At 47.9% G+C, this 135,930-nt stretch overlaps 10 protein-coding genes across 11 annotated transcripts; 4 read left to right on the top strand and 6 right to left on the bottom strand.

Moving 5' to 3' along the window:
* Positions 1-19,928: 19,928 nt before the first annotated feature.
* On the top strand, positions 19,929-38,097 carry LOC306953694 (E3 ubiquitin-protein ligase LRSAM1-like; the record flags this gene model as incomplete). Its single annotated transcript, XM_079544668.1, is given in 17 exon segments — positions 19,929-20,024; positions 25,168-25,290; positions 25,795-25,933; positions 25,936-25,960; positions 27,266-27,385; positions 28,132-28,245; positions 29,451-29,538; positions 30,315-30,389; positions 31,840-31,920; positions 35,363-35,407; positions 35,411-35,458; positions 36,036-36,134; positions 36,650-36,781; positions 37,221-37,302; positions 37,569-37,717; positions 37,982-38,048; positions 38,051-38,097. Coding segments are annotated over 17 exon segments (1,530 nt in total).
* A 4,792-nt stretch (positions 38,098-42,889) lies between these two features.
* FKBP15 (FKBP prolyl isomerase family member 15) lies at positions 42,890-67,622 on the bottom strand (the record flags this gene model as incomplete). Its single annotated transcript, XM_079544564.1, has 30 exons — positions 42,890-42,964; positions 43,416-43,506; positions 43,964-44,730; positions 44,918-45,025; positions 45,416-45,526; positions 45,810-45,902; positions 46,250-46,402; positions 47,011-47,166; positions 47,487-47,623; positions 48,100-48,271; positions 49,797-49,829; positions 51,655-51,757; positions 52,443-52,537; positions 53,246-53,356; positions 53,755-53,864; positions 54,829-54,922; positions 56,382-56,485; positions 57,212-57,311; positions 57,564-57,683; positions 58,365-58,413; positions 59,149-59,294; positions 59,730-59,873; positions 61,118-61,186; positions 62,184-62,333; positions 62,779-62,877; positions 63,985-64,059; positions 65,192-65,261; positions 65,860-65,950; positions 66,568-66,677; positions 67,570-67,622. 30 exons carry the CDS (start codon positions 67,620-67,622, stop codon positions 42,890-42,892), a joined length of 3,789 nt encoding a protein of 1,262 aa, XP_079400690.1.
* Positions 67,623-67,894: 272 nt separating this feature from the next.
* SLC31A1 (solute carrier family 31 member 1) lies at positions 67,895-88,198 on the top strand (the record flags this gene model as incomplete). 2 transcript variants are annotated; one of them, XM_079544542.1, is made up of 5 exons in its annotated part: positions 67,895-67,915; positions 84,491-84,643; positions 86,755-86,827; positions 87,220-87,388; positions 87,997-88,198. In XM_079544542.1, the coding sequence occupies exons 2-5, from the start codon at positions 84,536-84,538 to the stop codon at positions 88,196-88,198; spliced, it is 552 nt and encodes a 183-aa protein (XP_079400668.1). In that variant the 5' UTR covers positions 67,895-67,915; positions 84,491-84,535. The 2 variants fall into 2 exon arrangements, with proteins under 2 accessions (XP_079400668.1, XP_079400667.1); XM_079544541.1 differs by lacking the exon at positions 67,895-67,915 and adding an exon at positions 83,919-83,966.
* A 4,183-nt stretch (positions 88,199-92,381) lies between these two features.
* Positions 92,382-92,834, bottom strand: CDC26 (cell division cycle 26; the record flags this gene model as incomplete). The annotated part of the gene is made up of 2 exons (XM_079544857.1): positions 92,382-92,650; positions 92,754-92,834. 2 exons carry the CDS (start codon positions 92,832-92,834, stop codon positions 92,477-92,479), a joined length of 255 nt encoding a protein of 84 aa, XP_079400983.1. The 3' UTR covers positions 92,382-92,476.
* A 192-nt stretch (positions 92,835-93,026) lies between these two features.
* On the top strand, positions 93,027-100,508 carry PRPF4 (pre-mRNA splicing tri-snRNP complex factor PRPF4; the record flags this gene model as incomplete). Its single annotated transcript, XM_079544801.1, has 14 exons — positions 93,027-93,101; positions 93,561-93,738; positions 93,931-94,117; positions 94,348-94,435; positions 94,927-95,006; positions 95,280-95,373; positions 96,248-96,342; positions 96,926-96,984; positions 97,584-97,707; positions 98,632-98,721; positions 99,581-99,703; positions 99,831-99,938; positions 100,019-100,137; positions 100,315-100,508. The coding sequence occupies 14 exons, from the start codon at positions 93,027-93,029 to the stop codon at positions 100,506-100,508; spliced, it is 1,614 nt and encodes a 537-aa protein (XP_079400927.1).
* A 2,091-nt stretch (positions 100,509-102,599) lies between these two features.
* Positions 102,600-108,737, bottom strand: WDR31 (WD repeat domain 31; the record flags this gene model as incomplete). The annotated part of the gene is made up of 10 exons (XM_079544540.1): positions 102,600-102,613; positions 102,993-103,115; positions 103,829-103,991; positions 104,440-104,581; positions 105,472-105,539; positions 105,908-106,008; positions 106,086-106,230; positions 106,986-107,060; positions 108,071-108,200; positions 108,691-108,737. 10 exons carry the CDS (start codon positions 108,735-108,737, stop codon positions 102,600-102,602), a joined length of 1,008 nt encoding a protein of 335 aa, XP_079400666.1.
* A 1,552-nt stretch (positions 108,738-110,289) lies between these two features.
* Positions 110,290-117,010, top strand: BSPRY (B-box and SPRY domain containing; the record flags this gene model as incomplete). The annotated part of the gene is made up of 6 exons (XM_079544837.1): positions 110,290-110,346; positions 110,620-110,718; positions 111,539-111,769; positions 113,169-113,194; positions 114,023-114,147; positions 116,484-117,010. The coding sequence occupies 6 exons, from the start codon at positions 110,290-110,292 to the stop codon at positions 117,008-117,010; spliced, it is 1,065 nt and encodes a 354-aa protein (XP_079400963.1).
* A 1,667-nt stretch (positions 117,011-118,677) lies between these two features.
* HDHD3 (haloacid dehalogenase like hydrolase domain containing 3) lies at positions 118,678-119,493 on the bottom strand (the record flags this gene model as incomplete). Its single annotated transcript, XM_079544817.1, has 1 exon — positions 118,678-119,493. One exon carries the CDS (start codon positions 119,491-119,493, stop codon positions 118,777-118,779), a length of 717 nt encoding a protein of 238 aa, XP_079400943.1. The 3' UTR covers positions 118,678-118,776.
* Positions 119,494-119,797: 304 nt separating this feature from the next.
* ALAD (aminolevulinate dehydratase) lies at positions 119,798-124,289 on the bottom strand (the record flags this gene model as incomplete). The annotated part of the gene is made up of 11 exons (XM_079544851.1): positions 119,798-119,877; positions 119,953-120,082; positions 120,257-120,343; positions 120,680-120,767; positions 121,110-121,165; positions 121,477-121,565; positions 121,827-121,910; positions 122,085-122,220; positions 122,694-122,790; positions 123,900-123,950; positions 124,177-124,289. The coding sequence occupies 11 exons, from the start codon at positions 124,287-124,289 to the stop codon at positions 119,798-119,800; spliced, it is 1,011 nt and encodes a 336-aa protein (XP_079400977.1).
* A 4,234-nt stretch (positions 124,290-128,523) lies between these two features.
* POLE3 (DNA polymerase epsilon 3, accessory subunit) lies at positions 128,524-130,951 on the bottom strand (the record flags this gene model as incomplete). Its single annotated transcript, XM_079544874.1, has 4 exons — positions 128,524-128,684; positions 129,140-129,258; positions 130,598-130,683; positions 130,886-130,951. 4 exons carry the CDS (start codon positions 130,949-130,951, stop codon positions 128,524-128,526), a joined length of 432 nt encoding a protein of 143 aa, XP_079401000.1.
* Positions 130,952-135,930: the final 4,979 nt, after the last annotated feature.

A 135,930-nucleotide genomic window follows, 5' to 3' on the forward strand; every position in this document is an offset into this window, starting at 1 on the left:
GGAATTGGCTTATCAAATGGTGAGTCATCACCTGTGACTGTTTCAAATAAAGATCTTTTAAATCTGTTTTGCAAACTGGCAATAAAATCCTATTTGAGCTTTTGTACAGTGGAATGGCTGCTTGTGCTCTGACTGCCCAGTCCTGCAAACTGCACCTACACCCACCGCCTCATCCACTTACCATCATAGCAACATTGTTCAGTGTTTCTTCCTTGAGTCAGAAAGGTACTTCAACACGTTCATTAAGCAGGAGCTTAATGAGACTGTGATTTACTTTGTGTTCTCCTGGTGCTAGGGCATCAGTAAGCAGAGCACTGTGCAAACAAGTCCCCTGCAGTTCGAGCAGGATGGCGCCCACAGCAGCTTTGTCTCCTGGAGGCAGGGACAGATGCATCCAGGTGTGAGGTAGGGGAGGGGTGGGACGAGGGAGAGGAGGAGGACTGGGACAAAGGTGCCATTCATCTTGCACACCTTCCATTATTCGTGAAAGGCTGCAAACTGGAGAGACAAGCTGCAGATACACAATTGATCAGTTCTCTCTCATGAAACGCTCCTCCTTCTTCAGTTACTCGGTCTCACTTCCAAGCCCACAGCGTCCATTGCCCACAGGATCAGGACATCGGGGCCCTAAATACTCTGAGAGTTCATTCAGTGCAGAAATAGAAATGATAGCTGCTGTAGGTTAGCAGTGTGTGCTGCCCTAGGCAGAAATAAGTCTCTAGAGAAATCAAGACACAACGGCTATTGCTTCACAATCACCAGGAAAGCATAAAATCTGGTAATTCACCAAGTGCAGTATAGTGCGTTAAACAGAGAAGCGCAGGAGTGGGAAACAGTTCTGGGCTGATCCAGCTCTGGGGAGGAGGGCATCACTTGAACGTAACAGCAACAAACAAGCAAACAAAAGAATAAAATAGAAAAATTTGCCTTGCTTGCAAACAGAACGGAGCAGAGTGATGGAGAATTTTCTTTTCACACAAGATCAATGGATGAGCAAGAGACGAATAAGAGGCAGCAGCCTGAGTGACAGCTGGGCACAGACAAGTTCCCCTGCTGCTGCTGGTGGCCAGAGCCCATTTCCAGGAGGAGCAGCCAGGAGCTGGGCTGAGCTGGGAGTCAGACCTGCTGGAACCTGGGGGTTGAAAGCAAGAGTTGAGATGGTGCACCAGCTGTGCTGTGCTTCTTTGGGAAAAGAGGCATTAAATTAAAGTTAGATTCCCCAACAGAGCACAGGAACCACGTGAAATTCATTGTAACACAACTTCAAAAGCATCACAGATGAAACGTCTGTGGATCACAGGTTTATTTTTAATGACGCAGCACTGCAAAACAAAAGTTACAGGTGACTTTTTGATACAGCATACATTATGTACCTTAATTTAAAAGGATCTGTGAAGGTACGCTGCATAAATATTATTTTGAAAAGATGTTTATTTCTCAGAGATTAACTTTGTTGTATTGTTTTTTATTCAGCCAATTAAATAAAAAAGTATGGATGAGCATCATAACAGTTCCCCTTCCAGATTACCTCACTGTAACAACTGCAGCCAGAAGAGGAAACCGAGCCATGCCTTCTCAAAGGTTCAGCAGCTTTGAAAATGATGCCATTCATCATCTCAGAATGAAAATCTCACCTCACTCACACGGACGCTGTGCAGTGCTTTGGCAATGGAGCAGCTGGTTCTGCTTTGGAACAAAACTGCTGTCTGTAATGCCAGACAGTGGGAGAGCAATGCATGCACTGATGGCACTGCACAGCCAAAGCACTGCATGACATTGCTGAGATGCACACATACCCACATGCACCTGCAGACACACGTCCAAGTTCCCGTATAGATATACTGTGCACGTCCAAAGGTAACACTGAAAAACGTTGCAGCAGTTAATTATATTTTTTAAACACGTGAAACTTGTAGTAGTTTGACCTCATTACTACAGGATTACTAATTAAGTTTTCTGCAGTGCAACTCAATACAATGCACTGAGTGCAGAGAAGTTCAGGTTTTAGTATCAAGGAGGCTATTTTGGATTTCGTGGGAAAGGACCAAACACAGGATCACCACAGCTCTGGCAAAGCACAAACAAACCTGTTGCCACGTGCATGTGAACAAATGAGGACATTTCTGTTTGTATTTGATTTGTTCTCACGCACTGCTTCAGAAATGGCTAGCTTAACTGCTTGCACTCATGCTCATTTTGATACGCTTCAACAAGCAACCAATCTGTAAACCATTAACAGCCTGAAGTACAAAAAAAGGGTGCTCCTGTGTTTCAAGGAGGTGAAGAACCCGAGCTTCAAACCACATTCATGTGCCTGTGAGAAGAACTGTTCCAGGTGGCGTGTGAAGTTCCCCGGGAAAAGTCCTTTATAACCATTTGCATCTCTGTGCTGAAGGCACTCAGATTCCTTAATGCCTGTCAACCAGCCAGCCTCCTGAAAGAGAAAAGACAGAACATTTTCAGTGTCAGGTCTCTCCCATTCATTTCTGCATACTCAAGGCCTGAGAGTCATACGGCTAGAAGAAGTGGTGATTTGTTACACAGCATACTCTGATTTTGCACAGACTGTTTTCTCTGTTCTGCCATGATTTTGTGAGACTGTGAGCACATCAGATGGCCTTTATCCCACCTAACCTCCAACTGAACTGAAGATTGGATAATCAGCCTCCGGAGTCATCCAGTGTCACAGCAAACCTGCTTTTTTTGCAAATGCACGTGGAGATGTTTTCAAAGTTCTCACAGCAATATTGGGATACTTGCACAGTAAGAGCACAGCAGTGTGCTAGAATCATTATAGAATGCCACAGATGAGGGGGAAAAATCCATGTTTTCATCCGATTATTTTTTTCTGAGAGTTCTGTTCTCTCATTCCTGTACTGACAGTCAGAAGAAATAACAGTTCTTGTTTTCTCTGCCATCATAATTGCTAGAAACTATAAGTCAGTTGATACTCAACAACCTTTTCCAAAAATTCCTGGAAACTTCAGCCTAAGCCAGATCTCGACATGCAATACTGCAATCCAAATCCTCAGCAGCACCATCAATCAAAAGGAAAATTTCTTGTTGGAAAGTGCTGGGTTCCCCTAAGTGCTATCCATTTCACCTGGAACAAAATCCATGCAGTATTTTTGCAGTGATCAGCCTATTTTCATCTCACCACATGGCTAACTCTGTGCTTTGTTCCTTTTAAGAACAGGAGTTGGAGAAAAGTGATGATTAACAGGGAATTTCAAATGCTGATTCATTATTATTCTATAGACAGTACAGAGAGAGATGGAGTAACTGGCAGCACGTTTTTGAAGCTCACCTTTTGGAAAACCTGAGATGGGGAAACTGAAGTTTTCTACGATGGACAGAGTAGATTCTGCTCAGGACTGAAGTTGTAATGGATGATGACTTCAACTCAATAATTACGGATAAAAGTTGGATTCACTGGCTGGGATTAGTTGGCTTTGCACAGGGAGCACAGGCTGACAGCACTAGCTATCTCAGATGATGGTTTTAGATCAATTTTGCAGGAGAAAAAAGATCCAAGATCAAATACTCTCTGTAAATCAACAAATTATCTGGTAAGAGAGAAAGATTAAGTTTTATGGTGACGTGAAACATGAAGGGCAAATATGCAGTGAGTAATAAAGATAGGAGCAGAATGATCTCAGCAACACGAATACATGGAGCTTCATTTTCTCTGCACACGATTTACTCCAGTGAACGCTAATGGGATTTGGATGCACACCACAAGAGAAAAATAATCAATGGATTCACCAAGGGAAGGTTATACAGATTTAATACAAAACATTATAAGAAAAAATAATTGAAGACAGCCTATTTTTATATCCTTAGAGTAGGTTCTGCAAATACTGACAATGAAATCAGCTGAACAGCCCAAGCGGTGAGACGCAGCACAGTTTGAGTAAGCATAAGAGAATCTGTCCCTACAAAATAACAAAATGTCCCAGTGAAAAGGAAAATAAAATAATCTTTTATTCAGAAGCAATAATAAAAAAGAATCAAAACCCAAAGCAATTACTTGTCTCTCCTATTAAGAGAGAGTTCAGCTTAGTTAACGAACAGTCTCTGGCTCTCCAAACACGCGCTGACAGCATTTGGGCATGTTTGAAGAACTGCTCTTCATTCGGAGCAGAGACCTGGCTGTCTCACTGTGCAGGTCCAGAGCCCAACCTCCCAGCCCCCAGTTCAGTGGGATGCTTTTCATCAACACTTTCTGCCACTGCAGCCACAAAGTGGCTCGTACGAATTGTACAAGATGGGCTGCTCTTAAAGAGGAGGTAAAAAATTCATTCACTTGACTGCAAATCAATATAATGTGTGGAATTAAATCGTTTAAAAATTAACCTGAAACACGCTGTTAAGACAAAATAAAGCATCTTTAATGACATTGAACTGTTGGGTTCTTGCACCAAAGACAAAGCGATTGCTGGTGCAGCTCAAGAGCACAGCTGTGTGAGGCTGAGGTCCCAAGAGGCACACAGGACATGTAGGAACACCTCTGTGCCATTTGGCTGCAGGACAGAACTGTTGGTGTGCAGTCTCAGTGCTCTTTCTGGGCAAATGCGTATTTCCCCAGGTCTCCGTGTAAAACTCTGAACATGTGGGGAAATACAGTCAGTTCTGACCCAGTGTTACAACAAAATGATAGTAGGATGCACAATTTGTAAGCCATCTTCTGTATTCAGCCTGTGTCTGTATGTAAGCCTGTATAAAATTCACTACAAAGCAACATAAAAGTGCCCTAGAAAAATGGACTGAAGTTGGACCCTGCTGGCAGTACATACCTGGGACTTCAGCTTAGTTAACTGTGCTGCTTGGTCACAAATCAAACCAAGTAAAAGGCAAAATAAGAATGTAACAGTAAAGATGTTTTGAACCAACATTTCAAATTAACTATAAAGAGTGAGAAGGAAACTGAGACAAAGGGAAACATTAGCAAAAGAAATAACTAATCACGTTGTTGTTACCTGATCAGCTGTGGTCTCAGAAGGAATTACTAGTGCAATATCCCCTCGTTTTAAATTAAGCTCATCACCGTTAGCTGCCTCAAAATCATGCAGAACTTCAACCTAAAGGAAATACCAAATATACAGAAATGATCAAAACAGAGACACTGTGAAAAAAGAAAAATGTACTCTTTCACTTCTTTCTTTATGGAAATATACGGCCATAGACATGTACATTGATGTGAACATGAACAGCTTGAAAGTTTCTAATCACAGTTTATGAAACAGGTACAGCTTCAGTAAATCTTCCTGAAAGAAACCAAACCTCCTTTCCCAAGGTTGCAGAATCCCACAGGTGCTGCCTCTTGGACAAGTCCTGTTACATTATTCCTACCGTGCAAGGAACTTGCTTTCATTTCCCACTATCATGCCTAGACCTGAGGAGAGGGATGGCAGGATTTTGCCAATAAGCTTGGAGAAGAATCACAGAAAATGTCACTTCAGACCCTTACTTACGCTGTCTGCTGGATACTGTGATTGACGTAAACATCCCTGGAAATTAGAGTGAGAGGTACAGCACCAGTTCCAATACAAGATAAAAGAAGTTAATAATGGGAACCACAGCTCCTGTTTGTCCTGGAAACAACTCCCATTCACTGGCAGATAGGAATGCCAAAAAAATCTCTCTGTCAAAGAGGTGATTATTGAAACATTTGTGGGGTTAGCACACTGCCGCGAACAGACCATTTAACTAAATAGCTCTTCCTCCTGAAGAGAGGCACTATCCTAGTTTTCTCCAAGCACAGACAGTTCCGTGGTAACTGCAATAATGAAATAATACAGCATCGAGAACCAGATGGCAGTCGTGTATTCTGCTGCTTCTTATTTACATTTGACTCAAGGAAGCGTGACAAAAAACAAAAGATGAACAACAGATGAGCAGGTCTGCACCAAACTGCACAATACCAGTCACTCTAACCTTAATGCCATTCTCACTGTTTGCTGAAAATCTTGACCAGTGACCTTGGATCAGAAGGAATGGCATATTTATGGAGTGCTATGGGACTAACTAGTCTGAAGTATGCAAACGATAGCAGGAAGCAAATAAAGTTCATCTAGCCTCAAGGAGCATTTCTCCTGCTCACTGATTCTGAAGTGAAAGAACCTTGTGAACCAGGAATCTCTGTGGCTCTTACCAGCCAAGGAGAGGATTTCCCTGCAGCTTCATTAAGCTTTTCTGTCTGAATACCCTAACAGTTCATAAGGACAGTAATACTAAGGACATGAAAGGACACTTCAACTTCATTACAGTGAATTGTTGAAGTCCCATAGATTTCAATAGGGCTGGAACTTCCTCTACAGATTCTCAGGCCAGAAAAACGCCTTTTTGGTACTGTTAGCAAACGATTGTATGATACTGCTGACTAAATTGCTGGCAGTGGAATTTTACTTAAAAGATTCACTGTCAGTACTGATTTGGCAAGATGAAAGGAGACCTCTAATGATTCTTACAGCTACAGAGGGATATAACCAACAAAATCCAAGTGCAGAAAATATGTTTCTCAAAACTCATGTATGGAGAAAAAACAACCAAAGGTTGGGTGAGTGTATGAGCATGCAAGCATGTGGCTGTGAAACCAGGCGTCCTTTGGCCTCAGTAAACCATCGCAATGATTCAATTTTCAGACACATCCACAGAAGCTAGACGTGAAAAGATGTCTAAAAGAACAGCAAACAAGCAGACCTTAAAGAGAAAGCCCGGTGGCATGTCAGAAGCTGTGCCTCCTGCTGACACAGGCTGATCTTGAGAAGGTGCAGTCTGGATTTCTTCAGTTGGTTCCTGCTCTCTTCCAACTTGGCAAGTTTCACTGTCAGTGCCTGAGTGCCCATCTCTGCTGCAGCATCTTTAGACTCGTTCATGATCACATCATGTTCTTCTCCTGCCCCTTTGTTGTTCGATGCTGGCTCCATTACTACTGAAGGGATGCTGCTGACCTTTTCCTAGGAAAAGAAATAAAATACAACAAAAGCACCACAAGAGTATTTCCTACTTTATTTCAAGTTGAAAAACATGTTTCTTTACTTCTGCTGCAGGTGGGATTCTTACCTCAAGACAGAAATCAATAATTGTGCAGAAAAGTAAAAGTTCTAAGAGCTTAGAGGAACACAAGGTGAAAAGCAGAAGTGACCTGGACCTCTTTCAGGGCTGTCCCAGTGTCCATTGTGAAATCCATCACACGCCAGAGCACCTTCAGGACTGAAGGAGGTTGTTGCCAAGAGCATTGGGACACATTCCTTTTGAACAGAGATGTGCAACTTGGGCTACGCTAGCTGGAGCAAATATATTCTACAGCTAGATAAAGGCTAGAAATATTCAGATGTCATCAAGTATCAGAAAATGTTAGCCTATAGCTAGGCCGATTTTAAAGAAGAAAGAAATGTAAATAAAGACCCAAGCAGATTTGATATGACTGAATCATTTGTCATTAGTCTGTGTTGAAAAGTCAGCATGCATTTTATTTCAGTTATTGAAAGGTGGATAGAAAAGTACCTTCCTGAAGGCCATTGTTAAATCCTTCCTCCAGCAGAGGTAATTTATTTATCACCCCAACATTTGTGTTGGTACTTGTGTTGGTATTTGTTTACAGTTATACACTTGAATTAAGTTTATTGTAGATTTGCCTTGATGGTGAAGGTAAATAAAAAAAACACATTCTGTCAATTCAATTAACTTCAGGAAGTTTTTAAACACTAAAGAAAAGCTATTTTCTAGGTACCAGCGTCAAGCTAAGTTCAGCAGAAATTCAGTTCACAGCCTGATGCTCTGTTTCCTCAGTTTGATTTTCCACCCAGGAATGAGACTAATGCAGCTCTCTGAGCTCAACTTGAACTGCCTGCATTTGTTCACAATCATTCTTCAGTCACTGTTTTTCAGCTATATCTACCCCTAGTGGCTGACATCAACTGATGTGGTAAATAAATTCTTCTGCAGCCCTTGAAAGCAGGAAATACTCCAGTGTTTTGCAGAAACCACTGGAGAAGTTTTAGCTTCAACTGAAAATTCTGCTAGGGAAGGATGCTCTGCCACAAACAGAAGTATTATCAAAAGATATGGACAAGTGTTGACATCTTCTCCTGTCACTTGTAAGGCACGCAAACCTGTCTCACAGAGTATTACCAATTTAACAGTCTTGACCCAGGCTAGTACTCAAATAAATGGTGGTTGTAAAAGCCTTGGAAGAGACCAGTATGAAAGGAGGGGGAACAGAATGCCCATCAGATTGATTTCATCACATGTGCTTCTAACAGCATGCTGCAGACACTGATCTTGCTGCCTGTGTGATTAAGATCAACATCTATTTCCTATCTACTGGATTTGTCTAGCCAATTTTCTTTTACGGTGGAGGAGAATTTTAATTTACATGAGTCAGCTCGCAAACAGTCAGCACTGAAAGGGTGATGCTCTCAACAGCTGTAGCTGTAACTCACTGAATGCACAGCACATTCACATATGCAGAACTGGGTATTTCCCGTGCCTTAGAATACAGAACCAAAGCAAGATAGATAATTAAAAAATGGCTTTTACAAAAGCATGTGTGCTAGTGCTGAATGAATCTCATTATTAGTATCAAATGCTTTTGATAAAGAAAAAAAAAACAAAACTAAACTAAAAAGAGGGAGACTCAATTCCACTGAAATCAGAACAAGAATCCCACACCTAGCTGCAACGGGCCACGTACTTGCAGGGATTTCCTGTCTTCTTTTGAGAACTAACTCTACAAACCTGTTTTCCATAACAATACACAGACTAAGGGTATCCTAAACCAGCTATCTGCAGAAGTGTTACTGAAATCTGCACAGCCACACAGGAGAAAAAACAAGGGCCATCCAATGTAATGAAGGCTGTGATAACAGAGCCACGTGGCTTTGAGTTGCAGTAAAAGTGAATGCTTCTTTACCCAGGCTGCAGCTGGCTGCATTATCCTCTAATATAACTGTCAGCTCAGTGCAGTGCCCAGATTCAGCAGCAGCAAGAATGAGGCCATGAAGAGGAGGAGAGCAGCCGAGTCTGCAGCTGGGGGTCTGGGAGGAGCTCACTGAGCTCTCTCCATTTTCCAGAGCTGAAGATCTTGCTCCACGGCTTGATTTAGAAAAGGACTGGGTAATTTTTAGGACAGTTAGTCATAATTACAGCTCAGCCATCTAATATAAGATCAAGAACTAATTATCGTGCTTTAGTGAGCACATCAACTGCTTGCAAAGTCTTGGAAGGCTTTTGGAGTAATACTGCAGAACTGGTTATGAAAGTTGCCTCAGAAGAACAGTCCTCCACTGGAGCCAGGATATCAGCTTAGCAAACAGAATCACAAGGTTGGAAACGACCTGCAAGATCATCCAGTCCAACCACCCTCCCATTCCTATCAGTGCCACAAGCTACTAAACCATCTCTCGTAGCTCCTCATCCAGGCGCCTCTTGAACACTGCCAGGGACGGCGACTCCACCACCTCCCTGGGCAGCCATTGCAGTGCCTGACCACCCTTTGAGAGAAAAAGTTTCTCCTAATATCCAACCTAAACCTCCTCTGGTATAACTTCTTGCCATTTCCTCAGGTCCTACTATTTGCCTGGGAGAAAAGGCCAGACCCTTTTGCACCACAGCCTCCCCTCAGGAAGTTGTAGAGTGCAATGAGGTCTCCCCTGAGCCTCCTCTTCTCCACACTGAACATTCCCAGCTCCCTCAGCCGCTCCTCATAAGACTTGTGCTCCAGACCCCTCACCAGTTTCGTTGCCCTTCTCTGGACACGCTCCAGGGCCTCAATGTCTTTCTTGTAGTGAGGGGCCCAAAACTGAACACAATACTCGAGGTGCGGCCTCACCAGTGCTGAGTACAGGGGGATGATCATCTCCCTGCTCCTGCTGGCCACACTATTTCTAATGCAGGCCAGGATGCCGTTGGCCCTCTTGGCCACGTGGGCACACTGTCAGCTCATGTTCAGCCGAGCATCAACCAACACCCCCAGGTCCCTTTCCTTTTCACAATCATCCAACCACTCATCCCCAAGCCTGTAACGCTGCGTGGGGTTGTTGTGGCCAAAGTGCAGAACCCGACACTTGGCCTTGTTAAACCTCATCCCATTCATCTCAGCCCAGCGATCCAGCTTATCTAGATCCCTCTGCAGGGCCTCCCTGCCCTCAGGCAGATCAACACAACCTCCCAACTTGGTGTCATCTGCAAACTTACTCAGGGTACACTCAATCCCTTCATCTAAGTCGTCAATGAAGACATTAAACAGGATGGGCCCCAGTACCGACCCTTGGGGGACACCATTTGTAACAGATCTCCAGCTGGACTTCACTCCATTGACCACCACCCGTTGAGCACGGCCCTCCAGCCAGTTCCTTATCCAACGGAGGGTAAAACTGTCCAAGCCATGGGCAGCCAGTTTCCGCAGAAGGATACTGTGTGAGACCATGTCAAAGGCTTTGCTGAAGTCTAGGTAGACTACATCAACTGCCTTTCCCTCATCTACCAGTTTGGTCACCCAGTCGTAGAAGGAGATGAGGTTGGTCAAACACGACTTGCCTTTCATGAACCCGTGCTGGCTGGGCCTGATCCCGTGGACAAGCTGTGTGATCTCTCCCAGGAGGATTTGTTCCATGACCTTCCCTGGCACTGATGTCAGGCTGACAGGCCTGTAGTTCCCCGGATCCTCCTTACGGCCCTTCTTGTAGATGGGAGTCACATCAGCAAGCCTCCAATCCTCTGGAACCTCTCCAGTCAACCAGGAGCGCTGGTAGATAGCCGAGAGCAGCTTAGCGATCACCCCCACCACCTCCCTCAGCATCCTAGGATGAAGCCCATCCGGTCCCATGGACTTGTGACTGTCCAGATGGAGGAGGAGCTCTCTAACTGTCTCCATCTCGATCTCCGGGGAGATACGCTGCATGTCAGCCCAGATATCCAGATCAGGGCACAAAGTGCCCTGAAGATAGCTGGTCTGACTATTAAAGGCAGATGTAAAGAAGGCGTTGAGGACCTCAGCCTTCTCCTTGTCATCTGTGGTCACATTCCCCGCCGCATCAATTAAAGGACAGAGATTATCCTTGGGTTTTCTCTTGTCATTGATATATTTGTAAAAGGATTTCTTATTCTGCTTTACTGCAGTGGCCAATCTAAGTTCAAGATGGGCTTTCGCCTTCCGGACTTCCTCCCTGCATACCTTTGCAACTTCCTTGTAATCTCCCCTAGTAGCCTGTCCCTTCTTCCACAGGACATAGACTCTCTTTTTCTTCCTGAGTCTTGACAGTAATTCCCAGCTCATCCACACCTGATCACAGCCTGATCCCTGACAGCATCTCTTCTGCATTCAGTAATACTGCTCCTCTAAGCAGGTTAAACTGACCAGATAGAAGTTACTTTGCAAGAGCACCTATTTTGGAACAGAGGAAAGATGCATTTCAAAGGCTTAGCCTTTGTGCCCAGGGGAGAGCAAGGCATTTCTTGGCCCAGACTCGGCAGTGATCAGACAATGCTAGAGAAGCAGTGCAACTCACATTTGCAGCGCATCAGCACCTGTAGCTATAGAAACTGGGTTTGATCTACCTCTCCCATCCCATAAATTCTTTTTAGTGTAATTCTCCTGGCTTCTACACAGCAGGCTGGTGAGGAGTATGGTACCAGTGAGGCAGGGCTACAGGTCACAGGAAGAAAGCAGCCCATGGTAGTGGGACCTCATCCTGGCTCAGCCATGCTGCCCAGCAGGGACAGCTGCTGGCTGCACATCTGGCTTCCCTGCAATACGGGGCACCCTGGGTAGCCACAGAGCATGGACGCACCCCAGATTGCAGAAGGGCTGATGCCTGTTCACATCAGTATAACAAACCCAACCTTGGACAGCTGAGCCTGCCATGAAACCAAAACAAGCAGGAAACAGTTTACAATCTGCTTGTGTATGTTGTGGCACTAAGGCAAATAACAATCAAACAGTTCATCAGCTCCTTGAGATACAGATTCTAAGCAATTACCAATGAGGAGTAATAATTTCTTTCTCATTCCCTACCTCTCTTCCTGCATTTAATAGGTAGCTCTTCTTCCTCTGCTGCTCTCCACGCACGCTCGAAAACATTACAGTTTCAATTCTGTACAAAAGGATTGATAGTGTCTTGCTTTATAAAGACAAATACAACCACACCACCCTTAGATTTCAACATGCCTACCTAAAGAGAAATTAAGTATGTCCCTGAGTGTTTCAGTTGCTTTGTAATTTACCTAATTCAATGCCAGATTCCTATTTTGGAAAACAAACTTGTGGCATCATTATTTTCAGCTGTGCAAGGAAAAACAAATGAATCAAAATTCCTTTTCCTTTTTAAAGCTGTTTAGAGGAAGGCTAGACAAATTCAAGGGAAATGTAAAAGCTACTGTGAATCTATGCAGCATATTCTCTCTTTACCACAAAGGTCAATAGAAACAGCATTATGCCACTTTTTGTTCATGGATCTGTATGTTTTCTGTCCCAAAATATTTATCAGTCTGTACTGCTGCAACAGGCAGTTTCTAAGTAGGTCTTGCATTGAATGAGAAATGTTCTGGTACCACAGCTGGGTCACAGTCACACTGTATTGTCTGCACACTGATTACATGCAGATGACATATATATATTTTTGCCACGCTCCTCTTGAAGATATTAAAGCACAACCAAATTCCTGAGGCTGCTCATACGTACCTCGTTCTCTTCCTCATCAATTCCAGTTGTCTCCTTATCCCCTGCCCCAATACTCTCCTGTATAAAGAGGAAATATGGTCATCATCTTACTCATGCTGAGGGAACGACTGCAGAGAAACTGGCATTAATCAAGCTCAGTGGAAGAATGGCATGTATGGCATGTGATGAAATGAATGGTGGGAACTAAATGGGACAGCACACAGGGAGTGGAAAGATTCTCGCTGCTATATATCTGAAATAAAAGTAGCTATAAGATAAAAACAGAACAAAAACAGCAAAAAAACAAGAGAAATAAAGCCTGTTAATTACATAATGATAACCACACTGGAAGTGCTAGTATCAATTTTATGTACTTTTGCTATCAGTATTCTCACAATAGCACCATACTGGATTAATGTTTTTATTAAGCAACAGCCCAGAACATTGCTGACCTTACAGTTTTCCAGCTACCTCAAATTTCTCCCACCCAAGACTCAGAATGTTCCCATCATAACCTGCTGCTGCTCCTGTAACTCATCAGTTACTTACTCCTGTAACTCACCAGGAAAACTTCCTGGAACACTTCTTCCACACGCGTTGGGCTGAAACACACGGCAGGGGATTGTTCAAAGAGGTGGGTCACAAAGCTCATCAGTTGGTGCAGAATCACTTTCCTCCAGGTCCACACTCAGCTGTACATGCAGTGGGTGCCTGACATTTAAAACAGCAGACATGTGTCAGTGGCTCTAAATCTGGCACCCATGAAGATGTCCAAGGAATCAACTGCTCTGAACAGTGATGCTCTCCACCCCAAACAATACTTCTTACAGCACAGATGGGATCTAACACAAGGTCCTTTCCTACAGAAGCTGTAAAACTGCACAAGTTCCAGGTTTTGGAAGAGGAAAAAACGTACAATTTCCTAAACTCTGTGGGACAGTTGTGCTCCTGCTGGTTTCCAATTCTACTGTAGCATTTTGGGATTCAGTCAGCAACATCCCTTCTGCTTGAGCTTGGATTCAGTTTTGGCTATTGCTCAGCCTGGATCAAGAGGTTCAGGTCCAGTTTAGGTCAACAAACACTCCAAATGGCTGTAATTCATGTCTCGTTTGGAAGACTTGGAAGTGCTTTTCTCTTCTGCTCCGCCTTGGCTTCCTGCAGATTGCAGGATATTTCTAAAGATGCTTTTCAGAGGAAAAGTAAATCTAAGCCCCCTTATAGAAATCTCTTTCACTAATAAATGTTGAGACTGCTTTGCTAACATACATGTCAGATTTTTCAAAAGCCCTGGAAGAATGAAAACAAGTCACGCAGATCTGTGTGAGTGCAGGTAGAGCAGATCGCCATCTTCAGCACTTGTGAGCAGACCTCAGTGCTCAGCCTCCAGCTCACTGCCTCCACACACCTGCCACACCAAAACTCCTGCATGTTTCATCTTGCAGGATGCTTGCATGTTATTTTGTTTAATAAAAGGATGCTGAGTTAATTCAAACTTCACTTCACTCGTGTTTTCTAAGCTCATCTTCCTGCGGTCACCTCATAAGACCCAGACCTGTCCAGATGCCAGGGCAAGGCAGCTGCTGACAGCAGCGTTACCATGCAAACCCCTCACAGCTTTATCCTGCTAAAACTGCAGTGTGACATCACCTCTTCCTTTATACATACAGGATTAATTCTTCTTTCAAGCTGCCAAACCATGCTGCGAAGACCTGATTTTTACATTATTTTTAAAACAGACTGTAGAGGGTTTTAAAAAGAAAAAAATCCCACAAGCTTCAACTGCAAAATATAATTATTTCTTACTCTAGCAAAGCATGCATGTTGCTCCTTTTTTTTTTTTTTTTTTTTTTTTTTAAACAAGAGAGGTAAACAAGTATTTCTATTGCCTCATAAAAGCCATGCGTCTAATGGCAATGGCAAGTTGGTACAGAAACACTTTTCTGACTTGTACTATTAAAAAGTGCTGAATTTCTTAATAAGCTGTACTTAGAAGTCAATTTGCCTTCAGAAATGAGCACTGCTCTATGTCAGGAATGTGTTTGTCCCTACCCTTCTATCAGTAACCTGGAAAGTCTTTCTCATAAGAATTCCATCAACCAAGCTTACAGCTTGGGCCTCATTCAAAATTTGATGCATTCATCCACACACTTTTAAATGAGGGCTTCGTTTCACGCATAACTGGAAGCAGATTTTTTGGGAAAGAGAAAGGTAAGGAGAGTTGCCCTTACTTCTTAAGGACTATTTTGTACTGGTAAAGTTAGCAGCACTGATCTTTTGATTAGTTAGGAGTTGGGATGGTAAGGATGACTGAGTTTTAGCAGGGAAGCACGGCAGTGCAATGCTTATTTTTATGCCACGCTAGGCGTAAACGTCTAGTAAATAGGATTACTGAAACAGTGCCTAAGTAATGCTGCAGTTCCATAAACAGAGTGCAATCTGCCTCTGCTGACTTAGAACAGAAGAACACTGTTCCACATCAGTTCTCCCCCATTTTTGAAAGAAATATTTTACCTTTAAATGGCCTCATACTCCAGTGCTGTACCTGTACTTGGCTCCACGCTCAGCTTTCGGACACAGCTGACCACTCTTCTTTGCACTGCTCTCCCAGATCATACAGTCTGCAGTTTGGGTGCCACGAGTTGTACCTACGGTGGGATTCAGCCATCATTAGACATCTCTAAGCTGAAGGCTCTTTCTTGGCCTCTGTCACTGTTCAGTGTCTGAAAGAGCTTCCAGCTGGCAGCTTCATGTGCCCACACAAAGCTTTGAAAATCACTGTGTTTAGCTGAGTGTCTGACTGATGGAATGAGAGAATATTAAAGTCCAGGCAAGCATCAGACCCAAAGCACAAAAAGGCTCTTTCCAAACCAAGGAGCATCTGGAAGTCAAAATAGCTGATCTCTGAGTAATGCTGTGAACTCTGGGTGCAGCATTTCACAGATAGGAGAACAAAATAACAAGACTTGCTACAATTTCTCTTTGTTCTGTACACTTGTCATCCTTGCCTGACTTCGAAAAATTGATGTGGTGAGAGGGATATTATTATTTGAAACTGAAATCAATCAGTGGTTAATAAACTATATCTTTTAGACTGCATCCTTTGGATTTTACATACTATGGAAAGAAGAAACAAATCAGTTTCTGTGGGCAAAAGTCCATGCAAGAAGGACTTCTTACCGTTCGCTTCAGCTCTTCTGCAGCACGTGGTGATTCTGTCCCTCTCACTGTGAAAAATTTTGTTCCCTGCGACCAAAATAAGAATCAATGGTTGCCAGCACCTAACAGAAATTTATTTGTTCTGTGGCACCGATGGATCACAACAAGGACATGTAGTAAGATCCCATGCAGCAATTAAGATGAGCTCTTGGAATGAAGTGTTTGGCAATGCACTTCAGGCTGATTATGAAACTGTAAGTAACAGAACCCAAAACTCCTGAGCAGGGAATTGTACCCTGTTCTCTGCACTACCCCTCCTAGTTTAAATGAGAGCCCTACCAGAAAATTTACTCAAAGCTCCTGCAACAACTAATGACTGCCATACATTCTACCAATTAACGTGGCTTGACAGTAAAGTCATCACAGAGAAATTGTGCTGATGAGGGGCTGTCACCACAAACTTGAAATTACTAAAATCAATAAAAGATTCCTATCAGAAAGATACGTGGAGTGGTAAATTATTAATATATGTCCTGGAAAGCAGTTCCTGGAATCACTGCCCCTCAGAGCCAAATGAAGAATAATTCTACTTCTGAATTTTTAAGAAATCAACACTGAGCTCATTTTCCTAGACACCTCTTCCAAATTGGTAAAGACAACTTTGTATTCTAAAGGTAACAGAAAATGAATATATATATATATGTGTGTGTATATGTGTAATATATTACATATATTATATGTATATATATACACACATATATAATACATATATTACATTCCTTATATTACACTGTGCAGAAGTCTGTCCTGTGTGATAATAGCAGTTCCAAGGACTTTCACAAAGAAAAAACATGACTGTAATGAGAAACAAAAGGCAGATTTGTCCCAGGTCAGATAGCTAATGAGTTTCCTGGGCCTTAATACTGGAAGGAACTTTCAGGCTTAAAATCAGAGGTAATGTGTTACAATGCAGATTGCACTGATGTGCTCTGAGTCACTTGTGCACAAGCAGTCTTTAGACTACTTGCCATTGGAACTACAAACACAAATACTCAGAATGCTCTCATGGTGCTCAGTGACCAAAGGCACATCAACAAACAGAATCACTCTTCTGCTCTCAGTAACGGCAGCGTTCACCCAGCAATGCTGCCACTCCATATCCTTCATTCAGGCTAGCTGGATTCAGCAAGAGGAGCCCAGAAACCACCAAAGTATGATCGCTTTCAACAGTATTCCCCCCCTTAAAAGATGGTACCTACTAAAATGTGGAAGACAGATAAAGCTGCAGTGATATTAGACGTATGTATACCGACAGCACACGTGAGCACTTCCTTGCTGTACACTGGACCAAAGCACTCATTCTTGCTTTTCTTAAGTGCAATAAATAAGTACACTGACTGTACCTTCAAAAATTAAAAGTATCCAGGCATCCTGTTTTCCCTTTTTTGCAGTGCTATCCTAGTGAAAGACTTTCAGAAAGTACAGATTTACAGCTGCAATGGTATACCCACCTATTCTTTCAGGTCAAGATTTAATGAATTAGAGGATGGAAAACACCCGTGTTCTTGTACAAAGGAGCAAATATTTTTGTACAAAGCAAAAAACTGTACTTTTTTTTTTTTTTTAAACACACCATTTAGAAAAGAAGCAAAATCCACCACTTACCAGAGTCTCTGTCACATTCTCATTTGACTGCACTGTAAATGCAGCGGCATCCTACCTATAGAAAATAAAAACAACGCAGCAACAATATTTGGCATGGGATGTATCCAATAAAGACCTGATTTTTATGGCTTACACAGGCATAACCATCAATAGCTGAGCTTGGATGGAAAAAATCGATAATCTAAATAGGCATGAATATCAATATTAAAGACCTTCCATTTTCAAAAGCGTTCCACGACTCTAAAATGTTTCAAGTTGTTCAAATAGGTGAGGAATCCTTCGCTGAATAGAAGTGAATTGCAAGGACTTCGCTTCAGGCACACTGCACTTCTGAACAGCGAATGCCAGAAGTTTATTTTGCCAGACTGCACTGCACAGGGAGTGCAGAGCTCAGAGCTCCTTACACATCCTCTGGACTCTGGGCTTTTATTTGCACAGCACACACTGCTAAGGAATTAGAGAGGTGAAGCTTCGCATGCATTAATTAGAGAAAGTGGTGGCAGCTTTATATTTTGGCCTTTCCTTCTGAATACTCTACTAATGTAAAAGGCCTGGAGCAAAATTAATAAGCACTGAAAGACTCATTTTCAGCCTTGCAGATGCCCAGCTTTTTTGTGTGCATATCTAAACACTGGTGTGCAGAGCGGGTAAGCCAGCCTCTGAAAGGCTGCTGGAATATAAGAAGGTCCCAGATTACCTGCATTATCACTTGGGATGGGGGCCCTGGGGTTTGAGAGCATAAGCGTGCACTGAACTGCTGCAGTGCCTCGTGCAGATACTCAGCATTATCACAGCAGTAAATAAACAACTCAGATTTAACTCCCAGACTAAAACATATGTTAGGTGAAAACAACATTGCAGAAACAAATAAAGCTCATTTCATGTATAAACGCATAAATACACAGAGTCACTGAACAGGTGTGAAAGCTGTGAGGAAGCCATGCTTCACAGGATTTTGAGATTGTTAGAAAAATCCAAAAAAGAGAGCAAGAAAAATACTAATCCAGTTCTTTCATATGGAAAAGAAAAAGACAGTCCTGCTAAGCTAGTGGGAGTTTTCCAATTAAATTCAGCTAGGCCAAGAGTGCCAAGAATATCAGCAACCTTCTAGGAACATCCACGAAGACTTTCTGAGGGCAGACAAGTTCAGGATTCGTGCCAGCAGGACATCATTGTGCAGCTGGTCTGCAGAGCACAGTTTTCAAAGCTGTGCAGCCAGTCTTAATCTCTTCCGTTTGCGCCGCCCCGTCCTTACCCGGCGGTGGGCACGGGGACGGGGTGGCTTACCGGAGCTGCAGAAACGACCGCGGGCAGAAGCGCCGAGAAACGAACGGTAAACATTTAATCGACGAACGCACAGAGCGACAAACAGAGAGACGACCGCGTTCCCAACCGGCTCCCGTCCGAACAGCGACTGCGGAGGACGGCTCGGTGCCGACGGGGGACGGACAGGCCCCCGCGCCGCCTTCCCCTGAGAGCCCGGCGTCCCAAAGGCACGGGGCGGCGGAGCGCCGCTTTCCCCGCACGGAGCCCCACGGCTCCACCAACGCTATCGCGGCGGCCCCGCGGCCGCCATTGGCGGAGAGCCAGCGCTCGGCCCCGCCTCCTCCGCGCCGCCATTGGTCGGGGTCCTTTCGTTCCGCGGTCGCGCCGTCATTGCGTCATCACCGCGCGCGTCCCAGATGGCCCCGGCCGCCAGCGCCGATGCCTGTCGCCGCGCGCCCGCTCCGCTTCCGGGGCGGCCGGGGACGCGGGGGACCGCGGCGAGGCCGAGCCCGCGCTGCGCCGTCCCGTGCGGGCCTTCCTGGAGAGCGGCGAACACGGGCCGCATCCGTGCCGCCAGGAAAGCGCTGAGGAATGCAGCCTTGTCTCCTCTTGCACCAGGCACTCGTGCTCACGTATTGGTTCGGGCTGTGACTTGGTAGTTCCTCTACAAGTCACAGTAACTCAGCAATTGGGGTGGCCGATGTGATAATAGCTTTTTAGAAACAGTTGTGATATTCCCTCCTATTCTGCTTGTAATATCAGGATAATCTACGCCTGACCTGGTACAAGACCTTTCTTGTATTTTCTTCCATCTCTTTCCCTGTGGTCCAAAAGCCAATGAGTTGCTGTACAAGAGAAACTCTTCTCAAAAAAAAAAAAAAAAAAAAGCAGTTCTTCTCCCAGATGCATACCTTGGGGGAGGTTTAAGGTCAGAACGCTGAGGGCAAGCAGCCATTTCTCTGCTCCTCTTTATCCCTTCCCTACAAGTTACCCAGCTGCAGTGTCTTGCTCCCAGCACCTCCCAAAAACCCCTTCTGTTTCCACCAGGAATGGAGAAGCAAAAGGAAGGAAAAAGTCTCCTCTCTGGCCTCACACTTAGCTATACCTTTCACATGCAGCAAAATCATGGGCTTTGCTCTGCTCTGTGTGTCACTGGAAGAGAGCACTGCATTGGAAAATGAGGATCTTGTGGTCCCAGGGCTCCGAGGAATGTGGCCACCCCATCTGTCAGAGCCAGGGGGTCTTGGGAGAGTACCCATCATCCCTCTTCAAGGTGATGGCACCATCTCACTCCTATTATGAGAGCGAGAGCAGGTTCTAGTCTATGCTCACCTGACAGCGAGAGTCATACACAAAGGGTAGATGTCAGCCCGTCCAGTTTATTACGAGTGCGAGATAGTGGGGGAGATGGGCAATAGAAAAGATCAGAGGATGCAGACCTTGGGATGCGGTCAGAAAGGATGGTAAAATCACATGGGGTGTCATGGAGTTATGGGTCATGTGGGATTAGGTGGTGGGGGTGAGGTGGTTGCACGTGACCCACAGCCCTGTTTGAGCCATACCCTCACACACCCCTGTGATTCCCTGACCCTGCCTACTCCCATCACACTGTGACCCGCTGCCATGTGGCTCCAGAACTCTGGAATCCCTGCCCCCACCTCACCCCCACCATCTAATCCCACGTGACCCGTAACTCCATGACGTCCCATCTGATTCTACCATCCCTTCTGACCCCATCACTGTGACCCAGAACCTCATCTGATCCCATAACTCTGTGCCATGCCATCTGACCCAATGTCACCCCATAACTCTGTGACCTGCAGGACCCCCATAACCCCATGTACTGAACCCACGTGGCCAAAGAACCAGCTGCGTGCGGGGAAAGGCATCTCCTCGGGGAGGGGCTGCCCCAGAGGAGGGCAAAAAAGCCCTGGGGTGGGCTGCATCCATACGTCTCAGTTTGGAGAGCTGGGAACTGGCCGAAGGGGCCGGAAGAAGGACATGAATGCTGCTCTAGGGAAATACCTGTCACAAGCTTTGGGGGGCAGGAAGCTTCTGTTTCTCTAAGTGGACAAGAACAGAACAAACTGATCCCACTGAGACTGGGAAAGGGACTGGAGCTTGGCTGCCGCGGTGCTATGTGACAAATGAACCCAAGTCTGCCTGACAACTCCGCATCACCCACAGCAAAGCTGCACGAGCAAACAAAAAGCTCTCAGCTGCAGAGAAACATACTTCATTCCTGACTTGCACAAGTAGGGATAGAAGGACCTCCACACTGCTTGGCCTCGCCAAGGAATTCACACAGCTCTAAGTACCACTACTCACACACACACAGTCAGATCACTCTACAACTAACAACTGCCACTGACTGATGCTCAAAGCCAGAGACCCTCAGGGGCCTCCTTAGACCCAGCCCACAAAGCCTGAAGCAGAACCCTTAACCCAAAACGACAATAGGAGACAAAGGCAACAGCAGGCACAGCTTCCAGTTACCCCCAAAAGGTAAAGAACTCAATCCCGAAAACAAAGACCAAACTGCTTAACCCATTCTGAAGATCAGGGCACACAGAACACCAAAGAACACACCTCCATGCAGAGAGCCCTCACAGGGTCCAGACAGCCCTTAAATGAGGTCAGGGAGGGCTGGAACCAGGCTCCACCCCTTGTCCAGACAAGTGAATTGCTCCCACCTGTTCTCCACAGCAGAACAAGGTCTAATGGAGATAAAAGACCAGTCGGCCCAGGGGGGAGCCCTGCCAGGCCTCAACAGGCCGGTTGGCTGGGGTGGGGGGGAAGCCCTGCCAGGCCTGACCTTCTTTGCCATCTGCCTGAGAGGTTTAGTGATCCACACCTGATGTGGCAGCCTGGATGGTCTGCCATGGGGCTGCATGGCCATTGGCCTGGCCGGATCTCCAGGTTAGCTGGATCCTCTGGCCCAGCTGGATCACCCAGGCTAGCCGGCCTACTGGCTTTTGGTCTGCCAGTGCCTATTGAACAGCCTGCCAGCCTCTGGCCCTTCTGGCTTGCAGGAGCCTAGAAACACAGAGCTCCGTGGGCCAGCTGGCCACCTTTCGCATGCCAGTCCTCTCCTGAACAGCGAGCCGGCTTTCGGCCTGGCCCAACTAGCCTTCTAAGGGTTCCAAGCCACTCAGCCAGCTTGACAGACAATTAAAAAATGGTCAGGTCGGCATGGCACCACCAAGGTCGGCACTAGCTATTGCAATTAGAACAGGAGGGAACATCACAACTGTTTCCAAGAAGCTATTATCACATCGCCCACCCCAATTGCTGTGTTACTATGACTTGCAGTGGAATTCCCAAGTCATAGTCTGAACCAACACGTGAGCACGAGCGTCTTGGTTTAGGAGAGAGACAAGGCTGCATTCCTAAGCTCACCTACCTCCACATCCCTCCCTGCACTCTGTTTTGCCTGTTTGTTCTGCACCCCCTTGCCTGGTTCACAATTAAGTGAAATGCTGTTCTGAAATGATTCTAAAGAAAGGCGTTCCACATCACTCATCTTCCTCACTGCCACCCTGTATAATCAATGACTATTAAGGTGCTATAATTATGAAATAAACAAGAGTTTGACAAAGGAGAGTATGATAATAAAAACAGAACAAATAGAAGGCTTACCCCTACCCAGGGCTCACTCACAAAACTCCAGCAGGGCCAATCTCTAGAAGAGCTCCTTCCCCACTGGCAGCCAGCTCTTAAATAGGTCCAGGAGAGCAGCACAGCTGAATTGCCTTCACTGTGCTCCTCTGGCTGACTCATGGCTCACCTCAGGTGGTCAATCAGAGGTTCAGGCTGTGACTTAGCAGTTCCCATACACACACCTAAACATTTCCTGAACACCTCCAGGGAATCTGACTGCAGTCCCTCCCTGGGCAGTCTGTCCAGCGCCCAACCACTCTTTTGGAGGAGTTTTTCCTAATGTCCAGCCTGAAAGAACTCTTGTTGCTCTCAAGGTTCTTTCATTTCTTCACAAAGCTGTATCAAAATCTTCATCTGGGAGGGAGCATGTGAACCTAATGAGATTGAGCAAGGTCAAGTGTAGGGTTTTGCACCTGGGTCGGGGCAACCCCAGATATCTGTGCAGGCTGGGAGAACTCATGGAGGGCGGCCCTGCTGAGAAGGACTTTGGTGTTCTGGCGGACAAAAAACTTCACCTGAGCCAGCAGTGAGAGCTGGGTTTGTTTAGTCTGGAGAAGAGAATACTCTGGGGAAACCTGATGTGGCCTTCCAGTAATTAAATGGAAACTTATAAGCAGGAGTGAAATCAGTTTTTAACATGGGAAGAGAGCAACAGAGCAAAGGGGAACAGCTTTAAACAAAAAGAGTGGAGATTCAGTTTAGATATCAGAGAGAAATTTACCAGTGAGAGAGTGACGAGGTGCTGGAACAGCTGCCCAGAGAGGCTGTGATGCCCTATCCATCCCTGGAGGCGTTCAAGGCCAGGTTGGATGGGGCCCTGGGCAGCCTGGGCTGCTATGAAAAGAGGTTCGTGGCCCTGCGTGTTGCAGGGGGTTGGAGATTCATGATCCTTGAGGTGCCTTCCAACCCTGGCCATTCTTTGATCCCATGATTCTGATTCTAAGGTTCTGTATCTCCTGGCATTGGGATACTAACAAACACAATTGATAGGTCCAGAGCACAAACTGGAAAGTTTTCCAGAGCATGGCACACATGGGCACACAGGCGCCCAGTGAGATGCAAAACCCTCTCCTGTCTTTCCTGCTGTTACAGGTCATGGCCTTCAGGATGTCAGTTGGCAGGAAGTTTTCTAGAACAATAATCATAGGAAAACAAGTTGGAAAAGGAAGTGATGAAGAGACTCACAGATGTTTAGAGGACTTTTTCTGTATAGGAAGGTTCCTCTTTGGAGGAAGTAAGGCCTCCTACTTATTGCCGTGGAAACTACAATAGATACAAAGAGCCCAATAACAATGCTTGATAGAGCAAATTCTCAGCTACCAAACCTGTTTCTCAACATGGTCACCGATATCAGCTTTGCATTTTCACCAGCTCATAACAATCTGCACCGGGGGATGACCCGCTGTCACTGTCACCGCTGATGAAATGCAACGCTCGCAGCCCCGCTGTGCTCACATCCACTGCTATGTCTCCAGAAACGTTCAACAAGGATCAGTGAATATCAGCGGGTGCCATTTTTTCATTTCCCTTCTGCAGTGTGCAGGAGGTTTGATTGGGCAGGACCAGCACGGTGGGCAGATCCCCGAACATTGACTGCCCAGGCAGCTTTTCCTACACGTGGGTCCCAACATTTGAATGTCTCAGCACCCACTGCTCTCGGTGTAGCTGTTCACAGTCCACTGTACTGTTTGATTTTCCCAGAGGCTGTGCATGAGAGGGAATGCGGGGCGCTACCGGGCTATGAGAAGCGGTGGCTGACCATGATTATTATGGAGGAATAATTGTATGCACCAGTACAGGCTGGGGGATGAGCTGCTGGAGAGGAGCTCTGCAGAGAGGGACCTGGGCGTCCTGGTGGACGACAGGTCGGCCATGAGCCAGCAGTGTGCCCTTGTGGCCAAGAGGGCCAATGGCATCCTGGGGTGCATTAAAAAGAGCGTGTCCACCAGGTCGAGGGAGGTGATCCTCCCCCTCTACTCTGCCCTTGTGAGGCCTCATCTGGAGCACTGCGTCCAGTTCTGGGCTCCCCAGTACAAAACAGACGGGGACTTCTTGGAAAGAGTCCAGCAGAGGGCCACAAAGATGGTGAGGGGCCTGGAGCATCTCTGCTATGAGGAAAGGCTGAGTGAACTGGGTCTGTTCAGCCTTGAGAAAAGAAGACTGAGAGGGGACCTGATCCAGGTCTGTAAATATCTAAGGTATGGGGGGCAGAGTGGAGAGGCCGGACTCTTTTCTGCAATGTGTGGAGACAGGACAAGGGGAAACGGCCAGGAACTGCAGCATAGGAAGTTCTGCACAAATGGGCACAAGACCTTCTTTAGGTGAGGTGACGGTGGTGGTCTGCAAGCTACCACCAAGGTCTGCAAGCCACCACCAAAGTCAGAGCTGAACACAACCTTAATTTTGGATTTCACTCCTAGCGTTGAGTGTTTGTATTGGCTTGAAGCAGAAGTTCCCTGTGTTTCTGTTATATGAGTTGATGCCTTGAGGTGTTGGCTTTGTGACTGAAAGGAATTGCAAGGAGCTGGGAAGCTATCATAAAGAGAACAGCAACTTCTGCCTCACAATTTTTGGTTTCCTAGGGACAGAACGTTTCCATCCTCTAGTAAAGCCTCCTGGCTAGTCAAAGCCTTTTGGCTTTCTCTCTTGTAGTTGTGGGGATTAATGTGCCTTGTTTTGCGTTGCCAGAATTTGTTCTTATTTGAGAAGGAGTGGAGCCAACTCTGCTGATTCCTGGCATTCATCTTTCTTGTCAGGAAAAAAAAATGCAGGAGAAACTTGAATTTGAGCAGTGCTTGAACATGGGGCAAAGAGAACATGCACTGCTTGTTCAGCAGATCAACAATCAGAAGGACGAGATACTGCAGACAGTAAGAGAGATGGGTCTCTTCTGGGCAGGAGCTCTAATCCCTGCTCATTTGCTGAGCTAGGGCTGTGCCTGCTGCCGCAGACAGAGAGGTGTTTTGAGTGTCCACGTGAGCAGAAACTTTCCTTCTAGAGACAGCAGCTCATTTCACTGCCCTCAGTGTTTTGCTTCTGCTTTCTCCCATGGACTCATTAGGGATGCTGTAACAGTCATTTGACAGGTGGCTGTTTTGATTGTACAAATTGGAGCCGTTTTTTTTTTCATTTTTTTACATCTTTCCCGTACATAATTGCTTGACTTCACAGATTCTCAACATCTCCTTGGAAGCACCTTGGAGTTCCTCTGTTTTTAGGCTGCCCCATCTGATGAAGGATGAAGGATCTGATCTCCTTCTCATAACATCTCCCCAGAGCTGCCTGGGGCACTACAACCAAACCCTCCATGATCTGGCCCAGTACAAGATACTACGTTTCCTAAACTGACCGTGTTCTCCTTTGGTTCTTTTACCTTGGCCTAGGATCAGATGAGGTTGGAGGAGGGCCTGACAAAGCACCAGCAGCATTTGGAGGAGGAGCACCTGAAACTGCTGCAGCAGCTGAAGCAAGCAGAGCAAGGCATTGCCAGCCGTATCCAGAAGCTGACAGAGGACAATCAGAGGTGAGGCAGTCACAGGACATCCTGCAGTGAGCTCTGTCCACTGGGGGCTCGTGTCATGCTCTGAGTTGTTCATTTTGGCCTCTCTGAGTTTTAACAGAGCTGGTCAGTCCTGATACTTAAGTGAAGTGGAGTGCATGTTGCTTCTGTGGTCCCTGTCCAGCATGCAGCCTTTGGACAGAGCTCCCCAAAAGGCCTGCAGGCTTGGTTACAGAGCTAAACTGTCCCTGCAAGCCTGTGCTGTACAGACAGAGGCAGTGGAATTGCACAGACTCCTGTGCTGTCCTGGCTGTGGACATGGTTGCTTCTTCCCTTCTCATGTGTGTTAGCTACACTGAGTTTGTCTGCACTCAAGTATGTGCTCATAGATTTGCAAATAAAGATACCACTTTCCCAGCTGCCACTTCTAGCAGAACAGGATCAGTGTCTGTGGATGGAGTGTTAGTTGCTGAACTGCCAAAATCCCACTTAAATGAAGTGGAATTTGGCACCTCAGAAGAATATTTCACACATCTGTGCTTTTGAAGTTTTGTGGTGCTGTGTAAAATTTGAATTCCTCATGGAAGTTACATATTTGAACAGCAGTGCTTAGTGTTCCTCTTTAGTGCTCCTTCTGGAAGGTGCATATTTTGGTGATTGCACCTACTTTTCATCTCAGAGTAGTCCTAGCTAAGGAGTTTGGGAACAAAACCCTGTATCCTACTATCAAGGGCCAAGAGAAATCTGTTGGAAAGCAAAGCACTTACAGAAGTGGTCCAGTAATGTGTATGGGAGGAATACACCAAACTCAGTGCTGCCATTCAGCCAACACTTTGATCTGGCTTTGCCCCTAAAATTGGTTTTCTGCAACTCTCCTCTACTTTTATATTGCCCCCTGCTTCCATGAGGTGTTTGTGCTGTGACAGAGTAAACTGACCTGGCTGAAAAATATTCTCTTTGTATGGCAGATAGTTTTTATGTCAAATCATTTCCCAGAAGGTTAAGTGGTGGTGTGTGTAATTGTGCTGGGACAAGGACAGGGAGGTGGGAAGGAGATGAGGCTCCTGCTTATAGTGGCAATGCTCGCTGCAGTCAGCTTTAAAGTGCTTCTCAAGCCTCAAGGGAAGGAAGCCTGTTTCCCAGATCCTTGTTAGGTCTTCTGGGATGAACTTTCCATTGTAAGAAGCAATTGTTTTGAGGAAAATTTTATTTTTTAATAGTCTTAGATACCCTTTCCAAGAAATCACTGCAACTTTTGAGTCTCTGATGAGCACGTGGCTTTCTTGTACAGGTTGCTTGCTGAATCTGCCCAGCCTTGGGTTCTGAGCTGAGTGAGCAGGAGAGGAGTGAGGCAGTGCTTCTTTGAATGAGTGGCTGAATTATTCTTATTTGCTTGCTAGAATAAGGATGGAACAGCTGATGGCAATCACACAGGAGGAGACAGAGCATCTGCGCACGAGGGAAGTGGCCAGTAAGTCCAAATAACTGGGATAGTAGGTTAGTGGAAAGACCTGGTTCCTTTGGATATGCCCTGAAAGGTGATTGCTGTGTGGGAGATGCTCTTCTACACACGTTCTTGCTGTTTGTTGCCTCATGCATAGAGCAGACTGGAAGTGGGTAGCACTGTACACATACCATAGCTGATCAGTGCTCCCACCTGCAACTCACTGCTGATTCTCAGGTGTGAGTTGTGCCCCTGATGTAGCTGGAGTGTGTTGCACAAGCAGTCTGAAACTGATGGTAAGGCATCCCGTGTGCACAAAGTACTTTCTACTTTAGAGGTACCAAGCAGATGTTGACTGATCAGGTTTGTGAGGCAGGAAGCATATTAGGAGGTAAGCAACAATGCCACAAGGGAACCATTTCTGCTCATTGTGAGCATGAATGGAGCTGCTGGAGTTACAATGGAAATGATGTGTGTGTTGTCACCCCAGGAGTGGATGGTTCACAGCAGTACAGACAGGCCTGTAGCCTGTCTAAGGCACTGATTTTGCTTCTCCAAATACTGAAGAGATGCAAGCATAGTAGGATTTGTTTGTGTGATTTTCCAATAAATACCCACAATTCTTGCAGCTGAATGCATCTCCTCCTAAATGAATGAGATGGGAACAATGAGAACAGGTTGAAATGAGAGAAAAGGCACTATTAATTGCAAGTTATTCTAGCAGCAGTGGCAGATCAGTGTCTCTTCCAGAGAGGAGCTCCTGATACAAACTGACAGCACTTCTGTCTCCCATGCCATGCAACAAATGCTGGCTGAGAGCTACAAGAACAAGCTCATCCAAGTGACCTATGAATCTCGGCAGCAAGACCTTGTCAGCCAGGCCTGCTCCAGGTATGCTGGGAGATCTCTGGGGCTGGAGATGCTGCTGTTGTAAAGTTCCTTGCTTGCCATCACTCTCTGGTGTGATTCCCATGTAAAGAGCCAGGAATTTCTGTAGCTGCTGGATGGCAGCAGAACAGCTCTGTGTGAACCAGGTGACAGTGCAAAGTAAAGAAGCGTGGTTAAATGAACCACCTTCTAACCACGAGAACATGAAATGTTAATCATGCTTTGCACCTGTCACATTTTTATACCATTTATTCTACCTTATACATCCTGCTAAGTATGGAGGGTGAAGTTAGACTGACCTTTTTGTTATTTGGTTGGTCAGTGTCAAAGTGTAGCGCAGAGCCTCCTAGGACTGTCTAGAGGATTACGTTTCTTTTTCCATGGTATTAAAAAAGCTCCTAATGGAGAAGATAATAATTATGGTGCAGAACTTTTCCTAGTGGAAGCTATAGCCTTTCATTTGTTGCACTCTTGTGGAATTTTCATAGTTCTGCTGGACAAATTACAGAGCAGGCTGAGGTTCTTAATGGTTGTTTACAGCCACATTCTGTTTCTTAGAAGCAAGGCTCTGTTCTCAGATGTGGTCCTTCTTGCAGGGTCTTTGGGGAAGTGAAGCAAGCTGAGAAATTAGGAGGAAAAAATGGAACTTGTGGACTTTATTGCCCACAGAGCTATGAGACCTTGTGACATGCAAGCTGGGATGCGTCACTCCAGGAGCCAGTGTGAAAATTTCCATCTCTGAGCAGTGAAATTGAGCAGTGATGAGCCAGGTGGAATCGAGCAGTGTTACAACAGAACAGTTGAAAACTTCACATTTTGTAATATGTGAAGGAGGCACAGAATATTAAAAATCCTCTGGACTGTAAGGATTATGTGGGCACAGTTTGTGTACGTGTAGCACACTGCTATAGATGAAGAAAATTCTAGCTCTATTTATTTACAAGAATGTGAGAAATTTAATCTGGAGGTGTCTGACAGACAGAATTAACATTGTGCACCCGTGCTCTGCCCAACAGAGGGCAGTGGGTAGACACAGTCCTGCCTGCAAGTGCAGGCAATACCTGACCCTGCTGTCTGGACCTTCATCAGCACAGCTTTTCCAGTGCAGAACACTGATGTGCAAATTCATCACCTGGGCAGCTTGCTGGGGCAACCACGGCCCCTATTTGGATTTGCAGTAACTCCTTGACAAATATATTTTCTTGCAGCCTGGCTGAGATGGATCAGAAGTTCCAGCAAATCCTGGCTTGGCAACAGATGGATCAGAACAAAGCTGTTAGTCAGATCTTGCAGCAGGTAGGCAAGAGAGCAAATTGCATGCAGGGAGAGACTGAAGAAAGGCAGTAGGATTCAAAAGCAGAGTTGAGAGTGACAGGTATGGGAACAATGGTTGCAGGGTCGGGCTGTTTGCAAGAATTGTTTTATAGAACACTATTGGTTTAACTTGGAGACCGGTGTTCTAACAAGCTGGCTTTGGTATCTGAGAGAAAAATGTGTTTATACTTTAACTAGACAGCAACTTCTCATAAAGGGCAGCAGCACAGACCATGGGAAGCAAAAGTGGTGTGATGATTAATACAGAGGATTTTAAGATTTGAGAGAGTTTTGACAAGTCCTGTCTTTTTGGCAGGCTTCTTGGGTGACTTTGGACAAGCTGTTTGGATGCCTTTGGGATGCATTTTCTGAGCATCTTCTGCTTTTGAATACCTCATTTTGAGACCTCCTCAGCTCATTTTTCAGACGTGCTGGGAAGTCATGCCTTGTTGCACAGACCTGGCAGCCTGGGTACTCAGTGCTGCTGAAAGTGGGAGGTGGGGTTCATATACAGCACTCAACGTGTGTGTATGAGAGCATGACTGTAACTTCTGTCATTCTGTAAGGAGGGTTTTACCCTCTGGTCAGAGATCTTTACCTTCTGGTGAGATCTATGCCATATTGTAATGTGAGCACTGTTCATGCAGAGTTAGCATTGTTCATTTGTACTTGAGCCACTGCAAGGCAGCAGGGTTTCTTTAGGTCGTTCACATCTGCATGAACAACCTGCACTGAGCAGAATGTTGTCTGTCCCTTAGAGTGAGATGCAGAAAGCTGCCTTTGCAGCTCTCCAAGTGAAGAAGGATCTTATGCACAGACAGATCAGGAACCAGGTGAGTCAGCAGTAGAGGAAAGAGCAACCAGTTCCTCATCATTTGCTGAGACCCTTATGAGGAAGATCAAAGTGCTGTGAGCAAAGAGCAGGAAGGAAATGGAGAGCTCTTGTATTGTTACAGACAAAGCTTTGTGCAGTGTGAGATAAACTAGTCTCCCAGTACCATAGGAGAGAGTATAGAGACAGATTTTACATTTGTGGAGTTAGTAGGATTGCCATTGCTTTGGTCATCTCAAAACTGCTCTGGATGAGATGCTGGAGAGTGGTCAGTAGAAGACAGACCTGCATTGGCTCTGTAGGGGTGGTCTGCAATTGCAATTACCATTTTCCTTCAGGTTTCCTTGGTAGGGCTGTTGTTTCCATGAGTCCACTGCATCTCCATCTAGCACACTGTAATTGCGCGTTGAGCCATAAGTTCACCTTTTCTTTCCCATTCTCAGCCTGCCTTTCTGAGCAACATTCTGCAAAAGGTGAAACAAAATAGTCAGGGGAAGAGCAAAAGCTGCTGGGGAGGTAGCAGTGATTGATGTGTGGAGGTGGGTAGCTGCTTTCTGATACAGCGTTCCAGTTGCTTCCCTCTCTTTATCTGACACTAAGAGAAAAGTCTCAGGTCTGGAGTTGGTAGATAAGCTCATAGGCTTTGATATATTCAGTCACTTGGTGACCAATCTTTGCACTGTGCTTAAAACCTATGGATTTTGCACAGACAATCCAGAAGATGAATCTAACAGCCTTCCATTGCCTGAGATCAGTAAGAGCCCGGCAGTTTGCTTGCTCTTGCTTTGTAAACAAAGGGAGTTTGTTTCTTGATACCATAGGCTGGGCCTTTTGCTACTGAAACCCATCCCACCAGCATCCTGTAGGGCAGGGGCTGTAGGTGCAGCCTGCACAAAGCCTCAGTGTCAGCAGGAATTTGGTGGTAGGTGGCACACAGGAAGCAGAATGGCCTGGCATGAACAGATTGCTGGGCTGGCAGGGGGGCTGGGCTCTCTTCTTGGCTTGCTGTGGGATCTTGGGCAGCTCATTTCACCTTTCTGTGTCTCAGTTACCCTGACTGAAAGAGCATGTATCGTGATGGGAATTCCTGAAGCAGCTGGGATCCATAACAGAGCCCTCAGTCCATCTGCAGTTTGAACACTGGTGCTAAGAGGATTTTGATAACAGCTGCTTTCCAGAGTGGCTGCAGGGTTTGGCTGAATGAACTGATTGCGCTGTGCTTCTGGTCTCGAACAGAAGGTGTTCAGTGCAGAGAGTGGGAGGCAGTTCTTCAGGCATGAGACAAAGAGCAGCCGCAGAGCACACGTCATGGTAGGGCACCAACGTTCCCAAGCTTATGGGCAGCTCTGCAGTGTTGTCCTTCCAAGGCCAGTAGTTAGACCTCATTTTGAAAAAGTGTAAATTAAAATCATTTCAAATGTCAGTAAAAAAATGTTTCATCTTCTGTTTAGATTAAATTAATAGAAACAGAGTTATTGCAGCTGACACAGCTGGAGTTAAAGAGGCAAGAACTGGACACAGAGACGCTGCAGGTATGTAGGGCCCTGGGACTGCCCCACCACACTCTCTCTGCTCTGGGATTGCAAAAGCTTCACTTGCTTCTTTGGCTTCTTGCAGTTTCCTGGTGGTTTTGTGCTTAATCAGAAGGTACTTAACCCCAGGACACCAAAAAAACCTCTTTGTCATGGTGATATGGAAATGCTGCTGCTGCTTTTAAACTTCCTGATGAATGGCAGGAAAGAGACAAGTAACCTGGCCTCCTTAGAAGTGGGCAGCTGTAGGCTTGCTGTGTGTGGAAGGATTTTTCAATCCAGTCGTTGGCTGTCCCAGAAATCCCTGCTGAGCATTCCCATGTCTTCTCACATGTTGTGTTTGTTTTTAAATACCCAGCAACAGTGGCTGCCAGCTCTTCTCCTTCATTTCTAGCCCATGACTCCTAGGCTCTTCCACCCCACCATCCCACCATTCAATGGGTTGACTTCATCAGCAGTCATAACTGAGAAATCTCACATTTGGCTTAAGCAGCTTGGCTTTAAATTGTTGATACACCTTTGCATCAGTTTTTGTCTTGTGTGCACAGTTTCCCAGTTTAGGTCACCTCTTTATTCAGCCCAAGAAAGTGAGGATGTATTCATAGAATCATAGAATCATAGAATCACCAAGGTTGGAAAAGACCTAAAAGATCATCCAGTCCAACCGTTCGCCTATTCCCAATAGCTCCCACTAAACCATGTCCCTCAACATAACACCCAGCCTTTCCTTGAACACCCCCAGGCTCGGTGACTCCACCACCTCCCTGGGCAGTCCATTCCAGTGCCTGACCACCCTTTCTGAAAAGTAATACTTCCTCATGTCCAGCCTGAATCTCCCCTGCCGTAGCTTGAAGCCATTCCCTCTGGTCCTATCACTAATGACACGAGAGAAGAGGCCGACCCCCAGCTCACTACAACCTCCCTTCAGGAAGTTATAGAGAGCAATGAGGTCTCCCCTGAGCCTCCTCTTCTCCAGGCTGAACATTCCCAGCTCCTTCAGCCTCTCCTCATATGGCCTGTGTTCCAGACCCCTCACCAGCTTTGTTGCCCTCCTTTGAACATGTTCCAGGGCCTCAATATCTTTCTTGCAGTGAGGGGCCCAAAACTGGACACAGTACTCGAGGTGCGGCCTCACTAGTGCTGAATATAGGGGAAAAATCACCTCTCTGCTCCTGCTTGCAACGCTGTTTCTGATGCAAGCCAGGATGCCATTGGCCTTCTTGGCCACCTGGGCACACTGTCGGCTCATGTTCAGCCGAGCATCAATCAATACCCCCAGGTCCATTTCCTCTACGCAGTCCTCCAGCCACACCGCCCCAAGCCTGTAGCGTCGCCTGGGGTTGTTGTAGCCGAAGTGCAGGACCCGGCATTTGGCCTTGTTGAAACTCATCCCATTGGCTTCAGCCCAGCTCTCCAGCCTGTCCAGGTCCCTCTGCAGGGCCTCGCTACCCCCAGGCAGATCCACACTTCCAGCCAATTTGGTGTCATCTGCAAATTTACTGAGGGTGCACTCGATGCCCTCATCGAGGTCATCTATAAAGATATTGAAGAGGACAGGCCCCAGCACCGACCCCTGGGGAACAACACTCACGACCTGTCGCTAGCTGGATTTGACTCCATTCACCACCACTCTCTGAGCCTGGCCCTCCAGCCAGCTCCTCACCCAGCCAAGAGTGTACCCATCCAAGCCTCGGGCTGCCAGCTTCTGCAGGAGAATGCTGTGGGAGACAGTGTCAAAGGCTTTGCTGAAGTCTAGGTAGACCACATCAACAGCCTTTCCCTCATCCACCAGATGGGTCACTAGATCATAGAAGGAGATCAGGTTGGTCGAGCAGGACCTGCCCTTCATGAACCCATGCTGGCTAGGCCTGATCCCCTGCTCATCCCGCACATGCCGCATGATCTCCCTCAAGACAATCTGCTCCATAACCTTCCCTGGCACCGAGGTCAGGCTAACAGGCCTGTAGTTCCCCGGATCCTCCTTACGACCTTTCTTGTAAATGGGAGTCACATTGGCAAGCCTCCAGTCTTCTGGGACCTCACCAGTCAACAAGGAGCGCTGACAGATGATGGAAAGCGGCTCGGCTATCACCTCCGCCAGTTCCCTCAGCACTCTCGGGTGGATCTCATCTGGCCCCATCGACTTGTGACAGTCCAGTTGGAGCAGTAGGTCTCTGACTGTTTCTTTCAGAATCACAGGAGGGTTAGTGTGCTCCCCGGCCGAGATTACCAGGTCAGAGAGAGGAGTGTCCTGAGGATAACTGGTCTGGCTTTTAAAGGCAGACGTAAAGAAGGCATTCAGAACCTCCGCCTTTTCCTTATCCTCAGTGGTCACATTCCCAGCCTCATCCAGCAAAAAGTGGATATTCTCCTTTGTCCTCCTCTTACTGTTAATGTATTTATAAAAGAGTTTCTTATTCCTTTTCACCCCAGCGGCTAGGTTAAATTCAAGCTGGGCTTTTGCCTTTCTGATTTCACCTCTACACATCCTAACAACTTCCTTGTATTCATTCTGAGTGGCCTGTCCCTCTTTCCACAGGCGGTAGATTCTCTTTTTCTCCCGGAGCCTCAAGAATAGCTCCCTATTCATCCACGCTGGTCTTCTTCCCCGCCGGCTCATTTTGCAGCTCAGGGGGACTGCCTGCTGCTGCGCCCTTTATTCCAGTCCCTATCTGTGTGGCTGTTGGGGCACAATGTGTTTGCAGCTACACTTCTGCACACTAGGAGAGCAAACTGGAGACAGCTTCATCTGCCTGCATCCCCTCTGCTGTTTGACGGTCTGCAGCCCAAAATTTCCTGCTGCCATTGAGCCCTTATTGCTCAGGCAGTGCCCACAAAGTGCTTTGGCAGAAGTATTCCTGCAGTCATGTTTGTGCAGCAGATTGTTGCTCCTCCTATAAGATACAGGTGCTTTAGTCTTGAGCTTGGAGAATCACAGGAAAGCAGGAAGAATAACAAAAAAAGCCCTGAGAAAGGGAGGTGTTTGCACCAGTTATTTTTTGCAAGGTTGGTTTGGAAGAGACCAGTGCTGATAGGATATCCTCAGCTGCTGTTGGTTGCTCCTTTGCATGTCTGCAGGCTCCTAGATGTAGTTTCAGGTGATCCTCCATTAAGGAGGACCACAAACACTTCTGATGCCACTGAATAAACTTTTAGTGCAGTGATGAAGAGCTGCTGCAGGCGGGCACAGCCTGGGGCTGCTCAGTGTGTGCTGAGGATTGGCACCACTGGTGAATGGTCAGTGCAGGACCAAAAGAAATAGGCGTGCCATGCCAAAGGGAGGATTGAGGCCATCTGCTCAGCTGTGCTGTGGGGCCCATGCAGCATAGGAATTCAACATTTGCTATGACAATTCTGGGTATATGGTGAGTGCTTTGCTGGAAATCGGGGCAGGGGTTTCCTGCAGATCTGAGAAATGGATGCCAGAGTCCTTCTGTTGCAGGGGGTGATCATAGAGCAACGCCAAGCACTTGGTTACCTGCTGCAGTAGCTGCTCAAAGAAAAGAAGCAAAGGGAAGAAGAATTGCAGCAAATACTGGTAACGAAGGCCCATAATTCTGGGCTGTAGATGAGCACAAAGCACAAGCCTTTGTAAGCACGAAGGCTGTCTGCAGGGAGAGCATCCATGGGTCAGCATAGGGATAAAGAAGAGCAGGGAGGGGCTCTGAGTGGTGGTGTCCAGACTCAGACTTCAGAAAGTGCTGATGTAAGCTCTTGGGGCATGGTTACCTCCAGTCCCTGGTGCAGTGTGAGGCCCTGGTATCTGAAATGTCCCCTGCTTCCCCCATCTGGGGATGATCTTTCCCATTTCTGGGGAAATCACAGGAAAGAATCAGCATGATCCTACTGGGTGTCTGCATGTGGCCTTGTAATTCTGAAGACCTCTAGACTGTCCTGAGCTTCAAAAGGCTGGGCTTTAGTACATAGGGCACAGTGAGCAGAGGGATGCAGAGGGTGTGGGATGTGGGGATCAAAGTGGGACCAGCCTGGCAGTTCTCTGAGCCAGCCCTGCACAGCCAGGCTGCTGATTTCCCCTTACACACACAATTCAGGCTGCTCTAAATAGCACTTACTGCATTATCTCGGGCTGTTGAGTGAATGAGTTTGTTTTTTAGTTGGAAATGGAAGCAAAGAGTGAAACCAAACAGGATAACTACTGGCTGATCCAGTACCAGCGCCTGCTGAACCAGAAGTCACTCTCCCTGAAACTCCAGGTTGCTGCTGCATTTACTGCTTCCACTGTAGTGTGCACACTAACAAAATGCTCTGCTTGACAGGTGCAGAGGAAGGAACACTTTGTTCCAGCCAAACCTCTGAACAGCTCCGCTTGGCTGCCTGGTGCTTTACAGTACTGAGCCAGGGACTTTGTGCTGTGAAAACAGGTGCAGGGCAGCCCCAGAGAGATTGCTCTGAGCTCCAGCCCTGCTGTGTGTCAGCTCAGGTTGGCAGAGCAGGTGCTGCTGCAGACATCAGCTGCCAAAATTGCTGTTTCATTCTTCCAAAACCAAGGTGTTCTGAATTTCACTCATAAAGTATTTGCGGCCGGAGCTCCTTTGGCTGTTGGGCTTTTTAGTGTCTTCATGGAAGCAAAATGCTTCTAGAATGGCCTTGTTCCTGAGAGCAGGACTATGTGCATTGCCTGTCCTTGCTGCCATGCATGGTCAGGCAGCTGTGTGCCCCACACCTTTTCTCCAGAGCGAAGTCTGAGAGCTCGCCTTGTGTTTTGCAGGAGGAGGGCTTGGAGAAGCAGCTGGTGAACCTTTTAATCGAGCTGTCAGCTGAACAGTATGTGCCTGTCTTTGCACACCATCGAATTTCCTTGGAAGTGCTCAGCACCATGACTGCCAGTGACCTGGAAAAGGTACGAGGCAGCAGATAAGCAGTACAGGGCAACGCTGCACTGTGTCTGACCCTGTCAAGCCGTGCTCGTGGTTGTGCCCACTGCAGATCTTGCTGGACAGAGTGTTGGTGCTCCTGGTGTGCCACATCTGTGCAGGGGGAGGTGCTGATGCTACTCTGTGCCTTGTCCAAGCAGGTGACGGATTTTCCAGAGCACCTGCAGAGTGAGCTGTAGCTCAACTCTGCCTTTCAGTCCCTCAGATGCGCTTTGTAGCTCAACAGAGGCACGTGCGAATTCCTTTATTCCAGCTTTGATGCCTGATGGAGATTCTCCCCTTGACGTGAACAGGTCTTGTCAGCCTGGCCAAAGAGTTTGTGTTGTTCCCTTGGAGGTGTCTCCTTTCTCAGCCCCCTCTGTGCTTTCTCATCTGAGTGCTGACAACCCTCCTTTTGCACTGCAGATGGGCATTGCAGAGACTGGCCTGCAGCGTGCCATCCTCAGACGGATGCAGGAGATCCTGGCTGTGGCAAAGACAATCCCAGGTACCAGCAGTTCTTTTCTGCCTGCTCCTTGACGTGTCGTGTGGTAGCAGTGGGTACCTGAGCCTTGAGTGGGGAGATCTGCAGGGCCAGATGCCTGCCTATGGGGAGTAGAGCTGACTGAGGTTTGTATGCCTGTGAGAGGCAGGGTGTGCTGCATTGTCACCATTGACTCTCAGAGCACTGACCTCCTGTGGGCATGCAGCTGCTCCTGAGTGGGTGGGAGATGGAAGCTCTCCTTGAGCTCAGACCTCTGCTTGTGCTTGCAGAGCTGCTGAGGACGGTGGACACCGAGGTCCCTGCAGCCACACAACCCTGTGCCCCTGACGAGGAGGCCCCGAGTTCTGTGGTCCCCACTGCTCCCCTGCTGCAGTGGGATGAGAAGAAGTCAGAGTGCGTTGTCTGCATGGAGCAGGAGGTGAGAGCCCAGCATGTGTGCTGCCAGAGCAGGGGTGAGTGAGGGCCAGCTGGGATGTGGCACTGGGCAGTGCTCTTCCTCAGGTCTGTTTCACTGTGCATTCTTTGCACAGTGCAGGGGCTCAGGGTGCTGGCACTGTCTACCACTCTGAAAGCTGTAGGTGTTGCCCATCATCTCCAGCTTCCTCCTGTATTTTGTCTAAATGTGGTGGTGCTGAGATTATGGTATAACAGCACTGTTCAAGTCTTCTCTCTCTTTCCACAGGCCCAGATGATTTTCCTGCCTTGTGGCCATGTGTGCTGCTGCCAGACCTGCTGCAAACGGCTACAGAGCGCCGCGGGGACATCACACAGCACGTCCGCATCTTCTACAGCAGCTAGGCAGGCTGGAGGCAGGCATGGCTGCCCAGCACTGCCCTCGTCAGTCCGTCCCAGGGCAGGGCTCCTCCATCAGTATTAAATACGCTCTCACAGCATGACCCGCGCTGCCCTCTCCCTGCACACGGCTCTGGCTGGCTGCATGCTGCACCCAGGGCTTTCAGCAGCCCTACACCTTCCTGGTGGCTTTCCAGCCTTTGGCTTGGGTTCTTCATCTGCCTCCACCATCCAGCTTGTTTGCCCAGCCTGGGAGCACTGGGTGATGGCATTGGGTGTACTGGTGCTCCTCCTCTCTGGCTATATATTTGCCATTGGAATTGCCTGTTGCTCAGCAGTGACGCAGTTAGAGCCATTGCTTCTGAAGCCACTGGGACCCTGCAGCTGCTCTATTATGGCCATGCCACTTGCCATTCTTCTGCTGTGGTGAATTCTCCTCCAGGAGAGGCATCCTGCCTTGTTAACGTTCTGGGAGGCTGAGAGTGCCTTGCTCGTGTGTTGTTGCCATAGGCAAGACTTGTGCTCTTGCAATCAGTGGCAGCATGGCTGGGGGGCTGCAGCAGGAGGCAGGGCAGAGTGAGGTGCTTCCCATCCTTCACTGTCAATCCCACTGAAGAGCAGCATCTGCAGCAGCCTCACAACCAGTGCTCGAGGGACAGCTCTGACTAGAAGACATTCCTCGTTGAGACGTGCTGTGTGGGGGAAATGTTCCTGCCACAGAGTTCCAGCTCTTCCTTGTGTACGTGTGTTGGCATCTGGGTTGTTCCCCATTGTCATTAATAAGTAACGATCCTGGTGGGGCTTTTAGTCTCTTGACCTCAAGTATAAAACACAGAGATAAGTCTGGTCCTGCTGCAGCCCTTTCCCCCAGGAGAAACTATTAAATACAGCTGGTTTCGGCTGGTTGTTCGATCCCTTTTTATTGCCCCTTGTCTCGCTGTCGCAGTAGCACCTCCTCCTGGCCCAGATCAAGACACGGAAAAATTTGAGGGTTTGGATGCAGCACTGATGACTTCCAGACAGCTGGAGACTTCAGGGACCTCTCCTGCCGTCGTGTTCTGTTTACTGTGCCTTGGCAGAGCATCCATGCGGCACCGCAGCCCGGAATTGGGGGCTGGCACGGGGCCGGGCGCTGCCAGCGGTGTGAGAGCCCTGAGGGCTCACTGCGTCTGGGGCAGCCCCAAGGCTGCGCCTCTGTTTGCACGGAGCTGCGACCGCAGGGAACGGGCAGGTCCCTTCCGGAGCCTTTGAGACGCAGCGCAGAGGGGCTCAGCCTGGCGTCCCCCTCGCCTGGCAGGGCGTGGAGGTGCTCGGCATCTCGTGGGGGTGGGGAGCAGTGAGGTGCCGGCTGGCGGGGCAGCAGGAAGGCTGGCAGCTCACAGCGCTGCTCTCGTGTTACCAGGGCCCCGCAGGGAGGAGTGCATCACAGCTGCTCTCATTGAGCTGCCAGCGGCTGCCGGCTGACTCCGGTGCTCCCAAGGTGGTGGTAATGAGTGACGAGCCCTCGGGCAAGGTCCGCTGCCTGCCCATAACGCACTGTGCCAAGAAAGCCCGGGGCAGGAGGAGCGGGCAGGGTCGGGCTGCCTCTCATCCCCAGGGCCAGCCCTGCTCGGCTGCACAGGGGGACGCAGCGGCAGCCGGGGCAGCAGCTGGCGCTGCGACCGACCCAGGTTAAGGGCGATGTGATGCTGAGCGCTGACAGCTGGGCACGCAGGGCTCGGTGAGCTCGTTGTAAAACAAAATAACAAGACCAACGCGTTGTGCTTAGGGAATACTTCGAATATCGGGGCTCTGTAAAGGAAAAGAAGGAAAAAGCATTTTGTTTCATGGACCGTGGGCAGATAACTTATCACGTGGTCACGCACTGGGGTTGGTCATCCATCCATTACGCACCTCTGGTGGGAAGGCTGGCTCTGTCTCCTGCTTTCAGGGCCACTGGGGCACCCGGAGCTCCACGGCAGCCCCGGGCAGCGGAGGAGGAGCCGGGCCGGCGCCGCCGGGCACCCCGGGGCCGGGCTGAAGTTCAGCCTCCGCCTTCCAGGGCACGGCCACCAGCCGCCTCCAGCCTTCAAAAGCACGAAAGCGGCGTGGCGCTGCCCGGGAGCGGCATGGCGGCGGGGCCGGAGACCGGCGGGGAGTGCGGGATCTGCTATGAAGCGTACCGGGGCGTCCGGGCGCCCCAACAGCTGCCCTGCAGCCACTCCCTCTGCCAGAACTGCCTACGCAAGCTGGTGTGCCGCGCCGCCACCGTTGCCTTCATCAGCTGCCCCTTCTGCAGGATGGTGACGCTGGTGCCCGAGATGGCCCCAGGAGGCCGTGGGTTGATGCCGATCCCGGGGACCCCGCACCGCCCCCAGCTCACAGCCGGGGAGGAGGAGGAAGACGACGAAGGCAGCGGTGCCCGTCGGGCCTCGAGGCACTCCATGGCCATGGAGGTGGCCTGCGCAGCCCACGCTCCCATCTTTACGGTGAGCAGCATGGTGGCCCCCTGCAGCCTCCGCCGTGGCCCCGAGGCACCGGGAGCCTTCGTGCTGGGGCTGCCGGGAAGGGGGCTGCTGCTGGACTCACAGCCGCCCCTCACCTCCGTGGAGAATCTGCGCCTCGGCTTCGCTGCCGGCATCCTTATCCTTATCATCGCCACCTTCTTCCTGCTCGTCTTCCTCAAGTAGCACGGAAGGCTCAGGGCCGGCACTACGGACCCCACCATCCGCTGTTGGAGCCCGGCTCGCCTCCAGGCAGCAGCACGGACCCACAGCTGGGTCAGGAATTCGGGCTCAGCCACCGGATCGCAGTGAGGTGGGGACAGGACGGGGGCTCTGCTTCCTACAGGATCAGCCCCGTGCTGTGGGAGCTGCAGCGCACTCAGCCGTGGCCTTGCAGCACCGACATGGACCCCAGGGCATCAGACTACTAAAAATTAACTGCTTTCAGTGCTTTCCTTCACCCCCTGGGACCCGGCTGTGCTCACACTGCATTTACGACTTTCCTGGAGCCTCCGGCTATCCCGGCAGCAGGAGTCACAATGCCCTGTAGCATTCCTTGGGCTGCATCCACACCTGGCATCCAGGAGAAGGGCAGCAGGGGCTGCGGCTGTGCCCAGCCTGCAGGGTGCTGAGGGCAATGCACAGCGATCTGCAGCACCTTGGTGCACTTCAGGGGTCAGAGATGGGCATCGCCCGTCCCAGCCAGCCCTGAGGGCCACACGAGATGGGATGGGGTAGGTCTGTGCTGTTTTGCCATTGGTGAAATGTTGTCAAAAAGCAACTTTCTGTGCTTTCTCCCTGTGGTGCTCAGAGCAGAGCCAAGGCCCCTGTAGAGGGACACAGGGACATGGCAGCTGGGGAAGGGCAGTGGGGAAAGGATGAGATATTAAAGATGCACACTGGTCCAGAGCCGTCTCCAGTCATTTTTCCCTTTGCAGCCATGGGGTTCAGGAGCACAAGGCACCATCCTTCTCCCAGCAGCCAGCACAGGGTGGGGATCCTCACCTTCCCCCAGGTACATCCCATCATGTCCTCCTAGAAGTGTTTCTAGATCATTTTTCTCCTAGTTTAAGAGGCAGCTTGGTTTTTAAGTGCACGCAACTAGACTGCAGTAAAGCCACCCACAGGCAGAAAAGACAGGTTTAATTGCACTTTATTTATCAAGAAATGAAATGCAAGTCCTTCAGGCTACCTGTAACAGGAAACAAGGAGCGGAATGTGTTAGTTGCAACCTGCACAGGGCACTGCTGCAGCAGGGAGGCTGGAGCACAGCAGGGTTTGTGCACTCAAGACACCATCAACCTTCAGCACTGAGATACGATTCGATTCTTTGATGTCTGGAGCAGCTGTTAGGAAACCTCAGCTACACTCGCCCTATGACAGCAGCACGGCCCCAGCAGCTACTTGGCTGCTCCACAGACTTTGGTCTCCTCTTCAGTTTCAGCTGCTTTTGGCCATTTGCCACACAGAGCGCTGGACAGGGGCAGGGAGCTGACAGATGGCTGCACACAGACACTTCTTTTCTCCCCAGAGAAGATGGCACAGGCCAAATTCAGTGGTGGAATTACCCTAGTAACTTCCATCTTATTAATGGAACAGGGGTCTGTGTGTTACTTGTTTTAACAACACTACTGTTCCTTCCTTCTAAGTTGCTTTAAGTGCAGAACAGAAGTGCCACGAGAAATCCAAAATCCAACCCCTCTGCACAGCTGCCTCTCCTCCTTGCCCTCTTTCCTCGCTCCACTCACACTGAGCAGCTGAACTTCACTCCTGGCTCCCAGCAGAGCCCAGCTGAGGCTGCATTACAGCACACCCGGCCTCCATTCCATTCACTCGTGCTGCATTCATCACAGCAACAGAGCAAAAGGCACAGGAGAGAGGCTGGGCTGGCTGCAGCAGACAGAATCGTTGCCAAGAGATCTTCACTTTTAGTCTGACTTCTATAAAAGTAGTTACCTACCGCAGGGTCCTGCCAGACTTGTTCTTCTGAAGCACTTTATGTAGTTCAAATTTGCATAAAGTTTCTGATTAATCAATCAATGGTTCACAGGACAGCAATACAAACACGCAGTGAGACCAGTCGGTTCCTTCAGCTCATCCCAACCTCTGTGCATGTCTGTCAGGTCAGAACAGCGGGTCTGAGTGCCTGAGAGTGCAAAGGGAGACTCCTGCTCTCAGGCCCTGTCAGTCTGCAGTAGAAGAGCCCGAGGAGTCCTTGGTTGTTCACAGCTGTCCCACAAATGCAGCTCATTAAGTGCTATGTGCACAGGGAGTGGCCGTGCCCACAGGAGGCCTCAGGCTCAGCAGGCAGCTCTTCATCCCAGCCAGTCCAGATCATCATCATCGTCATCACCAAAGAGTGGAGCAGGAGGAGGGCGACCCTTCATGCTCTGGAAATCAAAGCAGAGGGAAACCTGTCAGCCTTACCAGCTTCTCAGTATTCAGTAACTGCCACAGAGCTCTGATCAGAAATCTGCATCAGCTTTTAGGAGACGATAAATAAGCAGCATGATTATTGATGGTTTTTATGTTTGTCATACGATGGCTTAATCTTTCAGGAAAGATGCTTAGAGCTCAAGAGCCAGGAGGGAGTAGGAAAACAAACCCCCCTTATTTAACCCATGACCTTCTCCTACCGCCTAATGCAAGCAAGAGTTTGTTGTCACCATTCCAGCCTGTGCAACACCTCCAATTGCAGTGAGAAACAAACCCAGAAGCTGAATTTATACAGAGAATCTCTGGGAAGCTCCAACCTCAGCCAGCAGGGGCCAATCAGTCCCCACAGATAAACTGCAGGTTAATGCTTGAGTCAGTTCAGTGGGAGTGGAGAGAAACACGTACCACTTCCTCCTCATCCTCCTCTTCGGAGGGAACTCGAGGCTTTGGTGATTTAAGAGATGCTGTTTTGAAGAAGTCCTCGTCCTCAAAGAGCCTGGAAGATAAAGAACAAGCAGTTCACTTGCAGAATACGGGACCTTGGTTTCCTTTTGTGTGTTTTATTAAGAATGATATCAAAGCCTCAACACCCAGACCATCTCTGCTTCACGTTTTAAGGCACAGAGCACTCACCAGTGCACAACAGTTCAGTGATGGGATGTGGCAGCCACCAGTAACAGATCCCACAGGAACTGTACACTCCTCTTCAGGCTCAGCTAGGAACCATTCACATCAGACACCACCACCTCCACACACTTTCAGCAGTGTGCCCTGAACAACTTGAACTCTGCCAGATGCTGCCTGGGCATCCAAGACCAGCACCGGAAGGCTCCTCAACCCTACACGTGTTGTCCTGTGCTACAGCACAGCTGTACCAGCCACTGATGCATGCTGTTGTGCCAGCCTGTCAGCAGGAAGATAGGACTGCAGCCACCCCTGCACTTACATCTTACCTGGAGCCCTTTTGGCTGGGGCTGGAGCCCAGTTCCTGCTGCTGTGGGACTTCTCTGATGGTAGTTGAGCTCTTCTCCTCCGTGTTGGATACTGAAGCAGGCTCTTGGTCAGAACCAGCTCCATCTGACGGGTCTGTGCAGTTTTCTCCCTCACTACTTAAGGGAGGGGGCTCTAAACCTCCCACAGGCTCCTCTGCCTCCTGTTCTGCTGCTGGTTTGTCTGCAAGCACAGCCACATCCGTTTCTTCCATCTCAGTTTCTAGAAAAGAAGGATCTGCAGCTTCTGCCTGCAAGGACACTCCGAAGGGACCGTGTTCAGTCTCTGCTTTCTTTATGGGGCTGCTCTCCTGCTTTTGCTCAGCCAGAACAAAATCCTCATCCACCTTGGGAATGACCTGTTCTACAAGCTCAGGCCCCTTATCAGCATTCAAGCAGCGTTCAGCTCCAGAAGAGAGAAATTCCTGCTGGACCACCTCCTCTTCCAGCACTCCACTGCTGTGCAGTGCCTGCTCCTCCTCAGGCATTCTGGCCTCGGGAGCAGGAGCTGCAGCTTCACCTTTGTGGCCAGACGACGATGAGCCTGTGCTCACTTCTCTGGGATCAGCAGAGCACACAGCACTCTGGGCAGGGCCGTGCTGCACGCGCTCCTCCTGGTCTGTCTTTGCTCTAAGCGATCCCTCTGGTCTCCCCACTCCAGATTCCTCTTCCTTTTTACTGTCATGCTCTGGTCTCTCCTGCTGCTTGCTGAGTAGCTGCAGTGTTACAGTCTAAGAAATGAAGAGAATGTAGGTTACATCCAAGACCAACCTTCACATCTGTGTTGTCCCACTATTAGGCTGCTTTGCTACCCACACTTCATTTCTGCCTCACAGTTATTTCATACCCCTTACACTCTGTTTCAGTGCAAGCCTTAATCTCTCACATTTATTACGTTCTCTCTTCTTGCTACTGTACCTTGATAGTGTTCATGACAACACCTAGAACCATCCTGCCACTGTATGTCTCCTCCAGCTCAAATTCATCCCGAAGAGACTGAAATACCCCATTCATTATCTTCTTTACCTGGAAAAGAGCAAGGCAGGAAGCAGACAGTTCATTAACATCTGAAGCAAAGGTAGAAGATAAAAGGTACTTCCCTGGGCAAAGGAGCAATAAACCCCAACAAACACATGCTGACTCAAGGAACTTAACTGCTTTTCAAATCAGGATTCCACAACAAAGTAGAATGTATCATGTCATTTTAATCAGAACTATTACACACACCAAACCCATTCCTCTAAAACTGAGGCAGGCTGCACAAACCCAAGGCAGACACACTGCTATGTTTTCAAGTTTTAAGTCTAAGCTTCCTTTGCTCCTCAACAGGTCCTATTACCAAAACCATAGTGCTTTCACGGAGAAAATAAATCCAAAGGATAGTGGTGAGGAGTAACACTAGCTATTCAAGCTCACTTCTTCTGTGAAGTTCATAGGTGAAGATCTGTACCGATTCTTCTCCAGCTTTTGGATACATTCTTCATAGTGAGCCTTCAGTATCACCATTTCAGACTGCAAGGCTGAATACTGCCAAAGAGAAACTCGAAGTTACAACAATTGTAGTGCTATTTGTGGAACTAAGTTTGCAATGCTGTTTTTTATGTTTTTAAGTGAATGGCAAATTGTCAATCCACAAGCAAGGCAAGGACCAGGCCTCATCACTGAGCCTGTTCTGGTTTGCTGGAAGCAACATGATTCTTCCTTCCCTCTCACATTCCTGAACTCATGTTCTTGTTCTGGACACAGGTGGCCTGAGGCTAACCATTGCTGCACTCCAGTTTGTATTCAGCTGCTATGTTATCCTCCTTACCTTCTCTTTGATAGGCTCCAGTTGTTCCAAATGTTGCTGAAGCTCAGACAATTTTTGTTCCTCTGCTTTTTTCAACTGTTTCAGAGCTACCAGCTGAAAGACAAGGACCATCAGTTTACAGCTCTGTTCAATGTCATCCAGCTCAAAACTATTTCTGCTCAAAACCAGTCATTGAGATAGAACCGTATAGAGATTGTGGCCGTTGCTTTAGCCTATCAACACTGACATCATTTTGGCTCTGGCTCACTCAGGAGCTGCAACAGCAAGCTCATTCATTAGCCCACTAAGCCAGTGTAAGAGATGCACACAACATCTTGCAGACTAGGTCAAATTCCTCAGGCAACCAAGAGGTTAAAAGTCCAACCACTATCAGGGAGCAGAGGATTTACAGGCATCGATTATCTGGAATTCTATTTCAGCAATAAGGAACAGTCCTTTACCTTCTCTTCCATCTGCGACACCTGCTGCTGCAGGGAGTCTCTCTGCTCACACACCTCCTGGTACTGCCTCACATGCTGCTCCTTGGCAGAGGCCAGCGTCTGTTCACATTTGGCTTCCCACTGGGATTCCAGTTCTGCCTGGATGAGTGACAGCTGCCCCCCATAGGAGCAAGATCATCAGGAACAAACATGCACTTCATCTGAAGCTGTGTAACAAATTGCTGAAAGGCTCAGGGCCCAGACAAACGGTGGAAAAGCAGCATCACCTGCCCTAGGCTGGACTTCCTACATGCAGATGGCAGCCATCACCAGCTCCTATCCCCACCTCAGAGTTCAGTTCCAACCACAACCCCACAAGTTGTCCCAGACTTCAGATCTCCTCGCATTTTTTTATTTTTTTATTATTATTTTTTTAATACGTAGCTCTTCACCCATCAGCAGCCACACATCTGTCTTTCTACTGGAAAAGGAGTTCAAGGTCATGCCTCTCTCATACTCTCAGGACAGTCTAAATGTGATGCTGCATGCCAGTCTGCATCAAAACTCCAGAATACAAATCTTGGAGTCAAAAAGCAGTGACAAACACCAAAGACATTATATAATGACAAAGAAGAGAACCCTGTGTTGAAATTAACACTAAGAGCAAGCGACTGATGTTCTCATCCTTTCACTGCCCAAGCAGTTTTTAATTACTATTTCCTACCTGTGGGTCACTGCAAGTTTTCTAGACACCAGCTGGAGAAGCTCCCACAGCTCCTTACCTGCTCTGCTGCTGCCTGGTCAGTTGAGGTCCTTGCCTTTTTCAGCAACTGTCGAAGTTTGTCCAATTCCTGCTGATATGATCTGCGTATTTCTTCCATCTCTTCCTCTGCTTGAGCTCTCTCAGAGAGGGATTTCTTCTTCCTCTCAGCAAGATTCTGAAGTACAGAACACAACTTAAGCACAGGCCAGACTGCACCAAAGTAGCTTCTTTTCTTCTTGCTAGAGGAGCTTACTTAAGGAGATGATCTTATTTCAAAACAAAGTTGAGATTTATCTAATAGGTAGGAAGGTTAGCATAGTACTGAGTAAGAGCGGGGAAAAATATATCACATAAGCATGAGATATCCACCAGCACAGTAATTCTTGCCTGCAGATGAGTTAAGATTCACTTAAGCTCCATGCCTACAAGCAACATCATTGAGGCACATTTCTAGCAAACAGCTGAAATCCTGCATCTCTCTAGCATCAAACATACCTTTTCAAGAGTCTCCTTTTCTACTTTTAGGTCTGTTAGTTCCTCTTCCAGTGCTGAAATCCTCATGTCCAAGTGTTTACGGCTCTGCTTCTCAGCTCTGAATCTAGTTTGGGTGTCCTCAGAGGCTTCTTGGAGCTCTGCAGAAATACAGTTTACTGTGGGTTTCAGCACTATGTGATTCAAATTAAAGGCTGACAGAAAGGAGCAGTGCTTTTTGCACAACTATGCTGACTCAGTTTACATCTGCAATAGGAACACAAATGTATCAAAAGCTGCTCCTGTGAAGTGGGAGTGCTTAAAACCTCGATCTTGCTCTAAACTTGATCAACAGGAAATCTAGATCCTCTACAGCTAGACAGGCCAAGAGTTTGCTTCTACAGAAGGCACCCCTGTGTCAGAGTGACTTTGCTCATCAGTTCAGCCCACTGTCCTATTAGTAGTGGCAAGGATGCATGTGCCCTTCAGACAGCTGGGCACATCTCTATCCTTTGATACCCTGCGACTCATCCCAGGGAAAGCAGGAATAAATACCCCAGGACAAAGGAAAACATATGACTTACAGAAGAGGAAACAATGGCATGGAGGGGCTCTCGTGGGACAAGCTAAATTTTACCTGCTAACTGTGCCTGCATTTTGTTGAGCTGTGCCTCGTGTCGCTCTGCCTCCTGCAGGGCAGCAGAGAGCTGTTTCCGCAGATCCATTTCCTTCTTCTGATGTGCAGTCAGCTCCAGCTGCAGCTGGGACACCTGTGCTGTGGCAGATGCCAACTCCTCTGCAACTTTGGCCTGTGGCACAAAACAGCAGGGAAAAAGGGAAAGAAAAGAAACTGTAGGATATGTGAATGTGAGGAGGTGCCAGAACTGCGCTCACAGGAAGAACAATAAGGCTGTGGAGACCTTGTCAGGAGTCCAGCATCTATCAGGCAGCCCTAATTGAAGAGGTACTAATCACCTTTTGCCATGTTACTGTCTCTACCGACTGGAAAGGTGCACAAGGCCACCAGCAACCTCATTATGTTGCCTAACTCAGCCAGGTTTTTTTACCCTTAAATAATTTAAACACATTTTTCAGACTCGAATAGAGCTATCAGCACTGGTACTGAGTTTTCATGCTATGCCACTATCTACTCAAGGTAAAGCCTGGACTTTAAGACTAATTATTCTCAAGAAGCTTACAAATCACTGAAACAACCACACATAACATAGGGCTATTGTAGCAAAATAAGCACATCCCCTCACAAGCTTGTGGTGCACGATCACTTTGAGGGAGCTGCAGGGCTAGAGCTGCCATTTGAAGCAGTACTGTTCCCAGAGTCATTTGTTAATCTGTTCAGATTTAGCATTGCTTGAAGCCAGCAACTCACACAAAAGCTGGTTCTGAGACAGCTCGTTAGGCAGTTTGTAAGCAATGCATTTGGAGAGGCTCAAGTCACCAAGACAAAGACACAAAGGAGGGTTTCAACTCCTGTCACCTAAGTCACAAGATTCAGAGAATCCTCTCCAGAGGCAGAACTGCAGTCCCTGCTGCACAGAACACCTGAACAGCTTGTACATCTCTGCTTGCATTCAGATCCCTAACAGGCTTTCACGCTGCTCTAAGTGGTAAGCCCTCCTGAAGCTCCTCTCAGGCTTATCTCCATGAAGGAAATAAAGACGACCAACACCTGGCAGAGAAGAGCTGTGTGCAAAATCTTTCCTGTCATGGCAAGGATGATACATGCTACCCCGAGGGCTGGGATTCTACACTGTTAATTTTTGAGAACCATATTGATAGAGACTGACTAAAACCAGATCTGTTTTCTTTTTATGTTTCCATAACCATCTCATTACTCAGGATACAGGCTCCTAGCATGCTAAAATTACCTGTTAGATATACGATGGGGGTCTATTTTAACACGTCCTGTTATCTTTGTGTGCCCTCAAGGAAAGTAAAAGGAAATCCTAAGCCAGGAACAGTTATTAGACTGAAAACGTTCCATGCCTGTACCAGCTCAGCTCCAGCCTCCAGGTACAAAGAATCTCATACAATCCATACCTGATCTTACAATTATATAGTCACAGCTATTTCTCCCGTGAGGGAGATGAAACGAGCAGCAGAGTGGTGAAGTTTGTTGTAAGGGCTCCCCAAGGAGGAGGCAGCCAGCAGCTACACCGCTGTCAGTTATAAAGCCCCTTTCTGAGTGGAAGATCTGTGCTAATTCAAGATCTGAGGCAGTTCTTTTCATGTCAACCAACTCCTAACTATCCTCAGGAGGAAGCTGGGTAGCACAATTATCTGTCATCTACACAGTCAGCAGACACACTGCCTCACCTGGTCCCAGCCCCGATCCACTGGCAGCATGTGCTAGGAAGAAAAAGCAGTGACAGGAAACAGGGAGAGTTAAGAACACAACTTGAAAGGCAGAGGCATTCATCATCATCAGAACAGCTAGTGTTTTATTACTGGAGCCTGAGATGTGCCAGAGAAACATTTAAGTTATTCAAGAACTGTAAAAGCTTAGATGGAAGAAGGGGAAAAGTGAGTTAAAAGAACCTGAAGGGATCTTCACACTGCAGATACACTGCATACCACACGAATTATATGAAGCAGGCAGCAGGCTGGTCATACCAGGTCCTACACATAACTACCATTTCACTGCCCTGAGGAGCATGCAGCTACTTGCAAGTGTTATGAAACATGAGCCTTAATTGAAAACTGATGTGCTCTGCCAGGGCCAAAGATCTATAACCCCAAAGCAGCAGGTTACCAACATCTCTTCTCAGGGACCTTTGTCTGCAGATTCCTGGTCTCTATCACGAAACAAAGGGCAAAGCTCATTTTTTAAGAACAGATAAAACAGTTTTAAGTTCTCTTCCCTGCTTCTCCTACCGAAGCTATAAATGGAAATAGCAGATTAGATAAAAGGAAGAGGAAGGAATGCCAGGCATCAGATTGCAGTCAATCCTCTACCAAAACTAGCGAAAAGCTTCTCTGGTGCAAATTATGGCTGACCTGGTCAAGCCTGAAGTCTGTTGATGTAACAGTGTCATCATCCAGGTAGCGTCTGCTCAGTCAAGTCAAATCCTACTACAGATGATGCCTGAAAACTTCCTTTTATTGCTTGTACTTCCAGAAGATGCTCCCTCCCCCATGCAAGCAGGATGTCACGCTCACTGACAGAAAGGAATCTGCCATCTCACTCTATTCCTCGTTAGGTACTCTCACACTTCCAGCTATAGGTATGCAATCTGAACTCTCAGTGGAAAAAATACATCCCTCCTTCACCTGCTGATGAAGGAGCACACACGTATCAGCCACATGACTTCATTCTTTACCCTGCAGAAGTACCTGTTAGCATACTTTGGAGGGCAGCTACTTCCATAGAATTTTGGTGCACCAGTTCATGGTACTCATACAGAGCAAGCATTTATCTTATCACATTTGGACTGCAGAGATACATAACTTAGATGGGGAGAATGGTGCAAGAGAGGGTGCTGTAATTTAGCTGACAGGGCTTGAGAAAGCCTAGAAGACATCAAGCAATTAGAGATCTCAAAGCTGCCCTACCAGGGGCTCTCCTCATGAGAGCACTTCACAATATAAAAACCATGCCTAAGTGCATTTAACTGGCTTGAAAGCGATCTTCCAGTCGCCCCTTCCATAAAAGCACAACACATTACCCTAGGAACAACTCCCCTGATTGCTGTTAAAAGAGGTGTTAAAAAAAAAAAAAAAAAAAAAAAAAAAAAAAAAAAAAAAGCAAACCAAGCACAAACACAATACAGAAGCTCTAGCAGGAAACTGTTTTTCTTATAGCTATACTCAATCTTATGCCAATTAAAAAGAAAAAACTCTTTTTAAACTGTCAGCACAACCACGTGCATTTTCAGCCAGACCAGGCCACGTGAAGCATGTAACACCTCCACATGTTGGGCATGTATTTATGAAGTTAACAACCAGATACTTCCCTGTTAAACTATGAGTATTTAAGCTGTGACAGCACAACAATCTGAATTTATAAACTTTGTGCTGCTTTTATTTTGAAAGCCATGAAAACATTTATTTATTCATTTTTTAAACTGCTCTCAAAACACTGAAAACTGCAGTCGTCCTGTATGAGATCTGACTCCAGCTGTCCTGGCTGAAGCCATAAGTCTGTGATTCCACAATGCTGTCAGCATGGCTTTACCTTCTCCTGTTCTGCATGCAACACTCTTGCCTGTGTGTTTTCATTTGTTGTTTGCAGTGAGTGGTTCCTCTGCTCCATCAACAAGTTACTTTGTTCGACATACCTGAAAACAGGGGAAGGTGGCACAAGCACTTCTATAAATACACAAATGGAGCAAGAAGTGATGAGACAGTCAAAGCATTTCAAATCAGCTTTCACTAATGAGAAGTCCCAGACAATTCTGTATCATGTCCTGCACTAAGAAGTGCCTTACCTCCACAGAGTGGAATGGATGTTCCCAGCCTTCAGCACAGATTACGTCAGTTCAGATACATGCTTTGCCTCTCTGCCACTAGTCTATGATTCCTACCACACAGCCAAGATTTTTGATAGCCTGGTAACCACTGCTTTCTGCTTTTTCCTTGAATAAGTGACTCCCCTTCATAAACTTAATGGAACGCAACACTGGAACTCACTGGAACTGGGAACACAATTTCCTGTAAAATTTCTCCCACTTTACTAAAAGGCTAGCAAAAGCAAAATAACCCCCAGAAGCAGAGGAAGTATGCTCAAAGAAAGTGGCATGAGATCTTTCCCTTTTACATATTCATGCTTACTGTAAGATCTCATTTGGAGACATGCCCTGCAAAGACAAAGGGGGATTAACAAGCACCAATATTTTAATACAAAAAAAAATAATAAATAAATCACAACTTCTCTCCATTCTAGAGATAGGACACCTCTTAGTTACATCTAAACAAATGTAAGATAGAAACTCCTTGCAGCTGCAGACACCTTCCACTCCTTACCTCTGATTCCGCTCTATCAGCTCACTGATCTTTTCATTCTGCTCCTCAATTCGACTGCTCTTCTCAAATATCTCCTGTTTCAGTCTCTCGTTCTCCTAAAGAACAGTTCAGTGTGAATATTCACCCTACTCAGGTCCTGCTTCAAGGAAGTTTTTGTTCTGTTCAGATGATTTATAGCAGTGAGGTGTATCACCTCCTGTGGTGAATCACAAGCCATCAAAGCAGGTACCATACTAAGTTCAGCAAGAACTCAGGAACAGGACAGTGGTTGTACTTCAGAATATTACATCTGGTTGGGTTTTTTTGTTTTTTGTTTGTTTTTTTTTCCCCTCATCACAGGTAAAGAGATAGTAAAGCTGCTGCCTAGAAAAACTACAAAGCACAAAACTAAGTAGCTATAAGAGGTGGTTTGCACAATACGGTATCTTCTCTGCAAACCTTACTTCTGCAAGCTGTTGTGGATTAAGTCCATACCAGCTCAAAATGAAACTAAGTTCCTTTCACTTTAGTAGTCCTTGACAGAGAACTCAATATAAGTACATCAACTCCGACTTGCAAAGTCCCAGAAGAGAAAATTGCTGGGTGCACAGAAAAGCAGGTGTGCATACAGGTGTGATGGGGATGGAAATGGCTGTAGATCATTGTAGACCCTTTTCCCTAGCCAGCTGGTTTTGGCCATACAGAAATAAAGCATATGGATGAAAGTACATTTAGGCCAAGCCAATAAAGCTATCTTCATCAGAAATAACACAGTGGGTTGCACTTCCTTATAGAAATAGCCCTGTAAGGCTGGCTTTGGTCACCTGGATTATCCGCTGGATGTTGCTCATGATCATAGAGGCTTCCATAGTAACAGATGAGATACCAGGCAGTAGTGAACTGTTCCCGGCATTTTGTTTCTTCAGCTCCTCAACCTGTAGAAACCGCCAGATGAAATGAATTCATGGACGCAGGTAAGTGCGAACCATCTGCCATTTCACAGAACCACTTCACTTCTCTGTCTGCCCACCTCCAGGGCACAGGCTGCTACAAAAACTGTGACATCTCCTGAAGTGCAGCAGTGAAGCACTCCGAACACAATGCCTTAGATTACATTTAAGGAAGTAAACACCTCCCCCACAGCTAGTACAAACTTTTCCCATAGTAGCCAAACTGCTACCATTTCAAGGTCTGACAAGACTGGAATGCTCATTACGTTAGGATACTGTTCACAAACTTGATGCAGGTATTTACAAAGAGCCATTTCTCCAGACTGTATTTGGAGAGCAAACAGCAGAAACTTTGTTGTTAATCCTGCCTACTCATACATTACCTTGGCAGCCAGATGATCCATTTTATCTCCTACTTTGCTAACAGCCAGCCGGATTTCAGTGTTATGCTGCCGAACTTCTGTCATCAAAAAGGAAGTAACATCCCCAGGTGCTTGAATGGAAAGGAGAGAGTTCCACAGTCACAAGGGTGAAGTGTCTGCACACAGACGTATTGGAAGCAATGCCTACCAGTTTGCAACCTGCTAGAGAGGATGGCCACTCTCTTTTTCCAACCCCAACTTCACACCTCCTCCTTCCTCCCTCCTCTCAAGACTGCATTCCTCATCCTGAATCCCCTCATCCAAAATAATAAACATTGTATCCACACTATTTTTTTTTTTTTTTGAGATATTCTCTAAAATAGCACACATATTTTCCAAATAAAGGTTTATGAGGTTTATAGGTTTAAAGGTTTATGCAGGTTTATGACTACATGAAATTCTTGAGCTGCCTGAGAGCAGTTAGGTAAACAGGAGAGAACCCCTCAGAACACTGGAACAGCACAGAATGGTGTGATCAAGCAATAGGAACAGAAGTTGGCTTCTGAGCGTGTACTGAACAAGAAATGCTCAGCTATACTCAAGTCCTCACAAAATCTACAACAGGGATTATCCTTTTTTTTTTTTTTTTAATGCTATTTGCTCTTCTTAGGTTGCATTCCATTTTTGAGCTAATTCCTCCTTCTCAGAAAAGGCTCTTCCCCTATGTGACAGGATAGCTGTTAAAATTGCTTCACTTGCTTAAGAAGTATTTGCAATAAGATAGTTGTTATGTTTATATGGTTATATTTGCAACTGGAAGTACCAGCTGCAAGATGCCTCTAATAATACATATCTTTAGGAATACAACTACAGCTTCTCTCCCTTTTGCTCTCCATAAGCAAAGAAAGAAAGATGTATATTTACTGGGAAGCATTTGTCCCTCCCTGGTAATTAAAAACAAGAACATCTGAAACAGCACAACATTACAGCCAGGGTAAATATGTGTATGTTACCACCACCACCCAACACCACTGCTATAAATAGCTCACTGCAGGTATTAAAAGCTTCCATAAAGCATGTGCTTTTCAAGCATACCTTGGTAAGGTGCAGGATACATCTGTCCTACAGGCTGGAGCTGAGAAGCAGATGTAGCAGTTTGGGAATAAGCAAATGGCATGCCTGGATATGGCTTGCAAAACAAAAATGGACAGGTTAGGTACTCTCCCCCCTCATACTAAAATGGTTTTCATGATTTTTTAGACCCCGAAGCAAAGATTATATTTGAAAAGAATGAAAACAGAAACAGAGTAGAAAGTCAAAGAAACACAAACAACTTTGCTCTATGAAAAATAGCACAGACAATTCTTTAAAGGCTTAGATATCTACGTGCTTGAGTTACCAAGTTATCTTCCTCACCAAAGCTTAACCAAATGTACGTTAGCCTACAGTCATAGAGGTGAAGATCAACATGTGAACAGCTCCCTGCAGCTAACTGGGTGTACAGTAATTCCAAGTTATACTAACTTGAACATGAGGATATTCCTAGGAAATTACCTAGCATTTTCTGAACCTGCTCAGGGCTCATCAGAAGCAGCTACAGAACAATCTGTGAATGTGTTAAAGACTAGGAGTATTTCACTCCTTTTTATTGTATTAATTATTGATAATTGTATTATCAATTTATACTGTCAGTCAAAAAAAAAAAAAAAAACAAAAAACAAAAAACAAAAACAACAACAAAAAAAACCAAACCAATACACAGAACTTCTTCCAAGTTTTGAGAAGCACTTGAAACATCACGGTCAACTTTTATCCTCACAGTGATTTGGAACTATTGGTTTGAAAACTTCACTCTAATTGCTAGTTTCTGTCTTTCAACAGAGAAGTTCATCTTCTAAACACAGTTACCTGTAAAATTTCCTCAGTTTCAACATAAAGAAAACACAAAGCCAAAGCAACATATTGGTTTCTTTCTTCACAGTGCTTTTACTCATTATCAAATATTTTCTTTATCTGGATCCTTCAAAAATAAGCAGTGCTTCCATATGATACAGGCCACTGTTTGATTTCCTGAACTTTCAGAAAATAGATCAAAGAACTAAAACTGCGTACAGTAATAAGCTTGGTTTTACAATTCATAGAATTGTTCGTACAATGGCTCTGCTCCAAGTCTTCAGCATCTGCATTTTAGCATGTTTGTTGAGCACCCAGGAAGCTTGTTGCTGAGCAGGTCACGTCACTGTACAGCTGTGGCACTGGAAGCCCTTTAGAAGGCTGCTCTTTTGCTGGGTGAAAAGCAACCCACAAAGATGTAGGTAAGGGAGCTCTCCCAGGAAAACACAACCATGGAAAACCTAATCTAAAATAAAAGCCTTCATTTTCACCTACCCTGCAAGTCTGTGGAAATTTCTTTTATCCACCACAAAGCTGATACTGAAGAGGGATGGTTAACTGGTTAACTCTTTGTCCAAGTCCTTTCTAATCAAGAACTAAGAAGCATGTTACTTCAGAGTGCCAGAGTCATAGAAAGCAGCCTGGAATTGTCAGCTTTATATGCTGCTTGAGTTCTTTCTCCCAGCAACAGAGAGGACAAAGACTTCTGAATAAAAACACAAGTTCCAACAGTCTCCTCAATTTGAGTTTGGTACCTGAAAGCCCTGTGCTCCTCCAGGCAGAACTGAATGGGCTTGGATGGTCGCAGGCATTAAAGCAGCAGAAGATACTGGAGGTGCAGAACCAGATGCTTGAGCTACTGAAAGGGAACAAAGAAAACCAGCACATCAGAAAGCTGCTAGAGATATTTTATCTTTTAAAGGAAAAAAAAAAAAAAAAAAAAAAAAAAAAAATCACTGAAAAGACCAAAAATTTAATGCAAGCCTGCCTGTAGGCTTGGGAAAAATCAATCGCAGTCAAAGAATTGAGAGTAGGATCAAAGAATTATCTTTCATGAAAATTTCACTTCTAACCACAAGTTCAATTTAGACAAAGTCTTTGTCATACAAACAAAGGTGCTTTGAATTAATGGACACGAAATGACTCTGAAGGCTGCTCAGCTGATATTCACTGCTCTACCATGGAAAAACAGGTCAGGCCTGTTCTTGAACTGCCAGCCTTCTGATGCCCTTTTGCCCATTTCCAGCATTTTCAACCAACAGATTTCGCAAGCCACAGACATCTCAGAAATCTCAGCACATTGAATGACAGGGTGGAAGGCCAACTCACACATTATTCTGTAATACAGCTGCTTTTCCTCAAGTAGAAATGTGTACACAAGATCATAAAAAAGGAAACAAACTATAAAGACGTCAGTCTCATGCTTTATGAATTATACTACAGAGCTTTGGATCAGTACATCTCACCAGAGTCTATCAGCTCCTCCTTCAGTTCCTGACAGCAATTTTCTACTCACAGCCCTGGTACCTGAAGCCCACAGCAAAGTGAAATTCCTGTTCCCAACGCAGACTCCCCAGCATATTACCTTGTGATGACACTGTAGGCAGCACTGCATGAGCTGGCTGTGACGATCTCATGGACGATGAAACCACTGGTTGTGCTGCCCCTCTCAGTGAATTTGGATCCTAAAAACATTCTACATATTAAAATGGACATCAAAGAGCAACTTAACAGTTTGAACTGAAGTCTATTTGACACTAGCCATTACCTGTTAATTCATCTGAACTACTCAGGAATACTGGAATTACTGAAATTTTTTTTTGCCACAGAAACAACATGCATCCCCTGTAGAAAGGAGGGCTATTGCTATGAACTCTACTTTAGGCAAGTCACATAGAAAGCATTAAAACAAAATTTCATGTAAGTCATTAACGTACCTCTATTTCTGAGTCACTGGAGTCAAGCTGACTGCCTGCTGTCCCAGCAAGGAAGGGCAGCATGGGCTGACCCATTTTAGCCATCCGAGAAATTAGCTTTGCCTTTGCTACATCTGGATTCTGAAAGAAAACATTTGCAGTTACTCCTCTGTCACTCAGTCCTGTGTCTTCAGATAGCACAGAAGGCTAACGCTGCCAAAGGCCTAAGTCACTAACGCACCACTTGAAGCTCATCTATACAAGCCTGCGTCTTCCAATTTTTCAGTGACTGAAAAGCTAACTTCAAGGCAAAATGATGGATGTATAAATCTGCCTTACTTTCTATACTTCCCTTCTGGGCTCACAGTGCTGCCATTACATAAAAAACTGGCACAAAACATAGCAATAAGGAAGTGACATAGAACACTTTTCTGTAAAGAATGGGTTTTCCAAATTAAGGAGGTCACTCAGCAGCTTTTTCTACTGTCAGACATATCTTGATCTCGTGCAGAATGTCCCAACCACTCTTTGCTATCCATTTTAAACTTGTCCATTTATATGAGAAGACAATTAGCTTTACAAGAATGCACATGAGCAAAGTGATTTGCCATTCAAGAGCAGGAACTAGAACTCAGAACTGGGACTGCAATTCCTCACGTCTTGCCATCTCATTCACAATCTGTTGTTAGTAAGGTGAATACTTGAGAGTGTCCTGCATGCTGTTCACTTGACCTTCAGCAATATTTAATGTAAAGGTGAAAACAACCAAGCTTCCCTACATAAAGCTTCAAATTACTTGGGAAATAAAGCAACAGCACTTACTGCTAACTGTTCACTGATGGAGTTGGACTTGGCCCTAACAGCTGGCTCCCTGAAAAACCAAACAGACAGGTTAATAATTGTGGTTAATAAAAATGAAATTTAGGATCTAATATTGTGCTTTTCTAAATAACACCAAGTACAACATCCCCCACACATTTTTCTTACAATTCTTGTATTTTCTTCCCCTTTACTTTTGGAAGATTCCTTGCAGCATTACTTGTAGATTTCAGAATATCATTGTAAGGGAGTTTCACAGCTGTGGAACATGTGATTACAGAAAGAGGATTTTGTCAATTCCTGTAAAAGCCACATGCAGGTATAAACTATTGTATCCAAATTTATTAACAAGTTTATCTCTTGTGTCAAAAAAATTCAAGCACTTAAACTTGGAAACTACTCCCTAAGAAGGACAGTCAACCCATTTGATTAACTTAAGAAAGCAATGTCAGTGCAAAATTTGCAATTGAAGTTAGCTGTGCCCCAAGGCCAACTCACAGCTATGCTGCCACCAGATATGAGAAAGCTTTTTTAGCAGTACCCACACAGCTTAATAACACTAGATCTAAAACACTGTAGAGCAAAGATTTCTTCCATGGGTGCTCATTTCAGTTACTTTGAAGTCTTCAAGAAGAAACCTTTCTGCAATATTCACCTACATTCCCACACACCGATGGCACAATACTGGCACACAGAGGACGCACATTTGCCAAGTAATTGTCTAGGATGTTTATGAGCATTACCATATTTTAATGCAGCAAGTTGTTTTAATAATGCTTCTGCTTACCCAGGCTTTGGAGGTATTGTAGATGGAGGCAATAAAACAGGGTCTGCAGAGAAGCCATCTGAATTAGGCACTGGTGAAGGTGCAAGAGAATCCCTTGAACTAATGCTCTGTCCATCCAAGCCAGAGCCTTCCTTCACCAGCTTCACCTTAAGAAACATATAAATAAAACATTATCCCTCGCTCCCGAAAAGGATTTCCGGCAATTTGCTTACTTCTGATGACTACTCCTTTGCCAAGTTTATTCACTTCAAGGGAGAACACATATGACTTGGAACATACAAGAGAACATTTCACCATTTGCAACTGGAGAAGCAAAGTCTTTACAACCTGTCAGTCCTCACTATTTGGAGTTGTAATAGCTCACAGGTAAGACAATAAAGAGATCCCAAAACAGCTGGAACAGACATGGCTTAGTAAACAATCTAGATGGGTTGTTTTATTTTAATTTTAAAAGAAATGCACCTTCCTGAGGCATTCTGTTCATAACTGTTTCTAAGCTGCAAACAGCAGCATCTGCAGACAGATGGTAGCAGCCAACAACAAAGCAGATGCAAAATAAATACCTGGGAGAAGACACTCACCCGCCTAACCTCCACGTCAAAAACTAGAGTAGAGTCTGGAGGGACACGGCCAGCCACTCCCTGAGTCCCATAGGCCCAGGCTGGAGGAATAATGAGGAAGCGCCGTCCTCCTTTCTTCATCCCCATCATTCCTTCTTCCCAGCCCTTTGGTATTCAGGCACCAGAAGAGAAAGCAAACAGCATGACTACTGACATTACAGTTTCTTGTCATGTAATTACACAATGATCAAGACTGCTCCAGGCACCATTTACAGAAGGCTCCAAAGCACAGAGAGCTTCTTGTAAAGTCCTGCTCAATTTTAGCGTGCAGCACTAAAACCATGCCTTACATCAAGTCAATGGCCTTTCACGGATTGCAGATTAACTGAAGAATAAGATGCAAATCCCATCATGTTCATAAGGAAATCAAACAGATACAGTAATCTCCATCACAAAGTTAAGACAAGTTTTACATGTTGTAACAGCACCATAAGGGAGAAAAAAACAGCATGCAACATACAGAAATTCTCCATTTATATGTAGCTTGCAGGGCATACAGCATCAATCTCTCTCAACACTCAAAGAACAGGATTCTGAGGCATTCAGAGATTACTTCCTAACTGCTACGGTTGGATTTTAAAAGTGCTCACAGAAAACAGTTGTTGTCTGAGACTTAGAAGCCAGAGCAATGCAAAGAGTCAAATCAACACTGGCACTTAATAGGAGGCCTATTGCAGCCAGATAACATTAATAACAAGATGCACAATAAAAAACCCAACAAAAACAGTGCACCTTCAACAACGGACAACTTGTAAAAGGTCAAATGTGAATTATTTAGATGACGGCAGTGACCTGAACAAAAGTAACTGACTCACAATCTGACTTTACCAAAAACCATAAGAGCTGGATTGAAAAACTACTGCAGTTAGTAACCTTTCACAGTTTGATCTGGGGGCAGGGGAGGAAAAACACTCTAGGCAGTCCTACTATCTTTTATTAGACAATTCCACTACTTGTCAGTCGTCTTCACCTTCCCGTGCCCTTCTTCCAGATGTCAGACCAGAGTTATTTGACCCTCTGCCCCTGCGGCACATACATGGAGGAGTGTAAAGTTCTCAGACTGAATTTCCTCTTTCGGTGTCAAGAAACCCCGTTTCTAACTAATGGACTGAATCACTTGTGGAATAGCAAGCTCCCTACTTTCAAAACAGGATAACTTTCCATTGTTACTTTGAAGGGGACTTCAACACATCACCCAAATTAAGGAAATACACATTTGTTGAATAAGTCACCAGTACAGCGTTTCTCAGTTAATGAAACATGTAAGACAGAGCGTGTTTGAATCTTGAACAAAGTCTTCATTAATTCAAAGATTCAAGACAATTACAGTGAAATGCCAGAAGTTCTACCTTGATGACCTTCCCAGATCCCAGCTTTAGGCGCAACAACTTGTCCTTGTTAATGTTTGAGTCAAACACCTGGAGAGTTGAAGAGCAAAAATACAAAATCACATTGATTTCTCAACTGTTTCAAGATTCTCAACACTGCTTTACAAGTTTCATAAACTCCTATGGCCTCTTACATGCTATTTCCTCTCCTGCTTCCCTTCCAAAATTCACTCAAAACTAACATAAGACAGAGCACAACTAGAATTTCTAGTCTGTTGTGTAGCACAATTTCTTGAAGCGAATGACAGCTGGAGACTCAGACTTTAAAACTGCTTCAAGCTTGATGGTCAGGACAGGATTGATCCAACAAGAACACTGCACAAACAGAACAACTGTACATATTTTGTATATTAAACTCAGACACGAGCAGCTGAACAACTCCTACAAATCAGAAGCAAGCTCTGCCACGTGTACCATTGACTTTATGGAGAGAAGCACACCAGTCTTTGACAGGCATGTCCTGCCAAAGAAACAAAAACTACCCCAAGATGAAAAACAAAGTTTTTTTTTGTTGTTGTTGTTTTTTAAATACTAAAAGGCTCAACTGCAGAGTGATGCAAATGCAAAAAGCCCTTTGCTATGAATTATAGTAATAGTTAAAAGAGAAGTGTTTTAAAGATAACACTTTGGAATCCCAAAGCAAGTCTTTTGCCTTTACTTTTCTGTCCTCTCCAGCTTTGTCCTATCCTGGTGGCTTGTAAACAATCTCATCTATTTCACACTTGCAGACATGTTTTATGTCTTCTTACTACTTCATCATACTATTTTCAAAATGAGCATAGCTGCTTCATTGGCCTTTGTCACCACTTTGTTCAGAGTACCTATGAAATTCAAAAGCATTTCAATCACCTCCTTTGAACAGTAATGAAATCCCTTACTATTCTACATGTAATACATTTAATCTCACCAAAGGTGAGAAAAATGAATAAAACCATATCTTTAAAGCACCAGTACTATGCTCAAAGTGGCAGATTTCCCCCAGGGAGTATCACATCCACACATCAGTAGGTGGCAGAAATGTCTTTACCTGTCCAAGCCCATTGTTCTGGAACAGCCAACCTGTGTAGGCAATCTCCAGAGAATCCCCTCCTTCGACTCCCTGCCCTTCTCCAAGAAGGAGATCCTGGTAGAGGACTGAATCGAGCACTGGGGAGCTGTTGTATTTGGCAATGCACACCTGCAAAAGGAAGGCACATCAGCATCTTGTCCATAAAAACAGAGCAGCAGGTTCCATCACGACTCCCTTACCCATCTGATGTATTTCTTACTGTACCGATCAAGCACAGGTTATAGATGTGCTCAAGAGGCATTCCTTGTTTCCCTGTGCTGAATTTTACAAAGCTATATAAATAAGAAAAATACCTTTAGAGTCATTGGTCTTAAAGTACCTCAGAAACTTGATAAGAAAACCCATCAGAAATATCAGGCTCCCTGCCTCTAATAAACAAAATTCAGCCAAGTTCTTTGCAAACCTGCCTCAGACACAATCATGAAGACACAGCTGAACTTCAAGTGAAAAGTAAGATTTTTTTTCACGTCCCAGAAGCAAAGAGATGCATCCTAATCTGTCTGCTGTTCAAACAAAAGTAGCAAGTCATATCCTGCACAGGATAAGTAGTTACCTGTTTACTGAAATCCACTGCTGCCTTTTCTGACTCAAACATGATTGACCAGTTTTGCCTTTGATCATCATAGAATGTGCTGTAATTGTTGGACTGGACCTGTGGGAAAGGAAATCAGCCCAGTGCTGTATGTTAAAAGATGCATTCAATTAATATAAAAATAATTTAAAAAACAGACTGTATCTGACAGAAATTTTAAATATGAGCTACTGAAATTAAACAGAGGCAGAGAAAGAAACCTGCCACATTACCACCCAATTTCAGTATGAAGAAATCAGCCCTTATTACAGTGCTCATTATGATGGGAGAAATGGTTCAAATATTCAGTGCTTCATAGATGCTGCAGCTTTATTAAGATGGCTCTTTGAAGCTAGGTTCTGTTATACTGAGATTTTCCACTTGTAAGGATTCTCTTTTTCACAAGTGCTGATACAGCAGGACCTCCGCATGCAAACACAGAGTCTCTCAGAACTTAACACTAAATAAAACATTTCTCCACTGGTAACTACATAACACTTCAATCTTTCAAAGCATATCTTCAAAACTTATAGAATTAGATAGCAAGCTAGAATCCTGATCAGACATTTGGATTGGAATTCTGTTATTTCAGAGTAGGATTTCTAGTCATCAACCAAGAAATTCCACATCACCATAAAAACAAGCTAACAGCAAATCACAACACCCATCTTCTGTAAACTCAGCAGAAAACAGCTTCCTGAGAGATCCCATTTTAGGGCTTACGATGTTTTAAGTGGCTCTTATCACAGAAATGCTGAGTATCAAGACTCAGCGGAAATACTTCCCTGACATCACTTCCACCTGCTTGCTCATTTGTGTTTTCTGAGTCACTTAACCACATTAACCACATTAGCAGGAGGAATTTTATTCTCTCACTTAAGACTTTTTACTCTGTCATTTTAGGACTGTAAAACTCAAAAACATCTGTGATCTGGAGATAAAAATACACCTGCTACAGGCATATTTTCATTATTAAAACCACTGATTTCATAGGGCTCTGCAAGAGGTAATTTAGCAGTGTCTTGTGCAACAATTAGGAGATCAGCACTCCCTGTCGCTGTGCCATCTCTTGCTACATCAGTCACGTGTTTGATCTCAAAGGCTGTAATCTAAGAAAACACTTCACAGCAAACAGAGGTTCACTCCAAACAATGCAGTGTACCAGATGCTTTTCTAATCCAGCCTTACCGTGAGCACAAAGCCTGGGTGGATCCTTGCAGACGTGATCTGTTGCTGCTGACTGATGTAAAGGAGAATCCTGTACTGGATTCCATAAAGAATTGTGCAGAAGAAGAAAAAAAAAAAAAAAACACAAACCAACAGAAACTGAAAATGTTTTCAATTTGAGTGCGCTTAATTCTGAGCCTAACACTACAGTATTACAAAATACACCTCACAGCATCATTTTCCAAAGGAAAAATACTTTACATAATTTTCTAACAGCTATACATGAAAACATGCAACAGACAAAGTGGTTCAACAATAATTCTTGTGCAGTAAGCAAGATGCCTTCACTAATTCTACATTTTTCCACATAAAAAAGAACATGCTAACCTCTCAATACAGAAAGCTCATAATGCATGATGTGTAGGAATGTAAAAGACCGAGTAATAAGTTAGAAGGACTTACACAAGTGTTAAAGAATTCAAAGATAACACTGCATTGACATTTACTATGAGACATGATCTAGTAAGAAAAAATACTTTTCTTACTTAGTTACTTACTTACTTACTTACTTAGAAAAAACTACTTGAAGAAGCAAGGCTTCTTCACTCAGGAAGTAGTTTAACAAAGTACTTTTCCTGCTGTTGTTCTTGTCAAAGCATAAGTAACTCAGTGAGACAATATCAATCAGGGGATGGGAAACACACCAAAACCAACAACACAAACAGACTGGAGCATATAAAGTATCTTTTAAATATATCACCTCACTGGACACTACAGAGCCATGTCCTCAGATTACTCGGGAAAGAAGGTTTGGAAAGGAGAGATAGCAAACCAATAGCACTTAAGGAAAGCATCTCTGCACTACTACACCGATTTGTGTTCTATACTGATTTTCACACACACACATTTGTGATCCAGCTGTCAAAAGAGGTTCCAAGTAAATCACGACATCAGTTCCACATCAGAAAAGGTGCAGCACCCCAAACATCACAAAATATTTCAGTCTCAATTGAGAAGAAATCTTGCAAAGAAATTTGCAGACTGCAGAAAAGAAAGATGTCATCAAGGTAAATGAGCACATAAACCAAGGAGGCAGAGAGGCATAAGCAGCAGCAGAACTAAGACCTTCAACATGCAGAGCAAAAGCATCCCCAGTGAGCTCAGAGAAACACTGCTTCATACCAGCACATCCTCAGCATGAAAAATACCATAGTGAAGTGTTTCTCACCTCTTTAGTAGCATGGCTCCCCACTACAGCTGCTCCATACTTGCCTTGCTTCAAATACTGCCCATTTGTACTGGAAGAGAAGTGAGACACTCAGCTGTGGAACTGCCCCTGCCTCAGGTATTTCCCTCTGCTGTTGCTTTTCCTCTTCAGAGTTCAGGTCCCTTATGACCAAAAGTGCCTGGGAGCACTTCTGAGCTTAAAGAAACTACAACTTTCTTGCTTACCCACAGATAACAGGAGCATACATTGTGTAGTTTGAGATGGAAGTTGCACGTATGCAAGGCGAGCAAGCCTTCACATGACAGCTGCAGCAAACATAGAGTTACATTGCTGTCATTCTATGCCCATGCCTCAGTTTTCCACAAGTGAAGATGAGACATAAGCTTCTGACAGAGCTGGTGAGAAACTGTGCAGATGTCAGGCCAGCACACCATCATGCAGTTCCCTGCAACGCACAAACTGAGAACTTGCTGTTTACTTGGCAACTGTGCAGTCCTGAACTGTCTCAAAGAAAGTCGCTTTTTTTGAGCAGAAACTTGCAGCATGTAGACACACCTCTATAAGATGCCTCTTTCTACTTATCCAAAAATACCTCCCTTTATGATTAGTTTCAGGTCCCAGAGACACAGACTCTAAAATACAATGCAGAAAACCACTGCTGCACTTACTATCGATAAGCATGAACTGCAGTGGCCATGAAGACTGAGGGTGTTCCTGTAGCTGCTGGGGCTGCAGGCGCCTTCTGGGTTGCCTGACCTGCTGGAGAACAGAAAGCAGCACTCAGTGACACAGAACTGCCACATCTGCTGGCCAGTGACAAGGTCATGATATATTCCTTCCACAGAACAAAATAACTTCAGCAACTGAAGGAACTGGGGAAAAGGAGGCTGAGGGGAGACCTGATTGCTCTCTTCCAATATCTGAAAGTGCTTACAGAGAGAGCGGGGTTGGTCTCTTCTTACTGGTGACAGGACGAGGGGAAATGGCCTCAAGTTGCGCCAGGGTAGGTTTAGGTTGGATATTAGGAAATACTCCTTTACTGAAAGGGCTGTTAAGCACTGCAATGGGCTGTCCAGGGAGGTGGTTGAGTCACCATCCCTATGGTTAGGTCATGGGGGGACTAGATGATCTTCACGATCTTTTCCAACCTGAGTGATTCTCCGATTCTAACTCCAGAAAAGGACTACAGAGTAATATTCCAAAGTCCCTACAGACTGCAAGAATAACCCAGGGGCAGAGAGAGTACTAGAGTAAGATAATATCAGCAAAGAAAAGCTAAGTGAATATTTGCAGTGCTGTTCCTCACAAAAGCCCTCATTGAGTCAGGATACCTGCTTCAAAGCTCCTCCTGCCACGTGATCAATTCAGTCACTTACCAGCTGCTGTCTGACCCTTCTTGGGCTGCTTTGGTGCAGTGTATTGAAAGAATTCATTTCCCTGGCTTGAGACTGTCTGATCCAGTCCAAAGAGAGAGGCCAATCTTGCACTAGAAATAAAATTGAACTTTATTTCACACAGACTTCATAGATAAGGAACACCATTAACTGAAAGTCACATCACACGCAAAGTGCTTACAACCATTTCAGACATAAGGTGATATCTGTTAAGCAGTTCTGTAGTTAGACATACAGTTTTGAAAAAGCAGAACAAAGAAAGAGGGCTGACAGCACAACGATGTTTCATTTCCTCAAAAGTGAATATAACAAGCAAAAAACACCCTGAAGCAACACCAAAAGAAAAGTTACTTTAAAGCAATGGATAAGACTACCCTCCTATTAAGCAGTGCATTGTTACATTACTGGAAAAATAACATGTGACAGCAGAGAAGTCATCATTTAGCGCTACAAATCTCAAGGAAACACATCCTCTCAACAGGGCTTAACGCTCTCCTGCCAGAAGGGCGGGCTTACTGTCGGAGGAAAACCTGCTATTGCTGAATGACATATGAAAGTTCATAGCTTTGCTTCTTTAAGCCCATTTAAACTTTGCTACTCCGGGTAGTGGGACAGAAAAGCGCGTGGATGTCTGCAAGGACAGAACCACTGAGACAGGACCCGGAGATCTTTCAGCAATGAGCCGTTCGCTGAGCAGGGGAGCGGGAGGACACGCAAACAGCAGCACGGCTGGGAAGCACCGAGCAGCAAGCAGTTACACAACGCGAGGAACGACAAACGCGCCGCACGCTCAAACTGCTGAGCTCAGCTGCCCCGCTGCTCTGAGGGGAGGGCTGAGGGAGCCTGCCCGCTGCCCGGCCCCGAGCTCCGGGACAAGCGGGGAGCGGAACACCGAACCTCACGGCCCGGCCCGCAGGAGGGCAGCCGCCTGCAGCCTGTCCGGCCGCCGTGCTCTCCAGCGGGGGGCACCCAGCGGCCACTCACCCGGTGGCGGGGGCCAGAAAGTCGGCGTCATCCTCCTCCGCCGCGCCGAACATACCGGCAGCCCCTCAGCCCCGCGCTGTCGCAAACGCCTCAGCCGACAGCGGCGCGCTTTGCGGCCGTACGAAGACGGCGGGAGGAAAGGAGCCCTGAGGGCGGAGCTTAGAGGGCACATCCGGGGGATGGAGTTCAGATTACACATCCTGGGCGAGGATTAGGGGACAAGGTCAAGAGGGCGTGGCTGAGCGTCACGTCCGGGGCGGGGCCTAGCGGCCATGTTCAAGGGGCGGGGCTTGGGGGGACCACTCCGGGGGGCGGGGTTAGCGGACAGCCTCGTGGCAGTCTCGAGGTGAGTGACAGCGCGGGACCGTTTCGCGCCGTTTCTTCCCCCCCTCAGAGCTCCGCTGCTTGAGGGGATGGCGGGGTCTTGCTGCTGGCGCCTGGCGGAGCCTGCGCAACCGCGGGGCCTCGGAGCGGAGGGGACTCACTGAGGGCTGCGGGCAGGGAGGCGGGGGCAGGGATTGAGCGGGGCGACAGCGCGCAGCCCCGCATGGCGTTTGGGTGACCCGTCGCTTTGTCAGAGCAGAGAGTGGATGTTTTGGAGTGAAACTCGCAAAGGGACAAACCCACGTTTCTGTTGAAAAGAAGCATCGCTGGCGGCAGGAGCTCCCTCAGCAGATGCGGTTCTGTGGAGAGAGGGTTTGTGCTTTTGCCCCTCGTGTCTGTCCGCTTGTCAGGGTGCGTTTAATCCAGCTCTAGGAAATGACACGCAGCCACAGCTTTCTGTCATGTGCGCTAAAATCTGTTAAACCTTTTCTTCCTCTGCTCCTTCCCACAATGGAAAAAAAACAACAACAAAAAAAAACAGTCGAAATCGAAGTAATAAAATAATGCTAGAAGAGTTAAGATTTTTGAGTCACTTTTGCTTTAAGGTGAAGTTCCTGCCAGCAGTTCTGCGGTGCAGGGGCAGAAGGGTTGGGAGGAGTTTTTTTCCATTCTCACTTTCTCTGCTTGCAGAACAGCTTCACGTTTTGGATTATTGGGACACTCTTTTTCTGAACAAAAGCTTCATGCCCGGGAAGGGAAGCTGCTGAGAATACTAATCTTTAACAGTCCTCTGGTGTAAATGAAAGAGAAGAACAGCCATGTTCACACAGTTTTTAGTCAGTGCCCTAAGGAGCTTTCTTTCAGCTCTCTTGCTTTCCAGTCAGTGTTAGGTCAGAGAGGAGACAAAACAGATATATTTTGAAAGAAATATAATGCATTCTTCTCTCCTTTTTGACTTCTGTGTTTGCTGCCAAGACTCTGCTGCCCAGCAGGAAGGTGTCATGTCTGCAGGTTTCCAACCTAAGCCGTTCCATGATTCCTGCCCTCTCCACGCCTGTCTGAAGGTCACCCTGTCAGGTAGCCATAAATTGCGTCAGAGTTGTGAAGTTGAGCTGAAGCAGACCAGTGTGAGCTCCTCCAGAGATCTGTCAGGAAATCATTTGCAATCTTGGTGATTTTTCCTTAGAGAAAAAGACTCAATCTAGTTTTTTTTGTTTTGTTTTTTCCTCCTAAAAGAGCCAGCATTAGTAGTCTACTCCGCTGCCTTTTGCTTCAGTCTTATTTTCTTAAATGTCCCCAGTCAAATCCTAGGGTACTTGAGACCAATGATTTTTTCATTAACCTTTTCTTTGGCTAAAAGCCAGAATCCTGTAATGCGAAGAATAATGAAAGTAGTTACTGTAAACTAATTAACCTTCTGTTTTATTGCGCTGCAGATTAACTTTCTAAAACCTTTCATTTCTTTTTATTCTGGAAGTTGCCTTTTCTGTTCTGGAAGCCAATCTAGAGGGGGAGGCTGTGATTAAATTTCTCTCTTGTCTTTCCTCTCTGTTCCTACAGACTCAGATGTAGGTTTCTTCCCACCAGTTCACATCTATGAGAATGCTGTCCCCTGAGCAGCTGTGACTGCTAGTTAGAGTGATTGCTTATACTGAAAATATGTTGAAATTTTTTTCTTGCGCTTCCACTTTGCATGCCTATAACATTACAAAATCCCACAGTCTTTTTTTTTTCTTATGTCACAGATGTGAAAGTCATTTTTAAGCTGTTTAAAAAGCTCCGTGTGCATGCAGAGTTTGTTCTGACTCTTGTCTACATTAATATGGCAGTGATAGTTCTGGGTCACAGGCCAAAATGAGCAAGTGACTGAGATCTAATGTCCTTAGTGGATGCTCAACAAATCCTGATATCAGGCCTGAGAAGATGGGAGAAAAAGGATGTAACTGTTCTACAGCTGGCATTGAATGCACCAAGTGCTCTCCCATGAACCTTGGGAGAACTGCATGACATTACAGAGCCTTCTTTTCCTGTGCATGCTTGTCAGTTATCAAAGATTCAAATATCTTTCCTCTGATCAAGATTTATGAGCTTGGAAAATGACCTTAACAATACCTTTAGCTGATCTTTTGGGTAAGAGAAGGCCTGACAGTCTTAGCTTTTTTTCTTTTTTGAAGACTTAATGCATCTCCTCTTGGGGGAGAGAGTGTGTATAGTAAATACACTTCCAGGCTTTTCTTCAGATTATAGATAATTTAACTGGACTTGGATTTGTGGGATTATAAAATACTTTCAGGCCACCTCAGTGATGCAGCGCACTTCCTCACAGTACAAGCTGATGCTTGTCAGCCTGCCAGCTAGCTTGCTGCTCTGGGATCACGGGGAAGCAGCTGTCTGGAAGGCAGAGCCACGTGGTGGAAGGCTTCAGCCTTATGTGGAGTACTTGTCCCTATGACCCAGACTGCTTCTCATCTGCTATTGATGAGCTTGGTGTGGGACAGCCTGAGCAGCTTTTCGCTGTCTTGGTGTGTGCTGAGTGCCTGGCCTCAGCGCACAGCACAGCATGGCTGTGCAGCTCCTGGCTGGGTTCCTGCATATTGTGTTTGGATAGAGGCAGTGCTGAGAGCCAGGGATCTGATTAAGCAGTTCATACCTCACCTAATCTTTTCCTGCTCTGAAAGTCTTTGTACTATAGAGATTTGACAACATATTGTCACAGCTTGCTTGCATTTTCAAACTTGCGTCCTTTACTTGGGAAAGAAAAACACTAACAAATGGAGAGCAGACTGAAAGCCCAGCAGGCAGACAATCCCGGCTCATTCTCCTCCAGCCCTCAGGAAGCAAAGCAGCAGCACTGACATGCAGTGCTCCATGGGAGGGCAACAAGATACCCTTTGTGTTTCCAATGTGGTAAGCCAACCCTTGGACATCAAAGTGATAAGGGAAGAAGCAGTGCAGGCTCCTGAGGAACACGCCCAGCCATAGGATATTATGGAAGTAAAATTCGCCTTAAGCATTGTTCTGGTTTTTTTCTGTTTTATGGTCCCCTTGTTTGTCTGCACTCCTGACTGAATGAACTTGACAAGAGACTGAGTCATGCTTTCCATGTTCTCTGCCTGCAGAGTTTTATGCAAATCAAGTTACCACCATGAGCCTGGCATAAGGCGTTATCTCACAAGGAAGTACTGAATTGTTGTAGTGTTTAAGGTGATGTCAGGTGAGACTGGAGGATGCTGGAGAAATGTTACAGAAAGTGACAAATCGAAGCCTAAACAAGTTAAAGGAAAGAGAGTTCCTGATGTTGGTTGTATTTGTGAAGCCAGTGTCGTACTACCTTCATTGTGCAGGGCATGAACATCCTTGGTTATAAAATACCCTGCTATACACATAATAAAGGGTAAGACTTTTTCTTAGTGATAAGCAGAACAGTCAGAATACACAATGGCTCAAAAACATCTTTTGGCAGTCTTGTGTTTGCTGAATTAAGTAAAACTCTCCAGTACATCACGAGAGTAGGATCATGTGTGCTGCGTACCACCAGATTCCTTTTCATGCAGTGCTTGAATTTGATCTTACTTGAAGCCAATATCCCTGCATTAAAAGTATCTGCATTGCAAAGCACAGTACTGCTAGACTTAGTGGAACTTTTTCACATTATTACTTTCATATCAATTGCAGAGAAGCTGAAGAGTCAGGATTTGACTGAAACACGTCATTGAATATTCTCTGAATATTGTCATCTTTTGTCACCCCACCACATCCCTGAAAATTGACCTGCTGTTCTGAAAACTTCACATTTCTTCAGAGTGGGGTCAGTATGAAATGAAATGAAATGAAATGAAATGAAATGAAATGAAATGAAACTTGCTCTGTTGTACTGTCCAAAAACAAGCAAAACACTGATTTCTTGGACAGAGAAATTAAAATTTGAAATGTGTTGTGTGCAGTGTGTTTAAAAGTCATTCCTGCATCATGCTGAATCAATCTAGTAAGGCCAGGGAGTTCTAAAATCTCCATGAATCTTTGCAAAGGTCTTTAGCTGTTCCGCGGAGCTTTATGTGAGCATCCCAGCCCTTCCTTTGGTCCTGACATAGTTGGCCTCTGTCTTCTGCAGACTGCATAGGCCAGGCAGTAAATATTTATTTTGAGTCATATGAAATCTTTGGCTGTAACAATAGGAATTGTCAATATTTTGTGGGGATGGTTTCAGCCGTGGTAGAATATAGCCAGAGTCCCTGCTGCTTCAGTGCTCATCCCTGTTCTGAATACGTAGGAAAGGCTTAATAGAAATATTTTCCAATGAGTAGATTACAGGTGGTAGATCTGGTTTGAAATAGGTTACAAGTTGGGCAATAAACGGGCTTAAAGAGGAGTAAAAGTGATCACGGATCTGAGCATAAAAATCTGAGCAGTAGTTAATGATTAGCCTTTGATATAGATAATGATATTCGTTCTGCTTGTCAGCATTATCTCAAAGTTTAGAAACTTTGGTCTGTCTCAGGATTGTAGCCCGTTTGGAGAAGTCTGCTCGCCTGGAGACAGTAGATGGAAAATCTGTCTCTGGAATAGTAAGTACTTAGACTTTATTTTTTTTAAGTTCTGAATCATTTCTGCTTTGGATTAGCATCTCTCTGGCAGTCCAAGAGCTTGAAAGCTAGATGAAAAAGGCAGTGTTTAAGGCTTTTTTCCAGCATGGTTTATTGTCACGCAGAGCTGGGATCAAACATCTGTTGATGGCTATCCATGCCCTAGAGGTAATCTTGTCAGAAGAGTGTCATGAGACCAAGACTACTTCACTCTTCCAGAGGCAAGTTCCTTCCCAGAGAATGGCTTCATTCCGTTTCCTGTTTCTTGATATTGCAGGAGATCTTCTCTCTTACTGAGGTGAAAACAACTGAACATAGGATTGTATTTTTGTCTCTTCCAAAGTGAACACGTAGAGGTAGGCTGTTCTATGGACTATGGCTATGAATTTGTCCTCTGAACTCTTACAGGTATTGGCATGACTGTGTGCCACATGTGCCATACTCTTGCTGTTATCTGAGATCAGAGAGCAAAAGTAGAAAAGTGCCTCTGGAGATACGTGTTTTAGCCTTTAACCATCTGCTGAAACACAGATTGACGTCCTGGACTTAACTCAAAACACTGCAGAATGGATTTTGCTGATGATGACTTATGTTCTACCTTGCATTTTGCTCAGAAACAGCTTTAGGCTTCTTAAACTGGTATTACAAACAGTCGAGGCACAAGAGAATTTGTTTCTTTGTTCTTTTGTTTTATGGCATAGGTGGTGATGCAGAATTAAATGAACAGGCATGCACTGTACTCCTGTAAGTAGGGAAAACAGTGTTTTTCTAAAAGTCCCTTTTGCAAACCATTTAGCCATTAGTGAAAAGCCCACATTTAAAAGGTGACCGTGACATGCCTGGCTTGGAAATCCAAGTGTGTTCCCATGTGAGCTGACATCAACAGTGCAGCAAAGCCTGGCACAGCCCGGAACGGACAGCTCCAGGGAAGGAGGGTGGTTGAGCGGCCGCCCTGTAGTGCTGTGTCTGCACATGGGCCCATACCTGTTTGTAAATGAACAGCCACTGTGAGAAGAAAGGGAGGAGAAATTCGAGCGAAATGTGCTCCTGGGATTTTTATTCAAGGAAGCTCTCATGTGTGGTAGAAGCTGATGCGTGATGAAGGTGTTGCTCTGTGATGAGCGTGTGACATTACTGGAGATGGAGGAGCGTGTATGAATTGCTTAGATCAATATGTTTCATATCATACGTGTGGAATGGATTCCAAAATTGGGTTAACAGAGATTTTTGGATGGTGGTTTTCTTTTCCAGATCTAAAACATACCTGAAGGCCAGTTTAGAACTCGTGTGACTGTTGTTTTTTCCTAGGCTAATTTAGGATACAATGGTGATAAGCAGCCAAAGGAGAAAAAAGCTTATTTTCTACATGTGCACATTTGTGTCTATGGCTTAGTTGATCCATTAAATTAAAACTGTCTTTGTTACCACATCTCATTAGACATTGCCTGAATTCACTGGAGGGAAGATTTCTCTGCCAAAGGACTCCCAGAGTGAAATGTTCAACAAAGGGAGCTTTTTAGTTACGCTGCAGATCTGGATCCAGGTCTATAAATGATGGCTTTTGCTCTCCAGAGTACACAGCAGCTCCACATCATCTCTACAAGAACAGACAGGTCCTTCACACGTACAGGACATCAAACTACATGTAGCTGTTGTGCTTAGTTGGCAGTAAGGTGCTGACCAGGCAACCTGCTCTTGCTGAGCCTGCTCGATCAGTGAAGTTAGACTGGGTGATCTCAGGAGGTCTCCTAGGCCTCAGCGGTTCTGTTACCGAAATTGCTAACTACAAATTCTCCAGATACAACATTAGGAACAGTAAGGCCAACCAGAAGAAGGTCTGTCAGTCTTCTGAATCGTGTTGATGGTTCTCCTTTATGTCGCTGTTTTATTTTTTTCTCTCTCTGCATTAGTTCCATCTCCATGAAACAGTTATTTATGATCTCATTGGATAGCATCTGTGGTTTTTTGCCTGTATGAAAGGCCAGCTAAAGCTCTTTTAGGGCATGTTGAGTCACACTGCATTTTTGCAACTGTAGAAAATGTTGTTTGCTTGAGAATGTGTCGTTGGCTCCTAGTTTCATTTTGTGTCTCCGAAGATTACTTTTCAGTCTTGCAGGATTTAAGGCCAGAAGGCCTTTTGAGCCAACTCTGGTCAGAGCTGTTTATGGTATTTATACAGATATGGCCCTTCTCACTTTATCAAGCTACACAGCAGTGGTTTATCAGATATCGTCTTGGAAGTATCTTGTCTATTGTTCCATGTAGATGGATTGCCTCTGCGTGTGGCCACTGAATGGTCACAAACAAAAATGTTACTCCCTACGCTCTCAGCAAGGACACCTTTTCTGTATGAGGCAAGCTGTCCTATCAGTACTGCAGGTGGCTTGAACCTGCAGGAATGTGTTTGCTGAATTTGTGAGCACGGTGGAGAAAGTCATACACAAAAGTGCTTTTGATTTGTTGGTTGTCTTTTTCAGACTGAAATTTTGCCTTCATTATGTATATATGTAAAAAGTCTGTTGTAGGTAGAAGAATCTGTGCTTGATGAGGACATATAAAATGGGAGGAGGAGTTGAATATGAGCTTCTTCAGAGATGGAGATTTTCTGAGGAAGCAGAAGTTGCCCAATATCTCCTTTAGGATAAACTTTCAAATACAGATGTTGTTTTTTTTTTTAAGATTAAAAAGTTTTTGGAGTGTATTGCAAGGCTCAGGGCTCTGCAGTGCTTCAGTTCCTCAGCACGGGAGAAGCAGCAGGATGTGTTCCATCTCAGTGGTCACCACTCCTGCACTCAGTTGTGTAACATCACTGCCGAGCATAAGGAAGTATCTATTTATTCACGAAGTTATGTAATCTTGGAAAATGCAGGTCACAAAGAACTTCTTTTCTATCCTTTCCACCTCTTCCCAGTTACTGCCTCGTTTCTTTCCGCTGAGAGCAAGGAGGCTACGCTGCTCTCTTCAGCTGACAAAGAAGCACTGTGAAATTATTAGCAAAGGAGTCCTGACTGAACATTGTACACAGTAAGATTGTGCTGGGCTGTTCTGGCATCCCAGCAAGTCCTGTTCGACCATTGGGATTGAAGCCATCCTGCCTTATCTCTGCTTAAATAAAGCACAGTTGCTGGGGGCTGGGGAGGTCCTCAGGTTTCTGTTCCAGGGTGCTGAGTACTGGGTGTGCTGAGAGCTGAGGACCAATTACTGCACTCCTGCTCCGTGCCCTTGATGATCGCAGGAAAAGAGATGGAGCTGTGATAAAGCAACCTGCCAGACTGCAAGCTCAGGGTAATTGCTTCAGAAACCTTAGACATGTAGTGCTGAAGAGGTTCTTCTCTAGATGCCTCCTGGAACTGCCTTTGATGGAAACTTGTTAGCACTAGCTCTGCATTGGTGCTGCTGTTGACTGTAAGGAGTTTTGATGTCTGACATGCTTTTCTGAGAGCCCTTTTATAAAGAAGTGGTATTGTAGCATCCTCTGTCAGTTTTTAGCATTTCTAATCCTGTAAGCGTATCCAGATGAGCGACGGAGCTATTGTATGGCATCTCCTTTACTTTGTGAGCTGTGCTCCTCAGGCCTGGTGTCTTCTGAGGTGCCTCATTTCTGCTCTTCCAACAAACGTCCGTTCTCTTTGGGTGGCAGGAAGCAGGAGACAGCTGCCTCATCCAGCTGGATGGGAAGGAAATGAAGCAGCAGTGCAGAGTAGCAAGTACGTGATACGAAAGGTCAGTGATGGAAGAAAGACAGAAATGAAAATAAGCAGGGGGAAATACTGCAAATACAAAAGGGAAGAAGCTGTTTGTGGTGAGTGCAGAAATCCTCAGCATGCTGCAGAGCTTCAGAGCAAGCTTTGGCACCTGGTTGGCATGTGGGTCTCCTTGACTTGTGAGAGGAGCTCACTGGAGTTGAGTGCTCCTCCATCTAAGCTGCAACAGGAATGTGAGCAAAGGGGAAGGTTTTGTTGTGCTCAGAGATGGGCAGATGGATGTCGGAGTGTTGAAGAGATCCTGCTTGCCTTTTAATTAGTAGCACCTTTGTCACTGTTCACATACACTCTCCACTGATGTAGCATCTCACCTTCTCTGAATACTGAGGCATTTGTTGGCGTACATTAGCAGTGAAACAACAGTGTGTGGCTGACATGTCTGTTCTGGTCTGCTTCTGGTCAGCAGGTGGGTGGATGTGGGCCAGGAGAGCTATGTTTGTTTCCTGAGCTGCACGTTTGATTTGCTTAGCTTGTAATTGTCAAAGCAGGCCACGCTTGGAATGTGCTCAGTTCCTTAAAAAAGTCCCAGTGGGACTCTAGGTTAATTTAACATCCCTCAGGTTAAAAGTATTTGTGTTTTATCAGGAAGATAATATGATAAAACAGGTAATATAAGCTCAGGGAGGTTATAGCTGGTGTATTAGAACACTCTGTTCAGTACATGTTTCTAACACCTATTTCTCCAAAACATGTTCAGTATATCCTTCATGGCTGTCCTTTGTGTGAATAAGAACCATGCATGCATGTGTCATCAGCCATCATCAGCCCCTGACAGCTTTCAGTATCTGTCCATCACCCAAAAATAACTCCCTCAGGCCAACCTTTTGTGGCAGATGTGCGCTCAGCAGCATCTGCAAAACCAGCACCTGTGGACAAGGCAAGTACTGAGGTGTATTTTGCAAGCCTGTATATCCTGTGGTGTTCACAGGAGCTGCCAAATCCAATTCCAGTGGCTCTTCTAGTGGCACATCCTTTGCTTTTGTATTTGTAGTGCCAGAACTGGGCTCTGCTTGCAGCGGCATGACAGTGGTCAAGTCAGATGTACTCACTGCTGTATTGTGTGCCCAGAAGCCAGTGGCACAACTTCAAAAACATTTTCACTTCCAGCACAGTGTGCTGGAGAGACTGTGTTGTTCCCTTAGGTCCTGCAGAGGGAAAGGCAGCTTGGGAAGCAGGTGGAGGTGGTGAATCCCCGTGGTGTAATGGGGATTTAATTTAAGTAATCTTAACTGCCCTATTGGTGAGGGTTGAGAGGTGGCCAATACCAGCAAAGGAAATGTGGTTTGGGACCCTTTGTGAGGACCACGTTTGGGTGCTCACGTGAAGTTTCTGTACATTACAGGTGCTTGAGCCTAGGCAGTAAATGTCAGGCTTTTCTTATGGAAGTGAGGTTGCAGCTAGGAGAATGTTAGACTTTCCAGTTTTGCCACACTCCTTATGAGCATCCATCATTTATAGCTTTTCCATCTCTTGTCATTTCAGCGTAGCTGGGCAAAAGGTTTGTCTGGAGAGGAGTCCCTCTGTTATTCAGCCTCCCCAGCTCAACATTATTTTCTCCATCTGTAAGATCTCTTGCCAGCATTTAGCAGCTTTTCCTCCACTATTGTTGGTTTTATAGCTGCAATTTTGCTATGCAGAGTTGTTTCTGCAGCCTTCCACTTCATTGGGCCCGTTAGTAATGACATGGGCTGGCATGATATTCTGCTTCACAAAGTTCAGTGCATTGTCCTGTAAAGAACAGTCTGTCCTGAGTTTTTTTTTCTTTTTCGTGTTCAAAGATGCAGAGATTCCCTGGGGAGGCTACATAAGCTGGAAGATTAGGAATGACCTCCTAAGCAGATCAAGCAGTCTCTAACAGAAGGTGCCCAGACAAGTTTGCTATGAAAATAAACTCCCTGCGAGGGACATGGCTGTAGCTGTGTTAACGAGGAAGAGCTCTGTCCCCTCCTCCAGTGTCAGGGATCATGCTGGGTGAATGCAGTCCATTTTAACCTTAGTTGTGTATCTGAGTCTTGCTTTGGTTCAGTACAAAGGACTTACATTGATATTTTTGTCAGCTTCTGTTAGTCTTCATTAAAAGTTGACTAATCGATGTAACTGCTGTGAGCTACCAAACGTTGTGCAACTCCTGTGTGAGGCAGCATCTCAGATGGAATCTGTGCTCTGAAGTTGGACTGCCAGTTTTTGCTACATGCAGGAGTGTGAAGTGATAATTTCTTGAGGAGGGTGTAGTCTGTTTCTTGGGAAAAAACCATCCTTAAAATGGGAAGGACAAATATACATTGGTACAAGTGCAGCTTGTGGGGAGAAAAACATAAGGAGTTGGGAAGTAAAATCCAAAGAAACAGTGGCAGCCAGGAGCCCTGAAGGGCTGGGCTGTGCAGCTCAAATGAAGTGTGAGAAAACAGAAACAGCGAAATGACTCCACTTGGCGTGGCTCTTTTGGGATCTTTGTCAAGACCCATGGGCACCCCTAAAGCTCCCCAAGCACTGAGGAAGTTGCCCGTACTTGCAGAGTATTGCCCCCAGCCCTGGGAGCTGGCCTTCTGCAAAGAGCCTCAGCTTATCTCTCACCCTCAGACCTCCTAGCGTGGGCAGCATAGGCTTTGTTCACCCTCAGGTCAGAGTTTGTTGGCGTGCTCTTAAGAAAAGGACATCTCTTAGCCTGGACAAAAAGTCAGTCTTATGCATGATTTAGAAATGATAGTGATTCTGAGATGCTGTGTGATCTATTTTGCACCGTCAGCATCCCTGGCTGGGCAGCAGTAGTTCCAGCCTGGGGCCTTTGATGGAGGTGATGAGAGGATTAATTCTTGCATATGGCTTTCTCCCGTTATGCCACTTGTGTTGTGTGTAATAGCTGCCAAGAGCCGGTCCCCACATGCTACTCATTTGACTGCATCTCCTGGTAACATCCTCACTGCCTGCAACCCCGCTGTGCTTCACATTCTTCCTTTGAGGATGAACACAGCGTGCTGCTGGTGATGTTTGCCCACCATATCCTGCACTCAAGCCAGACATCCTTCAGAGTCTTCTTCCTTTTAGATCTTCTAAAGCTTACAGGGGGAACATGCCCTCTGCCTCTGTGTCTGTAAGGCACAGTGTATTCTAAAGAGCAATCTTTAAAGTGTGCCCATAGAGCTTGGCACAGGAGGGCTCTGGCTGGTGTTGCTGGATTCCCTTGTAGTACCAACAGGTTGAATTTGTGTGTTCCTCAGGTGTGCCTCTGAGCAGCTCTGAAGTGAAGCCTGAGATCCTGAAGGAGGAGCAGTAGGTCCACAAACTAGGAAAGGAAGTGGTTAAAGTTGTCCAGGTTGCCAGGAAATGGAATTGACTGCAAGCAGTGCTTAGGTCTTACGACAAGCTTGGGCCATTCAGTGAAGGCCACAGGCAGAGCCAGGGAGCGGTGCTGTAGCGTCTGCAGATGCTCTGCTTCCCCTCCCACCTCTGCTTACTGCACTGGGGGGAAAGAAAAAATTGGGCTTGAGGCTGTGAGCTCAGAGCTAGGGTAACTCAACTAGTCTGCCAGCCGGACTGCTGTGAGTAGAGCACTGATAACTTTGGGCTGCTTTTTCCATTACTTACGTCTTTCATATGTAGCATTCCTTTGTGTCGTGCAGGACTGGGCACTACGTGATGTGCAAGCAAGAGATCTTTGCCTTTCCAACTTGCTGCTTTTAGTATTCTTCTCTTGGATTTCTCTAGAGTGTTTTCATTTTAATTGTCAGTATAGCTTACCAGATATTTTTCACTTCTTGTTCAGAAGGAGAGAAGGACCCCCTGGCCCAGTTCTCACTATCGGAAACACTGTTGGAGATACATTAGGTAAGAATCACTCCAGCAGAGGAGCAGCAGGAATCCGGAGGCTTCTACGCAGAGCCAGCTGATCGGCAGGGCTGTCCTGTGTGCTGCTGCTGCAGGGAGCCCCTGCAGCCAGCACTCTGCTGAACGACTCACTGGTGTGAGGGAAGCTGGAGAGGTGTTATTTGGAGATTCAAGTCCTCTTGGGCAAAGCCAGTGGAATTAGTTTTATTTCTTCCTTTTTCAGAACTGGCGTGGGAAGGATAGGGCACTGCTTTGAAGGGAAGAGTTTGCTGCTGTAGTGAGCAAAATTCATCTGTGTATTCATCTAGGGCTCCATCGTTAATCCTATTAGACTTCTGCTTTGGAAAGTGGCTTCGTTCCTGTTGAATCTTACTCTAAGGAAGCTCTGTGTGTTGAGTTTCAGGCTGAGCTGGCTTGTAAAGCTTTCTGGGAGTTTGGCAGACCCTTCCCACGGTCCGTCCTGTTTCTGCATGTCTTGTGTTTCTTATTAAAAGCTGCATCACCTTTGGGTAGCTGGAAGGCAGTTTACCGTGGAAAAATATGACTTGATGATTATACTAAAATTTGGCAGAATTCTGGATTAACTCCAGAGCAAAGCCACAGTAGGTTGGGAACCTATCATAGAGTGTATATAATGGCAGTTGTCTTATGGCTGAGACCTGCTTCAGAAGGCGGCTTTATGTTTGGCATCTCATCAGGTCCAGCTCCTTTACCCTGTTTCTGTTGTGTACTGGCACAAGATCCCTATCTTTCCTTCATTTCTGCATTCCCTGAAGCTGCTACCGTGGCTTCCCTGTGTGCATGAAACTGGAGAAATGTTTGCAATGGGTGAAAGTTAGTTCTGATGCTGAACCTGAGCTGATAGTTTGTTATTGCTAGATCCTGCTCCTGTCTGCAGGATTCTCTTAAATCATACTGGTTTGCTGAGCTGTGAAGGTGGCATTGCAGTTGGGGGTACGAATCTCAGCCTATGTGCTGAGGTCTACCAGCTCAAAGCAGCACAAGTCCTGCACAGAGCTCTGGGTTTGGCTGTTTTCCCTGAGAACTGGAGGGGTCGCAAAATGGAGGCTGTGGCTTCTCTGGTCTGAGACAACAGCGCCCAGAGGGAAAGAAATCCCGGGAAGAATTTCCTCATTCTTTTGCCCTGTCCCACCCTGTTTGTTCTCTTATGCAGTAGATTACTGCAAAGTGAAAAGAAATCTTTGTGTGCGAGTGTCCCTGGTTACAGTGCAGCACCGAGGCAGGTGTACCATATGGTCTGCACCCTTCAGGTGTGCAAACACTGAGAAATGCTGGAGCCTGGTGCAGCCTCTGTCTGATCCAGCTCCCCTGGCCAGGGTGCTCAGGAGCCCGCCCCAGTGCCTCTTTCCTTCTGTGCAAACATGAAACAGGCAGCAGTCGAGAGATCAAGTCATCTATTCAGACAAGAATACCTAATGCTGAAATGTTGAGTTTGCACAAGACTTAAACCTATTTAGAGAATTTGCTGCAATAGAAACTTGCATGTTTGTGGGGTTTTTTTTTTCTTCCCAGTTCTGGAGTCGACTTGGTAAAAAATGGTGACTTTGTTTCATGGCCAGCACAGCTCCGTGTCAGTCAGCTCCTCTCTGCTAAAGCAAACCAGAGCTTTGTAACTTGAAATATTTGCCTTTAATCTGTTCTTCCTGCTGTCCCAGATACTGTTTTTTACCCCAAGATACAGTTAGAGACCTGCCAGACTATAACTCACTGGGTTACTCCACTGGACGTGATTTAGTTTTAAACATAGTTTTTGTCCACGTGTTATCAGAACAGGTAGCAGAAAAAAATGGCTGCAGTGTCTCGGTGTAGGTTATTTTATCTTACATTACTTAATTCCCATGCTTTTCAGTATCTCACAACATGTCTTTCAGTGGTAGGTAACTGCAGCGGGGAGATGGATTTGGTGTCAGAGCCCCAGTGTGGAAAGTTGCTATGCTGGTGAGCATCAAGCATGGCCTTTCTAAGCTGTACAGGACCCTGCCCAGCCACATGTGAATGCTGCCCTTGTTGGTAAGGCTAGTATTCTGTAAATATTTAGAGAAGGCACATGTTGTTTTTCCTTTTCTGAAGACCAGTGACGGTAAATTAGGAAAAACTGGACAGAAACCAACCACAAAGGGAGTTTTTAGCCTGGTAAGAAATAGCTTCTGTGGAACCTGTGGAGTTGGAAAGAAGCGTAACATTCTGAAATGAATGAATAATAAAACTGGACTGTAGTCATCAGTGAGAGCGTGTAACAGCCAAAGCAGAAGCTGTGGGTCAGTCAACTGAAAGAAGAGGGAAGAGAGATTTGGGCCAGAGGAGAGGGGAAGTTCTTGGTTTACTTCATTCCTCTCATGGGACTTATCTTTGATCTCACAGTTTAAACCATGTTGGCTGCTCTTCCTTCTCTGCTGCAGATGTTTTGAAGCCTGTGTATCTTGGCAGATGATTCTTTTTCCAGCTGTTTGTATTTTGGAACTTCAGTTCTAGCTCTTGAGCATTTGGTCTCAGAAAAAAAACGGGATCTTAAAAGCTTTGCTATGTGAAATTTGTGCTGTTTGCTCTGGTGTCCTTTGGTAATGCTTGTCTGTGTCAGGTGAGCTGTTTATTGCATTAGTCTATTTTTTTTTCTTTTTTTTTCCTCCTGAACATTTTTCTGGGCTGTTTTTCTGGTCTCAATGTCTAAGTAGAGATTAGAGATGATAATAGGTACAAGATGTTAGCAGAAGTACGGACAGGGAATACATTCTGCTTTTAGGCAGGACCAATAGACTATGAGGTAACTTTCCAAGCAAGTTGTTGTGAAGGAGCCTGATGCAGTAAGAGGTATGCTGCAAACTTTATCTGCACAGAGATGCAGAAAATACCTGAGCCACCTATTGTGGATACAGCTAATACTAGCTGACTTGAATGCAAACAGGTGCCTAATTCCATTCATCAATGCTAGTGTTTGCAAGGAGTGTTAGTTCTTTCTCTTGCTTCCTGCACTGTTAACATAGCTTCCTTGTTCTCCTCAAATCTTCAGCTTCTCTCATGGCTCTAACTCCAGAGCCTTCGGAGGCCACCTCCTGTCCCTTCTGCTCTGCAGGGACACGTCAACTGTCCTGAGTCCCCAGCGATTCCTACACAGATCTGTTGTAAGGTCACTGTCACAGACTGAACCAGTTCCACTGGCAGCTCCTTGCTGTTTGGGTTTTTCGTTTGCTAACACTGCTTTCAGTTTGGAAACCTTTTCTAGAGTTTCACTTTGTATTCTCAGTCTGAACCTATCTGTTCAAACACCCAGTGTCTTTTAGTTATGATGCTCTTTTCTCTGCAGAGATCATTTCTCTAGAAGGACTAGAGTCCATCTTATCTCTCTCCTCTTTTTTTTTGTTTTTGTTTTTGTTTAATAACAACTTAATCAGACAGTGTATCTGTACTTTATGATTTCATTTGATTTTACCTGTGATCTGTGCTGGGAGGGCACATGGAGTTCCAGACAGGGTCCAGTACAGCAGTGTCAGTACTTACCTTCAGTGATGTCTGACCTGCACTTTCTGTCACTATGATGAATGTGCTGTTTCAGGACTGACTGGTATTCCCACATTGTTTTTCCTGTTGCTGTTTCTACCTGAAGAACTTTCACTTCACACCAAGAATCATTACAGGTTATCCATCCCAGGTTGTGCTGGGGTGCAGACTGAGAAGCCATGGGCACCTCTTGGCGTGCTTTTATTTTTGATGTAGTATGTCCAGATGTACCTGATTTGCAGTAACCTGATAAGGGATTTAGACTGTCAGCCTTCTGAGTGTTTCTCTCATTGTGTGTAATGTGATTAGAGGGGAGATGTGACAAAGTAAAGCTCATGGAAATGCAATTAGATTGCCTCTGGCTGTTGCAGACCTTTGCCTGGCTGTAGGTCTTGTACCACCTAACATAATTTCTTTGTTAAACATGTTCCCAATAAAAGGCATAACTGTCAATTAAGAGAAATACTGTAACCTGATCCTTTAGTATATGCAATTTAAAATGGTGCTTGAGATATTTTTTGCCATTTGCACAACTGCAATTGAGAAGAGACAGGGTTTTTTTCTTCTGACAGATAAGAAATGTTCCTTTGTGCTGAGCACTTGTCCCCTTGTGCTACCTCAATCACATTAGGCTGTTTTTCTGGCAAGAATGTTTAGGATGGTGCAGCAGCACAGTGCTGTAAAGCTGCAAGGGACACACCTCCTTTATATTGTCCTGCTTGCTTTGCTGTATGTTCTCTAGTTGGAGTCCAGGACCAAGGGGGTGCTCCAGAAATTTATTCCTAGGCAGTAGTTCTTAGGCAATATCTTGATGGCTTAGAGTATTTTCTCTTTCCATAGCAGCAAAGAAACCATACTCTGCTTAGACAAGTGTTGCTTCCTATTAGATTTTTCCCCTTTGTTTTTCAGGGTCCCATTTTTCGACGTGCCTTTTTGAATGCCTCTGCAATAAAGATGTCTCACCACATGATGAACAGCTCCACGTTGCCGACCACACATCCTGAACATCACCATTCCACAGCGTCTCCGGGAGGTGGTCATGGATCTGGGATGATGATGATGGTAAGTGGTTAGTCAGCATTAACCTCAAGCTTTTACTTGTTTGTGGTTCAGGGTAACTTGTCTTGCTATTCAGAATTGGGAATTTAACTTAGCTGTGAAAAGCATGAATCAATCCAGTTAAACACAAGTCCTGTTGTGGTTCTTTGATGGTGAAGGAGTGGTAGGAAGTACTGTGCAACATGAAATGTATTTCAGAACTGGGATCCTACGACAAAACGCTCTTCAGCGAAAACCTTTCTAGCAGCCAGTCTGGGATCTGCTCTCTAGCAAACTAACAGCAGAACAAAGCAAACATTTTCCTGCAAGAAAAGGAGATGGACGGAGTTTGCCTGGGCTATTAGTAAAAACCTTAACCAGCACTGAGAGGAATGCACGTTGTTGTAATGGATTGTGTTGACCTGCAGGCAAAAAAACTCCCTGCCCTTTTTCTCCTGAACTGTAGCACCTGCTGGGCTTGTGGAGCAAAGTGCTTCAGGGCTCTCTGCCACATTGGCATTAAGGGTGTGTTGGTCCTGAGTCCTGCTGCTCTAGCTGACTTTGATTTAAGCAAGTTCAGACTTGTGCATGCTGGCATTACTAAAGCTTTGCAGAGAAGCTGGAGTTCCCATGGAGGTGACTGTAGGATCTGTGCCAATGAAAAAGTTCTAGGTACTTTTTCAACTATCTCCCTTTTTAAAATATCTTTGGAGTGAGTCTGAGATTATTAAAACATGGCTTAAGCTCCAAAGGGAGGGGAGAGAGTGTGCATTTCAACTTAAAAAGAGAACATGCTCCAAAATATACTTTGTAAACCTTCATTTGAAGTTTGCTTGCCAGTCATGTGTCCCAAAGAGAAGCACTGTTGCTTCTTCTATTGCAAGCATATCATAGGAAGAGAGGAAAGGATTAGAGCATCCTTCCTCTTTGTGAGCGTGGTCCTGTGCAGAGTCCAGTAGTGCTGGAGGAACTTGCATCATCACTGGTGGCTCCTCTGGAAGAGTCTCAAGAGCTCCTCAAGAAGCTCACCACGCAGTCTCACAGCTACGTACTGGCATTCTTCAGTCTGTTAACTTCTGAGCAGTTCTTTACAAGTGTTAGGTGTGTATCTTCAATGGATAATTGCTGGACCCTGACTGCAACTGAAAAGTCTGATTAAGCACATAAGATTTTGAGTTGACATTGCTCATAAAATGGAGAGGGAAGGAAGTAAATAGGTGCAGCATCCTAAATCATCGAATGGACACATTACTGTTTGCATATTTCCATTCCTCACTGACACCGAGTCACAAGCTGCGCTTCAGCTGCGGTGTTTGTGCACCTGGGCTGTCGCACTTTTTTGTGAGCTTTTTTCTTTTCATGAAAAATATTTAAGTGATTAAAGAAATGGTTGTTTTATAGTCACTTCTGCACTGGGGTGATGAATGTCTGTTGTCCTCAAGACGTGCTGAGCTGCAGTGTATTTACCCAGATGGGAAGATTATATGGACTGTGGCTGACCTGGGATTGCATCCCCCCTTCTCACAGTATTCTCTGGCTGGGTTCAGGAATTCTTATTTTCAACCGGGGGAGGCTCTGATCCCGCTTTTTATGTTTTTTACTAATTATTGTCCCTTTATATAGGCCTCTCCTTCTCCCATAGGGTGTTGAGGGGTTCCATGGAGAGATGATAGTCTGCTGGCACAGTGCAGGAACGGGCCAGCAGTGAGCTGTCCAAGCCTTTATCTGTGTGAGCTTATGTGAAGCTGCTGGAGAACTGCTCTGTACTCCAGCCAGTGAGAAGTCGTGGAAAGGCAAGGTTGAGCTCCGCAATGACATTCCCAACTACTGAATACTGCTGTGCTGAGGAGAAAATGAGCTTAAAAAGCAAAGAGAAGGGTCTTTTCTATAGCAGGTACCTTGGAGGAACATGCCTACTGCCCAGGGCACTACGTAAAAGAGCTTCCCACTAGAACTGGAAACTGCAGTGTCTTCAGCCATTTCTGTGCTGTGTCTGTTCTTCAAGTCAGTCTTGAGACCAGCTGAAATGATTTAAATTCTTGTCATAGCAGCAATAACCTTTGCTGTATTTTTGTGAGCTCCATCTCAGCATGAGCTATTCAGGCTCATCTATATGTTCTCTGTGTCTTGGGCAGGCGATGACTTTCCACTTCAGCTACGAGAATGTGCCCTTGCTGTTTTCTGGTCTTACAATCAATACTCCTGGAGGTTAGTGACACTGCTTTGTCTGTTCCAAATAAAATAATTGCAATTACATTTGAATGTTGCTGGAATTACCTTGTTATGTGAAAAATATCCACACATGCTGCAACAAATCTGTTCTAAATGGTACGGGTTGGGGGAAAAAAAGGAAGGTGTTTTATGTAGTTCCAAAGTTTGACTTGTCTTCCTAGCTGAAGTGGTTCTAGTTCCAATTAATAGGTGAAATTCCAGTTAGTGTGTGGGTTAAACTCGCTTTTCCCATCTGCATGTGTATGCCTGGTGCCCAGCTGTGAACTGCAGTGTGGCATGGTTGTTGAATCACATGGTGTCTTTTCTGACGTGTTCTAAAGCAAACCTCTTCTGTTGCACAGATAGAATAACACTTCCTCTTTTGTCAGAAATGGCTGGTGCTTTTGTGGCCGTCTTCTTCCTAGCCATGTTCTATGAAGGCCTTAAGATTGCCCGGGAGTGTCTGCTCCGCAAATCCCAAGTCAGCATTCGCTACAACTCCATGCCAGTGCCAGGTCCCAATGGCACCATCCTGATGGAGACACACAAAACTGTTGGGTAAGAATCTAGCTTCCTCCTAAGACAAATCTCTTCAGCACCTGAGAAGGGCAAAAACTGGGACAGAACAAACTTTATGCTCTCTGCAAAGTAAATTACATTCAGGCTTGGATGTTGCTTGAACTGCTTGGCTGCCCAGGATGTAGGACAAAACAGGGAAAGCGGCAAGGAGCCAGATGAGCTTTTAAAGAATACATTTTGGGGAGCTCCCGGGAACAGAATTTGGGTGTTATCACTAGTGACGGGCAGAAAATACTTACAATTCTCCTGTTGACAGCATCTATTCAGGAAAAAACAAACAAACAAAAAAACCCACTCTGCTTATTTATGAAGGGAAAGATAAACTTCAGAAGTTTTGTTTCTCAGCTAAAAGTTTTGTCATCACAGTGAATGCTGAATTTCCCTTACTGTTGATAAGCTTTGGGGAGAAAAACACAGTTACAAGTGACAAATGCATGTAGCAACTTGTCCAGACTGCTTTATCTTCTCTGCCATTTCACACCCACCTTGGCATCTCATTAGCCCAAGAGCTAAGTTTTCTCATAAGGAATTTGCATTCTGTGTCTCATGGATGGATGCTCACTGTTCTTTGGGTTTTGTGTTCTCAGGCAGCAGATGCTGAGCTTCCCTCACCTCCTACAGACTGTACTGCACATCATTCAAGTCGTGGTCAGTTACTTTCTTATGCTGATCTTCATGACATACAACGGATACCTCTGCATAGCCGTGGCAGCAGGGGCAGGGATGGGTTACTTCTTCTTCAGTTGGAAAAAGGCAGTTGTTGTGGATATCACTGAGCACTGCCATTAATACTGGAACTGCCCAGAAGCCCCTCCATCCCACTGCTCTCTTAAAATGCAGCCATCATGAAGACTGGATCATCCTAAGCTGAAAGAAAAGACATAACAAACGTCTGCTGGAGTTCACCACAGGTTCCTAGCTGGGGTGCAGGGATGTGAGAAACTGGGATATGTAAGACCCCCCATGCTGCAAGTGGGCAGCTCAGGAGTCCCACATTAGCTGTCCTTGGCTAGGATTTGCTTTAGTCTCAGATTATGCCATGACAGAAATGTAGAGTTTATTCTTTTTTTTTTTTTTCCTTTTTTTTTTTTTTAAAGAAACATTTTATTCCTAAATTGTAAATGCTTGTCTGTGAGGATTTTATGAACAGTAGTTAAAAATGGGCATCACCAATGGAGCCAATGTGTGCAAATGGCTATTTTGGTTTTTTTAATATGTACACAGTGCCAGTGGAGATCTCCCTGCCATTGTGGCTTTTGGGGCCAATGACACCTTCTAACACAGAGGTTTGCAGAGGAAGACTGCTGCTCATCAGACACACTCAGGTCTGTTCCAGCGAGTGAGAACTTGGACAGAAGTATGTGAGCCCTGTGCTCTGGAGGGTCGAGATGAGTCTGTCCTCCAAGCCCACCACAGTATGAATGTTGCTAGATTTCAGATGCATTTTACTCAGTGGTTTTACTCAGCTTCAAGTGCTAACATTTCAGTTTGGCTGCTTTCACATCCGAATCGTTGCAATGTATGGGGTAGGTGCAGGACAAAAATTGCATATTTACAGGGCAAGAAGATTTTAAATAGACCAATGAACCTGTATTAACTTCAGGTTCGATTGCACCTGAATGTGTCTAGAGCTAGACTTCTAGCTTACTAATACTAATTCTGTAAATGAAGCAAGAGATAAATATTAATTTAATTACACTAAAAGCAAAAATGTCATAACAGGGTGTTTCTTGAGTAAAATGAGTGAGATAAAATAACTGTTCCTGTAAGAGAGAAATTTGAGGAAGAGAAGAAAGAAACATTGGGGCTACAGCAGTCCTTTGTTAATTCAGTTAATTTGGAGTTGCTCGGGCTGATTTAAAAAAAAAATTAATGTCAAAAGTAAATGACTCCTTAGTAATCATGCTGTGACTTTGTTAGCTCGGAGGTGCAAGAGGTGACAGTACCAATGGTGGGCACCTGTAGTAGGACAGTCAAGAACTTTCCGTTCAGGCTATGAGCTTTACACATTTCACAGGCAAACCAGGGTAACTTTCTGGATGGGTGAGGCCCAGAAATTGCTTTGGGAGCAGTTTTGTTTTAGCACTTAGTTGTTAAACTGCTCGTGTTGCAGAAAGTTAGAGTACAGTGCAAAGCAGAAGACTCTTCTGCCCAGGATGCCCAATTTCTGCCTGTAAATGGCAGAAAAGGGGGATACTGGTATTTTTTAGATGGCTAAGGTAAAACAGGCACCACTTGGACTGATAACTAGGATGTGCCATGTGAGAACAGGAAATCCTTTTAAGTGTCTGGGCACACGCAGTAGCAGTTCTTTTCTCTGAAGGTGCTACTAGTCACACTGTTACCAGCAGCAGAGTAAGGAAAGCTGACCTTTGTGAAGAGGGGTTTAGGCACCTTTAGCCTGTGTGCCTTATGCAGCCAGGCCCAGCCTTCTGTCTGTGCCTCTCCTGCTGCCACCAATGGAGCCTAATTTCTTTGCAAGGCAGCAGGAAATCTGTGGCTGCTGCTGCTGGGCATCCTGCTCAGCTCTGGAATTGCACCGCCTCAAGTTAGCCTTCCTGTGGGTGGCCCCAGGCATTTAATTGTCTGCCTTGTTTTCTTTGGGCAGTGCAAATACTGAACAAAGGAGAAGAATTAAAAGCAAGCTCAGCTTTATAGTTTCTTTCTGTAGCAAATTTGCATCCGAGTGAAAGAAGCTTTCACAGAAAAGTTCTGGACACCTCCTGACAAATAGGAAAAGCTCTTCCAGATCTCTGGAGGGAGTTATGTATAGAGCAGGCCACAGAAGGACATAGAGCATCCTATGGTCTACCTTTTTTCTGCATCTGTCACAAAGGAAAAACCTGAGTCTCTAAGCAATCCTATTTCTCTGTGAGAGTGGAATACAGACTCTTCAATCTCAGTGTGTGAGCTGCGAGGACATCTTAGTGCCTGTGAGTGAAACACAGCAGAGTGTTGGAGTTGGCTGTGTTCTGAAAGAGGGAGAGACCTGTCCTGTAGAGACCTCATCTCTGGTTTGAGTTCAGAGCTCATGTTCTCAGCACCAGTCTGTGGTTTTCCTTGAACAAGCTGTTGCTGTTGCAGGGATGTGTGACTGTAGTGTGTCATGTACCTCTTCCTATATCATTCTCTAAAATAAAACTTCTGCTTGACTTGATCTTGCTATCAGTGAAGCTTTTTAGCCACCTTTCCTTTTGCATTCAAGTGTCCAGACTTGAATTCTCTGATTATTCCAATCAGAGAAGGATAAATTGGGGACTATGCAATAGCTGTGGCTTTTACAATAGAAGTTCAATTATGCTAGCTTTTCTGCATCATTGTACATGCATCCTCCCTTGAAATCATCTCTCTCTTGATGAGTAACTGTTGACAATCCAGAAAAGCCATGTACCTCCCTGCACCCCAGCCTCCCTCAGGCCCACCAGATGCCACCAGCTGCTCTGTTGGCCCAGGCTGCTGTTTGCTTCCCCAAACTGAGCAAAACCTGGCCACCCTGATGATGACTTGCACTGACTGCGTTTGATGCAGTCCTGGCCTTTATGCTGGCTGTATTTAAAGCTGTCCTGTTGTTAACACTAAACTTGTGTTGAGTGGTGCTTGGAGGGAGATGAGGACTCTTAAGTAAATTCTATTTGTATGCCAATATATGTAGCATGCTTAGAATGTGATTCCCGTGTCTGTCTCTGCGTGCACCCTGATGTTTTGTCCTGACACGCTGTGCCTCTGGATTACCAGCTTGGAAGAAATGCACAGGGTATCCAGGCTGTGTTCATCCGTGGGCTTCTGTTGTTTTTCTCCCAGTGCCTTCTCAGTTGGTCTGGAGCCAGTCCCAGCAGATCCAAAAGGATGGATAGTTTTGTTTACAGTGGTCTGTCACTTTCGATTTTACTCTTGCTCTTTGTGAAGGTAACTTGTCTAGTAACATATCAAAGATCTCCTGTATATAATTAACTAATAAAATAGATTGCATTTTATCGATGTGTGTTTTAGAATCAATCATTAATGCAGAGACTGCAGCTACAGTGAGGGCCAGCATCATTCAGTGATCCACAAGTGTCTGCTTTGCTGACAAAAGACCCAGCAGCCACAGAACTGACGTGGGCTGCTCCTGCTGCTTCTCTTTGGCATGACTCCCCTGTGCCTGTACTAACTGTGCAAGTGAGCAGCAGTGGCTGAGCATCCATCATCCTGTGGCTGCAGATCATAGGAACAGCACCCCCTGAGCATCTGGTCATCAGCAGGAAGCTCTGAAGCTGCCAGTATGGGAGCGTGTGAGGTAGCTGAGACAGTCCAGGTAAACTTGGCATAGTGTGAGGAAAGTAGAGCTGGAAAGGGGAATTAGTGCTCCCCATATCTGCTGCGTGGATCTGAGGGAGTGGTGAAAGGGTGTGAGCTTGAGAGAGCTGTGCAAATGAGCCTACCTGCTGAGTGCTAGTGTCTGTACACCAAGGAATTGCGTAACAGTGTAACATGGTGTTATTATGGATCGTTCTCACCCATATGTGAGACATGAAGCACTGGGCTGATTTTTCTTCCCCCATGCAACCGAAGGAGACCCAGGGCCTTTGTTCCTCCTAAAATGTTTCCCTGTTAGACTCGAGGCATGCTAGAAATGCTGAACAGCAGAGCAGTCCCTGATCATTCAGTGCAGCGTTAAGCTCTGCTTTAGTCCCGATCGCGACGTTCCAGTTTAAGGAACACTTTGAAGAGTTTGAAGTTTCGCATTTCCCCACCCTGACCAGAAATGTGGTGCACCACAACAGCAGGATTGTGCTGTCAGCTCAGCTAGTAGCTGTGGGGCGCTGCTGCTCTCCTGTCCCTTCTCAGCGCTGTGACAGCTGGGAAGCGGCTGCACTGCGCTCCTCGGATATACAGCTCGGACGAGACGCGGGCGGCTCCTTCCACAGCCTTACCAGGCGGAGCAGCATCTGGGAAAAAACTTCCTGTGCTCGCTTCTAAAAAAGAACGCATTTATTTAAAACAGCACAGCCGCCGCAGGGCTCTCATGGGTGGTAAGGAGGACGGGGGAGGGCGGACCGCCCGGGGCGGCACAGTGCCGCGGCCCCGTCAGAACTCGAAGGTGCCGAAATGCGCGGCGCGGACGCCGGCCTTGGGCTGGGGCTTGTAGCCGATGCGGTCGTTGATAATCTGCTCCCGGCTCTTGTGCTCGCTGCCTAGCGCGATGCCCGCCGCCTCCTCGCCGGTCGCCACCTCCGCCTCCTCCCGCTGCTTCTTGCGGCTCTGCGGAGCGGAGGGACCGCGTCAAGGCACGGCGCGTGCTAGGCACGGCGCGTGCTAGGCCGGGCCCGCCCAGGCCGGCCGCCCCCACGGGCCCCGCGCGCACCTCCAGGTCCTTCCGGACGCCTTCGAACTCCTCGATGTCGTCCAACTTCAGCTCCAGCCGCGTCGGCTTCCGCCGCAGCATCACTCCCGCCGCCGTCGATCTCCCGGCTTGCCCCGCGCGGTGCCCCGCCCCTTCCGATCTGTCTCGTACATCCAGCGTCTTCCGGTCTACCCCCCCCATCTTGTCCTGCCTCTTCCGGTTTGTCATTTCCGGTCTGCTCCGCGCCTCCCGGAAGTGCTCAGTGAGGCGCCGCAGTCGTCTGGCAGCGCAGCCATGGCTTCCGTGCGGGCACCGGTAGCGCGCGGCGGGGCTCGGCCCGCTCCTGCGAGGGCCCCCGCGCCGCCTGAGGTAGGAGCCGTGGCGTTTGGGTGTTTTCCCACAATCTCGTAGTTTTCTTGATGGGTTCGTAACGACGGCAGTGTTCTGAGCACGGGGCGGCTCCCGCTGCACTGCGGGAGGGGAGTTTGGGCTCTCCTGCCCGGGAGCTCAGTGTGAGGAGCGGGAGGAGCTTCGTGGCTTAAAGTTGGGAACAGAAATTCTCCAGAAAAACATCACCTGGAAGTCGTGCCCGAGCAGATAGCAGGGAGACAAAAAGGGCCCGGTCTAATTTGAGCACTTTACTCAAACGCTACGTTTTCGCTCTTCTCTTTATGCGCAGGGTGCAGCCGTGCTGCTCCCACACGATGTCAGGGTCTCCTCGCACACCCCCAGGCCCCAGCAGATGTTTCTGCTGCAGGCATGCAGGCACTGCTCCGCTTTGCAGGCAGCGCACAGGGGGAATCGGACAATTTTGCCTTTCCTTTGCAGCCCACAAAGAGCAAACCATCAGAGGAGGGCGATGCTCCCCCTGCCAAGAGAGCACCCATCTTCTATGGCAGCCTGGAGGAGAAGGAGCGGGAGCGGCTGGCAAAGGGAGAGTCTGGGCTTCTGGGGAAGGAGGGGATGAAGGCTGCTCTCGAGGCCGGCAACATCAACATCAGCAGCGGTGAGTGTGCTCAGCCACCTGGTTTTGCCTTTCCTCTTCAATTTGACATAATCAAAAGTCTCTGAGCATAGATTAGAGTTGAGAAGGGGAGGCTTCTGCCTGGAGTGCCAGCTTTCTGCTGGGATCTTCCTGTTGGAGAGGGATCTCCAGTCCGGCTGCCGTCTCTGGTCTAATGGTTTCCCTTTGGTTTAGGTGAGGTCTTTGATTTGGAGGATCACATGAGCGAGCGGCAGGCAGAAGTCTTGGCTGAATTTGAGCGCAGGAAGCGAGCCCGGCAAATCAACGTCTCCACGGATGACTCTGAAGTGAAAGCCTGCCTGCGAGCCCTCGGGGAGCCCATAACGCTCTTTGGAGAAGGTCCTGCTGAGAGGAGGGAGAGGTGCTGTGCCTGCCCTTGTGTGTTGCAAAGAGGGAATGCTCAGCTTCCCCCAGTTTGTCATATTCCTAATGTTTTCCTTGTAGTTGGCATGCAGTGAGTGCTGCCAGTCAGTGGTGTTTTGTTACAACATAGCTAGGGGTTGTCCAGAAGAAAGAATGGAACACAGTGAGCGTTTGTCAGATTGTGTGAGATTTCACTGAGTAAATGCATCTTAATGTGTTTCTTTTCAGATTAAGAAATATCCTCTCAGTGGTCGGCACAGATGCATTGAAAAAGACAAGGAAAGATGACGACAGATCTAAAAAGTCTAAAGAAGAGGTGATGATTTCTCAGTGCTGGGGGAGATTTATATGGTCACCTTTTGGATACCTTATTTTAGTGGTCTCTAAGATGTTCAAACCTGGTTTTGGTCAGGGTGTGAATTCTAATGTCATCCCTTCTTTCTCTTTTTTCATTGTTGCCCATTTTAGCAGTACTGTATCAATGCATTGTGCATAATTAATGCATCAGGGCATTAAGACTGGCTTGTACTTAGCCAAATTCTATGTCGTGTACAATTTATAAAACAGGCAGTTGGTGTTTGGGCCGTCACATAGTTATACCACGTTCTTGTTGTTTGTCTTCCTGCTCAGGAAGAAAAAAACTCTTTCTGCTACTGCATCCTTCTGCCTTTGATTCATCTTTCTTTTTTTGGAGTCCATTTTTCCCTTACCATTTTGGGGGGCTGATGTAAGAAGAAGTCATCTAGGGTAACTGAATTGAGCAGCGCCATGCAAGCTTTTTCTTCGTCTTTGTTCTTTTCCTTACAGTATCAGCAGACTTGGTACCATGAAGGACCACGTAGTCTAAAAACAGCAAGGCTGTGGCTTGCTAACTATTCGCTTCCCAGGTAAGAAAAACTAACATAAATGAAGGAGAGAATTGCAACCTTTTGTAACTCTTAACTACTGATCCCGTTGTGGGTAGTGCAGTAAATTTGAGATCGAAAGAATGCAGAACATATACTGGTAGACAAATCCAATGGGCTTAAAGGTTGAGTTAATAGTTACTTGACTGCAGTGTTAGCCCAGTGATGGGGAAGTAAGGGTTTCTAGCAGCAGTGCATGGGAAATTGAGACATGGGAAATTCGGACACCTGCTACTCCGTCTTTGCTCCTCACAGGGCAGTGAAGCGTCTAGAAGAAGCCCGGCTGCTCAAAGAGATTCCAGAGGCAACCAGGACATCGCAGAGACAAGAACTACACAAGTCCCTACGAGTAGGTTTGCCATCTGTTCAACTGCTGTTTTTAATGTTTTTTCCTGAATTCCAAAGAGATCAGAAAGAGAGAGCTGCCTGGAGGTGCCGTCCAGGTGTATTTAATTTGCTGTGCTGTGTCTTGAAGAGCTTTGCACTTTCTCTTCTACACGTGTTGTAATTCTGTTTCTGCAGTTGTTTAGAGAGATCTGCTTTTGTTGTCTTCCCACGCTGCAGAGGGATGAAGAGATACATCCCTGTGTTGATTTAGCTCTTGCCCTTGAAGCTGAAGAAATTGCTTCTTGGGGTTGTCACAGGTTTAGTTGGTTAGAAAGGAACGGATTGTTTTTCTCATCCTGTGCCATGGTCACTATTCTATAAACCCAAGGAAAGTAATAACCAACACAGTAATGGAAGTTGTGCTTTAGAATGCCCCTGAGGCACCATGGTCAGGCACGTTAAGTCAGATTGCTAACTTAATGGGATGGTTTAAGCACACAGTGTGTTTACACCCCAATGCATTAGCTGCCAGTGGATTTGCTTCTCCTCTAAGAGCACTGCCTGCCCTCTTCTGTCTGGTTCTGTTCCTTGGATGAGATGTAGAAAGAGGTCAGAACTGCAGTGAGTTCTCAGTGCAAAGCAGAGCTTCAGTGTTAGTGGTGGCAATCTGGTGGGTGGCATACTGAGTGCTAAGCTGTGCCGTGGAGCTGTGAAAGCTTCTCTCAGTCAGATGAGCTCCATGGCCCTCCTGCTTGGAGCTGGAATAGCTCTGAGGTAACTTCTCCCTTTGGAAGTGACTTCCCTGTGGCCTCTGACTTCTTGTACCTCAGTCATTGGCCAGGACTTTCCCTAGGTCGTTTGTATTTATTCCTTGTTTTCTCTGTATTTGGTTGCAGTCCTTGAATAACTTCTGCAGTCAGATTGGGGATGATCGCCCGCTGTCCTACTGCCACTTCAGCCCCAACTCCAAACTCCTGGCTACTGCCTGTTGGTAAGTTCTCTTTAAAGCATTTACTTCAGGGCGTGGGCATCCAGTATTTGGTTTGCCTGGGCGGCACTGAGTGAAGAGGGGCCTTAGGCCTCAAGTAAGTAGGTTGCTGTGAAAGTAATGATTCGTGTTTATTTCCATGGAAACTACAACAGGTGCAGTGAGCACAGTGACTCTTTTTGATAGAGCAAGTTCTCAGCTACAGAACGCTATTTTTCAATATAGTCAGCACCATTAGCTCTTGTTCTTGGCAGTGATGAACAATTCACTCATTACAAACCACTAGAGGAAGTGAGCACTGTCACTGTGGGCACTGCTGAAATGCACCACCCACCCCTCGCTGTGCTCACATCCACTGTTTGGTCTCCATAAACATTCACAAGTGTCAATGAACATCAGTGGGTGCCATTTTTTCCTCATGGAGGAATTCAGTGACACACCTTTGCTCTGTACGTGTTTTGATGTCAGATGCTGCTTTGTCAGACTGCCACCCACTGCAGAACCCCTCGGTGCAGTTTTGCAGCTTTGTTTGGTAAGTTGTTTGATGCTCCTGTCTACACTGACTTCTGTTTCTTGTGTTCAACAGGAGTGGACTGTGCAAGCTGTGGTCCGTGCCTGACTGCAACCTTGTTCACACCTTACGAGGTAGAGAATGACTTTCACTGAAATCCTGTGTAATTCTTTTGTTCCTCTCTAAGCTGAATTCCTGTCCGTGAACTGTTTTGTGACTGAAAATGTGTTTTCTGGGCAGACCTTATTCTCATGAGAGCATCACACAGGCTTGTGGAGCACAGACACGTGTCAGATAGTCCAGAGAAAATCCTGACGTTTCTCTTAAAGAAAAAAAGTTTGTTGTTTCCATTTCTGGATGATGTTTTCATTTTGCTTCATTTCAAAACCTGTTTTGAGTTATTTTGAGCCAAGTTTTAGCATTCTTGGCCAGACCACGGAGTCCCAGTGAGGTTCTCTGAACAGTGGGCACAACTTTGACTAAATACAAATCTTTTCTTTCACATATGTTGAATTTTCACTGTGTTTTGAGGGTTGCAAATCTCAGTGTTAGATATTTTTAAATGGGTGCCACTGGAATTGTAATTTGGTTGTGCAACTTTGCTCAACGTGGGAGGACATTTGGTGAAAGTATGCTCTGGTGGCTGACTAACCAGTAACTGAAAAAATGCTCCTTTTCTGGAGACTTGGTCAAGATTGGAAGATTATGGATTTTGATTTTCTTTCCTCTTAAGGACACAGCACCAATGTAGGAGCAATAGTCTTCCATCCCAAAGCCACCGTCTCCCTCGACAAGAAGGATGTCAACTTGGCCTCGTGTGCAGCTGATGGTTCTGTCAAACTCTGGAGCCTTGAAAGGTCAGAATCACACAGAGCACACACAGATGCAGTGTTGTTGTTTGGGGGCTTACCTCATGAAACAGTGGGCATTTACTTTCAGGCAAACATGGCCTGTTATTATAACACCAGTGCAATTCCCAGCCTCAGTGTGTGTCTCCTTCTTAAGCAGGCAAAGACATTGCCCTGATTAGGGGAAACGAGGCGAGGGAAATTGTCTGGAAGGAATTTAGTCAGTGTGCTGCTGTGCATTAGCAACCTGCTGATGCAGTTGAGTGACGGGTGGAAGATCTGGAGGTGCTTTTATTCTGACCTTTCATTTAGGAGAGAATTCCCCTTCAGCATTAATATCTGCTGTGTTTGAAAAGCGGAATGCTGCAGTGCCTCAGGAAGACGCAGGCAGCTGTGAGATCCTCAGTTCATTACCCCTACCCAAAAGCTATTGTTTCTAGTTGCAGAAGCATACTTGTGCCAGGCAACAATTGTTCCTTAGTCTCATGTGACCACATCTCTTTAGTCTGCTGGAAGGATACTGTCAGTGCTGTTCAGGTCTTCCACTGCAGGCTGCTGAGGTGCTGCAGCACGTAGCTCTGGGAGAATAAATATTTGCTCTGTCCTGCCTGCCCTGGCTATCTTGAGCATAGCAGAGTTTGCTGCAGCATTAGATGTTCTGCGTAGTGACAGCAAAGACGGTTTCTGCTGTTGAGACCTTCAGGTTGTCAGTTTTTGAAACTGTTCCAGGAGAACTTACTACTGAAGTTATGAATGTGGATAAAGGGCTTTACGTAGAGCTTCAGCTTTGTGAGCAAAAAGCAGCATTTAGAGTCAGTAGTCAACACTGACTTTCTCGTCTGGCTTGTATTAAAGTCCGTCTCACTGCTCATTGCTGCAAAGGTTTGGCTAGAGCCAGCCACCCTGACCAGTGTCTGATGATCTTGTTTTCAGTGATGAGCCAGTGGCAGATATTGAAGGACACAGCATGAGAGTGGCACGTGTGATGTGGCACCCCTCTGGGAGGTTCCTGGGCACTACTTGGTAAGGGGATTCTGTTGATGCTTTTGTTTAAGGTGCTATTACCTGCAGTCACTGGGATTCATGAAAGGCTTCCTTTCTCTGCACCTCACATAAGAGCCAGTTGCAAGCAATGTATGCTGAGGTAATAAAATATTTGGTGTTCTCCTTGGAGATTTCCAGCCCAGTGGCTGCTGCTGCCTCCTGAGTGAGTGTGGGATGGGAGGTGGCTGAGGACAGTGGTGCTGAAGGAGAGGGGGACTGGACTGGAGCTGAATGGTACAAAGGTGATCTGAAAATCCAGTTCCAGAAGCCAAAATGTTTGCTGCTGCTAAGAGGATTTCAGTGAAATACCCACACTCTGGCAGTGAGGATGGTGATCTTCGTAAGCGAGGCTGTTCCACCTTATTCTCTCTTCCTTCAGTTTTGAAATTATACAAAGTGAACCAAACATTCTCTGCTCATGTATGAAATCATCCTGTGGCAGTTAGTGATAACTGTTTCTTCCCTTTTCCTTTTGTGTGGCTCTCTCAGGCCATCTGTGCTCCGCGCTAGCAGCTGAAAAGGGAACAGCACTTGAACAGGGCATGTTTATTTTTTGTATGGTGCATCTCTTCACCTGCCCACGGAGGCACTGTGTGATCCCTTCAGGGTTTAAGGATGCCACGCTGATGTAGAAGTAGGGAAGCTCCCTGCTCTCCCAGGGGTGTGCTGAGGATCTCTGAGTTTTTGAGGTTTACAGTCTCATTCCTGTCTGTGTTTTCCTAATGCTCAAAGAAACAGGCGAAGTGGATGTCCTGGCAGCTGGTGTGTGTGTGCCCAGTTCAGATAGGATTGTATGATCAGATTTTAATGCTTTTTTTTTTTTTTTTTTTAATTTAAGTTACGATCACTCGTGGCGCTTGTGGGACTTGGAAGCCCAGGAAGAGATCCTTCATCAGGAGGGGCACAGCAAAGGGGTCTACGACATCGCCTTTCACACGGATGGGTCTCTTGCTGGGACTGGGTGAGTTTGTTTCACTGTATGTGAAACATTACCAAGGTTTTGTTGCTCACTGACTCCAAAAGCTGCAGTACTGGCGCTCTGTCAGCTGCCGAAGTCTGGAGGTGATGGAGTTTGGGTTCTCTTTTAGTGGACTGGATGCTTTTGGCCGAGTGTGGGATTTGCGCACCGGGCGTTGTATCATGTTTCTGGAAGGCCACCTGAAGGAGATCTATGGACTTAACTTCTCCCCAAATGGGTAAGACAGGAGCTTGCATGCCTTGTGTGGGAGATCTGAGTACGAAGCTCAGCTTTCAATGCATTCTTGACTCCTGGCAGATACCACGTTGCAACTGGCAGTGGTGACAATACTTGCAAGGTATGGGACCTCCGTCAGAGGAAGTGCATCTATACCATTCCTGCCCATCAGAACCTGGTGACTGGGGTGAAATTTGAACGTAAGTACCTGCTATCTGATGTTCCTTATTCCTGCCTTTCCTCTGCTGAGGTGGCAGGGAATGTGGCAACTCAAAAACGCATCCGCAGATCAGGAAGATCTGCACTGGGTAGCAGTAGAAGATTTGTCACGTGTTTATTTGCAAAACTCATTTCTCCCTTTTTTTCCTCAATTGCAGCCAATCATGGTAACTTCCTGTTGACGGGCGCTTACGACAACACCGCAAAGATCTGGACTCACCCTGGCTGGTCCCCTCTGAAAACACTGGCTGGTCATGAGGGAAAGGTGATGGGACTGGATATCTCCCTCGATGGGCAGCTGATAGCAACGTGCTCCTATGACAGAACCTTCAAGTTGTGGACAGCAGAGTAGCTCAAAGGCACTGCTGATGAACTGGGACAGCAATGTTAATAATGCCTTTGAACTAAGACCTGGGTTTTTATATATTAAATTTTTAAAAAAGGAAAGGAATCGGCTGTTGCAACATGTGTCACAGTGGCTGTGGTCACTAGCTGGTCTTGGTTTCCTGGTTGAGGCAGTTTTGAGGCATCTGTGCTGACCAGGGCTTGGTTGGAGTCAAAGCTGGGATGATGTTCTTCCACTTTTTAGGATTTTTGCTTTATATTGCAGATAGTGGTTATCTGCAGTAATTTGGAGATGAACTACCTTCTTCCACCTTCCTTCTAGGACAGGCTCACAGGTTTGCTCCAGTCTGTTTTACACTTGTGTATGTAGCCACACTGCACTTCATGTATGGTCTGTTGTATGTTCTCTGTTTTCTTACCTTCTTTTTTCCAGGATGCTTTAACAGCAGTCTGTGTCTTCAAAAAATAAAGCAGAGGTAGCTGTTAGAGGTGAGCGTACCACAGTTCCTCTGCCTCTGCAGGTTGGTCTCTGAACATAGATGCCTGTATCTCCTTTGTTTCCACTTGCAGTGGATGTTGTAATGCCAAGAAATTTTCAGCGCACATCTCGTGTCTTAGCTCCTTGAGCTGTTTTACAGATTGGGTGTTTCACATCTCCTGTTGAAGGTTTTGATGTGTCTCGCCTGAGATGATGCAAAGAAGACTGCTTCATTGTGGGTTGTCTCATTCTAACTTCCACTGTGAGGAAATTTCTTATTTGTTGTTTATTCTTTAAACTGAAGTTCAGATGTGTTCTAGAAAATCAGAACATGGCTTGAACATGTGCACTTGCTTCTGGGTCTGACTAAGAAGTGGAAGAATTACAGTGGTGTTGTGATTCATGGTTTGATTTCAGTCTATCTTAAAATATCTCCAGGAGAAAAAACAGAATCACAGAATGGCCAGGGTTGGAAGGGACCTCAAGGATCATGAATCTCCGACCCCCTGCCACAGGCAGGGCCACCAACCTCCACATTTCATAGCAGCCCAGGCTGCCCAGGGCCCCATCCAACCTGGCCTTGAACACCTTCAGGGATGGATGGGGCATCCACAGCCTCTCTGGGCAGCTGTTCGAGCTCTTCACGACTCTCTGGGTAAAGAATTTCCCCCTAATGTCCGACCTCAATCTCCCCTCCCTCAACTTAAAACCATTTCCCCTCGTCCTAAAAAAAAACGGTCATCTCTTCTTTGTCACCTGGAGAGCAGCTGTCCGTTGTCCCTGGGAAACAGACACAGTGCTGTTCTCAACATTTGCAGTGGGGGACATCAAAAAACCACGTGTGAGTTACTTCCTTTCTTCTAACAGAGGGCTGTGTGCTCTCTGCTTCCTTAGAAATATGGTGGCATCTGCCAAGTGCTGCATATTCTGTCTTATTTACTCCCAGGAAAAATGTTAACAGACTCGAGGCCAGGAAATAGCACAAAAGCCATATTGAATTGCTGTCTTCTCTTGTATAAGCCTAAACATCCAGCTATGTGTGCTCATGCCCCTTCTCAGGTATCATTTGAAGAGTTTATATGCTGCCAGCTGCACAGACGGGGATCTCCCTGCCCATAAGGGACAAACTCCTGGGATGTTTCTCAGCAGGCTGCCCATGGGACAGTCCTTACCCAGTGCTTGTCCTGCTCCCGCCCGGCACAGCAGCATACTTCTAGCTGGCTTAGGATGAAATGTTAGACACCAGTGAACTGCATTTATACTCGCTCAGCCCCATGCAGCAGGATGAAAAACTGGAGCAAGGAGAGGAGGCTGAGCATTCCCTGCCTGATGCCCAGGCATGCTGCAGAGCTGCCGCTTGGGACCACACGGGCCAGACATGAGCCACCTGCTGCAGAACTGGGAGCCAGTTGTGTCACAGCAGGTAAAATACACACTGTTCATTCCCTGGAGTCCTCTGGAAGCACTGTGCTGTGAGCTGACCTAGCAGTGCTGATTTAAATCTGATCCAGGGAGAGACAGTGATCCCTGGTTTCCTCTCACAGCAGTGAAGTCACAGCTTGGTTGTTCCTTCTTTTCACAGTAAAAGCTGTTTTCTTTGGTGCAGGAGGAGTGCTCTGATCAGACACTCAGACCTGAGAAACAGCACAGAGAAGGCACGTGCTTTGTCATAGCTCATTTCTCCTCCGTTGGCTCCCTTTACAGCCAGGTTGTGTGGAGGTTTTGTGACTAAAGCCCACAGTGCTCTTATCAGCAGTGAGAATTTGGCCTGAAAGCATCACTGATTCAGCTCTTCTTCTAGCCAGCTCTAATGGCTTCCCATCGCCCACAAGCAAACAACAGGCAATACATCCCCTGTGCACCATGGCTCAGCTGTCACTGCTCTGCAGGCACGAGGTCACCTGGTGCCTGCTGTCAGTGGAAGAATTGGAGGATCAGATCCCCATGGACAATCTCTGCTGGGAAGGATCTGTGGTCAAAATACTGCCACCTTCTCCAGCTCCAGCTCCTCACGGTGCCTCAGCTGCAGCACGTGGATCCCTGAGCGAAAGCTGGCGCAGAGCAGCGTGGAGCTGTCGCAGGCAGCCAGTGAGACCAGCGGTCCAGCTCCCTCGAGGCATGCAGTGGCAAGGCAGGCTGAGGAGGAAAGAGAAAAAGTCACTCTGACACCAGGTGAGAGGAAAGGTGAGCGAAAGAAGGAAAGAAAGAGGTTTTAACATGGGGGTTGATCACATTTCTGTTTTTTATCCTGTCTTGAATTAGTGGGGAGGTGCGTAGCCATAGTGAACGTGTAATGCCAGTGAGTTTTGCTGGGCTCAGTGCAAAGCGCATCTGTGACCCTTCTCCAGAGGCACTGTCTGCCTCTGAGCACTGAGATAACAAACCTGTGCTGCAGTGGGGCCTGGCAGGCAAGCAGCTTTGTGTCTGGCTCTGGTGAGGACCCAGCCCTCAGCCAACCCTCTGGCATGCAGAGATTCCCATTCAGGATGGTGGTCACAGCTGCCCCCTCCACACTCCAGTGCAGCCTGTGTTCCTTACGACTTTCCCCTCCTAAGGAAAGCACTGGAGTTCCCCTGTTCGTTTTGATTTTCACTGTTTGTCTTTCACTGCTGAACTTGGACATCCCATCATTGCTTCCTGTTAGTTCAAGGAGGATGCCCATCACCTCCAGGCTCGTGCAGCCAGACATCCTTCTTTGCCAGAGGATGGACACAAACTACTCTGGTGCTCATCTCCACCCAGCCCTACAGCTGCGTGAAAACCCAGGGCTGGCAGGCACACCGCTGTGTGCTCATCACCCCAGGGAGACAGCAGCCAGGTCTGTTATCCCAGGGCAGTGCCCAGCCTACCTGCAGTGTCCCGGTCCCAGATCTTCACTTTGCTGTCATATGAGGACGTGGCAATGCTGGGGGTGAGAGCAGGACCCCGTGGGAGGAACACACATGAGGCTGTGGTCTGCAGATGCCCTCTGTACTCACACACTTGGCTCCTGGTCTGCCGTAGGTCCCACAGCTGCAAGGCAACAAGCAGTGCTCAGAGCTCGGGCCGTCACTGCTACCTGCCAGCACGGAGAGGTTTTACAGAGAGAGGAAGGTGGGTTTGGTTACAGAGCTCCTCGCTCGTCCTCATAGCACATCTCTGCCTTTATCCCTGCCACTGAGCACATCTCACAGCACTTCAAGACCCCAAAAAGATTTTCACCATTTATCCAAATGTGCATCTGCAAACAGAATCCCAGCACTTTAATAAGGAAGGGTATTTGCTGCTGCAGTAGACTGACAAAGGGATAGACAGGGGGGAAACTGAGCTCCAGCCCAACCCGTGACTCCAGGTAAGGCCAAAGCAGTGGGAGCTGTGTTCTGCTGCAGGCAGAGCCCTGGAGCACTGAGCTGCTGCCCTGTGCTGTGTGCTGTGGAGATGGAGAGAAGCAGGAGGTGGACTGGGTGCCCTACAGACTCACTGTTGCTTCGCAGCCCTCCCCAGAAAATCCGCTGCTGCTGCTGACACAGTATCGCCCGTCCTGGCTCACATCACAGCTTGTCTGGATGTGCTGCTTGCCTGGGAACGTGTGTGCCACCTGCAGCTCCCGGCTGTCCCACATCCTGGAAGCAGAAAAAGTGGGGATGGGGACATGGAGCCATTACTGTGCTACAGGAGCCTTTGGTGCCCTCCCTGCAGCCCCACTGTGCTCCTGCGCTTTGCCACCACGGAGCAGCCTCTCTCCTTTCTACAAGCCTTTACCCAGGGCAGCTGTGTGGAGCTCTGAATTTTCTCTTTTGTGCCCATAGGCGGTGCCCAGTGCTGCTTGCAGCTGCAGATGCCCCCATGCTGTCCTCCCCCAGCAGGAGACCCAGGTGAGCCAGGAATGGCTTCCAGCCACACGTGAGGCTTGCAGATGGGGAAGAGCAGGAAGACAGGAAAAACAACCACCCCAACAGCCCCCTGTGCACTGACACTGCTTTACCTATCAGCATGTGGCCCTGGCTGCAGCTCCCACAGTATCACAGAATGGCCAAGGTTGGAAGGGACCTCAAGGATCACAAAGCTCCAACCCCCTGCCACACGCAGGGCCACCAACCTCCACATTTCACAGCCCAGGCTGCCCAGGGCCCCATCCAACCTGGCCTTGAACACCTCCAGGGATGGAGGGGGCATCCACAGCCTCTCTGGGCAGCTGTTCCAGCACCTCACCACTCTCTCTGTCACGAACTTCCCCTGACATCCAACCTCAATCTTCCCTCCCTCAACTTCAAACCATTTCCCCTTGTCCTGCTGTTATCTACCCTTGTCCTTATTTGTATCTACCAAACAAGACTCCCCTCTTGTTTGTAGGTTCCCTTTAAGCACTGAAAGGCTGCAATGAGGTCACCCCGCAGCCTTCTCTTCTCCAAGCTGAACGAGCCCACCTCCCTCAGCCTGTCTTTGTAGGGGAGCTGCTCCAGATCCCTGATCATCTTTGTGGCCCCCTCTGTGGCTGCCTGGAAGGATTTACCTGATGGTTTTATCCTCTGATGTCTGGATGACGTAGGGCTCCCCAGGGACCCAGCACAGATGTGTTACCTGTAGAGGGGAAGGGAAAGGTGGTGGTGATGCTAAGATTTGGGCTTAGCAGGCAGGGAGGAACCAGCAGCTCAGCAGGACATGGTGCCATGGAAACAGAGGTACCCCAGGCACCGCTTTCTCCACTGCTTAGCAAAAGGTTATTAATAAATTGCTGTACATCTGTGGGTGTCTTTGTGCTCCTGGAAGTGCAGTTCTGGAGGAGAGGAAAACCAGCCTTAAGCTGATCTCCAGAAGCATCAGTCCATCTTCACGGTGTCTCAGGGGTTTAGTGTAGTGCCGAACTTGAGGCAAATTCACTCTCTGGGGCTTTGCATGCAAGGGACCAGAGCTGCCATTCTGGGATGCAAAGAACCAGAGGCTCCTACCAGGTTCCTGGAGAGAGCAGCTCTGCACAGACACTCTCCGGTCTCCACATCCCATTTGCGAATGGTGTTGTCTCGTGAACCTGTGCACAGCCCCGACGCATCTGCAAGAGCAAGTCAGCATGCAAACACAGCCGTGCTACAGCAGGAAGAACCACTTGAGCAGTGTGCTGCTCCTCACCCGGGCTCACAGCCAGCCCAGTAACAACCAGCTCATGGCCTGGGAAGAACTGCCTTGGCCCCGATGTCCCGTGGAGCTCCCACATCATTACTGTTCTGTCCCGGGATGCACTGAAGACTCTGTTGGAATCATGGGTGCAGGTGACCTGCAGAGGAACAGACGGAGAAATGGGTTGGGCTCCGGCCTGGCCGTGTGCTGGGAAAGCACAGCTGCTCTGCTTCCTGCCCGTGGCAGCACTGTGACAACAGACATTGCGGACAAGAAGGGATCAGTGCTGAGGTTGGAGGGATCCCCAGCTCAGCTGTGCTGCCCGGAGCCACTCACACCGTGAGGAGTGCCTGCAGCCCTGGGCAGGGCCTGGTGAGCAGCAAAAGGGAAATGCTGGCAGTTCCCATCACTGTCCCTGTGGCACAGCTACAGAGACACAGGGATTAACCCGCTTCACTGGGTGAGCGTAGAGCTGCTGAGCTGAGGCTTGGATGGTGTGAGGTCAGATATTTCCCTGTATGGCAGCACAGCAAGAAATGCTTCTTTTCTTGTACTGGGTCTCACAGGAATAAGCAAAGCACATTGTTGGTGCAAAGATACCTCACTGTGACGTTTGAAACCCTGCTTTGAAGCCCACGTGACAGAACTTCCTGTAAGGAGACACTGGAATCGACACCATGCTGCACCTCACCCCCATTCCATCCTCAGAAAATCCATTTTATGGGGAAAAAAAAACTTTCTGAGAAACCCAAACGAGCACACTGCACGTCACTGTGAGCACTGGGAGCTATGAAAGGTGAGAAGGAGCACAGGGGACTGCTGGGTGCTGCCAGGGCCCCCAACAGAGCAGAGTGAGCGCCCTGCAGATACCAGACTGCCACTGCTGCTCCCGGTGCACTCCTTGATGTTCACCTTGGTGACCTCGTGCTCATGGCTGATGAAGCGCCCCAGCACAGCTCCGGACCTCCAGTTACAGACAGCCACACTCTGCAGAGAGCCAGGGGAAGGAAGTCAGCGGTGGCAGGGGAACAGGACACAGAGGGCTCACACACAGCCTTGGTTTATGTTACACTGAGCCAAAGAGGGAACAGACTGTTCTGCTTGTGAGCTCCTACAGCAAGCACAGCTGTCTTCGGAGCGCATCCCACCCTGCCCACCACATCCTCCTTACTGAGGGTCACAGAGGGACCTGGACAGATTGGATCGATGGGCCAAGGTAAACTGTATGAGTTTCAATAGGGCCAAGTGTCGGGTCCTGCATTTTGGTCACAACAACCCCAGGCAACCCTACAGGTGTGGGGAGGAGTGGCTGGAAAGCTGCCTGATGGAAAGGGACCTTGGTGTACGGAGTTGGCTGAATGTGAGCCAGCAGTGTGCCCAGGTGGCCAAGAAGGCTTGCATCAGGAGTGGTGTGGTTGCAGGACCAGGGAAGTCATTCTGCCCCTGTGCTTGGCACTGGTGAGGCCTCACCTGGAGTTCTGTGTTCAGTTTTGGACACCTCGGTACAGAAAGGACATGGAGGTGCTGGAGCAGGTCTAAAAAAGGGCAATAAGGCTTGTGAAGGACATGGAGAATATGGCCTATGAGGAGAGACTGAAGGAACTGGACTGTTTAGTCTGGGGAAAAGGAGGCTGAGGGGAGACCTGATTGCTGTCTTCCAATATCTGAAAATGCTTACAGAGAGAGCGGGGTTGGTTTCTTCTCACTGGTGACAGGACAAGGGGAAACGGCCTCCAGTTGCGCCAGGGTAGGTTTAGCTTGGATATTAGGAAATACTTCTTTACTGAAAGGGCTGTTAAGCACTGGAACGGGCTGCCCAGGGAGGTGGAGTCCCCATCCCTGGATGTGTTTAAAAACCATTTGGATGTGGTGCTCAGGGACACGGTTTAGCAGAGGGTTGATAGTTAGGGCAGTACAGTTAGGTCGTGGTTGGACTCAATGATATTTAAGGGCTTTTCCAACCTGAGTGATTCTATGATCCTCTGATTCTATTGTACCTTATCCTTTCCTCCCGACACGCAGAGCTCTGGTCTGACAGCAGCCACGCAGGTGACAGCATCGCTGTGTGCAGGGCTGTTCAGCTCCACCACTGCACCACGTCCTGGCCTTCCCATGGAGCCATCAGCCCTGCAAGCGGCAGAGGGACAGCAGCAGTGTGTTTTTAGGTCAGATATTAGGACAAATTTCTTATCAGAAAGAGTGGAGAGGCAGTGGCACAGACTGCCCTGGGGGTGGGGGGGGTCCCTGGAAGTGTTCAGGAAATGTGGAGACGTGGCACTGAGGGATGTGGTCGGTGGTGGGAATGGGTTGGGGCTGGGGATCCTTGAGGCCTTTTCCAATCTGAATGATTCCCTGATTAAGGGTAGATCATTTGGCCTCCAGAGCTCTGTGTTAGCAACTTACAGGGAGTGTAAATGGTCACACCGACATGCTCAGCCACTCCTGTGAGTTACATTTTGGATCCCATCCCCCCAAAGAAGCCAGGCAGCAGCAAGGCTCAAAAATGAAGATCTGATCCATAAATTCAGTAATGAAACCAAACTCACATGCTTGAAATGTTCCCCACTCACCCAGCCCCTTTAGTAACCCAAGATACGACCATCTGAGGATGCTTTACCCGTACGTGGCCGTGTGCAAGCTGATCTTACTCTGCAGTTTCCCCATCCCACCGCTGAACACACAGCATCAGCTGCAGGCAGCAGCATGGAGCATCACAACGCCGGGCTCAGGCTCTCACTGCTGGCTGCGAGGAGATGCAGCACAACCAGAGATCCAGAGAGATTCCTGCTTCTCACACATCCAGGATAAAGCGCTGCTCCCCCTCCTCTGGGGTCACGTGCTGGGGGATGCCCACCCTATGCACGACACCGACACCGAATGGACACCGCCTGCAGGCACAGACACAGGGCAGCCACCAATAAACCCATTTCAATGGCAGCGAATTACCAAGTCCAGTAATTGGATTCCCTGCAGATGAAGATACACCAATTGGATTTAGTCTGCGTTAGGCGTACGTTAGTGCTCCCATCTCCTGGGCAGGTATTCTGCCAACAGAAGGTCAGAAGAAAACCCAACTTCTATTGGTTGAGTTACTTCCTACTGGAAGAAAATGCATGCATTCAGTCTGCCCAGAGACGGAGAAGCTCCATACCAGCAGCACTCAGCAGGGGTCGGTGACATTCCACAACACATTCCCTTTCTAATTTTACCCTGGCAGCCTCTGTGATTAGCAATTACTAATACCAGCTAATCTCAGCCTTCTCTATCCACAAGCTTGAATGTTCCAAAGGTGCAGAGAACCATCCAGCTCACAGCTCCGGGCAGCGTTACGCTGCTCATTCATTTCCTTCCATCAGAATGAACATCAAAGCACTTTGGGACATTGGGAACAAAGGTGGTTTTTCCGTGACAGCGAGAGAATGCAGGAAGTTATTTCTCCTGCAAAATAAAACGGCATGAGGTGCTAAGGCTTAAACTCTGACTTAAATTCCGGCCCTTGGTTTCTCCCACAAGTATAGCCATCCATCCTTCCTGCCCCGATGGCTGCAGGGAGAGCAGCGCTGCGCCGGGCAGCAGCCGCGTCCTTCTGCCCTCTGCAAAGAGCGGATCCCTCTGGGTCCCGAAGGAACGATCGGCTCCGTGGACGGGGCTGTACTGCTCGTAGCTTCCCTATGGGTTTGCCACGACCCGAAGCCCCTTCCACAGCACGGAGCCGCACTCGGGGACCCCCTGCCCACCGGGAATCTCCCGTCCTCCCAACGCACCGCTCCACTGAAACCAGAATCATTCTTTTAAAACCAGATTATCATTTTTTAAAGCCGGCCCTTCCGTTGCCCGTGGTGCTGTAGTGGCACCGCAGCGATACCCGCACGACAGAACGAGGGACGGCGGCACCCCGGCGTGCGGGCACCGATTCCCGCACACTCCTTCCCCCATCGCCACGGCGCCGGCGGAGCTCGCGTACGTCAGAAGGATGCCGGCAGGCGCAAAGCTTCCCGCAGCTCTACCGCAGCCACACGACCTGACGTCCCCCGAGAAGCACCGCCTCGCACTCACCGCTCCGCGTCCCCGCTCCGTATCCCCGCTCCCTGCGGTTCCATGGAGACGGGCGGGGCGGGACGGGGCGGGACGGGGCGGGCGGTGCTGATCCCTCCCGGCCCGGCCCCGTCGTACCGCCGCCCCCCGCACCTGCGGCAGGTGCCGCCGCGCACGCAGCATGGCCCGACGGGGCGCGGAGCCGCGGGCGCTGCCCGAGAGGGCGGCTGAGCTGCGGGTGAGCGGGCGGGGGAACGCCGGGGGTCCTCGCCGCGGGAGGGAGGCGAGCGGGGTGCTGCGGGCCGGGCCTGCGCCTGCGCCTGGTCAGGGGTGGGGAGGTCTGCCTTCCTCCCTCCGGCTTGAGATTTCTGCGGGTGGCTGCGGGGGGCCCGGTGGGAGTGAATGGGGCTGTGTGCGTGAGGGGGGGCGGAGGGGTTGCGGCAGGGATGTCCCGGATCTACCAGCCCCGCCGGTGCCGGGCCTGAGCGCTGCTCCGCTCTCCGCGTTCCAGAACAAACTCGTGGACCGATGCGAGCGGCTGCAGCTGCAGAGCGCTGCTATCGCCAAGCACGTGGATGAGGTGCTGCCCGCCAGGAGCCAGGGTGTGCTGGTAAGTCCTTGCCCTGTCCTGGAGCAAAGCCGGTCCCGGGGCTCCTTGGCACGCAGGTGTTGGTGGGCAGCCGTACAACATCACGCTAGAATCTCAGAATGGCCAGGGTTGGAAGGGATCTCAAGGATCGTGAATCTCCAACCCCCTGCCACATGCAGGGCCACCAACCTCCACATTTCATAGCAGCCCAGGCTGCCCAGGGCCCCATCCAACCTGGCCTTGAACACCTTCAGGGATGGACGGGGCATCCACAGCCTCTCTGGGCAGCCTGTTCCAGCACCTCACCACTCTCTGGGTAAAGAACTTCCCCCTGACATCCAACCTCAATCTTCCCTCCTTGAACTTAAAACCATTTCCTCTTGTCCTGCTGTTATCTACCCTTTCCAAGAGTTGAATCCCCTTCTGTTTGTAGGCTCCCTTTAGGTACTGAAAGGCTGCAATGTGGTCACTCCAGCTAGGGCTGGCACCTCATCTTCCCTGCTCTGCTTTGTGCTTTGCTGACCCTGAAGATGAAGGCAGCTATCGTGGTCAGCACTGCTTTTTGCTGATGTTGATTCCTGGCAGTTCAGAGGAGGGCTGGCATTTGGGACCCAGGCAGAGCAGGTGGTTGTTGCTTCCATGCTGCAGTGGTTAGTGGTCAGTGTGCAATTAGTTTGTGTGCTGGTTGGGCCAGGAGGCGGCCAGCAGGTTTGGGGTCGGTTAACCCATTCACCTCTGTGTGCATCACCATGTGTCTCGGGCTCAGTTAACAGCTGAGCCCTCGGGGGCTGTGGGTGTTCATTTGGGTTGCAGCTGTTTCTCCTCTCTCCTTTCCTTGCAGAGCGCTGCTAACAGCGCACGAGAGTTGGTCATCCAGAGACTGATCTTCGTGGGGAAGGTGTGTGAGAACGAGGAGCAGCGGCTGCTGGAGGAGGTGCATGCCGAGGAGGAGCGGGCGCAGCAGAGCATCCTGACACAGCAAGCGCACTGGACGGAGGCACTGCAGAAGCTGTCTGCCCTCCGCACGTACCTGGTGGACACGATCACCAACCTGGACGACCAGGGCTTGGTGGTGAGTGCCCCTCCCCAAACCAAGGCATGGCCCAGCTGCCCAGAAACAGCCTTGGTTTTTCATTGCGGATGCTCAGACTTAATTATGGCGTTGATTAGTTTGTGCAGTGACAGCAGGCGGCTGGAATTGGGCTTCAGGCAATCCCAGCAATCCCCCCGGGTTTCTAGGTGGGTGTGATGCTGCCCACTTGGTGCAGGTCGGACTGGGCTGTCAGCTTTCTGCTGCCCTATTAATAAAAATATGTTCCTTGGGAGCACCTGCAGCTCTTCTTGGAGGTCCATCCTGTTGTGCAGCATATACCTCTGTCTGAGGTATTAGCCATACAAAGCAGTGTCTGCTTCCCTTTGCTCAGCTGCTTTTCCAGCTGCTAAACTGCATTTTACTATTTGGCTTCTCTTGCTTTAGATGCAGGCAGGAAGGCACTGCACCTCCTGCTTGCTCTTAGCTGCTGCTCATCATATCTAACCTGATAGAGAGGCCATAAGGCCCTTTTATTTCTCCTTTTGCCAAGTAAAGGAAGGGGAATAGCATTCATAAATTCTCCACCCTGGGTGCTTGGTGTTGGTATTTATTACAAACTGATATGTGTCATCTCATGGCAAACTGAGAAGCACATAGTGAACCCTGCAGCTCTGAGCTGGGCTCTGAATTTCTGCTACTGATTTGCTAACTGATGTCACCAGAGAAGGGCCCAGTGTCAGCAGTTGTAGGGAGGAGTGGAATTGCTCACAGCATTGTCTGTCTTTTGCCTTAGGGTCTGTAACCCTTGCAGCACCTTTACTGAAGGCTTTTAGGGTTGTTGGCTGCTAGCACAGGGTGCTCCTGCAGTGCCCCAGAGGTGGGGAGGAGGGAGGGACACAGGACAGAACCTGACAGACAGACAGGGCTGGGGTTTTCTCACCTGGGGCAAGGCAGGATGCAGCAGTAAGAGGCTCCAGGCGCATCCAGCCTGGTGTGTACCAAAGGACAGGGGTCCGATCTGCTGCTTTGTGATTCCCTGCTGTAGGTCTCCCTCGTGTTTCCCTTGCAGCAGGTGAGCCAGCTGTGTTTGCTGTCTCCTGCTCCCCACAGTTTGCAGGTTGTCTGGAGGGCCCCGTGCTGTGCCCCAGAGCCGCTGCCACCTGCCAGTTTGGCAGAGCTGAGCTGTAGGTACAGGGAACATGCAGCATCCTCGGCCATTCCCATTCATTTTCTGAGGCAAGGAGTGAGAAGTGCTGCAGCCAAAGTAAACGGATGTTGGATGCTTGCTGAGGCCGTGGCTGTGGTTGGGGGTGTTTTCTGTGGGTCAGGAAGGAGACTGGTGCTCCCTGGGTCCCTGGTTTGCTGTGCCCCAGCCTGAGTTTGGGATTTTCTCTGTGGGAATTTCAGCTGTGTTGACTTTTTCCCTCTTTGTCCCCAGAACGCGGAACAAGAGATCTTCGAGAGGTCAGTACCTGCCTGCTCCTGCATTTCTTCACCCCTTCTCTGAGCCTGCCCAGCACCTCCTGCCTTCCCCCAGTGGGCAGCATGCCACAGCTCTGCTCTTCCCTCCCTTGTTCCCAAGACAAGGACAGAGAACAGAGATTCTCATGTGTCCTCTGGTCTTTGCTTTGGAAGGGCTGGAGGCCAGGCTGTGCAGTGCCCCTCTGCAGGCACCTACAGGTTGCTGGCAGGAGACTTCCTCCAGCCCCTCAGAAAACAGCACTGCCCTGGAGGCAGGGTCACATTGCCCACCTGAGGAGCTGGCCTGCTGTTCCTGCCTGCAGCTTTCCTGCAGAGAACAATAAACCCGCTGCACGATGTGCAGCATATCGTGCTGCCAGCACCAGATGAGCTGATGTGTGCTGAAGACTGCAGGAACGCAGCAGGTCCTTAACCTCATTATGTGGGATCTGCAGTCCCAGCTCTAGCAATTAGGCTTGGTCCACAGAAAACCTCACAGGGAAACCCCATGCTCTCCCTGCAGCCCGCCCATTGTTTTCCCCTTGTATCTTGATGGCTGGTCTCGGCTGCATGTAACCTGCATGTGCTGCATGAGGAAGCTGTTGACTCAGGCTGCAGGGTTGTGTTTTAAAGCTGAAGTCCTTTCAGAAGAGGCTGTGATGAAAACCAACCAAAAGTATTGCTTTGGAGGAGAGCAGTGTCCTTGCAGTGAGTGCCACTCTGGTGACTCCTCCAGCTCATGTTTCTGTGCTCCTTCCCCCAGACCTCCACCTCTCAGCAACTGTCAATTAATCACCTGATTTCAAAGTAACTGCTGTGTCTCTTTGCTAGGACAGAGTTGGCAGAGGGAATCTTAGAGCCACAGGAGTCTGCCAAGTTAAACTTTAATCAGCAGCGTGTTCAGAGTCCGCTGCTGCACCGGCTGTGGGCCTCTGCCGTTCTCTGCTGTATGGCAGGTCAGTGTCCTACTCAGATTTGGATTTCTGCAAGCTCATTTTGCACCCCAATAAAGCCCTGGGTGCAGTGTGACCGCCCTGAGGCTGTGTCCTGCCCCCTGGAGGACCTGGCACCTCCTGTCCCCCTGTGCTGCCTCACCTCCACGTGCTCCCTGGGGCTCACTGGGTGGGCAGCAACAGCTTCAGGGCTGGGAATTCAGGCAGTGGCTCTGATCAATGGCTCTGAGCAGCTGTGGGTGGCTGTGAGCCTGGGGAGCCATGTCCTGGTGTGCCGGGGCAGCAGTGATGGTGTGGCAGCTATGAGCAGGAGTGGTTTTCATCTGGCAACGATCAGCTTGGATGGCTGACTGTGAAATGTTTGCTCTCCTGGGATGTTGTTAGAGCGTTTCAAATGTATTTCTTGTTCCTCAAAGGTGGTGACATCCTTCACAATTTGAAAAGGTGCCCATCTCCCCTCCCTGGGGTAATCTTCCCAATGCTCACATGATAACTCCTGACTTCTGCTCACCTCGCTCTTGGTGGTGATGAGTGCTCCCCAGATCCCTTGCAAGTGCGTGTGCTTCTGACTGGTATCACTCTAAGGTTGAGTGTCAGCTGTGTGGCAGATAGTGCCAATGTTTGTGTCTTCTGCTGCAAACTCTGGTGCTGCTCCGCCTCTGAGATTAATTCAGCAAAATCCTGCAGTTGCTATTGGCAAAGCTGGGCAGGTTCTCAGATTTTTTCCCAAGTCAGCCTCTAGTTCCCTTTGCTGTGATGTGGTTTTCCTATGGATTCCTTTCCCAGTCCCATCCTTGCCAGCTGTGAGGACCTTGAGGCACCAAATCACAGTGCTGGGTTTGTAGCTGCACACGTTACATGGAAATTTCACTCTGATGCTTTCTGTGTGTGTGTGTGTGTGTGTGTGTGTGTGTGTGGTTGGATTTCACACACCACTGTCATAGGGTGCCTGCTTGTCTCACTAATCCATAGTCCACCCAGGACATAGCTTTACAAATGTAATATTAGCTGCAGCAGCCCCAGCTTGCATTAAGACACAAAGTCCCATAAAGCCCTTGGCAGCATTCTGGGAGGGCTCTGGTCCTCCTGGGGAGGGGGCTGAGCATTGAGCCCAAGGGGCCTGCACTAACCTGATGCCTGCATTGGGCTGCGAGGGTTTCAGTAGTGAGACTGGAAAATAGGAACTGGCTTTTTCCATGCAGTAAAGTGTGTTGTGATTAACACAGACCTACTGAGCAGACTTATTAGCTTATCTCAGCCCATTCCATCGTGTCTCTGGAGTGGCAGCCCAGTGGTTTGGTTATCTGGGGCCTCATCCTGCCAGGTGCTGAATGCTGGGCAGGGGCTGATGGAGCAGGAATGGGCTTTGTGTGGCTGAGCTCCTCTTACAGCCTAGCCCCGAGGTGTGGGGTGGCACAGCAAAAGGCTCACCTGCTCCAGCCCCATTTCTGCATCAGCTGAAGGCAGAAAATGAATGAGAGAGGGTGGGGAAAGCAGGGCAAGGAAAAGCACTGGACAGGGAAACTGCATCTCCTGGGAGCAGGCAGAGGTGAGTCACGTGGGCAGCAGCCTTTCCCCTTCGCTTAGAGATTTACAGGGCTGGGGAAATATTTGTGCAGTTACTCAGCGCTCACACCCTGCTGTGGGCTGCTGAGGTGTGTGTGGAGGAAGGGTGGCACAGGGAGAGCGTGCGGGGGCCACAGGGCTGGGTGCTGCCTCTGTGCTGTGAATGAAGGACCTGTCCTTGCATCACAGCAAAAGAGATGAGCGGTGGTTCATGCAATCCCCGGTGCCACCTCCTGAGGCTGTTCCAAACCACTCAGGACTGGTGGACTGTTCTGAGCTGATGAACTTTGGGCTGAGCGTGCTTTGTAGCAGGGAAGGGACTTCCTCTTCCCATCCCTCCTTGTCCCAGCAGTACCAGCTTTGCTGGTTTCCCCAAGCAAGTGCCTTCCTGGTAGGCTCCTGGCTCACCTTGGGGAGGAGCAGGGAGTCTGCAGGAACAGGGTTTGGGTTTGGGTTTCTCCCTGCCATGGATAGGAATTACACCCAGTCCCTGCTCGGATCACTGCTCTCCTTCACACTATTTGGCAGCCTGTCTGTATGGGACAGAAACCCCAGGCCGTTGCTGTAGGTGTGTTCTGGTGCAGTGAGTGCAGATTCCTGGCTGGATTTGGCCCGTGGCTCTGAGCTGTCTCCTTCCATCCCTTCTCACACCACTCTGGGAAGTGGCAACACAATTGCTGCCCTTATCACCGTGGGGAGCATTTGGACCCATCGCTGTGGGTTCTTGGGGCGGTGAAGGCCCTCCATGTGCTCACTGTGTGCTTCTCTCCCAGGCTCTCAGGAAATCAGCATAGACGAGAAAACCGTCAGCCCCCACCTAAGCCTGTCGGAAGACAAGAAAACCCTGACCTTCAGCCCCAAGAAAGCAAAGCTGGACTTGGATGGCCCCGAGCGCTTTGACCACTGGCCCAATGCTTTGGCTGCTGTGGCTTTTCACACGGGGCTCCACGCATGGAAGGTCAGCGTGGAGAAGAGCTGTGCCTACAAGCTGGGGGTGTGCTATGGCTCGCTGCCACGGAAGGGGCCCGGCAATGAGGCCCGCCTGGGCTTCAATGCTGCCTCCTGGGTCTTCTCACGCTACGACAAGGAGTTCAGGTTCTTGCATGCCGGTCAGCCCCAGCCTGTGGAGCTGCTCAGGGCCCCGGCTGAGATCGGTGTGCTGGTTGACTTTGCGGGAGGGGAGGTGCTTTTCTACGACCCCGACTCCTGCACCATCCTCTTCTCGCACCGGGAGGCCTTTGCAGCACCACTCTACCCCGTCTTTGCGGTGGCACACCAGAGCATCTCGCTCAGCCGGTGAGAGAGGTGGGCTGCAAACATAGGGCTGTATGGACAGTGATTGTATACACCACAGTGCCTTCGCGGGCTACCAGCATGTACAGTGATCAGAAAAGACTTGCCTTCAGCCACTACATCTGTTCTCTTGTTTTACAATGGCTTTCATCTCCTTCAGGCTGCTGAGCACGTGATGTTTGCCCTCCAGAGCCAGGACCTTTGGAAAAGGTCAAATCAGACCCCAAGCACCTCCCACAGGAGCACAGTGCCTTCTGAAGACTCTTGTGAGCTCTCCCCAGCTCCCATGCTGTTGGAGTCTTCAGGGCTGGGAGGGGGACTGGGAAGTGCTGCAGCAGGAAGCAGAGCTTTCACTGAGCCCAGTTCAGCATGGGAGGACCTTGGCAACAACACCACAGTTTGCTCAGCAGAGCTGGGAGTGCAAGAGCAAAATTGTGAAAGCTGGGATATGGGATCAGTGTTTAACACCTGGCTCTGCCAGTCCTCTGTGAGTGAATCATTTAAATCCTCTTCAAGACAAGGGTTCCTTTCCAGCTCCAATGGAGAGGAACACGGGCAACAAAACACTCCATGCTGCAGGAATGAAAATTATTTCAATCTTGCCTAAAGGTTAAGAGCTGTTTGGAGAAATGAAAGAGAAGTGGCAGAAGGCAGGGAAGGCTGTAGGAACACTTGGAAAGAGGAGCCCTAGTGGGAGGAGGGACACCATGAATTGGGGTTCTCACCCATGTGAGAACCCACACTGGGCAGGGCACCCTCATGGACCATCAGCATCTCCCAGAGCAGAGAAGCAGCAAGAGAGGAGCCATTAGCATTGACCTGAACGGAGCTGTTTGTTCCTGGGGCTTGGCAAGGTTGAGCATATTACCGTGAAAACAAGCAGCTGATTGATAGTAAAAGAGGTGTTGGACTGACACTGAGCTTGGGTGAAGGAAAGAAATGCATTTCCTTGGTGTTTAAAAATTGTTATCTTTATTTATTTAAGTTCTCATTTAAGTTCTTTACAGAGAGTGGTGCTGGAACAGCTGCCCAGAGAGGCTGTGATGCCCTGTCCATCCCTGCAGCTGTTCAAGGCCAGTTGGATGGGGCCCTGGGCAGCCTGGGCTGCTCTGAAATGTGGAGGTTGGTGGCCCTGCGTGTGGCAGGGGGTTAGAGCTTCATGATCCTTGAGGTCCCTTCCAACCCTGGCCATTCTGTGATTCTATTTCTCAATATCCAAAACAGTAATTAAGTTTGCTGGCAGTAAATTACACTAAGCAAAATTCTGCATCTCCAGACCACTTTGCCCATAACAGGAGGGCTGTGATTGCTGCCATCTACAGCTCCAGGGCAGAGGGAGCTTCTTGTTGAGGTGGCAAACCTGAGGTCCACCAGGTGTGCAGATACAGCGCAGTGACTGCTCTGCAGGAATCAGTGACTAAGAAGAGGTAACTATCAGTCTGCCATCCCTCCTGATGGAATTAACTTGCACAACATATGTGGATGAGTGTAAGTGAAATGCTTTCTGTGCTGCACCCTGATATATTCCCCACTTCCAGCAGCAGAAGGCCCCACCCCACACGAAGCACTTGGAAAGAAAACAGCACAAATGCTGTGTGTGCCAGGTACACTTTATTGCCTGAATGTTGCTCCTGCAATGTGGGCAGGGCCTCTCCCCATGCTCAGAAGCGCTCATCTATTTTCCTTACCCCAAACAGCAGCAAGAAGTCATGGTCCAGGAGCGGACTGCCACTCAGCAGCAGCACTGGTTCTTCCAAAGGGCAGCTCTTGTTGCTACCCCTTCTCAATGACAGCCAAGAGACGGCTCAGTGTGGGCAGGATGTGTCCCGGCGGCACCTCTGGCTGTGTGCTCTGCCCAGGGGTGTGGAGCAGGAAGCTGTGCATGCCCACCTCCCGTGCCGCCCTGTAATCCCTGCTGTAGTCATCCCCAATGTGGGCCGCCTGCTCAGGCAGTGCCCTACCAAGGCATAGGGCTGTCTTGAAGATCTTCGGGTTTGGCTTAGCAACACCCACAGCCTCAGAGGTGAGCACAAAGTGGAAGTGGTGCCGCAGGTTGCACTGCACCAGGATGCTTTCCAGCCGGTTATCAAAGTTGGAGACCACACCCATGAGGAAGCCGTGCTGGCGGCACCAGCTCAGGGTCTCCCCGGCTTCCGGCAGCAACTCCCAATTGCGTGCACTGCAGTAGTCCCGGTAAAGGTTTTCCGCCATCAGTGAGAGCACCGCGTCTTCGTGCACACCCGTGAGCCGAAAGGTTTCCTTGACGACATCCACCCACCACTGCCTGGAGCTCAGCCCCTCGGCCCGGCCGTAGTTGGGGAAGCGGCGGCTCTGGGCCCTGTAGGCCGCATGGAAGGATTGGCTGAGCGCCTCCGGCTGCACCTGGACGCCATGGGCCTGAGCCTCGGCCGCATAACTCAGCCCCACGGGCTGCCGGAGCCGCAGGAGGGTGTCCTTCACGTCCCACGTCAAAAGGCGCAGCCTGAGCATCGCTTCAAAGTTAGGATTAAAGGGAACCTACAGCACACACGGGGGCGACGGCACGACGCACCGCACGGCCATATCAGCCCCGATTTGGGGCCTGCGCTGAGGCGGGGGGATTTGGGGACGGAGCGGAACGGCCCCGCTCAGCCCCAGCCGCGCCGCTGCCCAGGCCGTGCCCCAGACCGGGACTGCGGGGCCGGGCCGAGGAGCCCCGCTCCGCCCCTACAGCTTCCGGTTTCGCTCATAACATTTCCGGCCCCGCCCCAGCGCTTCCGGTTGCGTCCCCGGCACTTCCGGCCTGCCCACCGGCTCAGGCCCGCCCCACCGCCGCCTCCTCCCTCAGCCAGCGCAGCAGCTGCGGCGCAAAGTACGTGATGATGGTGTCGGCCCCTGCGGGAGGACAGCGGATGGGAGGCGGGGATCGGGGCTAGAGGCAGCCTGGCCCCGTGCCTTCCCGCTTCTCACCTGCACGCCGGAAGGCGGCCATGGCCTCCATGACCGCGGCCTTCAGGCTGAAGGCGCCCGCCTGCGTCCCATGCCACAGCATGGCGAACTCTCCCGAGACGTGGTACACGGCCAGAGGGTGCGTGGGGTGCTGCAGGCAACGGCAGGGGTCAGCGGGACAGCCGGGCATCATCTGTCCACCCTAGGGACTGGAGCTCTTCCACTGTGCAGTGTCTCCTCTCCCCACCGGTTTTGGAAATGGGCCATCACTGTCCCTATCCCACTTCTCCCTTGGGGACACCTGGTGTCCTCAGCCGGGCCTTACCCGCTCCTTCACATCCCGCACAAGGTCCAGGTAGGGCATCCCAGGCTTCACCATCAGCATGTCTGCGCCCTCACGCACGTCCCGGTCCTGCAGGGAGAATGCATACGATCCCTGCAGCTCACAACTGATGGATGTTTCCTCAGAATTTCTGACCCACTGATTACTTTCCCAGGAGTCCGGGACACAGAAGGGGCCCCCGATGTCCACAGGAGCCCACAACTGGGCCTGGAACCTCATCTCTTGTCCCCATACTCCAAGCCACAGTGGGGAATGGACTGCCCAGCTCCTTATACATATTCTTCAGGCTCTGCAGTGAGCTGATGGTCATCGAGGCTCTGACTTGTGCAGGGAAAGGACCCTTGGCCATCTTGGCTGGATGAGTTTTTTGGTCCCCACAGAGCCACAGGGCCTGGCTGGACTCACCACAGCTCGCAGTGCCAGACCGCGGGCACCTGGGGGCAGCTGGTAGCAGCGCCGATCTCCAAAGGCAGGTTTGGATTGTGCAGCATCCCTGGAAACAAGCAGGGCACAGGGATCAGTGCCTTCAGTGTGAGACCAGGTTGGGCCAGCGGACAGAGCTGTTCCCCCTTCCTCCCCATCTGACTCAGGATGGGGAGCAGCCCCAGCAACCCTCCGCACCCACAGCCCTCCCCATGCCCATAGGGTTGGGGTAAAGCTGATTTAAATATTTTCCTTTTGTTTCTGAGTTTTTCAGGAGCTCTATTGGGGTCCAGGCCTTTCTTGGGATGAGCTCTACCTGCTGAGCCAAGGCTCATCCCAAAATGCACTCTGGTGCACTCCCTCCTTGCTGCTCCTGCAAATATGGGCTGTTCCTATCTCTGTAGAACCTCACCTGAAGGGTCCATAGAAGCATGAAGCAAACTTGGCACTGTAGCTCATCACTGACACCTGCAGAGGAGAATGGTGCTGTGAGGGCTGGAGCTCTTTGCGGCATCCCAGCTCGAGGGTGGTAGGAATTCCCTCCTACAGTTGGTTTATATTCTGTCCCATTCTTCTGTTCTCTACCAGAGGCCTGGTGCCTCACTGGCCCCACGTGACTGGCCAAGAACTTCCCCCTTCTCCATGCACTAGGGCAGGAAAATTCCTGCAGCATATCCTGAACAATGTGGAGGTCTGCCTCTTCCACTCTGTGCCCAGGCTGCTCCAGGTGCAGCCACCCCGTTGGGGTTGCTCCCATGGCACACAAGTTTCACGCTCACCTTGTTGCCCATGTCGTTGGAGATCAGAGCCTTCTTTATGGCTGCAATGCGTCCATCCATCATATCCGAAGGGGCAATGATGTGGCAGCCTGCAGGGGAAGGCCAGAAATAACAAACCCAAGGCTCTATCTGCCTGCAGGAGGAGGTGACCCTGGGCAACTCCCTCGTAGGACTGAAGGAGGTGTCTGGAGTCCCTGCAGCTCCTCCAGGATTGGCAGGTGGATGCTTCCCCAGCTCAGTGGGAGCCCTCCCACTGGAGCCAGGCACGGTTTGCTTTTGGGCTGACTATAAGTGAGAGGGGGCAAGGTGACAAGAACCATGTGTGGTTGCTGCTGCTAGGCACTGCTCACCTGCTTGGGCATAAGCCAGTGCCACTTCTGCTAGCCGCTGGCAACTGGCCTCATTCTGGATGGTGCCATCTTCCCGCAGGATGCCTGCAAGAAAAAATGAGTCAGGCAAGGGGCAGGACAGTGAGGTGATGGCCTCAATCCTTGGAGTTCTGTAACAAGCTATAGAGATGTTCAGAACAACAGTGGGGAAGGAGTTGGGAGTCTTGGTAAGAGGAAGGTGCCTGAACAGCACCCCAGGCCCCCATGCTGTGTGCTCACCACAGTGCCCATGGGAGGTGTAAGGACACAAGCAGACATCACAGGCAATGAGCAGCTGTGGGAATGTGGAGCAGATCTTCCTGATGGCCTGGATGGCAGGTGTGTCTTCTGCATCTGCAGCAGAGCCTCTCTCATCCTGCAAGAAGAGAAGGGACTGGGCACATAGAGCTAAGGGCCTCCCATCAGTTCCTCCGTGGCCGCAGGCATGTTCTTGAACTATAGACCTCATACTGCAGAGTGGTGTGATCACCAGTTGTGGAAAAGGGTGACAGAGCAGCGAGACCGAAATGAGCACAGATCTTGGGGCCTCCCTGCAACAGCTCCCAGTGCAAGACTGGGTCAGGAGGAGCAGCACAGGATGTGCTCTTCTCAAGCTTCAGTGCTGCTCTCTGAAATGTAGAGCATCTCATCTCCCACTCATACAGAGAAACATAGCAGAGGCACCCAGAGCTACTGGGAGCATCCTGGGTATTACTGCAGTTTCCCATCCTGCTCTGTGGAATGGGCTGCCACAACCCCAAACTGCCTGTGTTTTATTGGGAGACCCTCCACCCCCACAGTGCTCCCCCACTCTGCGGCCCCTGCCACCACCTGCTCATGCACACTGACCTTGGGGACCTTGCTGGGCACCCCGAAGATGAGGACACACTTCAGACCATCCTCAACAAGGGGCTGCAGCATCCCCTCCAGCTTGTTGACTCCATACCTGAGAAAACCAAAGTGAAGTGATGCTGCCAGGCACCCAGACCTGCCCTAGACAGGAGCCATGCTGAAGGCTGATCTGGAGACCCCGCATCACTGCCACAAGGCAGAGGGGGCTGCTCACGTACAGGGGCAGGGATGCTCAGCTGCATACAGCAACCACTTGGGTACCAGCAGCCCATTCTGCTCTGTGCATCTTTGTGATCCAGCAAATACACCGTGAGTACACCCAGTGCCAGCACACAGCCCTCTGACCTGATCAGTGCACCCAGCTGCTGGCCAGGCCCTGCCTGCTGGGCCACTCAGGGATGGACCTGAGTTAATCATTAAGTTGGATGCTGGCGCACACCAAGCAGCAGTGGGAGATACAGGGGAGGCGCTGCTGGAAGGAACAATCCAGGTCCTTATCTGGGGCTACAGCACAGTTATCTACCAGGCAGGGAGCCTTGTGCCGTCTCTGCTCTGAAAGGATGAGTGTGCCCTGCCCTTGGATCCCTTATCTCAGCTTTCCTGTTGCAGCCCTGAGCAAGCCAGGCTTGGGCTCAGCACAGCGTGCAGGGTGCTGGGCATAGTGCCTAGCATGGCACAGAGTGCAGGCTCTCCTGTGTGCACTCTGCTTGCACAACCATGGCTGAGTGCCCAGGGCCAGCAGATTGTGTGCTGGGAGAAACCAGGTCCTGATCTGACTAAGCTACCAGGAGCCCCTCCCATGCTGACCCACCTCCCACTGCCCAACAGCAATGGCTGCTGTGGAAAACCTGCCCAACATACCCTGCCCTGGGAACATCCCACTCTGGCCTCTGTCCAAACCTTACAAACACAGCAGGAGCTGCCTGCACATCCTGCAAGGCTGAATGCAGGACAAGAGTCCACATCCAGCTGCTGTTGGCTTCCCTGTTCTCTTCCAGCTTCTCTGTGTGCCCAATGGGACCTTGCCACCACCCAGCATTCCCATTTTGCTCTCCTTCCCTACTTTCAGCAGGGGGATGTTCCCGCCCTACTTGATGCTGGGAGGATCCTCAGGACAGGAAATATGTACAATACAGGAGTGTTGCCCGTGTCCTGTGATCATCTCCAGCTGCAAGGCAGCTCCTGGCGGCCTCTGGCCCTTACCTGGCCTGTCCAGGGAGGCTGGCAATCGGCTCCACTGCATCAGGGCTGTCACTGCAGAGGGCAGATGGGACAGAGATGTGAGCACTCGGTGTGAGAAGGAAGATTGCAGATGGGCTGTGCCCACAGAACTCAACCCCTGCCCCACACTTGTCCACAGGGGATTTTTTGGGGAGTCTCAACCCCTCTGACTGCTCAGGGAGTGCCCATGCCTGTAGTGCTATGCCCAGCCAACCCGAGTTTGGTCTGTCCCCAGCCCAGATCACCAGGGCTCACTCACGTGACAAAGATGGGGTAGATAAGGTTGGAGGCATTGAAGGTGGTGGCTGTGCACTGCCACGAACGCAGCACAGGGTGGAAGTAGCCACTGTGAAGGAGTGACTCTGCCTGCATCTTGGGAATGCACGGGGATGTTGTGAGAAGAGACCCTGAAACAGCAAAAAAAACCAAAAAAGCAAGAGGTCAAAGGCTGGGTGCCACTGAAGCACTTTTATTGCTTTATGTCTAGATCAAAACCTTCTTGCCCTGGCAGATACGAGCCTGAGACTAATGGGCTTCAACACAGGAAATGAGCCCTGCTCACTGGGAATCACAGCTGCTGCTCAACTGGTGACTGTGAGATGGGGAAAAAAAGAATGTGATGGCCCTGCATGCTGCTCTGCTTGGACATCTGCGAGTTGCAGCGAATTCCCCAGGGCATTTGCTTCCCAGGCTGCAGGGATGAGGCAGGAGCTTCCGCCCCATAACTCAGTAAATGCCATTCCTCCTCTGCTAACATCAGCCTGCAGGCTGTGTACCGCCCTGCCCAGCCACAGGATTTGCCTGTAACAGTATTTTCTTCTTCTACACCTCACTAATAATCTTGTGACTGGTTAATTTAAATGTACATTTCACAACAACAGACCCTTGGCTTACCCAAGCCCACAGCACACATGGGGCGTCAGCACCTGGCTGATCTCCCCAACACTAAACCTCAGTGCTCCTCCACCAGCGCTCAGCTGAGGACACGCCGACCTCACTCTGCTTTCCAGGACTGCAGCCCAGGAATGGCATCCTACACCAGAGTAGAGCTGAGCAGGAATGGCTCCTTTCCTCTGGGAAACTTTAATTGAAGGTGTTCCTGTGTTTTACACTGGGAGAAGCTCAAAGACCCTTCAAACATCCCAACCTGGAGCCAAGTTGTCCATCTGCACCAAGATTGATTGAACCAAGCTGTTTGCATTTCTGGCTTGGGGATGGAGCGACCTCTTGCTTACTTACACAATTACATACATAAAAGGACTATAAAAGCACCATGATGGTGCTCACACATGGTATGGAACAGCTGCAGCACGCAGGCAGTGTCCTGGCACTGCAGGAAAGAACACCCAGCACAGGGTCACTGCCATTCCACACAGCAGAGCCCTTGGGAGGCCGGCAGTGCCCAGCCACAGCTCCAGGCAGCAGAACAAAAGGCTCAGTGAGCACAGCACACTTTGAGAATCCAAAAAATGCTCCGAGCGCTGATCCCATGGAGGGGGACGGGTGTGAGCAGTGGCAGCAGCTCCCACTGTGCTGTCAGGGGCAGGTATCAGGCACAGCCCGCATTGGAGAAGTGGGGAGGGCTTGTCCAGAGGAGATAACAGCAATGCAGGGGGACCCCCGCCTCTGGGCCCCCCACAAGGGGAGCTGCCATCAGCTGAGCTGAGTGCTGACACTGCTCAAAGGGCAGCAAGAAGGGGCTGGGGAGCACTGCCAACAGCTGGAGCGGAAAGCTGAGCTCCTAGGAGACACAATGGAGCTACACTAATGTCAGTTCAGAAGGATTTTATCTTTCAGATAGGATCTGGAAACGGTGTGCTCTGAGACGCTGTAGGAGCACATGCAGTGACACCACGGGAGTGACAGCACAGTCTGCAGCACTCACTGCTCTGTGACTTCTCCCCGAGTTTTCCTCCCTTTGGCCTTAAAGCCGGGCACTGCTGGAGTCCTCAGGGGCAGAGCCAGGCAGAGATCTGTGCCTCAGCACCAGGTTCTGCCACCACGTGGTTGGTGTCTGTGGCTGGCTTTGCCACGACGGCCAATGGACGAAGAGCACAGCAGTTGGCAGGAATCCCTAGGGATCACCGAATCCAACCCCGGCTCCACACGGCACCACCCAAACCCCAAGGCCACGGCTGAGAGCAGTGTCCCAGCACGTCCCGAGCTCCGGCAGCCCGGGGCTGTGCCCACTGCCTTCTGGGGCAGAGCCTTTCCTCAGCCCCAGCCTGACCCCAACCACACAGCTCCCCGCTGTTACAGAACCGCCAGGGCTCTGTCCTGGAGCTGCCCGTCCCCACTCTGCACAGTCCTGGCCCAAGGGCACAACCGGCTACCTGCGGGTCGGTGCCTGCCTCCGTTTGTTACGATCTCTCCCCGAGCCCTCTCTGCCCTTGAGGAATCCCGGGGCCCCGCACGCCCCAATACCCGCCCGAGCTCCTTCCCCGCCCGGCGGCGCTGCGGGAGGCGGCGGGAGCGCCGAGCCAGTGGGTGACCGAGCCCCCGTAGCCGCCACTCCCGTCGCCACGGGCCGGGCCGTGCGAGCGCCTCCCGGCCCCGGAGCGCTGCGTGCCGGCCCCGGGCACTGCGGGCCGCCGCTCCGTGCACGCGGCACCGCCCCAGCTCACAGCAACGGCCCGCAGCGCCGAGCGAACCGCGCCGAAACCCCCGCGACCCTGCGCTCACCTGCCGCCGCTTCCCGCCGCGAGAGCCCAGTGAAATTTACATAGTCCCGCCCGCTGATTTGCATAGCGACGCCCCTCGGCTCCTTGCAGGGGAGGCGTGAAGTCTCGCGCGGCGGAGCGCGGGAAAGGGCTGGCTTTGGCGCGCTCCCAATGGCGGGACGGCCTCCCCACCACACGGCCGGAGGGCGGGCAGATCGGAGCCCTGAGTCCGCCCCGCACGCAGGGCCGCGGCTGCTTCTGCGGCTGCTCAGACGTGCACTTAAGCCACTGAGTTCGCTTATTAACTAAGCTCATTTATTAACAACGGAAATCAAAGATTCAAGTTGTGCAAAGAATCTAGTATGGTCCCTGGCGGAACACGCATCCCAAATACATACTAGAAAACTAAAAAGAAAAAACAAGAAAACAAACAGAATAAAACCCCCAAACCTAGAAGGACAACTATTTTTGTTCTTGAGATCTTGGGAAGACAACACCAAAGCAGTCCTTTCATCTGCCACTGCCTACAGACAGAAGGCAGACAGCAGAACATTTGCTTCAGCTTTTTTGGGGGCTGAGCATCTGTGAAGCAGTCACTGTGCGATAGAAATGGCAGAGGCAGGGCAGCTCTGCATCACCTTTCCAGAACATAAAGGGATGCCCTGCTCCTCCCAAGTGCTCCTGTTTATTTATACTGCACATCAGCCAAACTGATGGATTTGTTTATAGGTTACCCTCATGTTTCCTGTACCAGACTCCAGTTAAGTCTAAATGTTAGGTTTATTAGTCTTGAAAAAGGTCAGTCAAATAATAAAGCACTGTGTCCAAAAAATAAGCTTATTCTAACAGGTAATTTTTCAGCTGGTTTAACCCCATCTTTCTCACAGAGGCAATTTTAACAGCACAGGTTTGAAGCTGGCCTTCCTACACAGGACTGTGCTGTCCTCCCTGCATCCCCGGAGCCCACAGTATCACAAGGAAGGCCACACATCTTGCGTGACTTAAAAAGTAATTCAGAAAACCACCCAACCCAAAAGCCACCACTATTCTAACACTTGCAGCAATCACCAACCTGTCTGCAGAAACTGCAGCTCTGCAGAGGAAGGATCTGAGACCATCAGAGCCACTGCTGCCCACTGCTGAGCTGCAGCACACTTGACACAATTTTTTCTTGTTCCTCAGACACAATTTTCCAGTTAGCCTTTCTTCAGATTTTTCATACAAATCCCTCTTTGTCTCTGAGGGCTTTAAAGACACAAAACAAGCACTTGTGGTAATTAGTTTACTTTGCAAGTGCTATGAAGTCTTTTTTTTTTTTTTTTTTTTTTTTTATTCTGGTTCATTTAGGGGAGGAATTCAGTTCAGGGAACCACTGGCCCTTGTACAGGTGTGCTGCATGCAGCTGGTGAAGCTGGCAGTATCACTGAAAGAGCAGGAAAGAGAAGGCACAGCCAGAATGCAAGAAAATGAAGGAAAAAACATCACTTGGATAAAAAGCCTAAACAGTCAGCTTCTAAGGCTCTTAACATCATCACGTAGACTGTAAACCCCAAAGGGTTAAGGAACCAGGATTCAGATCTTCGGTTGGTTTAATGAGCTTATTCGAAAGTTTTTTCATGTTCTCCAGGTCTTTTCTGTATTGAGGCAACTGACATTTCTCTTCTTTCCCTTTGCTTCAGAGTTAATCCAGCATAAAAATACCAGACCCTTTACTGTCTGTTCAGCACCTGGGGAAGCTGCCAAGTCCCCTGCACACAGGGAGGAGGTGAGGCACCCATGAGAAACGCTTTAGCCAAGTCCTTTATGTACATGCTAAAGCCAAAGAGAGATTCCAGAAGAACAGTAAGGAGCTCTACTGGAAACCAGAGGGGACACAGCAAGATTTCTTTACAACATTTATAGCCCTAGTAACAAAAACCCAACCCTGTTATGTCCCATTGGCAAGCTCAGTTGTCTACCTCCTCCTCCTCATTTTGCTCTTCTTCCTCCATCCTTTCATCATCATCATCATTATCATCTTCTCGGCTCTTATCTTGTTCCTCTGAGTCTGCCTTCTTGTCTTTATCTTTCCTCGCTTCTTTCTTTCCCTTCTGTTCACGTCTGTAAACTAAAAAGAACAGTGAAAAACTGCAAGCCAGTGTTTCCACCATGTGAACATAACAGCAGTTGGGGCCCAGTGTCCACTTGCTGAACTCATAGCAGCAACTCTCCCTATTATGAGAGCTGTGCTGACCAGCCCCATCCATGAGAAATCAGATTAAGTTTCAGCAGAAAAAAGCTGAAAAGGACACAGGATTTCATATTTGCAGGCAACACCTATGACTTTCCTTAGATAAACATAATATGGGATTGATATCAGATAAGACTTTCTCAGTTCTCACCAGCTGTGAAATGTTATCCCAGCCCTGTTAAGGTACACATTATTAATCTCCATGCAAACTGCAGTGTAAGATAATGGACAAAGAGAACAAGAAACAAGACAGGCAAGTAAATGTTGCTTGTCTGACGTTCAAAAAAAATTGGTGCTACTGAAGTTCCCTCAATAGGATCTGAGGACAATACCTTCCAGGGACTCTTTCAAAGGGGCTATAAATCGCTGAAACTCCATTTCCTCCATGGCAGAGAGAACATCACCAGCATTCAGCGTTTTCCTCTTCCCCTTCATGGCAAAGTTATTTGCACTAGTCAGAAACAAGGAGAAGAGAGCTAATTGATAACTGCCATCAATGTATTCACTTATTACAGTTCTAAACATGTCCAGAGGAGGGCCACAACAATGCACCAAGGGATGTAACACCTCCCTGCGAGGACAGGCTGAGAGCTGGGTTGTGCAGCATGGAGGAGAGCTGAGAGCAGCCTGTCAGTATCTACAGGACTGAGAGAAGGGAGGGGACAGACTCCTTAGCTTTGTCTGCTGTGACAGCACAAGTGGAAATGGTTTCCAGCTAAAAGAGAAAAGATTTGGACTGGATATAAGGAAGACATTTTTTGCAGTAAGGGCAGTGAGGCACTGCACAGGTTGCACAAAGTGGTGGCGATGCCCCATCCCTGCAGACAGACAGTGTCAGGGGATGGAGCTCTGAGCACTGCTGGAGCTGTGGGTGTCCCTGTGCATCGCAGTTGGACTCCATGACCTTTAAATTTTCCTTCCAACTCAAATGATTCTGTGACAAATTAAAAACAGAGTAATATCCTAAATGTTCAGTGTTTGTTAATGATTTACTAAAATAATTTAAGATGCCCGCTTGTCCTCACTGGCTGTTTGTGTTGTTTTCTCACATCATGAGTTTTCCAATTGCCTGGGTCTTTTCTACAAATAACCGCGGGGAAGGAGAAGGCCTGAATACTGGCTACAAGGCAGTAATTCCATAAAGCCAGTACCAAAGAAGTGACTTCTGCAAAGCATATTCTGGGCAAACACTCTGCCATGCTCCCAGCCATTGCATGGTGAGCTTTCAAAACCAGCCAAGGGTTCTTGCCTTTGCCAACCTGTAAAGGCAGTCCAAACCCAACCATTGCAGTCTGCTGGACTGGGGTACAATGTGATTGTTTTGTTTAATCAAACAGACGATACCAAAACATACTGTATGGTAACTGTTGAGTCACAGGCTGAACCACTGATTGAGACCTGGGGAAAGGACCCAGTCAGCCCTGGAGCACAGGTGAAGGCAATGAAGGGGTGGAAGGGGTGGAATCTGGCTGTACTTCTCTTAGACCCCATTTAAGGGCTGACTGCCAATAGGGAAAGATCTCTTCCTAGAGATCGTTCCTTGGTGAAGCTTCCCCTGCAAACCTGAAATCAGACCTAGAATCTTCTGACACGGGTGAGCAATCTTCTTCCCTTCCTTTACAGCACCTCTGTCATGCCAGTCCTTTTGTCACCATGCCTTTGTTGTAACACTTTTCCCACTGTACTGATCTAATTGTTACACATACCCAGGAACAAATTTCCAGGCCAGCCAGCAGAGGGATGCGTTATAAACATCAGTTGGTGGTTTATCTGACACAACGAATCCTTACCATGATGTTGCATAGAGCACAAACACACTTGCTGCTCGAGATATTGCACTCCGAGCTTCTTTGGATATATTCACCCCATCAGGCAGCTAGAAAGCAAGTTAGAAAGGAAGTTAGCTGCTGCTCTCCGAGGCTCGGAGCTGCCTCATGCAGCCGTCAGTTCTGTGGCGTTCACAGAGCTCGGAACAGCTCTCACGTGAGGCGTTTCGGGCAGCAGAACCCCGCGCTGAGGATCTCTGATGCAGAACGAGGCCTCTGCCCGCGCGCCCAGCCCCTCGGCCCGGCACCCACCGCCTCTTTGATGATGCGGGTGATGACGGCGTTGGGCAGGTTGAGATCCTCCGGTCTCTCCGCCATCCCGAGCTTCCCGCAAAACACAGGCGGCGCCCCAAGAAACAACCGCGCCGCCCAGCCCCGCCCCACAATGCACCGCGCTGCTGTTTCCCGCCCTGCTCCGCGGCTGCCGTTGCCTGGAGACGGGGAGGCGGTGGGCGGGAAACGGGTGGGGGATGAGGGCGGAGGAGGGGGGGGAGAACTCTGAGCAGAGGGGCTGGGGGGAAGGGGGAAATGAGTCTGTGTCATCCGACATCTAGAAAAAAAGCTAACTCCAGTGTGGTGTTAGAAAGCAGCATTCTTTTATTCCTCACCATACGTACCAGGCAACTCGAGCAAGACACGCATATTCATCAGCACAAGTATTCATTCTTCCCTCATGAATACTTGCAGTGTCCCTTTGGATGCTCAGTGGAATCAGGGTGGTCGAGTGCCCGTCTTCTGCTTCCCCATTTTTCACCACCAGCTTCATCACTGAGGCTTTTGACCTACTGCCATTCACTGCTTCCCAGTTTGGGCGATTCCCACTGCTTGTTAGGCCACAGTGAGCCACTTCTTAATAACAACGTATGTGGAACCTGAGGAAAATGTCCTTATGTGTTTTGATGAAGCATTCTATTAAGTTTCCAGTGCAAAATTATTGAGGAAAACAAGGCTATTCACTCACCAAGGCTGAAAGTTTTAGGACTACAGCTTACACATTTCTTTTGCTAAACTAATATATTGGTTACTAATCCCTATTACTAAAGAAAGTGACCTGTATCACCTTTGAGGGGAGGGCTATGGGGAGAGAAGAGCTGTGGGGAGGGTCCTGTGGTGGGGGGGGAGAGGCTGCTGGGAGGCCTGTAAGCTGGCAGCCCTATGGAGGGGATGGGGGCTGTTGGATGGAGCTGAGCTGTGGGAGTTGGAAGGGACCTGTGGGGGCTGGCAGTGAGGATGGACCTCAGGGGGGTTGTGGAAGCTTGAGGAGAAGGGCAGGGCTGAAGGGTGTGAGGGCCAGGGAGCAGCTGGGGCAGGTTGGAGGAGCCCTAAGGCAGAGGGGTCTGTGGGGAAGGTGGCTGTGTTGTTTCTGTTCTTGGGTTCTTGCCTCTCCCTGCAGTGCTGTGTGGGTATTGATGTGGCGCAGAGGCGCCCACTACTTCATCCTGTGGGTTTTGCTGTGCCAGGAGTAGCAGGGAACCCACGGTGCAGGTATTGGGCAATGCCGAGTAAGGCCACGCTGCTCTACAGACCCCAGCCCCACAACTATCATGCCTAGACCCAATGATGTAACTAAGTAAACTCAGAATGCAGGAAGGTAGAAGGTTAATCTGGTATTGTGCTGGGAAGATACCTGAATCTGGGAGCAGTAACTGACAGTGCAGGTTTTCCTACAGCACATGTTTCCCAGCATCAGGAGCAGCACTGGGGATGGAGTATGGGCAGTTGTGAGGCATGTTTATAGGTAAAGTTATAGCTTGTATTGAACACAATAAGGTGTGCACAGCATTTTGAATATTCAAAGGTCAGACCTGGAGGAAGGCTTGTGTGCGTGACAGCGCTGATTACTTTTCCACTTACAGTAATTGTATTAATAAAAGCCTATCACTGTTCATACAAACCACACGTCTCTCAAGTCTTGTTTCTAGCTCACTTCAATGTATTCTTTTGTTAACAATTCTTTTGCAGGGTCATTCAGTGGCTCTCAGGGGTGAAGTGCTGTAGCAGGTGTTGCATTACTTTTTAATGAAATAATGACCAATTGTAACTGGTACATTTGTAACTGTAATACACAGTGCTAATGCCTGCTTCTGGACCAGCTGTCGGCTTGCTGTTGCTAACAAAGCCATCAGAGGTTGATTTCTGTTTTGCCAGAAGGCAAGGCTGTTTCCTATATGCCTAACTTAAGAACAAAGCAAGGCAGAGTTGTGTTATTGTGCAGTGGTGGGGGTAGGCTGGAGTAGAAGCAGAGATGATGCTGGCCCAGAGCCAGGGTCAGACAAAGCTCCTCTGCTCCCAAGTAAAGGCCAGGGAGTAGTGCCAGACTGTCAGCCTGTCGTGGCCTAGGATGGCTGTACCCGAGTACAATCTATGATCTGATTCATCTACAATTTTGTATTGTCTATTTTACACTGTATGTTTCCTATAGCCTCTTTATTTTTCCTCCCAAATTAATTTGCACAAATGCTCTCTTCTGTTTCTTCTTGATCTCCCTGCTGCAGTGCTTGCCAGAATGGTGTCTGCAGATGTGAGCCACTGAGATGCAAGCGCTCAGATTCCAATGTGATTTTTTTTTTTTCACTTATACGCATAACACCTTTCTCATTGATAACTTCCTTCTACCCGAGGACCTCAGCTGGCTTTAGTTATGTCTTTATAGATGGGGTTTGTATATCAGTACCTGGAATGTAATCTGCATATAAAAAAAAAAAAGTTACGATCAGTGAATTCTTGTTTGCTTAGCTAGAAAATAGATCTAGTGCACCCGTGGAGTTGCTGTGGCAGCACACTCCATAGCTTTTAATTACCAGGTCCTCAGTGTTATATTTGCTAGTTATATACTTATATTTGCTTTAATCTTAGATTAACTTCCAGCACTGAAAACTGTGAGCGTCTCCCCCAGCCAATGCTCGAGGAGGTAGACCAGATGTTCCAAAAGGCCCCTAACTCTGCTTCTACTGCACCCTCCCTTCTAAATTGCAAGAAAGCTTGGAAGAAAATACTGTTGTCAAGTGAAGACTCTGAACACCTACCTGTAAGTTGTAAGCTTGTGGTAAGGCTAGGCATGTGGGCTCATTTTTCCCAGAACTTCATGGAAATACTTCCTTTATGGTCCTGCTGCAGTGGGCACAGAGCTTGCCAAGTGCTTTCTGTATTGAGCAGAAGACACTGTTAGCATCAGTGGTGTTGAATCTTGCTCAACTTCGGTGAAAATGAAGTACCTTCAGTATCTTCATGACAAAATAGGTGATAAAAGTACAAATTATTATTGTGTAGAGCCATCACTGTGGAATATCTGTGTTGTTTCTGTCATTCTTGAAGCTCTGATGGATGGGATACAAGCTGGGAGGTCCAGTAGTGAGGTTGTTAGTTTAATTTAACCTCTTACTCCCCTCAAAATTGAGGGGAAACGTGCCAGAAAGTGGCTCACATATACACTGAGGTTCTGATCTGCAAAACCTTCACTGTGCGCAGAGAACAACCCTATTGGTTCTGCTGGGAGCTCTCTGGGGTTGCAAGATTAAATGGTCTTTGTTAGTCCCTGAGCCTGCAAACTGTTACCTGCATTCCCAACCCCTGTAGGCTTTTGAGCCAATTCACACCTCTTCTTCCACATCAGTACTACCATCGTCCACCCTAAACTGCTTTTCAGAGCAAGTTATGAGTGAGCACAAGTCAGGAGGAGGGCTGCAAGGTGCTCAGTGCCAGAACTGAGGGCACATCCTGTTGGCTTTATTAGTGCTGGTTAAAAAAACAGGAAGAGAGTGAATGTTCACAGAGCTGAAAGCAGGACACAGCTCAAATCAGTCACTTTAGTGATATGGGATGTTGTTACAGGCGCCTGTTTTCACTAGTTCAAGTTTGTTTTCAGAGACTGTTCCTGGCTGCTCTGTGTGCTTTATTTATTTATTTTGTATTTTTGAAAGAAAATAACATAGCTTTGTTTTTCTCCCCCCTCCCTCCCCTCCCCAAATGATATCCTCTAAATTGTTAAGTACTGTTAAGTTTTTATCCTGAAACTTAATTCTAATGTCTGGAATTGTTCCTTTTTTTCCATCTCCTAGAGAACAGAAAGCCACTGCAAAGAGTCCGGTTCCCAGCTCAGCACACTGCCGTGCAGATGTCTCTTGCCCAATTACCTCCTGACCTCAGGTCTGGTGAAGTTAAATTATCTCTGATGAAGGTCTTCAAATTCAGTTGTTTCATCTTTAAGACGTCTCTTGGGATCCTCTTTCATCATAAACTAATTCAGTGGGTTTGACCAACAAAAATTGCCATCCAGTAATTCTACTGATTGAGTACATGTTCCTGTCTGCCCAAAGAAGGACACCTGGACAAATCATGTGTACAGGTTAAGGAGCTATTTTCAGCTGCATGTACCAATTATTACGTTAATGCTAACTTTGTTAATTCACTTTGGAAAGTTAATTTGCTTTTCTTTTGAAAAGGAAACCTGTAGGGTAACCTCTGATTTGCCTTTCATACTGTTTGCCTGCGTTTGTTTCTCTATGAATCTTGTTTCTGTTTATGTTGCAGCTCAGAAAGACCTATTTTTCCAGGGCTGAACTCTGCAGCAGGATTGGACGTTATCTCACCTGGACAGATGAACTGGATGATCTTTAAGAGCATTGGAAAGGTAAATGTTTTCAGCTTGGGAAGGGAGAATGCTTTGCTGACTACAGAGAATGGAGCTGTCATGAAACCAAGTATGTAATAATCAGGCTATGCTCTGCTAATTGATTTAGAATGCAAATTACACTATAGAAGTGTCTTAAGGTGGCCACGTTAGGACTGAACTAATGGCATGCCACCACCCAAACAGGATGTCACCTGTTTTGGTGACATGAGCTGTTGGATCTGCTTGGCTGTGACACACCTTCATCCCTAGGGCTTGGTTTTCAGGTCAGTTTAAGCAGATCTTAATCTTCACTTCTCTGAAAGAGCATTCCTGGCTGGGTGCTTCTGCTGTTTGCTTAAATCAGCTCTGGAGTAGGTGGTTAAGGTGGGCTGATCCAGCTAAGTTCAGGCTTCTGAAAATACAGAAGTGTTCAGGTGGATCAGTGTGCCCATATGTACTGTGCATCAGAAACACAGTGCTGAGCCATGCAGACCTTTGTATGACCCACTGTTCTGCTTTTAAGTTCTTAATTTTTTGGGGGGTACCTGTTCCCATGGTTGGACAGAAGTTGGGAGTCACAATGGGGGAAGAAAAAGGCAGACGGCCTTTCAGTAGCAGTCTACAATTAAATTAGCTTAATCCAAAAATGAAAGGGTAGGAAGATTTGTTTATGTACCTCAGTACA

This window comes from Tetrao urogallus (assembly GCF_951394365.1).
Source record: "Tetrao urogallus genome assembly, chromosome: 19".
NCBI classification, from domain to species: domain Eukaryota; kingdom Metazoa; phylum Chordata; class Aves; order Galliformes; family Phasianidae; genus Tetrao; species Tetrao urogallus.